The following is a 143,578-nucleotide window of genomic DNA, read 5'->3' as shown; positions in this document are numbered from 1 at the left end:
TACAGCTGAAACAATAGTATCAACTGTATGCCGCTGGGAATTCCTGATAAGGCTGATCGTTCTCTTTTAGCATGCTGAAAGACAACGATCAGCGACTCCTTAACGAAAACTGCATGATGTCAGTGCAGTTAGGCACAACGATTATCACGCAAAAGACGGCATGGAGCGATTTTTGAGTGAAAATCGTTGTGTCTAAATTAGCCTTAAATCCCACTTGCCAAGTTAAAGAGTAGCATGTGAGAAGTGGAAATTCACTTTTCCCGTCTCTCTAAGGGTGGACGCTTACTGGCGATTTTTTCTTTCTTGCGCTGTGAGAACACGAGAAAACTGTCGCCTCACAGCGCAAGAAAGATGCTGGTATAGAACTAGCATATCGCTAGTGGTTTCAATGGGGCCAGCAGCAGCAGCGCTAGCCCCATTGAAAACATAGGGAGAATGCCGCTGCTGCAGATCCCATTGAAAGCACTGCTTTGTCAAGCCCCATGGTATGATTATCGGGGAAGGGCTTGGAGAGGTGAGTTAATTTCTTTTTTATTTTTTTTTACACTTATTGCTGATTATCGGGGAAGGGCTTATATTTCAAGCCCTTCCCCGATAATCTTACTGCGGGGCTTGGCAGAAACCATTGCTTTCAAAGGGATCAGCAGCAGTGCCGATCCCATTGAAAGCAATGGGATAGAATGCCGCGGACTTCTGCCACAGCTGTGACAGCTGTGGCAGAGGATTCCTTCATTCCCGCGGTCCCCGCGGGGATGAAGGAAACTCCTGCCACAGCTGTCACAGCTGTCACAGCTGTGGCAGAAGTCCCTGGCATTCTCCATCTCTTTTCAATGGGGCTAGCGCTGCTGCTGCTGGCCCCATTGAAAAGACTGGCGATATCCCGGCGTGATGCCGTTTTTTTTCTCGCACTGCGCTGCGAGACTTTAACTTTACTCTCGCAGCGCAGTGGAGAAAAAAATGCCAGTGGGTGACCACCCTAAGGCTTTATGTGATTGTTCGCAGCAAGAGAAACCACGGAATCTTGTAGATATGATGCCTTTTAATGGCTAACAAAAATACATGATGTTAATGCGAGCTTCCGAGCCAACACAGGGCTCTTCTGCAGGCTTTATTCACACAAGCGTTTTTACGTGGCTATGTAGTCGCGTTTTTACGCCTGGCCAAATATCGCAGACTTCTAAAGGCAATGGATTCCAATGTATTTGTTCACATGGGCAATTTTGCGCTGGCGTGGAAAAATAGCACAAGCGTTGCCGATTCCGGTGGACAGAAAAGATAATTTCCGTTCTATCTTTTGACCGATATATACGTTGGCGGCTCCCATAGACTTCTATAGTCACTGGAAAAATATGAAAGGGGAGGCAGTTCAGCAGCGTCTAGCGCAGCGAAAAGCTTATATGGGCCTCTGTTTAGGCATGTGAAGTCATTCCGAGGATTCATGCCGAGCGAGGGATTTCCGGACTGCGGCATATTTTTTTGCTAATACGTCACACCCAGCCATGTGAATGGACAAGAAATGCTAATTAAGCTCGGGACTTGATCGAGTCATTTCTTCATTCATGCGATTTAACGGCGACCGCAAAAAACGCATACGCTTGTGTGAAGGAGCCCTCAGTCTTGTTGGACTGCTGCTATGACTGCAGGAAAGTGTACTTAAAGTGGCCTCCTTCTACTACGATATGGGCCGATCATCCAGGAAGTCCTCCACCGTTCTCTGCAGGAGATGCAGGTACCAATCTGCGCTGAGAGTCTCTGGAAGGAACATAGGTCCAATGAGGTGATTACGACAAATAGCAATCCATACATTCACGCCAAAATTTGCATTGTTTTCTGATTGGGTTGTGCTTTTATTAGTAATTTGCACTGTGTCTGCATTGAATTGGCGCTTTGCTGTTCACTAACACGGTCCCAAAATGTCTCATAGCATAGCAGAAGGAGGCCATTTCCAGTATGCTTTCCTTACTTCAGTCATAGCCATAGGACGTGGATAGACATGGAAAGCTGATTTCTGCTTCTCACATGCTATAATTCAACTTTGCAATTGGGTCTTAGGCCTCATTCACACAGACTACAAAGTCATCACTACAGAGCGCATGTGTGTGAAGCCAATGGCTTCCAATGGGCTCTTTCATGATAGATATTTCGTAGCCTGAAAGAACCCATTGCAAACTACGAGCCTCTCATACACGGCTTTTGTAGTGATGATTTTGTAGCCCGTATGAAAGAGGCCTGAGGCCGTATCATCGCGGCTGATTTTCTTGCACGATTTTGTCGCTATGCGACAGTGCTACAAATCGCATGTATGTAGAACCCATGCTTTCCTATGGGTTCTTCCACACAAACTATATTTTGTAGCCTGCGACATTGTGAGACTACAGAACCGTGGCATGCTCTATATAGCCGCGATTTTCAGTTTTTTTTTTATTCATTTATTTTTTGTAGCCCGTTTCCCCTTTTAAGCCTTCCTATGAGTTGCATCGCATCGCACGAAAACACGGTTTTCATACGATGCAACTTTTACAGTAGGAAATCACACGGCTGGGTTGGATTCCGACTGCGAGATCTTACAGCAGAATCAGCCATTGTGCCCCGGCAGTGACCCTGCACAGTGCAGAGAATGATGCGCCATCGCGCTGGCGATGACGCCGATCCGCAGCAACTCGTCACGAGTCGGACGGCTTCCATTGACTGCAATGGAAGCCGTCTGTGCAAGGCTGTGCAAGGCTCGCACGAGAAGAGGACATGCCGCGATTTTTCCCCTGCAAGTGGAAAATCGTAGTTAATTTCCGCTCATGGACATGGAAAAGCACTTTGCAAAGCAAGTCTATGGGCAGTATTTGCTGGGGTCTGCTTGCTCCGAATCCCGCAGTGCAAATGTGCCCGTGTGCATTGAGCCTAAAGCCCTAAACTAAGCCCTAGCTGCATAAAACAAAACAAAAATAAAAATACATCACCTCTCCGGCGCTGTCAGCTTAACGCGCGTCTCCCCTGAAGCTCCCCGGCAGTTGCTTGAAGTTCTTCTGCAGAGCTTCCTGGTCGAGACTTTGAAAATCTCCGCCTCCAGGAAGCTCTGGCTCTAAATGGTTCCCAAGCGCGATGCTCAGCCAATCGGAGCCAGCGCTCGAGTAACCAATCACAGCCATTCCATGAAACACCAGGTCTGATTGGCTAAGCCAAGGCGCTCGTGAACCAATCACACCCAGCCCTTCCTGAAGGCCGGCATTTTGATAATTCAATCCAAAAAGGGCTGCCAGAAGACTGAAGAAGAGTGCCGGGGAGCTTCAGTGGAGAAGACACGCCGGAAATGACAACGCCTCTTAGATGATGTATTATTTCTTTTGGTTTCTTTTACTGCAGCTAGGGCTTATTTTTGGGGTAGGGCTTATATTTCATGGTGCTACAAAGTTGCGCGACTTTGTAGACCCAGGTACGACTTTGTAGCGACACAAAATTGCGTTATCGCCGTGAGAAAACAGCGAAATCGCACGAAGCACCGATGCGATATCGCTACGATTCACTCGTGTCCACATTGTGTCGCCCGTGTGAATGCGGGCTTACTCTCTGTCTTTTACATGGGCTACACCACAAATTTGAAATCCATGTTCCGGGACCCACTGTGTGCCATACGATCATGTAGCGCATCCATGCCTTCCTATTCAAGTACGCTATTGTTATTTCAATGTGGGACACCAGTATTGAGATATAGCGCTGGATCGGTCTTTTTAACTACATACCCTATAGGGAAGACAGCCTGAACTTAACCTTGAAAATATAGACCCAACCCAGTTATTTCACACTATTTGTGTTCAGGACAATGGCTATGACATGTCACAAGAGTGAATACTGTCACAGAAGATGCTGAAAGTGGCCACCAGCAAGCTACAAGCACCTCTGAACCCGGGGTTACATGTTGTCTCTGCAAAAGGTAGGAAATGCTGACCTGTGATTGGCTGCGATGAGCAACAAGGACAGTCTTACTGCTAGACAGCTTGATAAATCAGCCCTATCTGCTCCAAAAATGCGAATTGTATGCCAACAAGTGCTATCCATTGACAAACAATGCACCCTTGGTGGAAAAAAGGACAAGCGTCATCGATAAACACTAGACTCCTGAAAATGAGTATAGTTCTACACAAGTTACGACCTGAAATGAGGGTTGCACTTCAAGTGAAACACCCTGTACAATGTATCTGTACAGAATTGTCTTACTAGAATCCACAGGGTCCTATGGTGATCTAAGTCTGGTTGAGTAGATCCTTTGAAGGTCTGGTTGTTAAAGCTGCGAGATGAAATTAATGAATCCACCTTATGGCCGCATGCACACTGGCAGTAGCGGTGTCTGCATGTACCTGCTTCCTTGAATCTTCATCTGTACTGCGGCTGGTCCGCAATGCTCACTGTCGGGCAAGCGCAGTACAGATTTTTTTTTAAACTCCAGCTTTTCCCGCGTCATCGCCTAGCAGAATCTGTGACCCTTCCGTAATGTTAATTGACTTCAATGGAAGCCGTCTGCGCAGAATCCGTGCAAAAATGGAGCATGCTGCGATTTTTCATCTGCGATTGGTTTCCACTTATGTGCATGAAGAACCACTTTTACATAGCATGCTATGGGCGGTATTTGCTGTGGAGTCCGGAGGGAGATGCTCGCTCCTGATTCCACAATTACAATCTGCCTGTGTGCATTCACCCCAAGGCTGTGTAAAACTGGTCTATGTATTTTTCTGCTAAAGAAATGCACAACACATGTAGATCCAACATAGATAAACATAAAGGGGTTGTTGAGTTTGGACAACTCCACATCAGACTACAGATCTTCTGTCCAAAATTGATGGAAGTTGCCTTTCCTAATCATTTGTAGGGTAACCTTTGTGATCAATGAATCTCCGTATCAGTGGCTATTTACAGTCAGTAACCGTGTAGTCTCTCAGTGGTAAATATTTGTTCTGATGGACTTCATGTATATAGTGACCAACAAACCATATCCTTATGTCGTTTGTTGGAGAACACGGGGATCAGACATGTTGGGATTTTGAATCAATCCATTGTTGCCAGTGAGATGGAGGCTGGCTATTTCATTCCTATCATAAAAATCACATCCCCAACCCATGGCATGTTTCCAAGGTAGAGTCAGTGGATGTCAGTACTTGGGGACATGACTGTATCACATAGGAAGTATTGCCATGTGGCCATAAAAACCAGTGTAGGGTCTTCCTCAGACTTTTATTTGCTAGTCAGTTTCTGCTTGCTAAAGCATGCTATCGATCCTTGATTGCAAGAAGGATAAACCTCATGTTCATTGCTTATTGTAAATGTGTTGGTCTCCATGTTGTTGTTCTATTTTTTGTGAGCCTGTTGTCTTTGTTATGTTAAGAGCTGGTGGGCTACTGGACACGGCTGCACCGCCAGACCTTGCCAAAGTTGCTGGAAACCAGGGAACATGCTTTTCTGTCTTCCAGAAAAAGCAAAAGGGGCCGAGCACCAATGTAGACCCATGCAGAGCCTGACATTGACGTACTGGCAAAATTTGCGACATTCAGAGTTGTGCAACAGTGCAGAGGGGGGTGAGAGGGCAGGGAGATCCAAGGCACTGGTTGCAAGAGTATAGAGTTTGGCAATGACCATGTGGAGTGTCTGATGGACCCGCTGCGAGTGGGCAGAGTAAGTAGACTCAAGTGTAGTCACTGTGGAGCAAGACGGTGGTTTGGAGAAATGACCAGGAAACTTTGAGGACCTGAGTGCAACCACTGGAAGTAAGTCGATGAGCTAATAGAGACTAAGAGACTTTGGGGGCCATTGCTGAGATTGTGTGGGCTATGTATATACCAGATTAGGTTGGGGTGTCCAGTGAATAGTCCTAAAAGAAATGGTACACTTGCTGGTATATGGCAGACTCACCTATCATTTAGCAGAGTGCTTTTTTATGCTTGTGAGTCAAGTATCCCCTACTCAAGTGAATGACACCAAAGAAGGCCAACGCAAAAAAAACACAGAGTGTGAGCATTATATAAAGACATAGCGTCTATCACCTGTGGTACTCATTGAGAACCTATGCGCTAGCATTCGTTTCGCGCTACTTTGTTCTCGTCTCTCTGCCTACTGATCTCAACCTGATTCCCTCCTACCTTGTGCATGACCCTGACCAAAATCAACTATTCTTCTCCCTGCTGACATGTATGTTGCCTGTGACTCTTGGTTCCTAACTTTGGTTTGCTATCTCCTGTAACACCCATTGTGATCTGTACTATTAAGGTCTTTCTGAAGGTCTTTCACAGGGACGTCTGACACCTGTTCTTCGTGAGGACTCCATGCCCTGATTCTGGTCAGCAGCAATCCTAGGTGGTACAAAGAAATCCACTTAAACTCCGCCTAGTAAGTGACAGTATATTAGTAATTTAAAGCACTACAGTTGTTCTTTTATTCAACTACTGTTCATATAAGAGCATGGAGAGTCTTTAATTATACATTAAAACTTGTCATCCTTCTACATAAAAAGTGAGGATGAATTATTTGTACCTGGCCTAATTACAAAGATGCAGAAATCGGAACACTCCTTCACTCGGTAAATTAGTAACTGGGCCCAAAAATTATGACATGCCAGTGACAGTTTTTGTAAGACCCCCTCAAGCACCAGGGTCCATGTGTGACCACAGCTTCTGCTTTCCCCCATAGTTATTCTACTGCCTTTGCTCTTAGAGCTCCTTCACGCAATACGCAGAGAATAGAACCCATTGATTTCAATGAGTTGATTCTCATGACTTTATTTTTTGCGCACCAAAGGCCCCAAAGTCGTCTATGGGGGTTACACAAATGTGCGCTCCATATGCGCACAAATGGGCAATACACTGTGGAAAACCGCGGGGAAAAGAACACATCTGGACCTCATTAGGCTAAATAGCCTTTTAAACCACAGAAGGGGTGTGTCATGCGTGTATAAATTGGCCCTTCATGCGCAAAAAGTACAGTACTATGTGCTGATACGCCCACAAAGCTACCTCCTCCAACCATGAACAGGCTATTTAGCCTAATAAGGTCCAGATGTGTTCTTTTTTGTGGTTTTGCAGAATGTTTCATGCATTTCCCCTGCATTTTGCACACCTCCCATTAGCTCCTATGGGAGTCTTTGCTGCACAAAGCCCAGAAAGGTAGAGCAGGCCCGGTTTCATTCCAAGCGCAAGAAATGTGCATGCAAAACACGCTCATGGGAATGAGCTCACTGGAATCTATTTTTTCTGTTTTGCGCACATATATTTTAAGCGTGCAAAAACATGTGCAAATAAGGTCTTGTGAAGAAGCCCTCAAGCTAGGTGCGTCCATGTGAGTGAGCCCTAAATGTAACTACTGCATAACATGGCTATGGAGCTCTATGCACTATGATGGGGCTTCTCCCCTTTCACCTCTTCCTACCTTGGTGGGTGTTAGGGTACCTGAGTACAGCTCTCAGCACTGGCGTAACTATAGGGGATGCGGTTGCACCCGGGCCCAGGAGCCTTAGGGGCCCATAAGGCCTCTCTTCTCCATATAGGGAGCCCAGTACTATGAATAAAGCATTATAGTTGGGGGCCTGTTACAGGTTTTGTATTGGAGTCCAGGAGCTTCAAGTTACGCCTCTGCGTTAAGGGTTTAAAAGAAGTTGGGGGGCCCCAAGATAAACTTTTGCACTCAGGCCCATGAGCCTTTAGCTACGCCCCTGGTCTCAGAGCTAGTGGTTTACTGAACAGAGCCGTGTGGAGGTGTATGCCGGTACTAAGAATCCAAGATGGCACCTGCTCCGTGTACTGGTGCCACCCCCTCTACCAAGTACTAGGTGCATCCTCTGGGGGAATTGGGGTGGCAGTCGTTCTAAGTGACATGGAGAGCCAGGTTTGGCCCATGGGCCTTGAGTTTAACACACGTGCAATAGATAATTGCCCCGCACAGCTTAGCACACTGAAGTACTATTCTACCATATCATGTCCTCTTTTATAGTAAGTAATTACCTAACCAGAAATGTCAAGGCCTCTGAGATTTCTTAATTAAATAATTGCTTCTTTCCTCCAAAACTATCCTTAATTACAGCAATTCACACATCTTTATATATCAACAGCCCCCACTCAACCCTCTATGGTTTCTGCAGAGGCCAATGCTGTCCTGCGGAGTGCGGAGCCGTCTGCAGACTTCTGCCTCTTTGGCACCGTGCTGTGCAGATACTTGCTGCAGATGAGCGATATGTAAATGAATGAAACCTCAGGGGATGAGAGAGATACGTCAGAGAATAGCAGTAAAATAGTTTACTTAAGGATTCTAATTTACTGAATTAAAAATACAAATTTCTTATGAGTATGTTTTACTATGGAAGAGCCATATGAGGTGCTGCGTAGTGTGAACTTCCGTAACCCCTTAAAGACGCAGCTTTTTTAAAATTCTCATTTTTTTCCTCCCCATGTTCAAAAAAATCATAACTATTTTCATTCAATCCCTTGACTTAGCTGCCTGAGGGCTTGGTTTTGCAGGACGAGTTGTATTTTTAATGGCACTTTTTAAGTTACCGTATAATGTACTGAAAAACTTTTACAAATTTCTAAGTGGAGTGAAATGGAACGAAAATGAAATTCCGCTATCTTTGGGGGCTCTTGTTTTTATGATATACACATAGCAGCAAAAAAGTCAATTTTTTTTCTTACTTTTAATACCTTTTACTTTTTCTAATAATTAATAAAACATTTTAAAACTCATTTTATTTTTATTTATTTTTGGTCCCCACAAGGGACTTGAACTTGCAATCTGCCATATAATGTAATACTATTAAGTCATGCCACAGGCATGGCTTGGTAGGCAACTAGCCATGACAGCACTGGGGGCCTTCAAAAGGCTCCCTGTGATCTGTATGCAATACTGATCTAGGGATTTTAATGCCATTATCAGAACAGACAGTAGCATTTACAGGGTTACCAGACACGATCAGCATTCACACTGATCACAGCTGTTGCAGCTGGGAGCTGCGTTGTATGGCACGGGATCAGCTCCGGAAACCCCTCCATACAGAACCTACACAGAAATTAACGGTATATGTCGTTAAAGGGTTAAAGGGGCTATATGGCCATTTTTAAAAATTAATTAAAACCAAACAGAGAAACATTTTCCTTTTATCTAATCTGTTTTTATTTTCTGATTGTAAAATTTATTATTCTGTTGTCTATACATGACTATGGAGGCGGCAATCTTTCCTGAGCTGCATTTAACAGCATCTGGAAGATCCTTACAGCAGCTTCATGGGCCATTCACACGATGGACAGGATGGGACCCATTGACTTGTATGGGAGACTGTGCTAGACATGTTCTGTGATCTGTGTAGAGCTCATTGTGCTTAGATAGTCACAGCTGATCACCAATTGTGAAGGGTTGATCCTGTGTTATCTACATATAGGTGTTACCTCTCAGTGTAACCCTGCCTGTGATGTTACTGAGATGACTGCTACAAAGCTTCCTCTGTAGACTAGGAGGTATCAGACTAGTATAATGCTTTGTGGTCAGTCTAAAAAATGCAAAGTTTTAGGATTTTTTTAACATACAGAGTATGGGCTTATTCAGACGACCGTATATGGGCCGGGTTTTCACGCCCGGACGATATATTGTGTCCCTCTCTGCAGGGGAATGAGGCTGGAAGAGCCAGGAGCAGCGCACTGAGCTCCCGCCCTCTCACCGCCCCCTCACCACTATTTGCAATGGGAGGGGGCGGGATGGGGGTAAGTTTCGAAAGTTAGCTCGGCCCCCATCCCTCCCAATGCAAATATTGGCGAAGGGTGGAGAGGGGGCGGGAGCTCAGTGCACTGCTCCCGACTCTTCCAGCCTCCTCCCCCTGAAACCCAGACGATATACGGTCGTATGAATAAGCCCTATGACTGAGAATTTAAGAAAAATCACAAAACATTCTTAACAAATATGTTGAACACTAAAATGTGATTTATAAAATAAGTCATTTTCTGATGACAGATTCCCTTTGAGATTATGGACTGCATATTTGAGTCCATGGCTATGGATAGTCAGGTGCTAATTAATAAATGCTCATTGCCCTTGAATTCCATACAATCAGCCAGAGCTACGTTACTGATAACTATGCCGTCTAGATGCTGTTAATGCCCCATTCATAGTCTAGTGGGATAGATTTCGATGACTGTTTTCAATCTCCTTACTCAGCTTCTTAATTGTGTTGATTATGCTGTGCCAAAGTCTCTGCAGCCCTTGATGTCCTGGCTCTTTCCCGCTCATTCTTGATAGCGGCTCTATTAAATACACATTTTTTCATACCTGCCTCCCTTTACCCGATTGCCTCTCACACTCTGGAGTGTTTCCCCCTGTCTGATGCTTATCAGGCACCATCTTCAGAGTGAGATTTTTTTACTTTCAGTTTCACATCTATCCCATGATGCATCAGCACAGCATTAGCTGAGGCTATGCCATGTTTGTCTGCTGGGGGGGGGGGGGGGGCAGTTTAACTATCACTACTTTCTAAATTCCTCTACAGAGAGGAATAAATAAGCTACAGAACATAAGTATACAGTCAGGAACTGTGATCCCCTCTATTATAACTGTGTGACAGGAGCTGTGTGATCATTACTGTGATAAGAAGTGCCTGCCTCTTCCTCTTGGCAGTTTTTGTGGTAGGGATAATGAAACAGTATCACACAAACCAAGAAATTGTCTAGAAAATGAATCCATAACCTCAAGTAGATCTGAGCTTGTCAGAATTGAGATCACATGACCATCTAAGCTAAAAGATGCCAGGAGCTTCAGACAGAAATAACTAACCAAGGTAACACTAGCTAGATTATACAATAGGGTTCATTTATCTCAAAAGAAAAGAAAAACTGTGTTTGTGCACATACAAATGTAGCATCGCCATCCTGGATTGCAGACCGCTGCGCTCTGTAAGCCGCAGATAGCGTAGCCACGCAAAGTCATGCTGAGCTGCAACTCATTACTGCAGTAACCCACTAATGCAAAATGTGTTAGCGGTATTACATCTGTAGCAACCAATCATCATTCCTTAAGCTGCTCTAGTAAATTGAAAGCTGTGCTGTGATTGGTTGCTGTGAACAACAAACAGTTGACCCACTGCAGTGTTCGAGGAGCGAGCCCTCAGCCTTTAAAGACAGCAGGGTAGAGTTTGGGCCTTGTCACAGGGCTCTACCGTCTCCCACCCTGCGTATAGCAAGGGGACCTGACCAGGGAACTGAGGGCAGGCTATTAAATGGGGTAACCCAACAGAGATTTACCTTAAGTCCTTTGTCACGTATGACGCCACTGTTCCATCCGCTGCGGTCAGTCCAGACGATGTTGTAAATAAAACAGTCCACTCACAGGGATATGTTTTAAGGACCAGAGTCGGAAATGGATGCAAGGCCCGTTTACTGAATAAACAGTCCGTCCAAAACACTTTACATCCAGCAACAAATGAATAAGCAAATCGCTATGCGGTGTGACAGAGAGGATTCTCGGGTAGGCAGGAGAAACCACAGTCCCGTTATCTGGAGGTCCTGGTCCCCGCAACACTCTTCCTTCTCTTCAGCTCTCTACCGGTACACACTCACAAGTCCCGTTGCATTCCGTGTTGGCTGGCAGTAGTCCCTAAGCAGCCATTAGGCCATCCTCTCGGCCTCCTCCATTCTGGGCCTCAGTAAGGCAAGGCACGGTTTCTCCTAAAACATAGCAGACTCACTCATGCCCTCCTCTGAAGAACTTCAGACAGACTCTTGCATAGACCAACTCTCTTACTAACTGACTTAGACTAACTTGCACTCACTTTCTGCAAACATTAATATAAAGCATGGTCAGGTGACCACAAACTCACAACACAAAAACGATGCATTTTCAGACAGACAGCTCATTTGCAGACATTAATGCCGAATACTCACAAACGGATTATCGATGCAGAATCCGCGGCCAGACGCCCGCCGCGAATTCCGCAGCAATGTCCATCCATGGACATGCAATGGTGAATGATTCTCCCCTGCCCACCAGCGGAAATCAACTGCGATTTTCCGCTCGCGGGGGAGAATCGCAGCATGTTCTAATCTGTGCGTAAAATCGCCCGGACGGCTTCCATTGCAGTCAATGGAAGACGTCCATGCCACGATACTTCGCTGTGAGCGGTTCGGAAGTATTGTGGGAAATCACATCACAGCCCAGCGCCGGCGCGTCATGCACTGAGCATGCGCGCCGGCTCACCAGGCGAGACACTCGCACTGGATCCGGAGAGGTGAGTAAAAGGTCTCTGGAGGGCGCCGGGTCTGATTTCGCAGTTGGAATTTGACCCAGCGGTGGGCATGGGCCCTAACCCTTTCATTCCTGCAAGCACCAATACCCATTTTGCTGAATCATACCACATTCAAAGACAATATACAAGACAATACAGACTACATATAGCATGCATTTCTGAGGGGCCCCGTTGTTGTGGGCCACTACACCCCCACAGTATTTTAAGTTGGATCATAAAGAATAAGTACCAAGTTTGGTTGAGATCCATGAAGGCATGTAGAAGCCTATTAAGAACAAGCAAACATACACATTTTTATTTTTATACATATAGGTTTAGCATCTTGTAGTTCCAATCCCAAAATGGATCGAGCAGCTTGCAATGTATTGATGAAGAAGCAAGAAGGAAAAAGTTTTTAAATAAAAACTAACTGCAAATCTCTTTTATTTGCAAAAGTACATGCAATGGGAAAAGGTACAGCACTCAAAAGGTGTCCATAGATTTAAAACATCTTTACAGAGTAACTAGACCGCTACAACAAGGGGGCTGCGGCACTTATTTGAGTGCTGTGCCCCTTTGGTCATCTTGGTTGCTCTTCATCTCCTCCCGCTAGCAGAAGAGGGACACATACAGGTCTATAGAAATCTTATATAGATTTCTGTGCAGCCATCTTCAGGTCAACGGGACACAAGGCCATTGATAATGATTTACATTAATCGTGGTGGAGAAGCGCTGATGACTCTACACTAGCTTGGATCAGTTGAAGTGAGTGCCACGTGACTTATTGTAAGTGAGGTTATCCTCAATATCTACAATAGGTGTGCACACTGAGGGAAGGGTTAAAGACAGTGTGTTAGCGGGGCTGCTGTAGGACACTAAGATCGCACAAGCTTCTGATGCTCGTGTTATGGACTGTGTTATTTAAGGAAATATGTTAATGTGAGAACCTGCTTTTCTAAGAAACTGTGTTGTATATTAATTAACCTCTAAGAGAAACTGTGTAACTAGGCCATATTCCATAACTGGACACTGTGTGAAATAGCGTTGATAATAGAGTGTTATTGATATTGTTCCTTCAGAATTATTTCATATTGTGCACAAAGAATTATCCTTATGATCCCGTTAGCTATAGTTAGCGACAGCTGATTCTAAGTAAGAAGGTTTAATTGTGTGACCATTATTACTATACTATTATTGTTCATTTCTATTTCTGTGTTTATCAATAAATATTGTACACTTTGGTTACTCCATCTGCTGCATCGTATCCTGATTCCTGCATCGAACTACCACCCGCGACAAAAGAATACATCCATTTTTATTAGAAGAGTCATATGGACTACCCTCCAGGTCCTTCACAAAGAGGCACTCTTTGTAGCCAGTCTGTGCTATGGTTGGTTGATGGAGGAAAAAAGGGGAAAGCTCTCCAGCATAGAGCATAAATTATAAAAAAAAAAACTTTATTAGAAGAAGCTCATAAAAATATATGGAAAAAATCTAAATCCAAAAAGATAACTTACACATTTCAACTTAAAAAGCCTTACTCACAGCATATATGCAATACCATGGCAGGGATTTAAATAATAAACTTTCCCTATTACCCCTTTCCAATCCACTGTCTGACATCTAAAGACGTTATGATTTAAGGCTGTACAGCTCTGATGTTGAAAGGCGTCCGTCGGGGTTCTCTTACTGTATATTGCCAGCCTCTCTGCTATCCAGCGTGTCACCTCATGCAGTACTGGCTTTAGCCAGCATATAGCGCCATTATATAACGGCAGAAAAAGAGTGAGCCCCCTAGGAAAACCAGGATACAAATTGGATTGGAAAGTGTTAAAAGTACAGTTTTTAATTGATGGAGGTCCTGGATGAAGAATCCTCCTGTATTAACTCAGGACTTCTACTCTATGATATTGAAAGTCGTAGGATACGTGCCTAGTATTTCCCATATTTCCCTGTATACTGTAACTATTGTAGTAGATAGTGTATTTTTGGAGGGGGGTGGGGTTGTTAAATGGTGAAAGCTCTTTGACCTGCTCCATTTTTAATAAAGCAATCTAGTTTAAGAGAATTCTTTGGAAAATATCTGCACAGCCTGTGAGCGCCTCGTCTTCTTCAGACTTACGTCAGATGTTTTTCAGACCAAAAACATTAATTTTTCAGATGCATCCTGTAATTTATTAACAGAAAAGAGGATCATGACACATTTAGATTGCCAGGGGCTGAAGATCTCAAATCCTCAAAAGAATTACGTAGCCTGCTTTCTGTCTATTATTAAACCCATCGTAGACATCCTCCATTTCTCAGAGAAACTTGGGGTATAAAAAAATGTCCATTCTTGTGTGTGCAGGATACAGATACATCAGACTACAACTGTGAGCTTTAGCTGACTTAAGACTCAAGTACAGAGGGGCATGAAGTTTGCAAGGCTCCTCTAGGACATACAACCGCTATGCACTCCATCAGACTCTATGTGCATAGAGATATTCTACCATGAAAGTAATGCTTTTATGGGGCCCAAGCTATTGGGTCCAACACAGCGGTCGGGCCCTTCTGATTTCAATTAATTTTTAAAGTTTGTTTAATAAAATAAAACAAACCTACATCCTCACCTCCCCTGTCACTCCCTGGCTGCTGTAGTCAGCGCCGCTGTTTCTGCTCACTTCTGGGTTGTGTGGTTATGTGACACACATGTGGCCACTATAGTCAGTTACTGGTTTACTGGTTTCAGCGTTACTGCGGTCGGGAATGTCCGCAGTGGTCATTAGTGTTTTACATGACCACACAATCTGGAAATGAGTGGGGACAGCAGGGCAAACTACATCGCTGGCTGGGGAGTAACAGGGGGGCTGAGGCTGTATTATTTTCTATTTTAGAATATATTTATAAGGGGACAGTTATGTAAAAGGGAACAAAAAGTGAAAAAGGGTCAAAAGACAGCATATTTATGTGAAAGGGGAGAAAAAAGGCATTTCTATGTGAAAGGGGGTAAAAGGGAGGACATCTATATGAAAGGGGGCAAGAGGGGGCATGTCTATGTGAAAGGGAGCAAAAGGGAGCATATCTATTTGAAATATATATATATATATATAATATATATTATCAGCAGGAACAGCTGTACAGGCCCTTTTTCACGCAAAGATAACCTTTCAAACAACTGAAAGATTTAACGATCTTTTTGCATAAGGTGTTAATTAATTGCTATTAACACTTCATCATCTTCGTTTGCATATAAAAGGGCCTCCAGGAGCTGTTTGCAGAGCCCAGCATGTGATTAATTACACACCCAGCTGTGCACATAGCTGCATTATACTCATGGCTGCTGACAATGTTATCTGCCCAATCCCCACAGAGATAACAGTCTGTGGTCTACTGAGAGATAAATGTGTTTGCTTTATGTCCTGAGGCTGAACAATGGATTTTAAGTTCACCTTGAAATCATCGTTCAAACGAAAAGTGCACGATGCCCAAATTTACATGTAATGATTTTTGGTCATTGTAGGTCATTTGAATGAATTTTGAGCAATAGTAGTTACGTGTAAATGGGCCTTCAGCCACAAGGCTGCTGCTGGAGCTACTCCCCACTAGAGAAAATCAGAGGAGGCTGAAAGCCTGAGGTAGACCAGGCTGTGGTATGGCCACGAGTCTGACAGGGAAGGACGCCCCTAGACTAACACCCTGGTTGGGTATGCTGTTAGACTGTCATGGCTTGTCGGCCTCGGCGCAGCCCAAAATCTGTCACCTTGTTATGCAGGACAAGGGTTAAACCATGTGCAGAATCTGCTGGTTGCTGTCTCTCTTTGCTGCATGGAAGCATGCTGGATTAGTCATGCCTGGGAGAAAGTTGGAGGTGGGGTTCTCTAATTGCTCTGCCATTCGTCAGGTGTAGAGCAGCTTTATATTCTCACCCCTCCCTCTGCTCAATGCTGCTTATTCAGCTCTATAGATGAGTTTTGGAGTTTGGAGTTCCTCTGTGTTGCGTGTACTGTTACATCCAGATAAGTTGCTGCGGTTTACTTTTCAGTCGTATTTCTGTTTTCATTTCTGTTTTGCTTTGCTGTTCATCTCTCCAGTGGTCTCTCTAGGGACAATAAGGGCCCAGGAAAAAGACAGTGGGGCCGCCTTTTTCGAGGTGGTTACTCTGCTTCTAGGCAGGGATCCTTCACCCCCCTGCTAGGTTAGGGCCAGGCTTCCTTCTCCCTGGAGTTGTGCTACTGTTCAGCATAGTGTGGTGTGCACTGTTCTACAGTGCATGGTATTGCCAACTGCAGTGGTTGTGAATGTCACCCTGCATCCGTGCTGAGCGTGGTGCTTGTGTGCCATAGACAGTGCTTTGATGTGTAGTAGAGCTAGGGCACTGTGTTAGATAGGAGAGTTTCCTATGTGGGTTTGTAGCCAGACTGCTAGGATTTGAGTTGTTAATGCGTCTGCGCACTGTGAATATACAACACTGTGAAGAGTTGTTACTGTTGTAACTATTATTTGCTGCCAAATAAAATGGACTGCCAAATAATGAAAAGACTGCAGGCAGTAATAAGAGTGAAGGCAAACTAAACAGAGGTATTGTCAGTGTAGTTTCTTGTGAAACTAAAGTAGTTGATAGTAGCAACCAAATGTCTGCTGGGACTGCAGATAATAAAAATCCACAGGAGAAAAATAAAAAGAAGACTCCTTCTTGTAAGACAGAAAATGTAGTAAGTGAAGACCATGAGGTCCAAAATAGACGGGAAGGTGAGCCATAGCACAGAGTTCAGGAGAAACTTGCACAGATGCGAGCTAGCATGGATAGTCTTTTGAAGGGCAAAATGATTGCAGAAGAAGCATGTCAAGCTGCCAATGAAAGATGTGAGGGGCAATTGAAAAAGAAAGCTGCCAATGAAGTTGCACGGTTGAAGATAGAAGAAGTTCATGTCATATTAATGGAGAATGAGCACCTCAGAAGATTAGCTAAAGCTGAAGCTGATCACAGCTTGCTACTGGAAGAGCAAACCGTTCAGTGCAAGCAAGACTTGGAAGAATTAAGAAGTGAGAAAAAAAAATATGAGGGATATCTTTCAAAGACCCACAAAAAGATGCAAGATCTCAGAATGCAAATGAGAACTCAGGAGTTAGAGGTGACCCAATTGAGGAAAAGTTTAGATGAGAAAGCCAAAGTGCATGAAGCCCAAGTCAAGGAGCTGAGACAGAAACCTGCTCAAGTTATGGAGGTACTGTTCAAACACCAAGAGAAGACTAAGCAGGCTCTGGCAAGTGAGTGTAAAGAGCTGAACAATGAGGCAAAGGTACTTCTGCAAGACAAGAGTGACTCTGAACACAAGAGAAAAAGGGTAGAGACTTAACTTCAAGAGCTACAAGTAAAAATAGCTGAGGGTGACAGATTGCAGACAGAGCTGTCTGAAAAGGTGAACAGACTGCAGGTGGAATTAGAAGCTCAGATTTAAGATTCTCAGAAATTGTTGCAGGAAGAAATTAGTTAGAAGCTTGACCTTAGTACCAGGTTGAAACAAATGGAAGGGGAGAGATTTGTGTTCCTTGAGCAACCAGAGAATATTAAGGGTGCCTGTCCACCGGCTATCGCCCACGGATCACGCTCTGTAAAGCTTTCCATAGGATTACTTTGGAAAGCGCAGCACCAACGTCCATGAGCGGAGAATCATAGCGATAGTGAGAGCTGACTGTTTGTAAATGTATCAATTCTATCTTGTCACATGCTGTGAGAGAGGCTATAAATGGAAGTGATTGTGAGCAGGAAAGGAGTTCCATGTTTTCTGGAGTCATAGTCAGGAGGTCCAGCTGCATGGGGGCACCTTCAGCCCTCATGTAGTGAAGCATGGAGGAGGAGCAATTTTCCATGTGTAAGAATCTACATGAATTGTGAGTGAGCCCCCGAGAGAGAGTGAGCACAAGAGCAATTGTGAGCAAGTGCGCATCAAGGCCCAGTGCAGAGGTACTCGACTATTTGTTTTACACACCCACGCATCCTGAAGTCTGGGACCGCTTGGTGGATGTACTCTACAGTCATTGCTCACACTCAAGCGTCCAGAGGTCTAAACCCCGCTGAGTGGAGGTATGTGCCTTTAATTCGTCACACACGGGTTAATCTGAAGTCTGAGTCACCGTGTGGAGGTACTACTGTCAAGCTTATTGAATTTGCCACCACTGTCTCTTCTTCAAAGTGTGCCTTGTATTGCTGAAGTTTTCCAGTAAAGTTATTTCTAGGCCCTGACAGTTCCCGGGGACCTGAGGTACTTAAACTGTTTGGGACTCATTTATTTTTCTCCCGACGATGTTCATGCCAGGGGGTACCAGAGTGGTGGCGTCACCCGTGACAAATCCCTCTACACCTGTTATCCTGTTTATTAGGCATCCCCATGCCATGGGGGAGTCTGGAAGAGGCCCAGCGCTGCCCTGGCCTTGGCTACGTGCGTCCCTCCTGGGAGGCAGCATGGTAAGTGCCGCCGTGACAAGCCAGCACCTTGCCCTCCCAGGTCCTCAGCATATTCCATCTGTCCGAGGTTACCCTACGGGAAGCTGCAGATAGACTCAGCTCAGAGGCCTGTCAGTGTTCCTCCATCCTCCCCCGCTAGCGATATTCCGCCTCGGCCGTGGACAGGGGGCCTAAAATGAGACTTTAGCAGGAATTAGAACGGATTAACAAACACAAAATGCAAGATCTTGAAAATCAGTTGCAACAAAGTATGCCAAGTTAGGGCGCCCACCCACTGGCGTTTGCGATTTTTGTGCGTGAAAAACGCCGCGTTTTCGCGGCTTTTCCATTAATTTCCATTGACTTTCATGGGTGCATTAGGAGAAAAATAAGGACACATATGCAACTGACAGTTCCTATGTTAAAAGTCGCAACGCAACGCAAAAAAAACCGCCAGTGGACAGGAGTACATTCAATTCTAATTGCTCTTGAGAAAAAACGCAAAACGCAAAGAAAAAAAAATCGCCAGTGGGTGGGCGCCCTAACACTTAGAAGGTAGCCTGGGAGCTGCAGGTGAACAGTTTGTGAAAACTAAAGTTTTGAAGGAAGAAATTGCCTCTGTAAACATCAGTAGAGACAAAGCTCTTCAGAAACTGCATGAGGTGCAGAAGCAGCTGAAAAGTTGCCAAAAGAGAGTTAGTGGACACTGAAAAACCTGCTACTGTGTCAGCGGATTTGCAAATTGAAGAAAAGGCCTTTGGATCAGCTAAGGTACAGGCTGAAGAAAGTGTGCCAGAATCAAATGAGGTCAAGTCAACAGAATATGTTCTTGTCCTAGTTAAAGAAATAAGATGGAACAAAACCTCTGCAGCGCCACCTATTGAATGGCAACATTCCTTCAAATCAATGTCTGACCCTCTATACAGGTATGTGCAACAATGATTGTGAATTAAAAACCGAGCCAGAATCCATACACAGATAGCTCTTTCAGGGTGTTTGCCCCTCATCAGTTTGCAGTATACCTGTATAAAGGGTCGGACATTGATTTGCAGGAGTGCTGTCATCCAATAGGTGGCGCTGCAGAGCTATTGTTCCATCTTTCTTATTTGCATATTACACAGGAGCATGAATGGTCAGTACTGTTGTACCATGTCAACACTGCGAGATAGGAGTGTGATAGCACTTAGCAGGAGAGAATGCCCTTGTCAAGCCTCTAGCTTTTGATTGGGTAGTACTGTGGCAGGGAGGATACTGTTCCCATACAGCCTGCGGCCGCTGCTGAGACCAGGTTTGCTGTTACTCAGCTCCCCGCTGCTCTCCTTGGTGGACTGGCACCTCCACTCCTGTCCCCTCGGTTGGCCGCTGCCGGCGGAGACCGCAGTAAATGTTTTCCAGGCTCTTCTCTACGCCGCACTGCCAATGTGGGCTCCCATTTCCACTGCACACTGCAGCTGGGATCACTGTCACTGGGGTCCCCACTGCTCTCCCCGCCGTACTCTCATCTCCAGTCCAGGTCCCCCTGTGGCGTGGACCACTGTGAGTATGCTCCACACTCCTCTCCCTGCCACACAGGCATTGACAACAGCTGTCGCCCGACATTATGGTAGCTGCTGGGGACGGATCGCCTTGTATGGAGGGTTAGGGTTAGTTTCAGTGTTAGGGTGCGTTCACACGAGCGCATAAATGGCGCGTTTTTGCGCCCAATCGTATAAACGTGACCATCTGAGGCGTTGGTTTCCAATGTATTCGATCGCACGGGCGATTTTACGGCGCGTAAAAACGGCAACCCGAAAAAAAGACGGAACATACGTGACCGAAATACGTGCCAATGCATATTCGATGGCCAAAAAGATAGTTTGCAAAGTAGGAACAAACGATAATACGCTTTCTAGCTCTGGTCATGATCACCGAAAAACGTTCTTTTCGGCGATTAAACGCTGCGCACTTGCGAACGTAAATACGCCTACGCTCGTGTGACCGCGCCCTTAGGCTTACATTATTAGGTGTAAACAGCTAATAATCTAACCCTAACACTTAAACGAACCTTGACCCTCCATACAAGGCAAACCTCTGTCCCAGGCAGCCAATCACTAACTTCTGGACATACACCGGGCGGGTACAGCCCAGCACTAGGTCTCCACCCATACTTGTGGTGGGGACAAGATACACCAGTACCTGAATGTTCTTCTAAGTCTCCTCACTCACCATCGAGATGGTCTTCTTAAGGAGTGATGTTACCCCTCTTGACTTACGTCACAATCTCTCCCTAGCCAAGCCAGAATCCTACTGGACACTGATGAGGAGCAAACACCCCAAAACAGCTGTCTATGTATGGATTCTGGCTTGATTTTTAATTCCCAATCATTGTTGCATACACCTGTATAAAGTGTTAGAAAGTGATTTGCAGGAATACTGCCATTCAATAGGTGGTGCTGCAGAGGTATTGTTTCATCTTCCTTATTTGCATATATGACCCAGAGGAGCATGAATGGCCTTATAAGTCTCCTCACTCACCTTCCAGGTGCTCTCCTTAAAGAGTGTTGATACCCCTCCTAACTTTGTATTAAATGTCACACAGCCTGAAAGAGGTGCACATGCTGCTACTGAAGTGCAGGCTGAACAAATAGCTCCTGCAGCCACTGAAAAGAGGAGTGATGTACAATCTGAAATCTCCAATGTGGAACCCGAGAAAGTTACTGTTGCAATTGAGAGACAAGATTATGGAAAAACCAGTGCTGTGAAAAGTGAGGAATACATTGAAGAAGTTCCTGCTGGGAATGATGTATGCATGGAAGAAAATATTCTGCAGGTAGTTGAGAATATACAGGAATCACCTTGATTGGGACCTTCCCCGACAGCGCATATCATGGGAAAAAGGATTCGGGATGTTAGATTTGAGCATACCTGATCCTTTGTTCCCGCAGGCAGATATTTGTGGTTCATTCCCCTATTAAAAATTTGCTGAGCATGCATGCTTATGGTGGTCGAGCGGAATACTGTATCCAACATTACTCTGAAGTAAAAATTCTCAACACTGTTATACTACTTATATAGCCTTGAAACCATTCAGCCATTCCTTTTATTCTGATACACTCTAATGGATGCACCTCATCAGCTATCCTGTTCCTTTAACTAAATCCGCTCGACCGGGACCACACAAATCTAAGATTTTTCATTTACGCCTCATATGTCATAGATAAAAGTAGAAACAGCTTTGTGTAAAACGAATAAATCTGCCCCTAGTGAGCGCCGATAATGAATCAGGCTGCAAATGAATCCAATCTCCCATCTCTGGACATGCATGAACTTATTAATTAATGTGCTATTAATTTGGATTTTGGGGCCCATTAATGTGAAAGCTCATAATTACAGTAACAGGATGTTCTCTATAGCTATATTTCATGCCTCTTTAAAGTCATTTGCATAAACCATGTGCTTCTGATTTTCCAGCGAGGTAACTGTATGAAGACTGAAGCGCTGCGGAGGCTTAGGGGGTTAATGCTCGTTAGCAGTTGTCAACGACGACTTGAAATAGAATCAATATGTCATGTAAGTCTGTCCAAAAGAGAACAGGGCTTTATTTACATACTGCATATGAACATTGTACGTAGAACAATGAATACATTATCTCGGAGAGGCAGCTTAGGTACATGGCGGTGGCTTCAAAGCTTCTTCACTTATCCAGAGCTGAGGATTTGTTCCAAATCGTATGAGCAGCTTTCTGGCTTGGTACCTCTCAGTTCTGAGTTATTTGGCACCAATAAAATAATAGTAATATATAAAACTTGTAGGCTAGAGATGAGCGAACACCAAAATGTTCGGGTGTTCGTTATTCGTAACGAACTTCCCGTGATGCTCGAGGGTTCGTTTCGAACAACGAACCCCATTGAAGTCAATGGGCGACCGGAACATTTTTGTATTTCGCCGATGCTCGCTAAGGTTTTCATGTGTGAAAATCTGGGCAATTCAGGAAAGTGATGGGAATGACACAGTGACGGATAGGGCAGGCGAGGGGCTACATGGTGGGCTGCATCTCAAGTTCACAGGTCCCACTATTAAGCCACAATAGCGGCAAGAGTGCCCCCCCCCCCCCCACTGTCAGCATAAAGATCGTCCTCCTCTGGCACAGCTGTAACAGCTGTAGCAGAGAAGAACGATGTTTGCCCATTGAATTCAATGGAACCGGCAATACAGCCGACTCCACTGAATGCAATGGGCTGCCGGCGATCGCAGGATGAATGGTCGGAAAGGGGTTAAATATATAACCCCTTTCCTGCAATTCATCCAGAAATGTGTTACACTAAAAATATATACCGGCGTATAAGGCGACGGGGCGTATAAGACGACCCCCCAACTGTCACCTTATACGCCGGTAATACAGTGGAGCAAAGAATAAAAAGCATTACTTACGTTTTTAGATGATCTGCGGCGCTCCTGCAGGCTGTCACTCCCTCCTGGTCCACGGCAGACAAGCTTTCTCCACGAAAGACTTTAAATCCCTGCCTCCAGAAGCACATGTGCCTTCAGCCAATCACAGCCAATGACAATGATGTCATTGAATGGCTGTGATTGGCTGTGTTTCTGGAGGCGGGGATTTCAAGGCTTGAAATCCCTGCCTCCAGAAACACAGCCAATCACAGCCATTCAATGACATCATTGTCATTGGCTGTGATTGGCTGAAGGCACATGTGCTTCTGGAGGCAGGGATTTAAAGTCTTTCGTGGAGAAAGCTTGTCTGCCGTGGACCAGGAGGGAGTGACAGCCTGCAGGAGCGCCGCAGATCATCTAAAAACGTAAGTAATGCTTTTTATTCTTTGCTCCACTGTATTACCGGCGTATAAGGTGACAGTTGGGGGGTCGTCTTATACGCCCCGTCGCCTTATACGCCGGTATATATTTTTAGTGTAACACATTTCTGGATGAATTGCAGGAAAGGGGTTATATATTTAACCCCTTTCCGACCATTCATCCTGCGATCGCCGGCAGCCCATTGCATTCAGTGGAGTCGGCTGTATTGCCGGTTCCATTGAATTCAATGGGCAAACATCGTTCTTCTCTGCTACAGCTGTTACAGCTGTGCCAGAGAAGAAGGATTTGTCTTCTATATGTTCTCAATGGGGTCAGCGCTGCTGCCGCTGGCCCCATTGAGCGCATATAGAATGCATCCATAGCGAGCAGCGGGAGGGGCAGATTTCAATACTCGGGTGACACCTTATCTCCCCAGCCACTCACAGCAGGGGGGTGGTATAGGGCTTAAACGTTGCAGGGGGAAGTTGTAATGCCTTCCCTGTCTTTATATTGGCCAAAAAAAAGCGCTAACGTCTCAGGGAAGAAAGTTTAATTTACCAGAACACCGCATGGTGTTCGTTACGAATAACGAACATCCCGAACACCCTAATATTCGCACGAATAGCAAGCTCGGACGAACGCGTTCGCTCATCTCTATTGTAGGCTGCTGTACTTTTATTATTACAATGGAGCATAAGATCTTCAGTAAATTGAATCAGAAGCATAACTTGCAGTTTCTGGACCCAAAAGCAAAATCTGTAACAATGCCCCACCTTAGCATGTGCCATTTATAATACTGATGCCTTCTTATATGATAGAGGAGCTTTTGGGCATCAGACCTAACTGTGACTTCTCCCTTTATAGCTACACCGCTGAGTTGAATCATGGGTGTAATTACCAGTAGATATAGCAGGGAAGAGAACCTAATTCTAATGGTCCATTCAGATGACCAATTTTCTGATCCAGATTTTGCTATGGATTAGCATGAACTTGTAGCAGATTTTTCCATTCCGCATGGATGTACTATAGTGTGATGAAATTCTGGCCATGTTGGTTCGAGTTTGAGGTGACATCACAGCATCAGCTTCAGCCCATGTGATCCACACGCCGATGCATGCGCAGTGTCATTTCGGTGCTGACATGATCACTTCTCTGCAGGTGTGTACAGGAATTGGTTGGCTGGGAGGTATGTGTGCCAGCCAGCCAATTCTCACCATTCTGTTTACATTTATTCAAGCTCCTCCTCATGGAAGATGCCGGTTATAATTCTGGTTAGCAGAATGTATGTGGTCAAGTTGTTAGCCCTCATCCAGCCTCATTATCAGATAAGTCTGTTTGGTTTATTTGGTTACTGTGGGGTTATATGTTTCTCCTGACTGCTTTGCTATTGTATTTCATCCTGTGCATAGCATACTGATTTCCATTCTTGTCTTATACCATGTTACTTTGAGTAGCTAATTACATCCCTATTTTTTATCTAGGCAGAGTCAGGGACGTACCAGGTTCCTGTCGTGGGGTTACCCTCATCAGGGCAGGAGTCATCTTGCATTATTAGGTTAGGGTCTGATTTCCCATTTCTCCACTTTGTGATTTTGATATAAATTGTTCTCCGCGTTTACAAATTGCGTGTATATTTCTCCTCTTAAGGACATCAGATTATGTCTGACCTGGAAGAGGTATTTAGTGTCTGACTCAGACGTAATACATAGCTATACAAGGGATTTGGAACTCTATATCAGAGAAACAAAACTCCAACCCTACAATTAAGATATATTTAGAAATTAAATAAAACAGTCCTCCATGCCTGAACAAACAAGAATGGCTGCAACGCTTCTCTGACTACCTGATGCACACTGTACATTAGTATGCATCGGTAGTCTATGACACTACATGCTGCTGTGACTGGCTAGTGCCGCTAACTTGGGCAGCACTGGCCAATCAAAACAGCGCGTAAAGTCTTAGACTAATGATGCGAAAACGATATAGAAAAATACTGGTATGGAGGTGCAACCCTCTAAGCTACTAGAAGATGAAGATAAAGGTCCAGTATGTGATGGTGAAAGCACTTCTTTTTTATTATTTCACAAAATAAAAACCAGCAATTAAAAACACGTTTCGGGGACGAACCCCTTCGTCAGTTCAGCTGGATAGGACTGTATGTGCAGGGGGACAGGGGAGAAAAAAGTATGTTGGACCTTAAAACTACACAGTGTTGAAAGGTTTACATTGACTTTACAAGCTCATCGACTTTATCCGTGGTGACCAATTCTTCCATCCTAGAAAAAACTTCAACCTCTGTGATTCATTCCTGAAACATGGGAGTGCCAGTGTCCAGGAATTATCACCTGTACTGCAGTGGGAAAATGGTTTAACAATCATCGATTAGCTGAACAGAAGGTGCCAGGGATCATAGACAAAAGGGCAATCTGTGGACTTCCAAAAAATGCTTAACCAATGATATGTGAATTGATGGAAAATGCTTCGTCTCACAACAAGTGTATCTGTGGACAAGTCCACAATACACTAGTTGCCGGGCAAATTATTTTATGTCAATTCACATATCATTGGTTAATTACACCAAATGTGGAGCATGGAGCCTCATGACCACGTCGCATCATGACCACGTCAGCATGCAGCATCCCCTAGGGTGACCCCGGACACATGGCATACACTGAGGAGCTGGGAGGGCAAGATGCTGGCTTGTCACGGTGGCTCTTACCATGCTCCCTCCCAGAGGAACGCACACAGCCAAGGCCAGGGCAGCGCTGGCCCTCTTCCAGACACCCCTAGGTGGGGCTCACTCCTTCCTCCTCACATGCACATCCAAGCTGGGAAAACCTCTCCTCCTCTTCCATGCTTTACTTCATGAGGGCTAAAGGTACCTCCATGTAGCTGGACCTCTTGACTACAACTCCAAAAGACATGGACCCTTTCCAACTCTCAAACACTCACTTTTATAACCTCTCTCATACCGCATAACAGGTCATAAACTGATACATTTACAGACAGTCTCCAGGCTTTGCAAACATTTAACCCATCACGAAGACTGTTTTGCACAGAGCATCTACATAAGACATACATGTATGACATTATTGAGGGGGCCAGGAAAGCATATACTGGGCCACTACAAGCACTCCTTAGAGACAAGGGGATACATCCTATGAATGTCAGGTGGACAATGGTACCATCTAGAGATGATTTTAAAATTTGTTTCCTGAGCCTCGCATTCCATAACTAATTTATGGGTATATATGAAGACTTTCAACTATTGCTCTGAGGAGAACTGTGTGCTAATTTCGCATTCCTAGGCACCCACAAACCAGGGCGGAACAGTATTAGCGGCTGGACGAAAAATGCTTAATAACTGGGATATGGTTCTGGCAGGGTAAGACTCCTGCAGAAACAGGGACTCCAGTGATGTAGGCAGTGAAGTAAGTGTCGTAAAGGGGTGAAAAGAAAAGATCGCCAGTGGTAATAAGATAACCGTGAAATGGAGCTCCTGGGGCAGGGGGCTTGAAATTCCGCTAGTGAAGAAAGAGCTTGAGGGTTAGTTCAGGTATGGCATAACTGTAATTAAGGACATTCTGGCCATATTAGGAACCGATTCACACCCACACCAGGGGGGAAAGCCTGGGTTATCAAATAGGGGAATTAATGGGCCTGAAATGTGTTTACAGTGCGGTCGCATAATGATAATAGATCTTGGATAAGAAAACATGATATGGAGTGCAGGGCTAATGGAGAGAATGAAGATTCAAGATCTAACCCCTGTTTATGTCCAGCAGCATGAAACTAGTCTACCAAGCATGTAAAAATGGAGGCTTGGTGATAAAGTAGAATATCCCGGATACTCGTACCGCCTTCTAATTTGGCTCTCAACATGGCCACATCATGTCCCACACAAATTTAAAAACTACATATGAAAACTGTTTAAAAAAATAGATTGAGGCAAAATGATTGACAAGGCTTGAAACAAATAAAACAATTTCTTCCAAATATCCATCTTGATAGCATTCATCTTGCCAAACCAAGTCACCCCTTAGACTGGAGGTCAGCTGCAACATGGGATAATAAAGGCTGAAAGTTAAAGTTGCACAGCTGATAGTTCAAATGGCACCTGAACACCAAGATATTTAAGCAAGATGGAACATCAATAGAAGGGAAAAGATTCCCTGAAGGAAGCCGTTTCTGTGTGTGAAAGAGATATATTAAGAATTTCCATTTTAGAAAGATTTACTTTGAAATTGCTAATATAGCTGTATTTCGCAAACTCCTTTAAAATTAAAGGGAATAAGATTCTATAATTAGTGACGTATAGTAGCAGATCATCAGCGTATAGATTGGCTTTATATCATGAACACCTACTGTTAGGTCCTTGATATCATAATTAGTACATATGGCAACCACTAAGTGCTCCATCACTAGGGCATATAGGAGAGAAGATTAGGGGCACTGGTGCCTAGTCAAACTACTAACGACCACTTGTCTGTGAATATGTATGTGTGAGTGATGCTTATGCTCCACCCCTGGTGATGTCATTACTCCGCCTCCTGGTGACATCATCAAAAGTCCTACAACATATATAAAACACAGAATCTGACCGACAGAAGAACAACACAGTTAGGGCTCTTGGAAGGGGAGGACAAAAGTAACAAAATGAGAATACAACTCAGCAGTCTTGACAGAACACACTGATTTATCTCCACCACAGAGATCCGGTGGGCTAAAGGATCGGTGTTGATGTCACTGCTATGGGAGGAGCCAAACTGTGTTTGTCTTCTGTGGTAATCAAGCTGCTGCGTGTGATGTGCCACCAGAAACACTAGTAGTATTAATTTCCTAATAATTACTAGTCCCGTTAGAAATAGTAAAGGGAGATGAAAGGATGCCGTATGCTCGAACTTTTGTGGAAGGCCCATATAAATAAAATCTTGTTATTTGTGTAGCGCCAACTTATTCTGCAGTGCTTTCAGCTAATTTATTTATTACCCCCACCAAGCTGGGTACTCATTTTACTGACCTTAGAAGGATGGAAGGCTGAGTCAACCTTGAGCCGGCTACCTGAACCACACGGGGATTGAACTTGCAACCTTCAGGTTGTGAGTGAAAGCTTAGGACTGCGTTTCCGCTGCCTTATGATGGGACCAAGTCCGTTAGAGACTCACACTAGCGTAAAGTTGAGGGGCCAGGGACCTTGCTACCATGAGACAGGCTAAACAGTGACTCCTCCATGCAGATTTAGTATTGTGTCTATATCACTGCATTTGTTTTGCAGGTGTATTTTTGATATATGGTGCAGGAGGGATCATTGGTCTTATATGTGATTGTGGATATGTATATCCTTAGCCTGTAATGCACATGGCACTTTCAGTATTGAATATATTTGTATGTTTACTTACTATTTTTAGCTGTCTGTAGTGCAATCTAGGGGCAAGGTACTGGCCACATGTGTAGTTTTAAATGTTTTTAGGTTTTTCTGTGTGGAGATGTGCAATGGCTGTGATTGGTTCATTGAACGCTGGCTCTGATTGACTGAGCCGTGGTGCTCAAAAACCAATCACAGCCAGCACTTCCTGGAGGTGGGGATTTTGAATCTCCAATCCAGGAAGTGATGACAGAAGACTTCAAGTAAGTCTGCCGGAGATTCAGGGTAGACGCGCAGGGAGCTGATAGTGCCCCCCCCCCGAAAATCGTAGAAAAAGAGCGCTGCAAAAAATACAGCGATATCGCACCCCCCCGATGCGATCTTCTCATGGCGATATCGCATCGCCCATGTGAAAAAGGCCTAAGTGAGCAATGGGGCCTGAAATTTATTGAGTTGTGCCCTGAAAGCCGAAGGGTGTTCCTTCCATTACAGGCCTAGCCATGCATCTAGTAAGCAGATTGGGGCTACAATGGGTATGTTTCTGAACACATTTGGGGTGAAAGTCTTCATTCTTATGTGTGCTGATGAATTTGTTAAGGGGTCTAGTTTTCAAACTGGGGTCATTAAGGTGCAAACAGGCTTAGTCACTAAGGGGTTAAATGTGAAAATAGAACAGACAGTGTTTGAAAAATGTGGTGTTAGAAATGCCACATTTGAACACTAGTCTGAGAAGCCCCATTGAAATCAATAGAGGCGTTTTACATCGTTTAGTGCGACGCTTGAAATGCCTCGGTAAAAGCTGTAAAAGGAGTTGTGTATGAGAGTGGCCTTAATGCATTCAGAAAAATATATATGCCACAGTGTATTTGTCTTATCAATCACTTTTGTTATTTATATAGTGCCAACATTTTCCACAGCACTTAACACATCAGGTGGAACATAATCAAAATCAGACATTACATTGAGTATAGAGATGAGCGAGTATACTTGCTAAGGCACATTACTCGAGCGAGTAGTGCCTTAGCCGAGTATCTTCCCGCTTGTCTCTAAAGATTCGGGGGCCGGCGGCGGGCGGGGAGCGGCGGGGGAGAGCGGGGAGGAACGGAGGGGAGATCTCTCTCTCCCTCTCTCCTCCCCGCCGCAACTCACCTGTCACCCACGCCGGCCCCCGAATCTTGAAACGCGTTGTATGTACATAGGACTCTCCAGGTGGAAAGTCCTTCTGTTACCTCTTTAAAAAACTGAGTCATTTTGACCGCACGGATTGGCTGTGGACCTGGTTATACCTGGCATAGGACACAGGACCTACAACATTATTATACAAGGCCTTCCTGGACCAAGAGAGGGGAGGGGGGGGGGAGTTATTTACCCGGTGTACACTGGGTTCCTTCCCTCTCCCGAGTGAGTACAACCCATTTCACTTTTGCTTGGAGCGCAATAGAACTCTTCTTTATATTCATTGAGTACTAAACCAATAGACAATTTGAACAATAAGGGTAAGGGTCCACCTCACAAGAGCTTACAATCTATGAGTAAATAGGTGACACAAGAGGTACAAATTGTTGTTCTGTACAATGGTCCAGCCATCTTATATACATAGACTACTATACATAAAACTGTATGAGCTGGTCACCAGCCCAGATATGCAGATATTAAGTGCGTTAGGGTGTATGGGTTGGGGGGGGGGGGGAGTCAGTAAAATGAAGGGATCAGGTTCTGAGGGAGAATATAGAAGATGGGTGAGTGGAGAATAGTTAAATTAGCATTTTTCTTTAGGGCAATCTTAAAGCTGTCGGTTTGGGGGTAAACCTGATTGTCTGGGATAGTGCATTCCAGAGAACTAGTGCAGCTCAGGAAAAATCTTGGGCATGGGAGTGGGAGGTTCGGATTGAGGAAGAATTTAGTGTAATGTCATTATCAGAGTGGAGAGTATGGGTGTCACATATGTCCGTGACTGCTGACGAAACTATGGTCAGCAAGGTACTGGAGCCGATTGGGCAGTCGTGTGTACATGAGACTAAAGGTGGCTAAGTCACAGGAGTGGATCAAAGAAAGGGGTACAGATCTGAGTGGAAGACTTTGAACCTCTCCAACAGGACCCGCCTCAAAGAGGAACACCTCTTTCCGAAAAGGACAACCCCACTGTTTCAATAAGATGAGTTCTAAAGTCAGAGAAAAACTGGATAACGGAATTGGGGTCTAGAGAAAGACTTCACGTAAAACACTGAACACCAACAAAACTAACAGCAAACAGACTGCAGGTAATAGACAAAACTTCTCAGAATACAAAATAAATGCGGAGTACTAGCCAGACAGTAGCCAGGTAGCTGTGAGAACTGAGAAGACCAGAGTACAACTAGAGTTGTATAACTAGAACTTCCAGCCAGGAAGGGATGGATTATATATCTAAAGGGAAGTTGCTGATTCGCTAACAGCTCTGTCAATCCTCATGGACAGCACAGTTGTTGACATAATTAATGAGGATACCAATTAGCTGACAGAGCTGGAAATCACCAGCTAGACTTCAGCTAACAGCAGCAGGGAGATATTTAACCCTAACTAGTCAGGACTAACTAAGGTTTGTGTGCGCTGGCAGTGACGTGCCAATGTGTAGGATTATAGACAAGGATGGGGGAGGAGATACAGGGCAACACAATGGAAAGCTTTTTGGATGAGAGTTAGGAGTTTAAATTGTATTCTATAATGGATGGAGAAGCAATGCCTAGTTACTTGCATAGGGTGGAGGCAGGCCCCCGTGTCGGCACCCAGCAAACCCTAGAAGATGCTGAGGCCCACTGAGGTAGGGGTGGCCCCCTCCACTTGGTGACCAGAGATAGTGTGCTCATTACAGCTGCCAGGGAGCGAGTATGTGATGTTTTTTTTTATTACATACATAATGACGTTAGGACATTATTGTTGGAAGGGTGAAAAGGGAGCATTATTAGTAAAAGTGGGCATTATCACTGAAAGGGGGCAAAGTGAGAATTATTTTTGAAAAGGGGGCATTATTATTGAGAGGGGGCAAAACTGGTTTTGTAAAGGTGTAGATAATGTTGGGGGTGTGATGAAAAACAAAGAGCTAAAGATAGGCTGTGTATTAAGTTCCACAGAGACAAGTTGTGGCTTGGAGATGTTGTCATGGTGGTCTGGGCCACAAACAGGAGAAAAGGGGAATGGAACAACTCCAGTCAGAGAGGACATCACCTGTGATCACTGGATATAACGGTAATGTAATCACATACATGGTCTGGGAAACACCTGTGTAGAGATACCGTTATATAGCCACTGTATGTGCTGCTTCTGATTTACTGCCATATGTGTGCTACACACTGCAAGGAGGCGCACTAAGACTCTGACACCCAAGGGCCTACATAAACCTGGAGCCAACCCTGGGTGGAGATATTGGTGTTACAATAGGATAAAAAGATAAGCCTGGCTGCTGCATTCAGGATAGGTTGAAAATGGGATAGTTTACAGGTAAAAAAGCCTCCCACACTCCAAATACATACAGATAGGGGAATTAAAAAATTGTAAGCCCCAGTGGGGACAGCCCAGTGTCAACTGATGTAAAGTGCTGCCTAACATGCACACTCTATATAAATAAAGGGGATTATTATTTATTTACAAGTTTTTGCTGTTTCCATAGTAAGGAAAAGGCCAATTCTGGCAATATTTATGATGTGCTGATGACATGACTGCAAGTAATTGAATGTAGGGAGTGAAGGAAAGATCAGAGTCAAATATAACCCCAAGACAGCGGACATGTAGCTTGGGGGATAAATTGTTGCAGCAAGTGATCACAATTGAGTTGAACTTTGCTACATCTGCACCTGGGGGGTCAGAAACCTCATATGCCAAACTTTCTGTTATGCTCCTTTCAATGCACCACAAAGACTGTCCCTGGTCTTAAAGCCTATCACAAGACTCTGTCTCTGAGGTTCTGTTTATAGGAAGCCTCGTCTTGTAGCATATGATTCTGTTAAAAAAGGCATACAGAAGTACAGTATAGGTTTATGGCAGTCTATGGCACTGTATTATGTATATGTATAACACAGCTCTGCAATATAGTTGTGTGCATGAGGCTTAATGCTTTTTGACATGATTTTCACAGTATTATAACATTTATACACAGTATAAGCACAAATACAGATGTGTCCTCCCTTAAATTTCCACAAGTATTACTGGGTGGCCACATGTAAAAGTAGAAACATGCAGCATAGACATCTCCTGGCAGAGTATTGCAAAATCACGTTTTTCTTTCAAAGCTGGTTATCTCACGACACATCTCGCGATATGTCAAGCCAAGAGGAAAGGTAATTAAGGACATATCCATATTCTATAACTCGTTGGCACATTAATGCTGTGATCACTTTTCCTCGGAGTTGCTTAGCCGTCTTGGTAGGTTATTGGTTAGGAATTTCAATGTTTTCCATTTTTGATAAAGGCTGACTCTAAATTTTGCTTAGTTTGTGCACTTATATCCAAGAACATGCCTTGCATAGTCTTGTAGTATTGATCTTAAGGTTGTTGAGGTTGGCCATTCATAAAGGTGAACTGTTGTTTAGATACTGTAGTCTTTGGAATCAAATGAGGAACCACATCCATCCAGTAACAACATGCCAGCATTACACATTCATCATATATGATTTTGTATATCTTGGTTCATGGATTCATGGACTAGTTCTTCAACAAGATGGTAGCTCTGTTAGGTTCGGTTCTTGTAGAGTAGTGGTTACTTGTAAAACCATGACAACATCTGATTACTATTATAGCTGACCCTAAATCATGTAAACCTACAGTACTGTTCAAAAGTTTTAGACATGTGTGGAAACAATTGTGTAAAGCAGAAATGTTTTCTAAAATAGAAGTGTTAATAGTTGTTCTGTCAATTAACAAAATGCAAAGTGAAGGAACAAAAGAGAAATCTAAATCTAATCAATATTTGGTGTGACCAGCCTTTATCTTCAAAGCAGCATCAATTCTTCTAGGTACACTTTTAGGGGAACTCAACAGGGAGGTTGTTCCAAACCTCTATACAGTACTGTACATAGATGAATTTCTTTAAGGTGTTGCCTGGTTCAGAAAACCCATATTGAAATATCCTTAGAAAGGGTGGAGCCTTCTGTTCAGGACCCTCAAGAACATCTCTCGCACTGGAGAACCCAACACGTTTAAAGGACACTGGTACCGGATATAGTTCCAGTTGTGTAATTTTCATATTATTCTACTCCTTAAGGTTTCTTTTAAATTAGCCATTGCACATAGTTTATCTCTTGTAAACAAATTTCTTAATTCTGTGAACCAACGATGACGTGGACTCCATCACCGGTTTACCGTAGACTTTGGGGATTCTTCAGCTTCATAGAAAAAACCTGTCCCTCTGGAGGTCAGAATGAGCTTCTCTCAACATATATGTTTGGAGTTAGTGGGAACAGATTCTCCTCCTCGCGAGTTGGACCTCTGCAGGTAGAGCAGAGAAATTAAGTAGCAAAGATGGCGGGCTAGAGAGTCTCAGAGAGTCTGCACAACAAACCCAAAGAAACAGAAAACAGATGGCGACAATGTTAGTATGGGAGATTGAAATGACATAAACAGGAATAGCATACAAAATTTCACAGACAGTTCAAGACATAAGTATTTATTCCTAGGAGACTAGATAACTAGATAACAAACATATATCAAGGGTTCTTTCACACAAGTGCATAAAGGGCGCATTTTTATAGCTATGGCTATATAGGCGACCATCTGAGGCATTGGTTTCAAATGCATCCGTTCACACAGGTAAACATATGGTGCGTAAATTCGTCGGACTACGAAAAATGGAACATACGCGACTGAAATACGCGCCGACACATTTACCTGATAGTTTTGGAACTATCTCTTGCCCAATATATATATTGGTGGCTCCCATAGACTCCTATGGGAGCTGGACAAAGAAAGGGAGGGGGAGGCATTTCAGCAGGTAAAAGCTTACAGTTGCCTCTATATAGGCATTGGAAGGCATCTAGAGGTTTTTGGCAGAGCAAGGATTTTCCGGGGTGCGACGCATTTTTTTGCTAAAAAACGTTGCTCCTGATCGTGTGAATGGGCGAGAAAACGCTGTCCGTGAGGGCAGAAAAAACGTCCGTTCTTGCAATTTTACAACGCCCGCGAGAAAAAGTAAAAACGCATATGAGGGTGAAGCCACACGAGCGTATATCGGCTCGGTTTTCACGCCAAGCCGATATACGTTGTCCTCGTGTGCAGGGGGGGGAGGATGGAAGAGCCAAGTGCAGGAACTGAGCTCCCGCCCCCCTCTCCACCTCCTCTCCGCCCCTCTGCACTATTTGCAATGGGAAGAGGCGGGGCGGGGCTAATTTGGGGAAACTTAGCCCCGCCCCACCCCACCTCTTCCCATTACAAATAGTGCAGAGGGGCGGAGAGGAGGCGGAGAGGAGGCGGAGAGGGGGCGGGAGCTCAGTTCCTGCTCCTGGCTCTTCCATCCTCCCCCCCCTGCACACGAGGACAACGTATATCGGCTCGGCGTAAAAACCGAGCCAATATACGTTCATGTGGCTTCACCCTGACTGTGTGAAAGAGCCCTAAAAGAGACGCTCCTTGTCATAATTATAATTACGGGTTCCTCAAATCAATCCAATAATCCAATGAAAAACATTTTAAGCAAATGCAAAGAAAAATGTCATTCAAAAGAAAGGATAAATGATTATGGTAACAATGTATAATCACTTGCTGTAAATGCAACAGATCTCTCTCCCCCAGCAAGCAGCATGAGCACAAAATCAAGCATCAATCAGTGACTTAAAGAGGTTTTCCAAGACAAAAAAGTGTACATAAAAAAGCACTACTCACTGTTAAATAACTCCTGGTCCAGCGCAGTCACATCTAGAGCATGCTGTGGTTTGATAAAAACAGCACTGATACCCAAAATGCCACAAAAATGCCAAAAAGCAAAATACTGTGCAAGTAGACTTTTCAACACTACATGCCTTAGTAATATCTGCTTGCGGTGCTTTTTTTGGCGTTAAGAAAACACAGTAAAAATGCCAATGAAAACAAACCTAATAAAATGCTATGTAAAATCCAACTTTAAGGCTTTTTTACACGGGTGTATATCGGTTGGGTTTCATTCCCGGACGATATAAGCTTCCATCTAAGCAGTTCCCCCCTTCCCTCCCCTCCCCAGCTCTCTGCCTCTCTCCTCCAGTCCGGCGTTTACAATGGGAGGGAAGGGGGGGGGGGGGGGGAAGGGGGGGAAATGCTTAGATAGAAGCGTATATCGGCTGGTTGTGAAAACGCCGGCCGATATACGCTCATGGGAATAAGCCCTTAGGATGGTTTCACACTGGCGATCGCAATTTTGCTGCGGGAAATGGCAGCAAATTCGTGCCTTTTCTTCCACGATTTATGAGCACCAGCGCTGCTTTTTCTCGCAAAACATTGTTGGCGCTTGTGGTTTTCTTGCAAGATTTTGCCAGGTTTTTTTTGTGCGAAAGTCAATAGGACTGTTAGGCTCTGCTGCTGGGACCTGTAGTACTAGGGTTTCTAGCAGCACAAGCCTACAGGTGCAGCATAATGACATCATGGGGTGCTATTTGGGAGTCCTGGCAGACTGGGCTCATATATTTCTGCCTTTTAAGACTTGCCCATGGCAGGACTTAATAGGATGCCTGCAGACATTCAATACTGCATCTTATCTATTAATCTATTTTTTTAAGTATTAATAGAATAAATTGATCATGTGATTTTTGCTGCATTGAGTATCCTGTAAATACAAGACCCCTTGCCCCCCCCCCCCCCAAAAAAAAGTTGCAATTGTGTGTTTTCTTTTTAAATTTCACTCCACTTAGGAATTTTGAAAAGTTTTTTCAGTACATTATATGGTACCATTGAAAAATGCAACTCGTCCCACAAAATACAAGCCCCCAGACAGCTATGTTGACAGATAGATAAAAAGGTTATGAGTTTTTTGAAAGTGGGTGAAGAAAACAAGAAATGCAAAAAGCAAAAAATAGCAGTGCCCTGCAACAAAAAACCCATGCATAAACTCTCAAATGGAGTGGGTAACATTACACTTTCTGGCTGACACTGCATATATTGTTATCATAATAAGACTAAATTGATTTATGAAGAAAGGGATATACTCACCGAGGCTTGGGAGCAATATGTTGTGCAGATTTAATACTCAGTAATATATTAGGAATCAGCAGAATGGCGCACCAACCAAGGCAAAACCAAAAGCCGTTCTATAAGTGAAGCACAAATAGGTCACATTATCTCTAAAAGGGGCACTAGCCTTTCAGACAACTTCTGCTCATTCACTAGCTTGTGTTAGTCTCAGCATTTCTGTAATATACTTGCATTAAAAATGTTGTTGCTTTTCCACTGTAAATCATGTTTAAAGTGTCTGCCATTAGGGGTCTCCCTTCCAGCTTCTCTGCAAGACACTTTCTGCTATTAGGTACAGAGCTTCTCTAGTAACAAGGACACAGGGATATTTCCTTAGCAACAGGGGCAGCAGTTATCTTTATAGCTGCAGGCTGACAGATCTGCAGACACTGTGATAATGAGCTCCACAATCTCTGCCTCTCCTGCTGTTACACTGTCTGTGTTCACATTATATTGTGTTTACTGACCATTTGGCCATAATGTCTCTGAATGCCTAAATCATTCTGGGAAAGCAGAGAGTTGGGCATGCGAATACTGCCTTTCTGCTGATTGGACTAGAGACAGCGCAGTGCAGCATGGAAGGGCAAGGAAGTCAGGACAGGGAACTATTGGCAGATTGGTAGGGTTGTTTCAGGCCCACTCCCTGAAAGTGTAATGCAGACAGCAGAACAAAAGAAAAATGAAGAAAAAAACTGCTAATCACAATACACAGAAATGAAATAGGGTGCAAAGCAGCACCAAATGGGCAGATAAGGAGAACCTGGTATATTTTAGAACACTTGTTGAAAACTCAGGTACGCCTTAAGCAGGATCATTTGAATGTAAACACTTTACCCTCCTTATGTAAGAATGTAGGTTCAGGAAAAAAAAAACAAATTGCAAGGATAATGGTCCTTTTACACAGGTCGATTAGTGGGGCTGAGCATTTCTCTGAACGCTCGTTCGATGAACAATCAGGTTGTCTAAAGGGATCAACGATTCGTCGAAACTGTTGTTCATCAGCTGATCATTCATTCCCATAGGGCAAATCACCATCTACACGGAAGTAATGAACGCTGACCAACATGCACATTGTCAGTCAGTGGTCATTAGCACGGGTAGAATTTCCAGAATTAACCCATGCTAGTTGCCTGCCTGCTTACCCATTGCTTATCCTTCTACCATTGCCATGTCAGGACACATTATGCTAAAATGCCTTTTTCTCCATGGCTAAAAGCATATAAAGGCTACTATTTCTAGCTGTGCAGTTGAATGCAATCTCTCCAAAACATACAGATAGGTGAATATAGATGGTGAGCCCCAATGGGGCAGAGCCCTATATCAAGTGATGTAAAGTGCTGAGTAACATCCATGCACTATATAAGTAAGGCTGCATTCAGACGAACGTATATCGGCTTGGTTTTCATGCCGAGCCGATATACGTTGTCCTCGTGTGCAGGGGGAGGAGGATGGAAGAGCCAGGAGCAGGAACTGAGCTCCTGCCCCCTCTCTGCCTCTTCTCCGCCCCTGTGCACTATTTGCAATGGGGAGAGGCGGGGATAATTCTCGGAACTTAGCCCCACCCCCGGACCGCCTCTCACCATTGCAAATAGTGCAGAGGGGGTGGAGAGGAGGCAGAGAGGGGGCGGGAGCTCAGTTCCTGCTCCTGGCTCTTCCATCCCCCCCCCTGCACACGAGGACAACGTATATCGGCTCGGCGTGAAAACCGAGCCGATATACGTTCGTCTGAATGCAGCCTGAGGGCGAGCACCCACTGGCGTTTTTTTACCTGCGTTTTGCGTTTTCCCAGACATATCCCAGCCACTTTCAGACATTACCCTCTTACATGCTGCAGCTGTGCAATACACATAACAGCAGACAAGACACTTTGCACAGAGCATCCACAAAAAAGACATAACATTTATGACAATTATGGAGGGGTCAGAAATAGATGTTTCGGGCCACTACAATGGTGGTGTTATATTTCGGTTTTACTGTTTCTATTTATTAGGAGTACTTTATAGTGCTGTTGCTGAAGGAGAGGGTGGGAGCAAGGAGCAGCTCTCTGAGCAGCAAAAAGTGCATCCGGACACAGGAAGGGGAGGGGTGGCTACGCTGCTGATGAGCACGAATGTGTTTCGGAGTCTCTCCTGGTGTGCTGCTGTGTCGCAGTGATATCTGCCCTACAGTTGTGACGTCCTCGATGCTAGAAATTGTATATGAGTTCTCAGAGACTACAACTTCCTCCCCCTGCCTTCCAACCAACAATAAAAGATTCATTTGGTTATGCTGTATGGCTGCTTCACATCGATGTATGCATAATCGTGCATGCCTTAGCGAAACTTGTATGCGCTATGAACAAGGCTATTTTGCGCACCTGTTGGTGCATTCTGCTATACTTTTTCTGCCCACAAGACATGTTTTGCATGTGGGACACAAACGCACACCAATTTGAATGGCTAACTTGTCTAATGAGTTCCAGATGTGTTCTTTTTCCAACTGAATTACACAGTATTTCACGCATCTGCTTGCATATTGCACACTCCCCGCTGACTCCTATAGGGGGTCTTTGGTGGACAAACATGCAAAAAAATAGAACATTCTCTGCGTATTGCACGCGCAAATTTTGCACGTACAAATACATCCGTGTGAAGCTCGCCTAAGGGCGAGCACCCACTGGCGTTTTTTTACCTGCGTTTTGCGTTTTTCCTGCACAGGCATAGAGATAACATGTGTTCCTGTCCACTGGCGTTTTTTTTGCGTTGTGTTTGCGTTTTTAACATAGGAACTGTCAGTTGCATATGTGTCCCTATTTTTCTCCTAATGCACCCATGAATGTCAATGGAAATTAACGGAAAACGCCGCGAAAAACGCGCGGAAAAAACGCGCGAAACGCGGCGAAAACGCTGCGTTTTTTCCCCGCGGAGAACGCAAACGCCAGTGGGTGCTCGCCCTAAAGGTGACTATTATTATTGCTTCTTGATATCAGTCTTGTCAGGCTGAGAAGTGGTGACTGTAGTCTCCAATGAGATTACTAGCGGGCAGAAAAACATCTGCACATATGATTAGGGCTCAACACACAAAAGGGGTTTGTTTTCTGGACCCCTAGTCCGTCCATGTGTCACCGTGATACATCATGAAGTGGAACCTGCCATGATTTGTCTTTTCCTTGTATGACCTCCATTACTTCATCTTAAATATCTCCAATTCCAAGAATCTTTGGTCCTATTTTCATGCATATTTGTGGCTAATATGAGCCGCATAAGTTATAAGTCTAGCCTAACTTGCTCAGTCATTTTCGCCTTATGCATTCGATGATGTAGCTTATATTACGTACATGCTGGAACTATCTTGAACTGTCTTTTACTCACCCAGGAGTCTGTCACATGATCGCAGACCACAACGCGAGCATTGTCAAGTGTTGCGGGCAGTGAACGGCAGGAGGCGACATTAGTTGTGACCTTGAATAATAATACGCACAGTCAGTTTAGCAGACACACAATGGACTAAAACCGCTTTCTTGAGCTCAAATGTCATTCCTAGTAGTACAGGTAGGTTTTCTCCAGGTGACGCAGGTCTATCCCATTCTATAGTCCAAAGTAGCCATTGTAATGAATGCCATCTCTGGTGCTCAGAATCTCTGGAGCAGATCTGAGCTATGATGAATTACGTCCGGCACCAAAGACAGTTTTGACACATTAGGACTATTGTTTCTACCCCTAGTAAATCATCAATGCAACAATCAGAGGTGATCAGTGATAGATCACAGTAGAGGTCTGTAATCTGCTCAGGTTCCATTTACCTACAGCGCCACAACAGGAGAATTGAAGCATAACACGGCTGCTATTAACATCAATGGGAAATAAGTGTTGTGAAGGATGTGCCCTCCGGAGCAAGACACTCTTAGCTGCTCATGGTCCTGGCTAATACATTTGTTGCTACTTAGACGGAAGGAGAAGCCTTTGGAAATGGTTCTAATTTCATGCATGGGTCATATTATGAATAAGGACTAATATTATCAGGTGGGATTATTCTTTACTGGACATTGAAGTCGATGGCCAAGGTGTCTGACATCTAGGGTTGCCACCTAGCCAGTGAACCTCCGGCCTGGCTGGTAAGGGATTGATAATTGTTTTCTACTGGCAATATTAATTACCCGTGGTGGGGCCCCCCTTCCGAATATCTGGCCAGGCAGCAACATTTTAACAAGCAGCGTCTTGTGATTGCCATAGAAAACGAACAATGAAAATGGAGAATTGTAATGGAAGGAGACATCACCTGTGATCACTGGAGGTAACTGCACTGTAATCACTACCACTGGAGGTAACTGTACTATAATCACTATCACTGTGTGGAACTGGAATCTGAAAATGTTTTGGTGACTGGATTATTTAGAGTTATACTAGAGCTGAGCCACTTTACCGTATCTGAAGACTTTGTATGTATTATATAGGCTGTTTCATAAAATAAATACAGTGTACAGCAGTTTGCGATCTGCTAATAAGACTCTGACTATAGACTACAATAAATCTGTAGCTTATCGGAATGTGTGGTACGGTAACATGAGAAGAATTTGGATAACTTTGTGTCATTAATTAGTCAGTAAGTGGGAATACTCCTATAAAGCCAGACTAGTGTATGCAGAAACAGGTTCTACTGGGGCTAATTGATGGTGGCTATACAAATGATGTAATAGAGTGAATGTTATACACACCCAAGAAACTTGAAAAAGATATTAATTAACAAGAGCTACCTCTGATATTTTTGTAATGAATCCAGACAATTAGGGATTTTCTAAATTAACTGTCATATGACAACAAACTTTCTATAATCTACACATAATCTGTACGATCTGTAAACCAGGAATCGCAGGCGTCTTGCATAATTAAAGGTCGTTTTCTTAAAGAAATAGTGCCACTCTTGTTCATGGGTTGTATCAGATAATGAAACTCGGACTGTGGGGGGAACCAAGTTGCAAATGGGGCTGAGCTGCGATACCAGACACAACCTATGAAGAAGAATGGCGCTGTTTCAGTGGGAAAAAAACCCAGATCTATTTAAATCTCATAAAACCCATTTAATGATTGTTTTTGAGGGTTTAATAAACTTACACTTTGCTGCATCCAATCAATATATTGGGAAAAGTATCTTACACACTGATCGAGCAGACATCTGCTCTCCTATTAAAATAAGCAGACATGAAAAAGAGTTACTTTAAAGAACAACAGTTCAACAGCAACAGATGGTTGAAATGCATGTATATATTACAGAGGACCTGTCATCCCTCCCTAGAACATTTCACCACGAAATAACAGATCTGGACCATTATTTCTCATAATGTTGCATTGTGCTGTTGCTCTCATACCTCCTGAACATTAATTTGGCATTACCGCTCCCCTTATGAAAAGTGGTGTGTCCCTACACAGTTTCACACGCGTTTCCCGCGATTTTTCTGCGCGTTTTTCGCTGCGTTTTCGCGGCTTTTCCATTAATTTCCATTGACTTTCATGGGTGCATTAGGAGAAAAATAAGGACACATATGCAACTGACAGTTCCTATGTTAAAAACGCAAACGCAACGCAAAAAAAACGCCAGTGGACAGGAACACATGTTATCTCTATGCCTGTGCAGGAAAAACGCAAAACGCAAAACGCAGGTAAAAAAACGCCAGTGGGTGCTCGCCCTAATAGTACTGATTATACGTGTCAAGCTGTGTAGGGACACCCCCTCCCTAGCTGCTAACAATAGTAACACCCAACTGTCAAGAAGCAATCTCAGTACATAAACACAATACCAGAACCAAGCTCATAACATAAATACAGTAGAAGAAATAAGCATTTGTGTTTAGGAGTACCGATGCGCTACCAGCAGCATATTGGAACATCAGAGGGGAGGAGATATAGCCAAGAAGAGGATGATTCATGTAGGGGGGAAAAAAAATCTCTCCTGTACATGACCGAGCATATTCGTACGAGGTTCGTGCGTCTCGCTATGCACAAATCTTGTGCAATTTTCTCGGCCATGTGAAAGTGGCCTTACATGGTCAAAATATGTCAGCCTGGTCATCTTGGCCTCTAGTAATATATCAGGTCTTATACCATTCAGCACTTCTCTGTTTATTACTCTTGCTGTCCAGGGTATACACAGCACCGATAGGTACTGTAGTATTAATTTGTTCAGGGCATAGTGACTACGTATTTCAGTTAGCAAATTTAGTTGCTTTGTCAGGACTTGAACCCAGGACCTCCTGCTCTCTGATCGGCAGCTCTCCCTGTTGAGCAATCCAGGCCTTTGGACAAGTTAGGGTGACTACCCACTACAGTTTTTTTCACAGCGAAATTCGCAGCGTTTTTTTTTCCAGCAGGGATCTATGGGCTATGGGACTTGTAAAGTTAAAATCGCGATCGCGCAAACCGCGATTTTGCGCCATCGCGATTTTAACATTACAAGTCCCATAGAGTCCTGCAGAAAAAAAAACGCTGCGAATTTCGCAGTAAAAAAAACTATAGTGGGTAGTCACCCTTACCCTGCATACCTTAGCCTTATTTCATGATCCCATTTACCTAGTTCCTGCCTCTCTGCCCTAGCTCTGCCCTGCTCCTGATTAAGCCCTCCATATAAACCTGGCTTTGAACTTCCCACCCATGTGTGATTATTGTGCTCCAAGCCTTGATTAAGCTCTACTTCTGCCTGCTTCTCTGCTATTCAACTTAGGCCTTCTGATACCAACCCCTGGTTTCCCTTCTGACTACGCAACCACCTCCTTCATCTTTACTGCGAACCAAGACCCCTTTTGCTAACCCCTGGCTTCCCTTCTGACTATGCTACCTGCTTCCTCCATCTGTACTGCGAATTTAGACCTCGCATTACTGACTCCTAGCTATTCCCTGACTACTCTGCAGACCTGCGGCTACTACACCTGAGGCTCCAACCCAGTGCCTGAAACTGCTACATATTTAAGTAACCAAAGTCTAAGTTACTTCAGAGGAGACTCTTATTTTCAAATCGTATTTGTGGAGCTAGTTGCCCCTGGCCAGGGTAAACCATGTATTGAGTGTGATAATTCTGCACTATGCACAATATTAAGGAGACTCAATTCGTACGATATAGACTGAGTTATAGCGTTAATTGAGCATTAGTAAACTGTTTGCATTGTCACCAAATAACAATGTTGTATGTTATTGCCATATTATTCTTTATCGTATGTTCAGTAAAGCATTGTTTGTTCCACTGAACTGATATAAAGCCTCTCCAGCGTCATAATCTGCACCTGTAACCCGTTTCATTTACATTAGGGCTCCTTTAAATACAGCCAGCCGTATGTGACTTACATTTTTCAGCTGGTCAATTGTTCCTTGAATCAAAGGTCCTTTCAGCGTGTAGATATTCTGCGCAGTGCGGGGTATCCCAACCTTAAAGGATGAAAATGTATACTGGATGAGATAACAAATAGAGTTCACCCTGTAGACAGGTGTCATTATCTGTGCAGGGTCATGGGTGTATATGCCATATGTGCACCCTGTGCAGCTGTATAGAGCCCTGCATGTAAGAGGCTCATTGCTACATTAATAGATACTTCCTATTGTGTGTTACACTCCTGGTAAAATGCTATACCCTTTCCCAACTACGCCTTATAGCTACGAGCAGATTGGCACACCATTTTGGCTGTGGCTGTCATTATAACAGCAGTTGCAAACCAAAGGGCTCATATACCATTCTTGCGTAGTGTCCCCCTGTTGTTGGGGAAACGCCATCTCACATCATTGCCTGATGACTCAGAATTTTAGGGATATGTAGTTCAATGATCAAGCATGCGACTGCTAGGAAAAGGAGAGCAGAGCTCACAGAGTGGGTGCTACGCTTTCCTAGAGAATTCCTCTTTATTCTAGTAACTCATGAAGATTACAGTAGTAAAACCTCTACTGACTGGTCATTGGTGGCATATCCCAATAGGCCATCAAAGTCTTTGACGAGACAACCATTTGAAGGAACATTAGACCACTAAGAGCACTCAGATGACCGAATTGCCTATTCATGATGGAATGCACTGTGCATCAGATCATAAACCATGGATGTTCCTCACTAGGATAATGGCATCCATTAAATTAGAACTCAGAGGTTCACATAACACTTCACAAAGACATTTACAACATGGTATTGCATTTTTGCACATTTAATGGGTTTGCATGTAGTTGTGAGATGGTTTCAGGGTCAAGTATAGGTCTTCCCCTTCAACCGGAGGCTTTGGGAGATGTTTCCGGTGGCAGGGGACCAGGCCAGTTCTGGGAGAGCTAAACCAAGATCCTTGAAAGTTATCATAGTAGCAGAGTTGACATAGTCTGGCATGGGCGCTAACTGAGACTCATGTCCATGTTCTGGTCATATTAATTGTGGTTAAAGCCAGGTCCAGAAATGAGCATGACCTGTAAACTCCAGGCATAACTAACATACAGGCCAGGAGCCTCCATTGCTGCTTGCAAACAATAACTTTAATTGGTAGAACAAAGAATAAACACTTCACTCCCCCTCTCCGTGTGTCTCCTTTTCCTCGACTGTTATCAGGTCATACAGGAATTAGGTGCTGACAAAGTTCTGCCCTTTTTTGTCATCCACTTGCCCCGTGTGGTGGGTTCAGCAAGGGTTCTTCTCACCCAGTAATTGGAGTTTTCAGTCTTAGGCGAGCTTCACACGGATGTATTTGTACGTGCAAAATTTGAGCGTGCAATACGCAGAGAATGTTCTATTTTTTTGCATGTTTGTCCACCAAAGACCCCCTATAGGAGTCAGCGGGGAGTGTGCAATATGCAAGGAGATGCGTGAAATACTGTGTAATTCAGTTGGAAAAAGAACACATCTGGAACTCATTAGACAAGTTAGCCATTCAAATTGGTGTGCGTTTGTGTCCCACATGCAAAATATGTCTTGTGGGCAGAAAAAGTATAGCAGAATGCACCAACAGGTGCGCAAAAAAGCCTTGTTCATAGCGCATACAAGTTTCGCTAAGGCATGCACAATTATGCGTACATCGATGTGAAGCAGCCATACAGCATAACCAAATGAATCTTTTATTGTTGGTTGGAAGGCAGAGGCAGGAAGTTGTAGTCTCTGAGAACTCATATACAATTTCTAGCATCGAGGACGTCACAACTGTAGGGCAGAAATCACTGCGACACAGCAGCACACCAGGAGAGACTCCGAAACACATTCGTGCTCATCAGCAGCGTAGCCACCCCTCCCCTTCCGATGTCCGGATGCACTTTTTGCTGCTCAGAGAGCCGCTCCTTGCTCCCACCCTCTCCTTCAGCAACAGCACTATAAAGTACTCCTAATAAATAGAAACAGTAAAACCGAAATATAACACCACCATTGTAGTGGCCCGAAACACCTATTTCTGGCCCCTCCATAATTGTCATACATGTTATGTCTTTTTTGTGGATGCTCTGTGCAAAGTGTCTTGTCTGCTGTTATGTGTATTACACAGCTGCAGCATGTAAGAGGGTAATGTCTGAAAGTGGCTGGGATATGTCTGGGAAAGTATCAAAATCTGTCTAGTCACAGGATGCCTCTATCGTATAATTTGTGAGTGATTGAGAGATGTCTGGGCCTTCTGTCATCTTCATGGGTAGAGAGTGGAGTAGGAGTGCCGGCCACATGGGGGTACCTTCAACCCTCATGTGGTGAAGTGATGGAAGAGGAGGAAAGGTATCCTGAGGCTTTACATGACAGGAACCACCTCTGAGGTGTGAAAGGAGTAAGGAGTCCGCCGTGAGGAGTCATCTTCAAGAGTCCTGAGTGAGTGTCGTGTTTTTCCCTCTGGAGGTATTCAGAGTCCCGGAGTGTGTGTGTGTGTCCAGGAGTGGAGCACGACAGATAACTTAGACTGTGGGCCTGGTGTCATCCTGTGTTCTCCTCCCTGACCGTCTACTGAAACCCTGTCCTTTCTGCATGTGCGAGTAAGCTGTATTTCTGCAAGTACAGAGTAAAGTTTCCAGCCACTGCTCGTTCTCAGTGATTGAGGTATTCAAATTTAACTGTCTGTGGACTCTCTTATTTAACCGCCGAGGATTTGCCGGTGTGAATGGAATGGTGGCATCATGCGTGCAACTTCATGTCCATGACACTTATACAGGTAACTGCTGTCCCAGTGTTGCCTGGAAGAGGCCTAGCGGTGTCTTGGTCGAGGTTCCGTGCATCCCTCTGGGGAGGAGTCTGGTAGAGCCACCATGACAAGTGCTACCTCTACCCCACCAGTTCCTCAGCATGGGCCTTGTGTCTTGGTCACTATGGGGTATCACATCATAACCATAACATTATCTGATTACAAAAAGGACAGCTTTTTTTTCTTTCCAGAAACAGCGCCAACCTTCTCCATGTGTTATGTCTGGTATTGCAGTATTAATTAGAGCTGCATTGTCAAACACAACGAATGTACAAGAATGACTCTGTTCCTGAAAAAGGAACTGATTTTTTTCTAACTTAATAAATTCTTCTCATTGATAAGCTTTAATATACTGGTCTATACTCACTTGAAGTTTAGGAGCCAACACGGCCAAAGTTTGGATACTGTTATTCAACTTCCCCTAAAAAAATAAAATAAATAATCAACAGAAAGCTTTGCTCTCTCTCTCTCTCTCTCTCTCTCTCTCTATATATATATATACACACACACACACACACACACACACACACACACACACACACACACACACACACACACACACATATATATGTATACTATATACACATTCTATTCTTAACTTGTTTCAGTTTTTCCAATGTTGAATTTGATTTTTACGACCAATAGATTGCTTTGTGACATGCTGTCATTTAGATTGGGACCGACTGATATTTTAGTCACGTGACTGGAGGACAATTAATAGTGTCACTGATAAAATATTTGCGACATTACATTATAACTAGAGATGAGCGAGCACCAAAATGCTCGGGTGCTCGTTACTTGAGTCGAACTTTCAGTGATGCTCGAGAGTTCGTTTCGAGTAACGAACCCCATTGAAGTCAATGGGCGACTCGAGCATTTTTGTATATTGCCGATGCTCGCTAAGGTTTTCATTTGTGAAAACCTGGGAAATTCAAGAAAGTGATGGGAACGACACAGAAACTGATAGGGCAGGCGAGGGGCTACATGTTGGGCTGCATCTCAAGTTCCCAGGTCCCACTATTAAGCCACAATAGTGGCAAGAGTGAGCCCCCCCCCAGCACTGTCAGCATAAAGATCGTTCTCCTCTGCCACAGCTGTAACAGCTGTGGCAGAGAAGAATGATGTTAGCCCATTGAATTCAATGGAGCCGGCATTAAGCCGGCTCCATTGAAAGCAATGGGCTGCCGGCGATCGCGGGATGAATTGTCGGGAAGGGCTTAAATATATAAGCCCTTCCCTGCAATTCATCCAGAAATGTGTAAAAATAAAAATAAAATATATACTCACCTGGTCCCGGCAGACGGAGTTCAGCGTGGCCGGCGGCAGTCCTCTTGAACTGCTCTGAACAGCTGTGAGTAGTATTCAGCAGCCGGGGATTTAAAATCCCCGCCTGCTGAATGAGCTGCCTCTGATTGGTCACAGCCTGACCAATCAGAGGCAGCTCTCACTCACACCCATTCATGAATTCATGAATGGGTGAGTGAGTGCTGCCTCTGATTGGCTCAGCGCAGGGCCAATCAGGGGCAGCTCTCAGCTGTCATTCAGCTGAGAGCTGCCCCTGAGCCAATTCAATGGTCAGTGCTCGTTTAATCGAGACGAGTACCGCATGGTGCTCGTCTCGAGTAACGAGCATCTCGAGCACCCTAATACTCGAACGAGCATCAAGCTCGAACGAGTATGCTCGCTCATCTCTAATTATAACGCAACATTTTTTATATAGTTGCCATGTAATGGATACAGTCAATCCAGGGGCACTCGATGACAGGTAATAATGCACCAAGAAGGAGTTGTTGGGATCAGATGAAATGATCCTTTCTACTGGTGGTCTGTCTGGACCATCCGGAGCGTGTTCGCCATGTGTTTGTGCCCTTATGTAACCACTGCTCCTAACACCTCCTAACCACTTGGTCAGAACGGCCTAGCTGGTGGGAAATTCGTTAAAACGACCATCCTGCTTCTCTCATTCCAATGATGAGCCCCCTGTTAAAGTCTCTTAGCTGGGCAAAATGCTTCAAGTATGTTGTAGAGGCGTCTAGTAGTCAACGATCTCTCAACAAGAGGTCTACTACATAAAAGTAACCACTGAGAGCAGGGGAAGGAAGCACCTTTACAGCCTCTAGAGACCAGACCTCGGGTTTAATCAGACCACAACTGTAACCATTTGCGTCTGCCTGAGATATAACTGCAGGCCGAGGTTTGCAGCAGTCCGATATTTCTATCTGGGTGCATTATATATTTTTTGTCAATGAGTGGAATTCCTAGAACTGGTGTATGTCTAGCTGTAGCCTTGTAGCTATCCGGCAGCAAAGGATGACTCTGCTGTGGGTGCCAAATTAGGCTCTTATACAAGACCCAGGCATTATGCCAGGATTGCCACATCAGACATTAATAATATAAATTGTTGACACATGAAGGTTAGTAAGCAAACATATTATCAAGGTCATTACACTTCATTCAGTTGAGCAATACCAAATCAAGCCTGTTCTGCAAGTAGAATACATATGCAATAAATACCAGCTAATGTCAGTATTTTACCATTAGATCATGTACTCCATATTCATTACTAAATATTAATTACACAAGCTCAATAAATAAATAGCAATTACATTTATCTTGCTTTGGAATATATTCTTAGCCCAATTGCTTCTCAGATGACTGACTTCTGGACAGCTGGAGAGGGATTCCTAGCACCCAAAAGCCTCTCATCCCAACACTTAAGCCATCATAAATAATACAATTAGACTCCTTCATTAATTTAAACCATCAGGAATATAAGATGGTACCCTCTAACCCACCCTAGACCACCAAGAATGTTAAGGATTAACCACCCTAAAGCACTAGCAATATTATAACACTTCCAACCTCGTCCATCAGAGATACCGTATATACCGCCGTATAAGACGACTGGGCGTATAAGACGACCCCCAACTTTTGCAGTTAAAATATAGAGTTTGAGATATACTCGCCGTATAAGACTACCCCTCTTCCCACAGCGTGCACCAATCAGGTGGCTCTAACCAGCAGCGCTGCTTAACCTAAGCAGAAAGTGCTAATATGCGGTCCCTCCACTCCTGTCATCCAGCAACCTCTGATAGCATCCCGCCCGTCCCGCCCATCACAAGTTCCACAAAGACCCCGGGGAGACTCACCATCCAGTCAGCATCGCCTGCGCTTCCTTGCCGCGGTGTTTTCGCTCTCAGCAGGGCCCCACAGAGCAGAGAGTCCAGCTGTCAAGAGACTACAGGCGAGGGGCGGGGATGAGGAGGCTGCCGGTGCACACAAGTCAGCAGAAGTCCTCCGCGGCAACATCAGGGGGGGCTGTCTGTCATTCTCGTGCCCGAGCCGGCTCCTTACAGCATGGTAAGTTCTGCCGTACGGCGACCGCAGATTCTACTGTAGCTTTTAGTACAGGAAGTTTTAGTACTCGCCGTATAAGACGACCCCCGACTTTTGCAAAGATTTTGCTGGGCTCAAAAGTCGTCTTATACGGCGGTATATACGGTATGTATTAATCCCTAAATCAGGTATATTATAACCTCTAAACTGCGCTATATAAATATATATATGTGATATAGTATTTATACATATCGGGAGGGAGTGGGGTGCTTTTGCCAGTATGGTTATGAGTACCAGCCAATTTGTTCTCTGTTTTTTGCTACTTCCGCTGTCAACACAGATCGAGAGAATCATGGGTCTGTAGCGCTGAAGATGGGCAAATACCGACTTGTTTTATTGTTGTAACTTATTTTAACCTAATTTTAAAAGGTCAATTTGTAACTGGACAACCTCTTTGGAGGTTTTCATAAAACTCTTAGGCCTCGGTCAGACGGGCTTTTTTTCGCGCGATTTGCGCATGCGATCTGCGCATGCGATCTGCGCATATATAGACCCAATGCTTCGCAATGGGATCAGTCACATGTCCGCTTTTTATGCGGATGTGCGATAAATTATAGGACACGACGAATCACAGAACGCGCCTATCTGCGTTCTGCGATTCCTTGTGTTCTATATATGGGCTCAATGGGGCCGGCGGCAGCAGCGCCGACACCATTAGAGAACATATACTATAAAGAATGTTCTCCCCTGCCACAGCTGTAACAGAGAAGAACAATGTTCGCCCATTGAATTCAATGGAGCCGGCAATACAGCTGACTCCATTGAAAGCAATGGGCTGCCGGCAAGAGCGGGAAGAATTTTCGGTAAGGGCTTAAAAATATAAGCCCTTCCCTGAAAACCATCCTAAAATGTGTAAAAGAAAAGAAAAAAAAGTATACTCACCTTTTCCCTCCAGACGGAGTTCAACCGCGTCCAGCCGGCAGTTCTCCTGAACTGCTCTGTGTAGTATTCAGCAGGCGGGGATTTTAAATCCCCGCCTGCTGAATGGGCTGCCTCTGATTGGTCACAGCCCTCACCAATCAGAGGCAGCTCTCACTCACACCCATTCATGAATTCGGCTGTATTGCCGGCTCCATTGAATTCAATGGGCGAACATCGTTCTCCTCTGCCACAGCTGTGGCAGAGGATAGCGGGCAGCGCTGGGACGTTTCGCCGAAATCGCTGCTAGCTGCAGTTTTTTCGGCGAATCGTCGGCCCCAGTCATGTGATTTGCGGGTGCGCATCCGTCATGTGATCCGCAAATCGCGCGAAAAAATGCCTGTCTGACCGAGGCCTTAACATGTAATAGGGAGATGTCAGACGTTTTGTTCAATGTGGATCTGGGTAGTGAAACCCCCACTGATTGCTAAAATGTTGGGGCTTAAGCCCTCACCGGACTGCTGTTCCCCTTTGGCTGTTCTTGGCAATAAGCTCATAGAAGTCTATAAACATCGTCTATAGGCTTCAATGAGCCCATCTTCAGCTGTTGAGAAAGGCCAAAGCATAACAAATACGATTGAATACAGCACCGAACTTGGAAGAGCGCTGCAGCCCTTCATCTCAATATCTAACTCCCATTAGTCAAAACGTTTGACATGTCTCTATGACAAAAATATATTAAAAGTTTTACAAAAGTGTAGTTACTCTTTAAATAGATACCAACTTTTCAAATAACTTGTGCTTAGCCTGTATGATCATTTGAAAACTGCTATATACTTTATTTACCTACAATAATGTTTTTGTGCTGAAAATTCCTCTAGAATGCTCTTATTTCTCCCTACCTGGTTGTAAATTGTCTGCTCTCACATGATTGACAGAAGACCATGGGCAGCAGAGCAAGAGGATGAGTCATCCTGCTCATTGAACTGTATGCAGGGAGGAGAGGCAGGACAGACACTCCTCACAGAAGTAAATCCTGGAGATAATGCTGAGATAATTCCTGCTGTTTATACACATGTGTACTGCTAAAGCTTGATATATACCCCTACATGATTAGCTTATGTCTGTATGTGTGCTACAGACAGTAATAAGGCCGCCTGCAGATGGGCGAAAATTCCGCTGCTGGAAGCCTGCATAGGATTGCGTTAACAAACGCAATCCTATGCAGACAGCCACGGTTTGTCTACATGAAATCTCGCGCGGCAAACATACCGCGGCATGCTCTATTCCTGTGCAGGGCTTGTAGAGCCGTGCACAGAAACGTCACTCACCTGCCGCCGGCTCTGCTCTGCGCATGCGCCGGCTGCCCGGCAGCCGGCACATGAAAGATCTGGAGCTGTGGGGCGCGGGTGAGTACGCGCTGCTCTCTGCAGGCGCTCGGGTCGGGTCCCGCAGCGAGAATTCTCGCTGCCGGATCCGACCCGGCCGTCTGCAGGCGGCCTTAGAGAGCATGATCTCTGCAGTTCTTTGTGCATAGTCTATAGAACACAACACAGCAGCAGGCTTCTCCCACCAGTTCTAGAAGTATTGAGAATCAGATATACAACTTGCAGAGTCAAAAAAGTGGAAAATACTGTATAGAAGTCACATAATGATCAGTCTGGTTTCCGCTCTCTACACTCGACCGAAACTGCCCTTACAAAAGTAACAAATGACCTGATGACTGCAAAGTCGAGAGGATATTACTCTCTACTAATCCTCCTTGACCTGTCTGCTGCATTTGACACGGTCGACCATAATCTGCTTCTCACTATGCTCCACTCTATTGGTCTAAAGGATACTGCTCTCTCCTGGTTCTCCTCCTACCTCTCTGATCGCTCTTTCAGTGTTTCCTTTGCTGGTTCTATCTCTGCTCCACTTCCTCTCGCTGTCGGGGTACCCCAGGGCTCGGTCCTTGGTCCCCTTCTTTTCTCTATCTATACTGCCCCAATTGGACAAACCATCCACAGATTCGGCCTCCAATACCATCTCTATGCTGACGACACCCAACTATACACCTCCTCTCGTGAAATCTCTGGACCATTCCTCCAAAATATCACCGACTGTCTGTCTGCTGTCTCTAACACTATGTCCTCCCTTTTTCTCAAACTAAACCTCTCTAAAACTGACCTCCTTGTCTTTCCACCTTCTAACCGACCTCCCCTCAACATCTCCATTCCAGTGTCTGGCACCATCATAACCCCCCGACGGCATGCCCGATGCCTTGGCGTCACACTGGACTCTGACCTCTCCTTTGCCCCCCATATCCAATCTCTGGCCCAAACATGCCACATGCACCTCAGAAATATTGCCAAAATACGTCCGTTCCTAACCACGGACACGCTAAAGACGCTAGTGGTTGCGCTCATCCACTCCCGGCTTGACTACTGCAATTCGCTACTCATTGGCCTCCCCCGCAGTAGACTCGCTCCGCTCCAATCCATACTAAATGCAGCAGCTAGACTCATTTTTCTATCCAGTCGTTATTCAGACGCCTCTGCATTATGCCAGTCGCTGCATTGGCTGCCCATCCACTGCAGAACTAAATTTAAACTCCTCTGCCTCACTCACAAAGCTCTGCATGGCGCTGCACCACCATACATCGCCTCCCTACTGTCAGTACACCACCCAGCCCGCTCACTCCGATCGGCTAACACCCTCAGACTAAACACCCCTGTAATACGAACCTCTCATGCTCGCCTACAGGACTTCACTAGAGCAGCACCCATCCTCTGGAACGCTCTACCCCAAGGCATCCGGACAATTCCCGATGCACGAAATTTCAGACGTGCCTTAAAAACGCACCTCTTCAGGGAAGCATACCAAATCTCCTGACCTAGTCCCTCGCCCCTCCATATGGTGCTCCACCCTGTTTGCCTTCTGATAAATGATCTGTACATAATATTTCCTATTGCCTGTGTTCCCCACCCCCTGCACCTCCTGTACCACCCTCAACCCATTTGTGTCTAACCCAATGTACCTTATATTGTAATTGTTGTATTGTTTTGCATTTATCCATGCCTGAAAGCGCTGCGGAATAAGTTGGCGCTATACAAATAAAGATTATTATTAGATATAGTGTTATTCCTCATCTCATGTACACACGGCAGCCTCTTCTGAAAAGTAAAGTACAGTTTTAATTGCTATAGATATTTTTTGTTATCTCTTGCAGATACCTACCATGATTGACTCTTGATCTTGTATGGCGGCAGTCTGTATATCTCGCAGAGCAGCTACCTCATTTTCCAGCTGACTTCTTATAGTTGCGTTACTCTGAATGAGGATAAAATAATCCAACAGTAAAAATACAGCCGCTTTGCTTAATCTTGTTGTAATTACAAAATTCAATCCAAAAGATTAGTGTCGGCATCGGAACTATGATGGTCCTTATTGGTCGATGCAATCAGTAAATAATTAGAAGATACTACACGTATCCCACTATAGCTGTTCTGTAAGCCTGAATGCAGAAGGTCATATAGGGGACATTCTGAGCATCCAGATTAATAGAAGTTTGTAGCAAACTTTACCTTGACATTTAACGCCTTACGTTCTACCATTCAGCTATCTTCAAAATGACATTTAAGACATCACATGCCACTCAAAATGTCAAGTTAAAAGGAGGTCACAGAGATAATGGGGGAAGCATCGGCTATGCATTTCTATGAAACATGGGCAATTCGGAGACTAAAAATGGCTGCTGTAATAATTCTACCCAAACTGCAGGAGGAAGAAGAGGTCAAGAGTATAACTGACTGACAAAGAAAGAAACCCGGACACGGTGACTGAACCAGAAGAGTTCTTGAGCTCTGGGAATTGCTCTATAGTCATTTATCCTTGGGTGACTTGGTCTTTTATAACAGAAGTTAACATAAAGAACACTAAAAGAACTAGAAAATCTGTTTAAAAACTCTTTGCATTAAAAAGTGGAAAATTATTGGAATAACTTAAGAGACTTTTACATGGGCCAATTATCAGGTCAAAATGTTCGATTGCCTGATAACCGACCCGTCTGACTAAGCCTTCCATCACCCAATGAACGAACATATACTTTAAAGGAGAGATTGCAGTGCAGCATTAAATGATATGAAACATCCTTGCCCTTTACAATAGGAAGGTCTGCAGCAGTCGTTGTGCGCACTATGATGTTCTGTGGACACAAGACTATGTAATGCATGCTACAGCTGCTGCTGAACCTCTTTTTTAAATGACAAGGAGCACTTTGTGTCAGTCAATCAGTACTTAGCATAGGAGAAGCAACCGTCTGCAAAAACAATCTGTGACAGTGTAAGGGGGCGTACGGTTTATTGCTCTTTAATAGAGATGAGCGAGTATACTCACTAAAGGCAATTGCTCCAGCGAGCATTGCCTTTAGCGAGTACCTGCCCGCTCGAGACAGAAGGTTCGGGTGCCGGCGGCGGGCAGGGAGCTGCGGGGGAGAGCGGGGCGGAACGGAGGGGAGATCTCTCTCCCTCTCTCCGCCCCCCCGCTCCCTTCTGCTGACAGCCGATACTCGCCGCTCCCCCGCGCCGGCACCCGAACCTTCTGTCTCGAGCGGGGAGATACTCGCTAAAGGCAATGCTCGCTCGAGCAATTGCCTTTAGCGAGTATACTCGCTCATCTCTACTCTTTAACCCTTTCATGACCAAGGATCATGATTGCACTTGTGTCCAGGTCACATTCTGCAGTTTTGGTAATTCCACTTTCTAAAAATCATAACTTTTTTATTTTTCAGGTTACATCTCTACAGGAGAACTTCTTTTTTTTGCATAACGAGTTCTATTTTTCAGTGCTACCGTATAATGCATTGTAAGACTTGTAAACATTTCTAAGTGGGTTGACATGAGAAAAAAAACCAAAATTGCACCATTTTAGAGGGGGTTTATTTTACGCGTTTATGGTGCAGTAAAAATGACACATTGTCTTTATCTGTTGGGTCAGTACGATTATGGTGATACTAAATTTATATATTTTTTTATACAGTGATTCCTAAAAAAATAAAAAACCTTTAAAAAAAATTAAAACAAAATGGCTTTTCTGCCACTACCTTTAGACACTCATAATTTTTCCATGGATCGGGCTGTGTTAGGGCTCACTTTTTGTGGGACGACCTGTAGTTTGTATTGTATTGGGGAACATTTTTTGCTGGTTAATCATGTGAGATTAATAATGTGATTTATTTTAATGAATTAGACCTTTACAGATGTAGAGATACCAATTTTTAAGATTTCTTTATTTTTTTTTTTAGATGCAATGACTGGAAAAAGGGTTTAACTTTTAAAAAATGCTAGTTTTATCTTCATTTTGCTTATTTTGGCCACTGAGGGCTTGGTCACATGGGCGCCGACGAGCCCATGTGACTGAGCCCTTACTAAAGGAAGAAGACGACCGTACTTCAGGACAGACGACTCCCCGAAGTGTCGAAGAAAGAACACATGACCGGCAATGAAGCTGGTCATATGTTCTTTCCTCCGGCGCTGCAGAGAGACGTCTGTCCTGAAGTGCGGCCGACTTCTTCCTGCAGTAACACGGGCGCCGATACGCCCGTGTGACTAAGCCCTTATACAGTATAATGCAATACTATGGTATTGCATTATACCATATCTTTAAAAGGCAAACAATCCTGGCAGACCAGGGGACCTTTAGAAGCCCCGGATAGCACCCCTACAATCCTATCGCGGTAGGGCTGTACGGGACATTTAAATTCCAAGCGGGCCATTTTTAGAATTGACAGTGGCATTTAAAGAGTTAAAAGCCATGATCAGAGCTCTCTCTTATGGAGGCTGTTGCTGGTAGGTGTTGGCTGTCAGACAGACAATACTTACCATGTATGGAGTGAGTTCGGTTCCCGAGCCCGCTCCATGCACAGCATAGGCAGTGGATGGCTTTGCATCTTCCTGTATGTAGTGATATAGACTATACCGGTATAACCGGGGTATCTCCTGTATATAATTATGTATGTACAGATATATACATATCTGATTATATACAGTACATACCTGGTTGCACCACATGGGCTGCTCCTTTCCTCCGCTATCACACACTGTCAGTGCATCGGTGGCCAGACCAATCATGTGGCCGGTAGTGCACTAACACTGTATTTGTGACCAATTAAAACTTCATTCTGGTAGTGGAAGGGTCGGCCACATGCTGGGGGAGTCTGCAGCATGTAACTGGCTGCCGGCTGCCCGAGGTAATGGCCCTCCTCTCCCTGAGTGCCGTGGACCTCCGTTCCCTAAGGGGCAGGTCGCAATTGTGACCCCTAGTGGTACGCTGGTGGTCACAGTGCTATGGACAGCATCATTCAGGAAAAGAAAAGCAGGATGGTCAGAGAAAGTCAAGACACCTAAATGGCTGAAGGTGCAGTTCCTCCATTCCCAACCTCTGATGACACTAAACCCATACCAGTGGGCATGGTAAAGAGTAAATCCCGGTCATCTGGGTGTAGAGTTGTTACAGGTCCGCGATAACGAACCTGAAGCCTGTTTAGTGAGATTTATTGTATATTGTTGATCCCGATCAACCAGGCTAGGACTCTGATTAACAACTGTTCATACAGACTTTTGAATTTTATTGACAGACTGAGATACTCTGGATTACCGGGTCACAAATGACCATTTTCCTGTTTTACGGTTAATAAAGCGTGGTTTGTCCATCAATGGTGACCAGGAAAACTGGGAAAGCCCCGACCACACCACCTGTGGTCCCCTACAACAAGCCACTCCTGGAGGCAGAAGTGAGCAAGATCTATGTGCCACCACTCATCTTAGTGGAAAATGGTTGGACAAGCTTTCTTGGTGTCCGAGGCTGGAGCTTCAGAGTTTTACCCTCCAGTGTCTCTAGCTGTCTTCTGATGGCAAATTTAATTCTTCACAATGGTGGCATATTACATGGCAAAGATAAACTTTTTTTTTTTTACCCGTAAATTGTGCCTCTTCCTGAATTATACTCTAGGTGACTACCTACTCCGTCTACCCCTAATATAGTCTCTGCCAGGGAGTCGAAAAGAATAAATAAATTCACTCAACTATAACATGTATAGAAATATAATCCTGACTTCTGGTTTACCTGCATGGAGGCCAGAATTCCTAGGGCTGGAATATACTGACCAAAATTCAGAACCACAGGGGGTACTTGCATCTGTTAGAAAACGGGAGAAAAGAAAATGATGGATATTAAAAATGTCATATTTACAGTGTCCAAGTTACACTGAGCAAGAATAGCAATAAACTTAAGCACATGTAGCACCTGCATGTTGTGGTATATAAAAAACTGTGTAAAAGTTTTAGGCAGGCATGGAAAAAATGCTGCAAGGTAAGAATGCTATTAAAAATAGTGTGAAAGAGGTTGTCCAGTGTACACTTATTGATGGTCTATCCTTAGAACAGTCCACCAATAGTAAATTGGTGACGGTCCGCCACCTGGGACCCTCTCTAATCAGCTGCTTGCTGGGTCAGTGCACTCATACCATGAATTGATTTCTGCAGGAAGCAGACAGCTCCATTCACACTGCAGTGGTCAGGCTTTGTATTACAGGCCATGCACTTCAATGTAAACTTTGCCTGTAATATCAAGCCTGAAGTCTGTACATATAAACAGGTCTCCGGTGGTCATAATCTTGAGCCACCTATGTATCAGTCAACATCTCAGTAGCCATACCTGTGCCAGGATGCTACTTAAAGGTGCTTGGACTAATCCACTGTTGTTATAGTCTCGTACAACCATGACTGCAATATTGGTGATCATGTCGAGTCCAGCCACGCTCACATTGAAGTTGTCTATCTGCTTCTTCAGTTGTTCTGTATACTGGGAGGACATTATAGGAAAGCAATAAGAAAACGGGTTGATGAAAATATAAATACACAATGGAATTAACATGGAGCTACTATAATCTCATGATATTAATGCAGATAGCTGGGGATGATTCACCTCTTATCATGTCTCATTTCTTAACACAATAGTAGCCTAAAGCTGAAACCAGAATAACCCAAATAATAGTATAGAATTATATGTGGAACACAATGGTGAAGTGTTGCATTATGTTCTTTTCATGCAGTCACATGCTATACAAGGGTGTGTTCACATTATGTTTCAGTTCACATCTCTGGCTTCTGTCCTGGATTTCTGTCTGGACCGCTGAAAACAGAATTCAGAAGGAACAATCAGCTTTCACTAGTCAAACGGAGAGCACTTTGGTCACTTTTTGACATGGTTTCCTATCCGGCATCTTTGACAAACCCAATAATGCAGTTGACTACACTATTCTGTCCAGCAAAAATGCAGGAAAGGAATAGGAACCATATCAAACACTGACCAATGTGGTCTCCACTTTATTAATGAAAGTCTATGATTCTGTGTAAGTTCCATCTGGATGCATTTTTCAGAGATCCTGACAGGTAGAACCTCGAAAAGGAAACCAGAGAGGAAGGCTAAAATGTGATATGAACACAACTGTAGATAAACACTTCCCAAGGTTCTCTAGAACCCCTTGGAACAGAATGTAATGTAGTCTTATATGGTCTTTACAACTTATAGAAGACATACTGTAAATGCACAAGGACTGTGGACATGGGTTTCTTACCTGAGAGATGTTGAAGGCAGTATGCAAGTCAACGGGATTAAATTCAAGAACATTCCATATTGGAGCACCAAGTTTGCACTGCCTGGAGGGGGTGAATACAGAAAAAATAATTATCTTATTTCCACTTTTCGTATAATTATCACTAATGTGCTAGACTGAATCTAAAACTGCTGATACATTTAACATTTGTTCAGTCAACAGTTATCTCTTCCGATACCCCTATACACATGCCTAGCTCAGTGTCAACAGAATGTAGAAAAATGAGAAAGCTGCTGCAAGACACCTCTCTATTTCCTGAGAACTAAAGGATCAGACACTTAAAATCAAACTACCCAATCTTCATCTTTCCCGGGATCTGTCATGGGGGTGGGAGAGCCAGGAAGCCACCATACATACCGTTTTAGATGATCCGTCATACTCAGCCCAACCGTCACTCTAGAACGAGCTATCTTTTACTTATATCACATACATTGAAGTGCTAATGACCATTGGCCGAAAATTTCAAACACACTGGACATCTTTCAAGACAACAATAGCCTGTTATCAGTCTGCTAACGAATGATCATTTTGGTTAAAATCATCCATTTTCATCAGCTTTAGACTGATGTGTAAAGCCACTTCAATAGTTGTGATAAAAATCCATAGCCGGATATTGCATAATTAGGAGACAAATGCGTTCAGGATACTCACCTATACATGTCGCTGAAGTTGGAATTTTCTCTGAGCCCAAGTTGTTTTTTCAAGTTGATGGTCTCAGGTAGATTTTTTGGGTCATCCAGAAACTGCATATAATTAAAGAAGGGCGGCACTTACTTAAGACATTATCACACGCTCACTATAAACATAGGAGCTGCAGTTTTTTCATTCCATTTACTCACCCTATAAATATCCCCATTGGCCCAGTTTTTGCACACAAGGGTCTGTACATTTCCTCCAACCAGGAAGGTGATGAACACAAAAAGGATGATCAACCAGGAGAAAATAAAGGAGAGATAGACCTCACTGCAACATGAATATGCACATTACTACAAGAACATTTACATACATTTGTGTAATTGGCATTAACAGCTTTTCTGGTTTACCTACTAGTTCAGTACTGAATGACTTACATTAAGAGGATGCCAGCTCCATCCCTTCTCCTCCGTCTGCTATTCTCAGGATCCTGTAATACGTAGAGGCCCAAAACTCCAAAAAGTAGCCCCAGCACAGTAGAGGTGGCTATCAGGAGAAGGATGCAGCACAACACAATTCCAATCACCCACCTGTGGAATCAGAAATGGTGGAAATGTAAAATAATATAATGGGCATCTACATCCAGTAGTGATCAGACGGAGGTTAGGAAATGCTTTAAGAACAAGTCATGTACTCCACATCTGCAAAAAATGTGCATATGTTAGCTTTGTATATTTTAGGGGTTATTTATTAAATTAGTGAAGAGGGGATACATGACAGAGACACTCAAGGAGCACTTATCAGAAAGGCCCCACCACATGCAAATGAAACCCCACCCACCAGGGGCAGTGGGTTTGGCCATATGTGGTTTACCGCAATGTGGGACCCTACTCTAAGACAATCCCTATATTACGCACAACTCGTCAGGTCATGCACTATGCAATACCATTTTTACCTGGAGTGGCCCCCTTTTGCACTATGTTCTGTTGTGAACATCCAAGGCGTTCGTTGGGAGAATCACCCGACTAAAACCATATGTTTAGTGGATGCCACCCATATTAAAAAATGTATACAGAGCAGTATATGTGTTTTTCCTGGATGCTGATGTATGGAATAGTGCAGTCTATTACCCCAACATATACGGTACGAATGTAGGCCCAAAGGACACTTTAATGACTACCCATCAGGCCTTTTGATGTATGTGCCAGGAACTTTCCTGGCACATATGGCATACAGGTCACTGAAACGCAATGTGAAAAGAGCCTAACATGTTGGTATGACACATGGACAGTTTATGGGATCAGTCATTGGGTATTAAGAGCTCAATTAGAATAGTTTTTTAAAGTTTAATGAATGCAAATCATTTTCATTCCCTTGCTCTCATGTGAGTCAATGATCCAAGGTAATTTCACAATGTTCCAATCTGCTCAGGTATGGCATTCAATATGTTTTTGCCATATTTGATGAGTGTCCAAAATGAATGAAAGCAGTCTCTTAAGAATACAGATTTCAAATTAGAAGAATGAAGACTCAGGGAAATCAATTTGTTAGAAAATGTCACTGTAACCTTGCAGTGAGATAGACAGGCTGTCTACAGAGATGTACATTGAGGTTTCTTGGTCCCAACTCAAATTTTGTGCCAAGGACTTCTCCTGACAGGTAAATAACCATTAAGCATGCTGAGCTCTTGGTAGCAAAGGGGCTTGGGCCTAACTGTAATTGTTATACCCTCCATAGCTATTCCACTGTCAATGTGATCTACCCTCCTAGACTGTCACTTTCATTATTCTAGCCTGTATCTATTTGATAATAAGTACAAGTTACTTTCTCTGCAGTATTTATAGAAATGGGCCAGTTGGAGACACACTAAACCAAATATTATAAGCCAATTGACAAACTTGTACATTTTTGCATCAGTGTAAAACAAGAGTTTATGGAGTAAACTTAAAAAAATACTTTTAAGATCAAGCAAGTAGGATCATTGCCCCCTAATAATCCAGGAAAAAGGGTCCCTTTCCCATTTTAGGTATTTATGGAGAAACAGATATACATGTGCAGCCCTATCCCATTGGAATGAGTTGTGAAAAGTTTGGAGGATTCTCCAAATTAATTTCAATGTAGAATGAATACACATGCTCAACCTTTCTATTGAGAGTGTAGAATCTGAAAGTATTGGTGGTGATCCTACCAGTTGTTATTGACTTGTTATATTTTCAGTATTGTGTATATATAACCCCTTTTCTTTGGTTAATTAGTCCTAGCATGTATTTGCTGTTAAGCACCGGGTGTGGGCCCACTGTGCCAGTGACCAATTTGACTTTGGGCTAATCCTGAGGGCTGCATCTAGGGAACCCCCACTTTTAACTTTTTTTGCGGGATCTGATCTTCGCTGCAGGGACCATAGAATGTTACTCCAAGAACAATGCAGTGACAGCTGAGACAGACAGGTCAAAGCAATCATAGTGAGTTACTGGAGGGACAGACAGGGACATGGTCAATATACCAGGATGAGGTCAAGACAGGGGGATTCATGCAAAAATGGATATACAGGTAGAGGGTCAGGGCAGGCAGCAATTAGTCTAATTGTAGTTGTATGGGAATCTCAGTATAAACCAGAAGTCAATCAAGAACTTACATTCCCTTCACAGAACTTATGGCTTAGGCACTGTCGTGTGTGGGTATGTGCCTAGAAATAGCTGGGGGCCACTAGGATTGTTTTGGGATGGGAAAGCTTGGTGTGCACACTGGCACTTTGAGAGCCGCACAGGCACCCTATGGGAGATGCTGACACCAGAGAGGACAGTGCAACATATGCCAACAGAAGGTGCCAGTCGCAACCACAGGGAGGAGTAATTGCGGTAAACCATCAGCCACATCCAGCAGCCATAACATTTGCAATTTATATTTACCTGTAATAATCGTACCGCTCTACTTCTTGGCCATATAATTTGGTATTTTGTTCAAAGCTAAGTACCCCTCTGTCTATAGGATGAATATATTGCAGAATGGGGATATTGCCTGCATAGGATATAATTTCTTGTTCTGCGTTATTTAAAGCCAATGTAATATCTGGAATTAGATAAAACAGCATGGGGAAGATATTAGAATATTATATCATACATAAAAAACAAGAGACCTCTCTAAGCCCTCTGGGTTTACAACTCACCACTAATACTTTTGGAAGTCTGTTTGCTTACGAGGTTTGGCATATCGTTGAGTGTTTGAAGTGCCTGAAAGGATAAGAGAATGGGAACGTATGACAAGTCAGTGAGGGGGAGGGATGAGGAAAGCAGTCAGGGCCTGCGAGGGAGATGAAAGAACGGGAATGACAGAATGACACAAGCAACGAAAGCAGCAATGAGAAGCATAGTAAAGGAGCAACGTCATGGAAAACCACCACAGGGATAAAAGAGCAAGAAAAAAAAGGATTGAGTAAAACACATTTTCAGGAAAACTTTATTATTTATTGGCCTGGATCCATCAGTTTTATGGAGCATACAGTAGTGTATACATTTGATGAAATTCAAGTGCAAATTTAATAGGAAATCAGAGAACCCTTCTTGGTCAATATCAAGTCTAGCCAATGATTATGTCTTAGTTTCATCCTTTCACACATTGGAAATGTTGCTACTCAACCAATGATGATATATAAGGTCAAATCAGAAGGTTGTAATTAGTTAAAAAACACTTTAGTATTGATGAAAACCTAGTAAAGTCCACAAGGTGGCTAGACCTTCAGTAAAACAGGATTCATCGCATGTACTAGTAAGGATTTACTTACAACTAGAGATGAGCGAGCATACTCGCAAAGGCAAACTACTCGAGCGAGTAGTGCCTTATTCAAGTACCTGCCCGCTCGTCCCTAAAGATTCGGGTGCCGGCAGGGGGCGGGGAGCGGTGGGGGAGAGCGCGGAGGAACGGAGGGGAGATCTCTCTCTCCCTCTCTCCCCCCCGCTCCCCCCTGCTCACCGCCGCAACTCACCTGTCACCCGCGCCGGAAGCCGAATCTTTAGAGACGAGCTGGCAGGTACTCGAATAAGGCACTACTCGTTCGAGTAGCTTGCCTTATCAATTATGCTCGCTCATCTCTACTTACAACCAACAAATGTCAAAATTACATAACTGCTTAGATTTAAAGGGGGTCTCTGTTTAAAAAAATGTATTTTCAAATATCCTATTAGAGAATATAGGGAGCACTGATTTCAGTGGGAACTAGAGAATGAATATAGGGAGCACTGACTTCAATGGGAACCTAGTCATGTTTCTTTTTCCCCTTCATTGTCCCTGAAGTAATTGAACACTTCTTGCATTCCCCTACAATTGTAGGAAAGCTTGCTATGAGCTTATCACCAGGCGACATGTAAAGCAAAAGAGATTGTCCAAAGCGGACAACCCCTTTAATGATCTGAAACCTTGTAATATGTCCATCTCCCTAACTTTACCTATGACCATTTGATTATCTCACAATTCTAGTCTAGTCTCCATGCCTTGTTGCCTGGCCTTCCTTCTCATTCACCCTCCACCCATCTTCTTTAGGTCAAATGGGAAGTGACCAGTAGTTACCAGAGTTTCCCCACAAAGAGCCTTTTCAGAGGAACACTAAGCCTAAAAATGAATGATGAAATCCTACACAAAGCACATAGAATAATTTCCTGTCCATCTCTACTATTTTTGGATGATGAACTTCTCAGAGGGTGAGGTGTAAACAAAGAGAGGGGCTTAACAATCGTTGTTTCCTTCTGTAGACAAGGCAGAAGGGAGAGGCTCCTGCTGCAGCCAGCAGTCTTACAGCTACACACAGTATAGTATGGAGAAGAAGGGAGGACATGGCTGATCTGGGATACAGACAGAAAGAAGATTTCTTGTGTTTCAGATTTAATTGCAATCTGCAACAAAATAGGATCAAGGAAACAAAGATGTAAATGGAGGAAGAGCTGGGATCTTATTTTCATTTTTTTTAAAAGTGTCCTGTATTTACGGTTTCTTTATTATAGGACTATCATGAAAGAGAAATCGAAAGAAAGTGAAAACTTGACCAACCAACGCCAAACACGATTAAAACAATGAACCATAACCCCCTCCCAATAATTAATGTAGATATATTAATATTCATCACTGCTATTGTAGGAAAATTATTCTTTACAAAAACAGATTTACCGTCTGGAAAAACCCAGGTAGGTTGATTTTTCTCACATTGATCAATTTATCTAGATATTCACCAGTAGTAGGAACCTAAAATATAAAACTCATATTAGTAGAAAGCAAATCTATCTATCCCATATCTATCTATCTATCTATCTATCTATCTATCTATCTCATATCTATCTATCTATCTCATATCTATCCATCTATCTATCTATCTCATATCTATCTATCTATCCATCCATCTATCTATCTATCTATCTATCTATCTATCTATCTCATCTCTATCTTTCTATCTATCTATCTCATATCTATCTATCTATCTATCTCATATCTATCTATCCATCCATCCATCTCATATCTATCTATCTATCTATCTCATATCTATCTATCTCATATCTATCTATCTATCTATCTATCTCATACCTATCTATCTATCTATCTATCTATCTATCTATCTATCTATCTATCTCATATCTATCTATCTATCTATCTATCTATCTATCTATCTATCTATCTATCTATCTCATATCTATCTATCTATCTATCTATCTATCTATCTATCTATCTCATATCTATCTATCTATCCATCTATCTATCTATCTCATATCTATCTATCTATCTTTCTATCTATCTATCTCATATCTATCTATCTATCTCATATCTATCTATCCATCCATCCATCTCATAGCTATCTATCTATCTATCTATCTCATATCTATCTATCTATCTATCTCATATCTATCTATCTCATATCTATCTAATATCTATCTATCTATCTATCTATCTATCTATCTATCTATCTATCTAAGCGCAATATGTTGGCGCTATACAAATAAAGATTATTATTATTATTTATCTATCTCACATCTATAATATTTTTATCTTTTTCATATCTATGATTTATCTATCTATGATCGATCTCTCTATCTCGTATCTATTTATTTATCTATCTATCTATCTCATATCTATCTATCTCATTTCTATCTATCTCATTTCTATCTATCTCATTTCTATCTATCTATCTATCTATCTATCTATCTATCTATCTATCTATCTATCTCATATCTATCTATCTCATATCTATCTCATATCTATCTATCTATCTCATATCTATCTCATATCTATCTATCTCATTTCTATCTATCTATCTCGGATTATTTCTGTTTCTATGAATATTTGTTTCATTACATCACAACTTCCCATTGATTAGACAGAATCCTCGCACCTTGCTCTGGTTTGGGTCCAGGTGAATACTTTGTACAATGTCGGCAGCATCTCTGCAGTCGTCACAGTTTGAGTCTGATAATACTGCCAGTAGAGTATTTTGGTGACTAATGAGCGCGGTCATAAGGTTCTTCTCTTTTCTCTGCAGGTCCATCAGAGTATTGTTAACATCCACCACAGTCTGAGTTGTCATTTCGAGATCTACGTAAGATACAAGAAAACAGGAACTTTACACTTGTCTGTTCTGACATCTACAGCTCCAATCATAAGGCAAGGAGAAGGGCTAAGGAGGAACAAGAGTTAGACAGCCCAGAACAGTATGAGCTGCAAGACCGCTCGTCAGACGGATTGCAGTTTATTTACATACAGCATGTGGCGTCTGTAAACTCTGATCTCTCCTGTCTGCCTGCACTTTTAGGGCAAAATGAAGTAAGGTCTTGCCTGTATGCATAGTTCCTGCCTACTGAGAGCAGCGCTTTTTAAGCATATTTTCATGCCAGACATCCTTTAGGCTGGTTTCACACAGGCGACAAAATTGCGCAATGTTCTCGCAATGCGACAGCACTATAAACCGCATGTATGTGAAGTCCATGCTTTCCAGTGGGTTCCTTCAAATTAGCGATGTTTTGTAGGCTGCTACACTGTGAGAATACAAAATCGCGACATGTTCTATACAGCCGCGATTTGCAATGTTTTGTAGCCCATGTTTCCCTATGGAGCCTTCCTATATGTTACATCGCTTCACACGAAAATGCGGTTTTTGTGCGGTGTGATGCAACTTTTACAGTAGGAAATCCTACTGTTTCCCCTAAAATAACTCCTATCTGCATTAAAAAAAAGCAAAAAAACCCCACAATACATTACCTAACAGGTGCTGACCACTCAGCCGCACTTCTTCTCCGCAGCTCCGGCATAATTGCTTGTAGTTTTCCTCCCGGCGCTTCCTGATTCGGGGTTCGTAAACCCCGCCTCCAGGAAGCACTCGGCCTTATTGGTTCTCGAATGCCATGCCTCAGCCGATTACTGCAGCGGTCCATGAACCAATCACAGCCATCTCATTGAATGTCTGTGATTGGTTCACTGAGCGCTGCATTGATTGGTTCTCGAGCGCCGCAATCAAAGCCAGTGCTTCCTGGAGTTGGGTTTTTTGAACCCCTGAAAAGGAAGCGCTGGGGGAAAACTTCAAGCAAGTGTGTCGGATACCTGCGAGAAGAAGTGCGGTGGAGCGGACAGCACCTGTTAGTTGATGTATTTTGTTTTTGTTTTTTAATGCATCCAGTGCTTATTTTTGAGGTAGAGCTTATATTTCAAATCACCCTGAAAATCCCAGCAAAAGAGCGCTACAAAATCGTGATATCGCACAGAACACAGTTGCGATATATCCTCGATTTTCCCACAGCGATATCGCTGTCGCCTGTGTGAAAGGGACCTCAAGCGCAGATTTTGTGTGTGCAAATATGCGTACAAACATGCCCGTGTGACGCGCTCTAATAATGCTTTTAAAAACAGAAATGTTGATAGTTTATTTGTGTCATTTAACAAACTGACAAGTGAAAGTGAACGAACAAAAGAGAAATCTAAATCTATCCAATAATTGGTGTCACAACTCTTTAGCTTCAAAACAGCATCAATTCTTTTATGTACACTTGCACACAGTTTTCTCTATTGATTTTAATGTCTTTAAATGAAAAGAAATGGAACGCTTTCCATTTGATTCCGTTCCATTATGGTTCTGTTCTTGTAAGTGAAAAAGCATTGAAATCATAGGGTAAAAAAAACCAAGAAACACACAATTCCATTTGAATTCCATTTTTCTGCTTCAAAAGTGGAACAGGCAGATGAAATTCTAACAGCAATCCCTAACACAGATATGAACGAGCCCTAAAGCAGCTGCCTATACAACTTAGACGTCCGTCGGACAAACATCTCTTAGGACAATAGTTCAACAGTACCATACCCAACTCACTCATACACATGCATACTCAAGGTTTTGTTGGGAAGAAGGAACTAAGCAACTGCCTGATGCCTATAGGGCCATTTAGACACAACGATTATCGCTCAGAATTCACTCAAAAGCCATCTTGGGTGTAAATGTGCCCATCTTACACTGTTCTGCCAAGCAATGAATTTCAGTTCTGCCTGAAATCCATCGTTTAGCAGAACAGCTGATAAGCAGGACCGCACGCTGTGTTCTGCCCGGGGTTCGCTGATAACAGCTGATTGCATTGTCTCAGCTGTTTTCAGCTGTCAGCCCCTTGGCAGATCAAAGGGAATGTAGTCAGGGAACAGTGGGCGGTCTGTTCCCTGAATACAGCTCCCAGTGGCTCACACGCTACTAATTGGTACTAATAGGCATTAGTACCAAGTAGTAGTTTCTGCAAAATGATTGCTCAAAAGCCATCTTTTACTACATAAAGTACCAGAACCGACCTTATTACATAGATACAGCGCCAGAACCAAGTTTAAAATATAGATACAGATACAGAACTTAACTTACCACATAAATATGGTACCAGAACCGCGTTTATTACATAGGCAAATATGCATGTAAGGCTACATTTGCATCTTGTTCGGGCACCAATTCAGGTTTTCTTTTGAAGGATTTCACCTGATATGCCAAAAACAGCATTTCTTGGACAGGAAACCTGGATGGGTGCCTAACCGAGGTGTGAATGTAGCCTTACGCATACAGATTTTTTTGCATATCCTTTCCTGCCTTTGCTGTGAAATTGCAGCATAATTTGTGGCAAATATTCAGCTGGGAACAATGCCTGACAAGTAAGGTAGGGCTTGGTCACATTGGCTTTGTGGGTTCCATATTTCTTCTCCATTAAAGGAGTAGGGAAACGGAAACAACTGCTGAACAGAACCTTTTTATTGCTAAACCAGATGGACCCCATTAACTGTAATGAGGTCCTTTCAGTTTATGGCCTGCTGTCTGACATTGTATTAGATAAAATAGTGCTACATGTCACACTATTGTGTTCTGTATTTTAATAGAATTCAGTATTGGAGACTCTGAATGAAACATTTGCATACACAGTGGTGCGGGGAGGTATACATATAACATACATGCACACGCTTATTTTGAATAGAAATCAGCCATGTATCCACAGCTGATTTCATACCATGTGGTGCTCCCCCTCACCTCCTTCATAGGCTTCCCGCTTTCAGCGCTCCCTGGCTTCTGGTTCCAGCAGCCTGGTCAGGTGAGGTCACCATAGGCCGCTGGGATCTGTTTTTTGGATGTAAAAATGCTCTGGTATTTTCTCCCTGTCTTTTTTGTAACGGCCTGTACATTTTATAACAATAGAGGTAAAATCATACTTCATGATAAGCCCCGCTCCTGACTACACTCCCTTGTCCCGTTTCGACCCGGAGTTAAAAAAAATAAAAAAAATTATATATATATATATATATATATATATATATATATATATATAAAATGGAGCATTCCTAGTCAGTATAGTAGTGGATGGCACAAGGTGAGGCTGCTCATGGTGAAGATAGAAGTGCAGCTGCCGCCGGGACACCTGAGCCACCAATCCTTCTAATGGTCAGATCTAGTGGAGCTGTGCGGGTACCCGGTACTACTGCAGACAGCTGGCATGTGGTCTAAAGACAAGAAGCTCCACGCTCCCACCTGCTCATGATCATGCTATCCACTGGCACCGAACATTTCTAGCCTTGTTGGACTGGATCCAAGCCTGCCAGCACTCATACCACCCAAAAGTCCTGCGCTGCAACGTCCCCCATGTGGCAGGGAGATGCAATATGAGGTTGGAGAAGAAAAAAAGCCTGATCGCTCCAAGGGACTCCTCCCTGTGGCTGGATGCCCTCCGGAGCCTAGTGGCAAATATGGCCATGTCTCTGGGGGCCATATTATCACTTCCAAGACCCCCTATTTTTCTTAATCCTTTACTCAGATTATAGTTGTTAATTACATTGTATTGTTCCTATTCTCATAATTAACATTATGTAACATCAACATTGCAAAGCCTGGTGAATATTGTGCCAACAGGTAATAAAAAATTCTTGCCAAAAATACATATTCCTGTTGAACATCTGATAATTGTCCTTTTAAAATAAAAACTAGATAGTATTCTTTATGCATAGTACATAGGACATAACATTACTACCACTAGGGGTTAATGAAGCATTGAATGGTGCAGAGTGCATTTACCTCTTGCTGTCTGGAGCGATTCTTCTAGGAGAGGACGAATGTCATTATTCAGCCTGGCATGCATAGTGTTATTGACAGCTAGACTGAAGCCTATGAGGACACATAGAAGAACATAGTCAGATCTCACATATTCCTTTGTAACATAAGATGAGTCGGAGGCTTGAAAACCATACAAATCAGTGTCTTTGATCCCCGTTACAAATGGCTGATTGCTGCATCACAGCGATAGATAAGTAAAGCATTTGTAGCTGGTGACTCCATTTATTGGGACAACATAATTGTTCTTTACAAAGCACAAGATACTTAAGAAGCTTGCACGATACTGAGCATTTGATTCAAGAGATTGCTTTAAATGAACACTTGAGCAAAAAAACCTCCAAGGAAAGAAGAGAGCTGTATTATTTTGGAAAGACTGAATACTAACATCAATCAGCAGCTTTAGGCGGGTTTCATACATAGAGATTTGCAGCACTTTTTAAGGCATTTTCCGTAGCATGTTTTCTTTGGGATGAATTGGGCTAAGCAGCACATATGAAAAAGACTTGGCTATACTTATAGATCACAGACTGAACATGAGTCAACAGTGTGATGCAGCAGCAAAAAAGGCAAGCACAATTCTGGGATGTATTAAGAGAAGCAGAGAGTCTAGAGGTAATTATTCCCCTCTACTTTTCCTTAATCAGACCTCATCAGGAATACTGGGTCCAGTTCTGGGCACCCCAATTTAAAAAAGACACTGACAAACTGGAGCAAGTTCAGAGAAGAGCAACCAGGATGGTGAGCGGTCTGCAAATCATGAACAGCTAAAGGATCTGGGAATGTTTAGCGCGTAAAAAAGAAGGCTGAGAGGAGACTTAATAGCTATCTACAAATATCTGAAGGGCTGTCACAGTGCAGAGGGATCAGCTCTATTCTCATCTGCACAAGGAAAGACTAGGAGCAATGGAATGAAACTGGAAGGGAGGAGACACATTAGATATAAGAAAACACTTTCTGACAGTGAGGGTGATCAATGCGTGGAACAGGTTACCACCGGAGGTGGTGAGTTCTCCCTCAATGGAAGTGTTCAAACAAAGGCTGGACAGACATCTGTCTGGGATGATTTAGTGAACCCTGCATTGTGCAGGGGGTTGGACCAAATGACCCTGGAGGTTGCTTACAACTGAATGGTTCTATGATTCTTTTGTGGTGAAATGTCACTTTAAAGCCCATATCGAAATATCAAATGCCTAAATACAGAGTGTTTTTGTGATCTTTTCTACACAATCCAACAACCCCTATTCACTTGCATAGAGATGAACTGGAATATGAAACACAATGCATGGACAAGAGTGACAGTGTTTGTGGGGCAAAAAAAAGGGGATCAGATTTTTTTTCCCAGAAACAGTGCCACTCTTGTCCATGGGCTGTGTCTGGAATAACAGTTCACTCCAATTCACTTGAACATCTAGGACTAGAGATGAGCGAACGTGTTCGGCTCCGCCCCTTTTCGCCCGAGCACCGAACTTTGCGAGCAATTCCGTGCTCGGGCGAAAAAAGTTCGGGGGTCGCCGTGGCAGCGCGGGGGGGTGCGGCGGGGAGTGGGGGGGAGAGGGAGAGAGAGAGGGCTCCCCCCTGTTCCCCGCTGCTGCCGCCCGCGCCGCCGCACCTCTCCCCGCCCCCCGGCGCCGGCCGAATCTTTACGCGCGGACACTGAAGTCCTCGGTAAAGCCGGTGTCTGGGTGCGTAAGTGTTCGTTTAGAACACGTTCGCTCATCTCTATCTAGGACATAAGCAGCACAGGAGAAATTCGGAATATATCAGATGCCAGCCTGATGGGATGTCCAACCGGTTTTACAGGGCACGTCATTCATTTCCACTGAAAGGGATTCCATTGGTCCTGAATGTTGGCACCCCAATCCCACATTTGGTGCATGAAAAGGCACCAACAGAGGGAACGCATTATTGGAATGCAAGAAGATGGAGTCTCATATTGATGAATTGCCCTCCACCTGGCTTTTTCTGATGAGACTATTAGGAGGTCTTGGGACCAGTGGATAAGTGAAGGCACACACACAAGGTGACCAGGCTCAGGATACCCTCAAGAGACCATAAGTAAATAGAATTGTGTGATCGTCCAACAAGAACATGTATCTTCAATTGTTTCATTGTCTGCCATCCATAGACAGGTGGCACCATAATTACAGGCCCCTGTGTCCGTCGGAACCATTTCCAAGCACTTAGATGAAGGACATTTGTTCTCCTGGTGCCAATTACATGTACTGCTTTTGATACCCACCATTGCCTCTGTTTGCAGTGGTGTCGTGAACAAGGAAACTAGACTGCTACCAAGTGGAATCTATTGTCATCAGCGACAAATCCAGGTTTACTTTCGGCACTGCCAACTGCCATGCTTGCATCTGCAGACCTAGGAGTGAACTCCTCAATACAGTCTTTGTTGCATGGCGGCAAACTGCCCCCACTGCTGGTGTGATGGTCTGGGGGTTCATCACATACGACAGTCGGCCACCCATAGTAGTGGTACGAGGGACAATGACAGCTCAGTGATATGTTCAGGACATCCTGCAGCCACATGTGTTCCTCTCATGGCAGCTTCCAAAAAGCATTTTTCAGCAGGATAATGCTCGGCTACACACAGAAGGGTGTCACAGGAATGCCTTTACAACATTGCCAAACTTCTGTTGCTGGCCCAGTCGCCAGATTTATTACCAATAGAACATATATGGGACCAACTGGGACGCCAACTTCGACAGCCTTGCATGACCAGTTACAGCAAATATGAACCGATATGCTACTGGATACCATACAGAATCTGTATGCCTGCCTATATCACATCTTGCATCCAAGCTAGAGGCAGCCCAACAGGGTACTAGAGCCTCCCTGCCTGCCCGTATCACATCTTGTATCCAAGCTAGAGGTGGTACAACAGGGTGCTAGAGCCTCCATGCCTGCCCCCGAATCACATCTTGTACCCAAGCTGGAGGCGGTACAACAGGGTACTAGAGCCTCTATGCCTGCCCGTATCACATCTTGTATCCAAGCTAGAGGCGGTACAACAGGGTACTAGAGCCTCTATGCCTGCCCGTATCACATCTTGTATCCAAGCTAGAGGTGGCCCAACAGGGTACTAGAGCCTCCATGCCCGCCCGTATCACATCTTGTATCCAAGCTAGAGGCGGCCCAACAGGGTACTAGAGCATCCTTGCCTGCCCGTATCACATCTTGTATCCAAGCTAGAGGTGGTACAAAAGGGTGCTAGAGCCTCCATGCCTGCCCCCCGAATCACATCTTGTATCCAAGCTAGAGGCAGCCCAACAGGGTACTAGAGCCTCCCTTCCAGGGGTCCGTTTTCTGCAATAATTTATCTGTTTGCTCTGATATTGTAATCACTTACTTATGGCAACATTACAATCACACATAGAAAGTTTATTTCAATTCCGACAACTCCTTCTCGGTGCTTGATTTTTTTTGCCAATGAGTGTATTATAGCTTGGTTTACCTAGGACAACTATGGTCCGCATAGTCACTATAAATAGTCAGTACAGTTAATTGTTAGCATATGATTGACTGTTTCGTGTGCTTTTATATTGAGCAATTGTGTTACGATTGTGTGGGCAACTAAACACGGGGCCCACATGATCGTGAGCAAAGAATAAACATGGGTTTCAGACAACTGGCCCTGTGCTACAGGGAGGAGGATATAGCCCTACCTGAGCAGGGGCATCGCCCTGATAAAGGGCGGCCCAGCGGTCTTCGGAACTGGGTCCTAGCTGCTCCTAGGAACCACGCCACCAGAACAGGACACATTCACATGCCACATAACAGGGACAACTGGACAGAGTAAGCTGACACAGAGCTGAAGTCACACCATACAGCAGGCAAAATGCAAACACTAATAGCAGATGGTAAAGCTGAATATAAATACCAGGTATTAGTTGAAATTTTGATCAAAATATGGAAGCTAGCGAGCCACGTCACAGCTCCTGGCTATACCGCTAGTCTCTACACTAACCAGGAGTCCAGCGGCACCGGGCACAGTTAACACCGCAAGCTGCAACAGCACAGACAGCAGGACACAAGACATACTGTGAACTGTACAGGACAGACAACAGAACACAAGTCACACAGCAGGCTGCAACACAACCTTTCTTGCAGCCACCACACATAGAACCAGTTCATACCACAAACAGAGACAGAGTGAGCACTGCACAGGACTGCTCACTCCAGACTACAACAAGTAATACATACAACATGGACTCCACCCAGAGCTCACATTCACACAGATGAAACACTACAGCAATTCTAACAGTGTCCTCATACCATGGGAATAGACCATCAGCCACCGAGCTGACATAGGGACCTGTGTCAGGGATCAACCAACTGACACAGGGGAGACATAAGACGTTTGGAGGCCGCACCTGCCAGGGGAAGGGAAGAGGGGGTCTGCATATGATACAGACAAGGACTACAGGTGTCCAAACCGTCTTTGGGAAGCAGAGAGACACACAGACCTACATGCAAACACAGATCTGAGTGGGCACAAGACAGAGAGATCCAAACTGTACAAAGACCAGCCTCAACTACTGAGCAATGCTGGTCCTTATGTGCTGCAGACTAAAACGGGATTGGCTGCTGGAGAATATCACACCCAGCAGCTCAATTAACCCCTCACCTGTGAAGCTGTGCTGCTAGGAACCTTAGCACTACAGATCCCAGACTAGTGAACAAATTCTTGCTTCTCGTCCAGTTGCTGGCCGTGTTTGCTTACATTTACCGATTATTCAAATGACAGTTCTGTGTAAAGGCACCCTAAGGGGGGACATCAATAAAAGCTACTATGCAAGGCACCATCCAACCTACAGCCAGCCTTCAATGTGTATAACTGTCCTTCAATAGCAGTAATGTTTACACACAGCGAGCAATCCTCTAGCGATATAGTATTTGGATGTGCTCATGCTATAAAGGAACAATCTCTTGATAAGTGTCAGGGCAGGCTGCTGTAATCACATAACATATGGGGTCAGGGGAAGTAGCACTGCACGCCTGGCAGATATGCCTTGAGGAGTCTTGGGAAGATGGTTGACATCCCCTATGGGAGCTGTAATGGCTTCTTTCAGCCAATGCAAGGGGAAACACAAAATAAAAAGCTGAGTAGGAGTTTAACAACTTGACAGTAGAGGACGACCCGAGGGTGGCTAGAAATTGTGATTTATTTGTTTTTCAGTTTTAGATGAAACACTCTTTAATGTCCTGCTTTGCAACTACTTTTATTGCTTTTCGTAAAGAATAGTTCTTTTTTTTGCTTTCTCATGTGATGTTTAGCCAAGGGATTAATATCAGTTGGTTGAGTTGTTTTGTTGTCTCATGTTCACCGGTTATATTGATTAATAGTACAGGCCGTACCTGTATAAGCTGTATAGATTTCATGTTTGTAAGCTGGTTTAATATGGATTGTTTTCCATAGTGATTGTTGCATAAGGTTTATATAAGGTTCTAGCAGATGGACCCCACCGATGGCCTATGGATAGATGATAAGTTGTTTTTGTGGGACAACCCCTTTTATTCACTCTTGAGCATATTAGCTATACAATTTGGTTGTATTATACAATAAAAAAGGCAAGAATAAAAGCAGATCTCCTGATAACCAAATGCTTAGTGACACAAAGAAACTACTTAAAGGAACCCTCTGGGCAAAACTTATACACTGGGTTATGCCTAGAGCAGGCTTGGCAGGCTAAAGCATGGCACACAGTTCCAAAGAACACCTCCAAAGAACAGGTCAAGTCTTATATGAGATCTATGGGCATGGGGTTTATCTGCAGCATCATCCTTTTACTAGGTGTTGACTTTTGATACCATACATATTGGCTTGCTACAAGGCCTTCTCAGAGCCAGAAGCGCTGTGGTCGGTTGTGTTACACACAGCATGTCCGCCAGTCTTGCAACGAATGGGCTTGAAAGCCAACTCTTTACATGCAGACAAGCCTCATTTTTGTTTTGTTGTGGGCTTCCCTTTTCTATGTATGATGCATCATTTCATTTTGGGTACAATGAGCCACTGGTGGTGATGGTGTCTATATACATGAGTGGGTACCCAAAACAATTATAATTACGTTGCATGTATTTTCGAGATATACTACTATGCTTACTTACTATTCAAATCATCAAAAACTCTTAATTTCGGGACTGAATATTCTGAAACCATCTTGTCAATGGCCTAAAATAAAGAGAAACATTTACATGAGAATATTAATTTAGTATTTTGGTATATACTCCAATTTTCTCTTGTCTTGACCCTGAATCCTGTACCCCTTATGTTAAACAACCTGAACACAATAGCATTATATTTTTTTCCTGGAAAGAAACAAATTACCTTCTTTCTTGTGCCGCGTGAAACTGAAATTTATACAGGTAATGGTACGTCGAAGTTGCCAGGCAGATCTAATTGAGCTTATACACTGTACAAGAATGCCTTAGCCTGCTAATTACTGCGACTTCTATTTAGTAGGTTGTGTGGGTGAAGCAATACAACAAACCTGAAAACAACATCTAATGTGCCAATAAGTTGTTTTATGGTCCTAAATAGAGCAGTTTTTAGCTTCACTGTGGGTTTTTAATAATACACATTGCAACTGACATTAGTGAACACAAAGAAGCCCATTAGTTCTACCGACTTAGGATTTCAGCAGAGCGATTGTTCTTAGGGTTTAAGTCCTGATAGTGCTTGAGACATATTCTGGAAGTATACAGTATCAAAAATAGGAGACTTTAGAGTAACACAAGCAACCACCAGGTTGTTCTCCCACTGGCTTCACCAAGGAAGTGGGAAAATTAACTCTTTAGAGGCTTGCAATGCAGTCAGGGTATCTCGGTATTCAAGGCAGAAGGCGCTTCCATCGACCCTCAACACCCTCAAATCAAGGTCAGCACGATAGATGTTGGATAGGAAATCATTAAACGGGTTCTTTCCCACTGCCAAAAAAAAAAAGATTCATATACTCATCTCTCCCGCTGTCATTGGTTGCGCAGACTGTGACGTCCTGTAAACAGGCGACACTGCAGCCTCTAAACAAACAAAGGGAGCGAAGGATCAAGCGGTGGTGCAGGACACATCAGGAAATGGGGAGAGGTGAGTATATGACCTTTTTGTTGTTTTATGGCATGGGGAGCTGAGTTTTATAGAAAAAAAGATCTTGGACAACCCCCTTAACTAATACCTATTAGGGCATATGGGCTGCATAGAGGAGTTTCCTCACTCAAGACCCCCTTTATGAGCCAGATAAGAAAGCTATGAGAGCAGCTCCCATTGTAAGGAACTCAAGCCACCCTTGTATTACATGGATGGCCATTCGTCTGACTGATCGACATTTTTAACTGCCTTTTCCATGCAGCAACGATATGCACATTTTGCAGATCACATATAGATTTGTGAGTCTTAACGAGTACAGGAAGATTATTTTTAACTCACTTTGACAGCTAATATGCATTATAGCACAGAGCAATGTATAGTAAAGAAACAGAAGAAGAAGGAGAAAGAAGACATGGCTGTGAGCAAAGTGCAATAAGAAACTAACTGTGGTTGCTACATCATTGGGAATAGGGTCATCTAAGAAAGGGTCATGCAAAGAAGTGGCAGCAGCATGGAAGAGGGTTAATCTTATTGTGTGGTCCTTGATATACTTGCACCACCTCACTCAAGGATGGGGTATTAACTGAGGTGGATTCCAGTGGTGGCTTAAGAATATTTTACTCTACAGGAGACACAAAGCTTGGCTGTATTGGATATACCGTTTAGATACTAATGAGTCTGCGGATATATGTGTGGGATGTCATGGCACAGCAGGTCACCTGACTGGTATAGTTGAAGAAGAAATGTCATAGCAGAAAGGACCTTGAGGTAAATTATGGCATTAACGATGTCAAGCACTCCTAGTGTAGGAACGCAACCCCTAAGGCGCAGATTGTGTAGGGCTACGAATATTTAAATGAGACGGTGTCAACCAATGGCCCGTATGTGCTGTGAAGATGACTTGCTGCTTCCAAGGATTAATTGCTATATACCACAAACTGCTGGTTATTCGGTGTGATATTCAAGTAATCATTACCCTCGTATTGAGTGACAAAATTAACCACCATCGTTCAGTAAAGTTCAGTTTTTATATGTGCCACCTCTGCCCCTGTCTGTCACCACTGCCCCATACACAAGACCATCACCCTGCTTCAGTACAAAACTTGTTGGTTACAGTCCCTCTTAGAGGAAACTTAGCTTGGCAGTTATAAATAACAAGACACAGCCTATCATCTGTACAGCCTCTTGCAGGGTACTTTACTTTTGGGTTAGTTACTGTTACTTTTACAGGGCACTCAAAAAGTAAAACTCAAGACAATAGGTTACGTTAAATGGTTTACTTCACTTGGCAGTTCTTTCAGGGCTAGACTAGTGCAGACGTCCCGGTAGCATCTGGAACCACCCTACTTGCTTACAGAAGGGAACTTTCTTCAGACAGCAATCCATACAAGGCCACAGTACATAGTCCATAGGCCAGGGCAGTAGATCAACATCCACAGGGGTGTTCGGCTTATCTGTATACTTGCTGGTTCCAGCTCCAATCTCATAGGAAAGTGCTCCCATACTTTTAGGCTCACTGACATTGCTGTACTCACTGAAACTACATCAAATCAACAACAACCTTGAGGGAGCATGAAGCACCTCAAATTATAGTTTTGGACTCTGCCTTTGATGGAGCCTGTATAGTGCTATGCTCAGCATTCGTACTCATGACCCAGGAACAGTCGCACACATTATAACATAACAGGCAGTCTACTGGACACTGGTAGTGGTACCAAGAGAGCCCTGGAGATAGGGACTAATTGCTCTAACAGGGACTTGTAATGGTTGTCATTGGAGATTAATGGGTCTTACAGGTCACTCATAAGAGTTCCTATGGTGGTCTAATAATATTGTAATGATCCCATGGAGATTTCTTAATGGTACCCATTGGTAGTAATCATTTCCACAAAACACAAATTGCATTGGAAATTGTTAATGGTTTTCACTTAGCAATATTAATAGCTCCTACAGGGGACTGTTAATGGCTTTCACAGGAGCTTGCAATAATTTCTACCTGAACTTATAACAATCTACGAGAGACATATTAATGATTCTCATTAGACATTGATAATCGTTTCTATATTACACTAGTAACATTTTCCACAAGAAACTTGCAATGGTTCACACTGGGCATTGTTAATGATTCTCACAAGAACAAGTAGGGTTCTTGTAGAGAACTGACTGGTAATGATTCCAAGAGACTGGTAATATTTTCACTTTGGAGACTGGTAAAATGTCCCTACTAGAGATGAGCGAACCTACTAGTTTAGGGCGTTTTTGCACTCGAGCACCGCTTTTTCCGAGTAACTGACTAATCGGACGAAAAGATTCGGGGGGCGCCGGGGGGCGGGGGGGAAGCGTGGTGGAGCAGGGGGTAGCAGTGGGGAACAGGGGGGAGCTCTCTCTCTCCCCCACTCCCCTCTGCAACCCCCCGCTCACCCCCGGCGTCCCCCGAATCTTTTCGTCCGAGTAGTCAGTGTGCAAAAACGTCCTAAACGAGTAGGTTCGCTCATCTCTAGTCCCTACTCAACACTGATAAGGTTTCCCTACTGAGGACTGAGTAATTAGTAATAATCGGCAACTGACAAGGATTCCCAGAAAAAAACATCTATGGTTCCAACAGAAATCTGGTAATGGGTACCATGATTGCCATAAACAGCAGAAGTAATGGTGAAACTGGTAACGATTTCCATAGGAGATTGATAAAGGCCTCCAGACAAGACAAGCAATGGTTCTCAAGGGCTATTGATAATATTTTCCACTACGCACTGGTAAGATTTTACATATGTAACTGATTATGTTTCGCACATGAAGTTAAAAGAAAAGAGTTTGGTACAGCGTTAGCCAATAGAACAGAACTTTGTTGCTCACAGAGTAGAACATTTTTAGTTCTGCCTGTGTGATATATTTTTTTAGTTCTGTCTGTGCGCAACCACTAGTTTGGTAATGTTTTACATTGGTGACTGATAATATTTCCACTGGGTTTCGGTAATGTACCTACTGAGTCTAGAAATGTTTCCCCCATTACTCTTATTGAGCACTTACCACTTTCCCATGAAAACCATTAGGATTCTCCCATGGGAACCCATACTAGTTTTTACAGCACAATACGCTTTCCAGTAGTAGAGGCGTACTTTGAAACTTCTGAGTCCAGTGGTGTAACTATAATGGATGCAGAGGATACAGTTTCACCCAGGCCTTGTGATCTTAGGAGGCCCGTATAAAGATCAGTACTGTGAATGAAGTATTATAGTCAGGGCCCCCTTACAGAGTTTGCATTGGAGCCCAGCAACTTCCAGTAATGCCTCTGTCTGAAACTCAATGGAAAAGCCAGCCTACCCCCAATTCTTCTCACTTACCATGTGCCATTTATAACACTGGTTTGTCCATGTGTGGCAGAGTAGCATTTCTCACTCATAGCCTATTGCCTCGGAATAATGTAACCGATAGAAAATTCTCATCCCTAGTAAGTATATACACTCCAACTGCGTACATTATAACCATACCGCCATTATTTTCTGTATTTTGTTTTTATGACGTTCACTATGCAGTTACCTTTATACTGCAGACCCTATGATTATGGCAATACCAAAGTTATATATGTTTTATTTCTTACTAATGCTGCAAAGTAAAAGCACTTTATTCATTTGTCTTTGTGCCGTCACATTTTTTTTTACTATCTATTCAGCTTATTGGGGCCTTATTTTTTGGTGGATTGAGTTGTAGTTTCCATTGTTATCATTTTGGAGTACACATGACTTATTGATTAACTTTGATTTTTCTTTTTTATGGGAGAGGGATATAGTTCCACAACGTGTGAATGCACCCTTAGGCCTCCCTCCCACGAACAGATTTCCGCCGCGTAATTTGTGGCGAAAAACCGCTGCGTTACCCACAGCTATTAGATTCTATTGAACCTAATAGCTCAGGGCTCACGGTGCGGAATTCCACTGCGGAATTCCGCACCGTGAAATCTCCCGTTCTCACCCACGGCATGCTCTATTTGCCGCAGGTGTACGCGCGGACAGCTTCCATTGCAGTCAATGGAAGCCGTCCGTTTACGCTATCTTCCGCTGTAGCACAGCGGAAGATAGCATGAAAACGCTTCCCCGCCTACCGCCACCGTGTCATGTGACGTGGCAGGCGTGTCACATGATGCGGCGGCGGTGGGCAGGGAAGCGTCATGCGGGAGCGAGGACGCCGGATCCGCAGGTAAGTATGGGGTCTACTGGGGGGCGCCGTGACGGGCTCCACCACGGAATTTTGCGGCGGAGCCCGTCACGGCCGTGTGCAGCCGGCCTTAGGGTGACTACCCACTAGCGTTTTTTTTCACTGCGAAATTCGCAGCGTTTTTTTTTTCTGCAGGGGGTCTATGGGACTTGTAATGTTAAAATCGCGATCGCGCAAAATCACAATTTACCGTGAAATTGCAATTTTGCGCGATCGTGATTTTAGCTTTACAAGTCCCATAGCCCAAAGACCCCTGCAGAAAAAAAAACGCTGCGAATTTCGCAGTAAAAAAAACGCTAGTGGGTAGTCACCCTTAGAGGAGTTATCTAAACAATCTTTATTAGAAACTGTCAATCTGCCATCTGTGGGGAAAAGCAAAAAAAAGCAAGTGTTCAATTTCCCTGCAGTGCCTCTGCAGGGGAGATGAAGAATTACAATGAAAAGACTGTACAAGTAATGTATGGACATTCTGGGTCATTCAGAGGGAGAGATGCTCTTTCTAACTGTTCTGTGTTTTGGATAATTGAAGAGGGCCTGAAAAAACTTCACCTGTATACAGATAGGGTGTTAAAAAATGTTTTTTAAGCATATAATCCCATGAAATATCAGTGAATTGAACAATGCAATATGACATTGATTGCAGTTTACTGTATTATCCATCGCAGATACTAGAAAAACTCTATCATTGCAGTGACTAGTATATCAATTATTATATCACACATTGGTTTTATTAAAACTCTTTGCTGACTCCTAGGACACTTACAACCTCAAAGTCACACTCCTCCTCAAGTTATACCTGAGGGAGAGTGGGCATAGTAAACTACAGGGATGGAAGGGTCAAGGAGATTTTGCCACTGTGTCCTATGGTTAGGCCTCAGGATCAATGTGATCCGCAGGCATGCCTCACATTTACTGTGACCCCCCTGTCACGCTGTAAAACAGCTCTCCTCCTGACCTCCTTATCTCTATACTTTTCCTATTTCCAGATAGTCCCTGCTTTGATTTCTTACCTTTTTCCCATGAGATTCCAGCTGTCTCACTCTATTATCAATGGAGCGTATGAAGCTTGTTCTCAGATGTGGAGCAATGTCCCCCACTTACAGTGCTCTTATTTAATGTGCTTTAAATCTTATCTCCATTAAATAAATATAACCGCCATGGTTGTAGGGTAAAAAAAAAAAAAAAAAGATGCCGCAAAGATGTCTTACTGATGACTTACAATCTTGTGCTAAGACTTTGTTTCTTTGCAACATTAATTATACACTGGAGCTGATACTGTTATCCAGAAATATATAGCAGTCAACTGTGTTCTTTATAATCCTCTCCTTCTGATCTCATCAGAGAGAAGCAGATAAAGTTAAGGGTTGAAGGTCTCACAAGTGCGCCCTTCTTGAGTTATGAATTAACACACAGAAGAGAGAAGTCATTGAAGAGTCAGAGTGTATAAAGCTTGTCTTAATGGAAAATAATACAGTGATGCTTAATAGTGTGGAGAGATATTTTTAAAGAGATAATGATCCCTCTTAAAGGAATCACAAATAAAGTGGGTAAATACAGACCCCAAAGTGGGCAAAAAAAATAGAACTCATAAGAGAGCAGCTAAATCTGCCATTGTAAAAGTACCTATGTGTAGTGACCCAGGATTGTTGCTACATAATTGCACTGATAGTTCTGGGAAATTGCATAGATATATCTTTGAATGGGCTTGTAAAATCTTATAAAATATCCTATCTTGAAAGTGGTGGCTATCAAAGAGTTTAAGAGAAGGATAGAAGAGCCTAGTGACTCAACTATTTTCAGCTTTCCATCTCTCAGCCAATCATCACTAAGCTGCTGGGAGGAGCAGAAGTCATATAAGTTCTTGTAATGTTGCAAAGGTTTCAGAGTTCAAAGTTTTAGATGAAGACAGTAGATAGTGGTGTGGTGCAAAGTGAACTAGACAGCTGGTTTAGGGGACAGATTCTCACAGTTCTGAACAGCCCTTTCAGATTCGAACTTCTGGAGGAGAAAAGGTGGATAGTGCAGGTGAAAAACCCACATCAGCAGTACATAGTGAATATAGAGCTTACAACACTTACAGCCACCACCTTCAGGACAAGATTTGGAAACTTGGATTGTAAAGGACTTGTGCCTTCATCATCTGGATGCTGAATAAAAGTGAGTTAACTGTTATCCTTCCTGCCGCCCTGGACTTTCTTTCACTGCTACATGAAGACATCACACCAGGGAGTAGAGACAAGCCTTTACCATCAACCCCTAATCTTTCACTGTAGTGTAGCCAAGTGGCAGAGGGACATATACTGTAACAACCATCATGAATATCACCTCTCACACTGGCTTACTACAGAAGGCCGGACCCCTTGTGTTCAAAAGTCACAAAGAAGGTGTCACAGTTATGATCACCCCATGGGAATTTCTCATAGTTATAAAGCGCTGTGGAATATGTTGGTGCTATATAAATAAGAATCATTATTATTAGTTCCTTCTATTTCATTAATTGATCCAAAGTGCTTATAGAAATACAGATTCTGATTTTCCCTGTACCTGTGGAATGCTGTTCACAGAAGACCGAAAGTTCTGTAAGGTTCTCGTCAAGTCCTGCACGCCAGTGCCAACTTCTACGTGTGCCTTCTGGTTCAAATAGAAAGTACAGACTATTCCAGCACTGGGATAGAAATAGAGAGCATGTCATTAATTTTTTGCACTATGCCGTAGAGTTCATCAACTACTGGAAAATATAACTTGTAAGTGTAATTGAGGCCTTGATTAAGAATCTAATTCAGTTTTATTCTAACTCATAAACACCCACAAATTGTAAATATGGTAAGAACATCAACCACCAGCACCAAGAAATGATAAGATCCATGACCAGCTTTGATAATTATTTTATTTAGAGGGGTTGTTCGCCAAGTAGGTTATTTCCTACCCATAGGATACTGGATAACTTACCGGTCATTTGGGGTCTGACTGCTAGAATTTCAACCAATCCTGAGAACAGCCATCTGATGCATCCTTGAATGAATGAAGCAGTGGTGGCACATATGTGGTACTGCTCCAATCATTTTAATGGAATTGATGGATATAGCTGTTACGATTGTGTGGGCAAACTAGGCATGGGGCCCACACGATCGTGACCATGGAATTGCACGCACGGGTGCACACGGGTTACAGGCAAACTTGCCCTGAACTATAAGGGAGGATGACATGGCCCTGCCTAAGCGCGGACATCGCCCCAATAAAGGGCGGCCCAGCGGTCTTCGGATCTGAGCCCTGGCTGCTCCTAGGAACCATGCCACCAGAACAGGACACATACACATGCCACATAACAGGGACAGAACAACAAAACACACAGAGCCAGAAAACAGCATACAGCAGCCAAAATGCAAACACTAATAGCAGATGGTAAAGCTGAATATAAAAGCGAGGTGTTAGTTCGTACATTGGCCAATGAACTTAAGCTGCAAGCCTCAGCAAGGCTCCTCGTGTCTTGCAGTCCCTACACTAGCAAGAAACATCTATTAGAGGACCCTAGGGGCCAACCTAGCGCAGAAAAAAACATACAAACTCAGCAGAACAAACTGACACAAAACTGACAGAAAATAAACAGACAAACGGACATGAACCAGCAATAAACAATGGGAAACAATTGCGGTTTCTCTGGCGTGGCTAAAAGCCATGTTAGAGGATCGCTACTTCCCTGAAGCAGTGGGAGGCATTTGTGACACAAAAACGCCTTGCATCCTCAGAGACATCACATATTCCCAAGTATGATATCCGCGGGAGTTCCGCTCCTCGATATCATGCTCACCCGTGAGAAATTAACCTTATGGCCCATTTAGACGCAACAATTATCACTCAAAATTCACTCATTTTCCATCTTTTGAGCGATAATCGTTGTGTCTAAACACACAGCCGTCGTGCACTTTTTGCTGATCGCTGACTTTTAGATTGCTCCGAGAAGAAAACAGTTGTATACAGAAGACAAGCGGCCCCGCTTTGCTTCTGTATACCCCGCTCGGAGCGCTTAGCTGTATAACAGATGAGCACTCCGAGAAGGAAACTGCTGTATACAGAAGATAGCGGTCCCGCTTGTCTTCTGTATACAGCATGAGCCTTCATTTACACACTAATAAGCTGTTAAGTAGCTAATTAGCTACTTCACAGCTTATGCAAAGTGAACAATCAAAACTGTCACTTATTTGAGCGAATTTTGAGCGTTCATCTTGCCGTGTAAATGCACACAACGATCATCGCTCAAAAGATGGAAGATGAGCGAATTTTGAGCGGTAATCGTTGTGTCTAAATGGTCCTTTAGGGATTGATTTATCAAGCAGGTTCAGACTGCAACAGGGCAGAATAGAGGATGGTCAGGCATTGCCCGAGGACTGATGTTTAGTAGAGGCCCACCTCCCCTTAGGCTATTACTTGATATAAAAGCAGTGCCGACCTTAGGTTAGATGGAACATTGTGTGGAATTATTTTTTGTTACCCCTCAATGGTCATTAAAAAAACAAAAAAGAACATATATTGTACTGATAGGCAGTCTACCTGTATTATCTATGCAGAAAGCAGCAAAATAGCAGCATACCTACACCAGAACAGCTCAGTGAATAAACACAACACCAGAACCAAGCTCATGACATAAATACAGCATCCAAACCAAGCTCAGTACATAAATATAGCACCAGAACCAAGCTCATAACATAAATACTGTAGCAGAGATGTTGCATGGATGCTAATGAGCTGACAGCAGCACCACAGAACATCAGGAGGATGATTTACGTAGCTCCACAAGATGCTACCAAATGTTTTGCATATATCTAAGGCCAGTCACGGATAAAACTCTGCAAATCCCACTAATTTTTGGAAAAATTATCTAGCGCTTTTATGCTTGTGGAGTTCCCCACTGCACATGTCTGTGCAGGTGGCCGGACATCAGGTGTGAACAGCGGCCTGTTTGGTGTATCTGTGTGGGTGGCCAGATATTTAGTATGAACAGTTCTGTTCTGTGTTGCAAACTATTCCTAGTGTGTTCTTGTGAACTGTGTCCTGTCCTGCTGTGGATCATTTACCATCTCTAGGCAACTTAAGTTTCAGTGCGGAGCCGTCGTTATCGGGACGATCACCCTGTTTGTAGACAGGTGGCATGTGGATGTTGTCTCGTTAGAGTAGGGACCCGTGAGACAACAAGAACCCTTGAAGTGGGCTTGCGGGCTTAAGTGACTTGGCCAATTTATGAACCAATACCTTGCATATGTGATAGCTATTCCATTTGGTTATATGTGCGGATATGTAAGGTGCATGTTTTGGTCGTTTGTCAGTTCAAAATGTATGCCTGCCTGTGAGTCTAGTATGCAGTTCACTGTCCCTTTATGTTCTGTGTGCGCATTTGCTTGAGATCTGCGGGTGATGGATCCAATGCGTCCGTATTGGTGCCCTCGTGGTACGCGGACATAACACTGACAGTATAGGTTTGTGGGCAGCATGGTGGCTTACTGGTTAGCAGAGTTAGTAGACTTACAGTGCTTAGGTCTTGGGTTTGAATCCGACTGAGGGACACTATCTGCATGGAGTTTGTATATTCTCTCATGTCCGTGTGGGTTTCCTCCCACACTCCAAAAAAACGCATAGGTTACTTTGGCATCTCAATTCAGAGCCCCAATAGGGGCACGGACTGGCATATGTGCTGGCAATCTCTCTACCGTGTTGCAGAATACTTTGATGGAGAAGTAGCTCTTATGTGTATGATGAGATTCAGTGCTCAAGCTCATAAGAAAGTTCCCCCAGTAGTTAGCTAATTGTGAAGGTCCTACCGGTACCCCAATGGACAGCTTTTAATGCCAAAGCTAGACAAGTTCTCATTTCTGGCAGGTGGAATTTAGCTAAGCTGTTTTGCCATTCCGACACAGCAAGTTATCTCTTGTGGTGTTTTGTAAAAAGGCTAAATGGGGTCACTGATTTATTGAGAGCTGTGGCCCCACGAGGGTGTGTGGGTGGGGGGATTCCATCATTCAGACCCTGACTGATCTGACATAGATGTCATATCTAATTTGATATTTTTGTGGGAAACATCTATTACTCTAGGCCCTGCTGCTATTACAACCTCCGCAGTCCTTGATTCACCTCCACGTGACAATAAAGGCGGATGGTTTCCACAATATAACATTTATATTTAACTCTTGCAATGCCGTATCAACCATCCAGGAACAATGCTCATTTTGTGGTGTTTCAGGTGCATTAACAAGCTTACTTAGAGGCTCCCAGGCTCTTTAGAGGTAAAATGAAATGACGGCAGCTCTGAAATGGGGTCAAGTGACAGTGGAATGACGGTCCTGCCTGCCACACTCACTTCATCAGATCCATTATGTGGGGATAATTAAAAGTGAATGCTCCCTCTCCTCCACTCGTTATACAAATTCTGTATATGATCATTCTGCTACGAGAAACTGGTGCGCTGACGACACTGAACGTGGCTGTGTACATGTAAATAATTCTTATTGCTGGAGTAGCTTTGATCTTTTTTTTCTCACATGTTGAGAAATATAATCCATGGTTTCTCTAGTCTACATACACGCCTAGGCGTTGCCTGGCCATATACAAGTGCAGGGCCTCAGGCTCAACTCCGTGCTGCATACTTGCTAACTTTGAAGAAATCAACTTCATGGAGATTTAATAATATGGCGCATGGAAATATATATTTTTTTTACAAAAACACACAATTTTGCGTGCCACACCCCTTTATTTACTGAAAGAATGGAAATTGGTCTTTTGTGGATTTCTAGTGGGGGATGTGAGAATATTGTGTGGATTGTTGGTATCTTATGTTCATGTAAAGTTTAATGTTGTACTTTCACAGGGTCTATGTATGACCTCATCTGGTTATTTTGGGTTGTAACCACTGCTATAGAATAATATGACTGGTATAGTACTGGGGCGAATTGGTCACGAGCTGTACATGGGATGGGGAGACGTCTGGGTCACGCATGTGTAAGTATATTCAGCTGCTTTTAGGTGATACTCATGGGGTATCAAAGTATCATCAATCAGTGAATCCAAATTATAGTGCACCGCAGAAGTCAACACATAAACAACATTTGTGTTTCTTATAGTCCTTCTGTTTTATTGCTCCAATGCAAGAGGTTATATATTATGACACTCCCCACAAGGTTAATAATACCAAGTCTACATTATGTGTGATACTTCTTTCTTAGTAAAACAATGCAAAGGTTAATTATGACAAAGCTGCATGCTCAGCGTCTGATACCCTGTTAGTAAATTTTCACTACAGTGCGTGTCTTTTGTACACATACATCTTGCTATGTACATGGCACAAATATTATGCAGACAACACTACTGCATAAAATATAATTCAATGCTTTCACACATGCGATATGGAAAGATGTGCCTGCATTATCATGCGGTCCTCCTGCTCTGGGGTGCTTAGGAAAAAGAGCGTTATATTGGGTTCTGCACTAGGCTGATAGATACGGCTAGGAGGAATAGGTCTATGGCCTTCATCCGGTTCTTCGGGGCCTCATTGTGATTTTGGGGAGTCCCCGCGACTGGTGAATAACAGCCATTTGCTCAACCAGGTGCCTCCACCTTCTGCGTGACCCCTCGCTGCAACATTATTTGCCCTGTCACAACATTAACTGGGACAGCCATAAGCAGACAGCCTTGTGGTACAATGGTGAGTCCATCGCTGTGTGTTTAGAGTGGTGAGGTTGTACAAGCAGGTGAATGACACCGTAGCAGGTATTGGTATCCCTATGGCTAGCTTCTGCACAGGAGGACTGGTACAGTATTTTTTTTTACATCTAGTATGACTTATTGGATTTTCTACCCAAAGCTGAATTGAATTCTACTTAATAATTCGAGGCAGATACAATCCGTGATGCTTATTCTAGGTGACAATATTGAAACGGGAAGTCATAGGGATGGAGCTTTGAAGGAACATGCAGCTACATTCATATAGATTTCATCGTAATGTACGTGACATTTACTGCATGGTCGCTGTAAGGAGCAAGAATTGGTTGTGGGGACATTTTGGAAGGATAGTGTCACATCTGAAGATGTAGCAGAGCTTAAAGGGGTTGTCCCGAGGCAGCAAGTGGGTCTATACACTTCTGTATGGCCATAATAATGCACTTTGTAATATACATTGTGCATTAATTATGAGCCATACAGAAGTTATAAAAAGTTTTTTACTTACCTGCTCCGTTGATAGCGTCCTCGTTCCCATGGAGCCCGACTAATTTTCGGCCTCCGATGGCCAAATTAGCCGCGCTTGCGCAGTCCGGGTCTTCTGTAATCTTCTATGGAGCCGCTCGTGCCAGAGAGCGGCTCCGTGTAGCTCCGCCCCGTCACGTGCCGATTCCAGCCAATCAGGAGGCTGGAATCGGCAGTGGACCGCACAGAAGAGCTGCGGTCCACGGAGCAAGAGGTTCCCGGCGGCCATCTTCACAGGTAAGTATAGAAGTCACCGGAGCGCGGGGATTAAGGTAAGCGCTCCGGTAAGCTGTCTGTACGTCCCTGCATCGGGGTTGTCTCGCGCCGAACGGGGGGGGGGGGTTGAAAAAAAAAAAAACCCGTTTCGGCGCGGGACAACCCCTTTAAGTTGCTATGTAACGGAGATTAGGCTATGATAAGGAGTTGCACCAAATTACAAACTCAGCTACAGAGGGTGGACAAAAATATGGAAACACTGTGTGAATTGCATGCATTAAAATCAATCTTTACATGTCTTATTGAAATATGATTTATAATCCCATGTAACTTAACAGACGCTACCAGGCAGAAGTGAACATCTGCCCGAGCAACAAGGTTCCATTGGTCAGGGGTTTGAGCCACTCAGCTGCTGTTACCAGCTGCTTCCTAAAACCACCCAAAGCAGGGCAAGAGGTGAAGTAAACACAAATTTGGCGGGAAAGCTCTCAGCTAAGCAGGGGTCAAAAGGGCAGCTCAATGCTAATGATTAAATTCCCATCCATTTTTTATGGTGTTTCCATATTTTTGTCCACCATCTGCATTGGCAGATTGTGCTTTCCTGCATCTTTGGGTGGCTTTACATGAGACAACTATTGTCTGAATAGTCGCTCAAAATAATTCCTATATCATACGAATGAGTGATTGTTGTTCACTTGTTCAATTTTGTGATCGCTCAACGAATTGTTGGAAGCATTTGCACGGGCTGAAATATCAATCGTTGGCTTATTGTATTTAAAATTTTAACCCCCTCCCTAATGCATGTTCATTGGTTGCCGAGTCCACTGAATGATGTGTTCTGTCGAATGCTACCGTGTTTCCCCGAAAATAAGACAGCGTCTTATATTAATTTTTGTTTAAAAAGGTTTAACTTTTTAACATGTATAGCTGCCTGGTCACTATTTAAGTTGACTTTTTAAATTAACTGTTAGCAGGGCTTAATTTTGGAGTAGGGCTTATATTTCAAGCATCCCAAAAAGCCTGAAAAATCATTTTGCATCCTCAAAAATTCTGGAAAATCATGCTATGTCTTATTTTCAGGGTATGTCTTATTTTCAGGGAAACAGGTGGATAGTGAAAGACCACAGCCGCAAAGACCAAAACCGACCAGAGACCGCAGCAGGGAGTGTTCTTTGAGGACCGGCAGGGACTGTTCAGTTGAAGATCACTCACACATATCTATGTGTCTTCGGGAACTAATGAGTATTAAGCAGGAGGGCAAAATATAAAAATAGAAGACAGGAGCCAATCAGCATTCATTGTCAGGCGCACTCAACCAGCAAACACCTCCCTGCAAAGTCGTTGGCTAGTTGCTGAAAGGCAACGATTACCTCTTTACCCCAGATGATAAATTAGTTGTTCAGTTACTATTTTTAGGTGAGCTGAAACGAAGCGACTAGTGAACGAATTCTCGTTTGTCACCTGGTTGGTGGCCATGTTTACATGGAACAATTGTCACTTACATTCGCTCTATTGAGTGACTATGTGCATGATAGTTGTTCAGCGGCAGTCATATGCGCAATTGCGTACGCTTCAATGCAGTGCATTTACGCCATAAATTAGGTAGATTTGCACATGGTACTGTAGATTTTGCACATGCAGTACCAATTCACATGCGTGCGACACCCCTTATCCTGCAAGATTTAAAAGGCAAAATAGGTCCATATTTGTTTTTTTTTAATGGAATTGCGCATCTGGGTGAGTATTGAGTGCGCATTTGTGCACCTCCTATAGACTTTTATGGGGGGCCTTTGCTGCGCAATAGGCAGAAAGATAGAGCAGGTCCTATTTGTTTACGCGTGCATAAATTGCGCGTCCAAGACACGTTCATGAGAACTAACCCATTGACATCAATGGGTTCTATTCACTGCACATTGCGTGTGTAAGTATCATTTACGGAAAAATGTGCGCCAATAACCTCATATGTCACTCTATATCTATCTATCTATCTATCTATCTATCTATCTATCTATCTATCTTATGTCTATCTATCTCATATCTATCTATCTATCTCTCTATCTCATATCTATCTATCTATCTATCTATCTATCTATCTATCCCATATCTATCTATCTATCTATCTATGTACCTCATATCTATCTATCTATCTATCTATCTATCTATCTATCTATCTATCTATCTATCTATCTCATATCTATCTATCTATCTATCTATCTATCTATCCCATATCTATCTATCTATCTATCTATCTATCTATCTATCTATCTATCTATCTATCTATCTATCTATCTATCTATCTATGTACCTCATATCTATCTATCTATCTATCTATCTATCTATCTATCTATCTATCTATCTATCTATCTATCTATCTATCTATCTATCTATCTATCATCACCGTATATATCTGATTACTTACAACAACAAGCAGAATGTACAGAGGAGCAGTATAAATATAGGGGTTGGCCGGCAGACACCTCCTTCACATGGTAGGACATTCCGTCCACGATTCTGGAATACGCAGAAGGTTATCCCAAACGCCAGCATGAAAATGAAGAAAAGGATGGTAATCACAGCACAGGTCACATAACCCGCTTCATACTTCACAATCTGCAATGAAAAAATATGTAATCAGTATATTGGTGATATCAAAGGACAAACCACCACAACAAGCTATATACTGGAAGGGAACGTTCTACTGTTTATTATGGTCATACTTCTGGCAACATTCTGTGACTTGCTGCGTTTGCCTCTTTAAAAGGGGGAGGGCTTGCAGATCGGATCACTCTGGTGTGCCATCACTGACTGGAAGGTGGGCAAAGTGGGCAAACCAATGAGCTATTGAGATTGAAGCCTGAGTTGCAGTGCCCTACAAGCAGAGCAGAAAGAGACGTAGTAGTGAGTAGTAGTTGCAGAGCCCTAAAGGCATAATTAGGGAACCGGTTCCTTCTTCTACAGCCAGATGTCTGTTTAGGCCTTCCTGCCTTTGTGACTTGCTGTGCAAGAAAAACTAGTCCCCGGTAGGCAAAAGAACTGCAGACTGTGATCAGTCCTGGGATCCGGGCTATTTATCCAACCAGTTCAAAAAAGACTGCAAAGAGGTACCGTATTATATTGGACATTCCTGGTGATCGGGGCTGTTGTTCTACTAACACCCAGATACGGGAACCTTTGTTCAACTACTTGGCACGTTTTTCATCATTTATTAAAGGTTTTTGCCACAGTGACCCAAAGTCATTTAATGTTGTCCACCCGGAGTCTCTGTTACAGCACCACCCCTCAGGCTTACTTTCGGTCAAGGCCAAGTACTAAGCCAATGTAGCCAGAAGATGGTCATAAGGATTTGCTAACGCCACTACCCACATATGAGGACTGGGGAACTATGACTGTACCAGAGTTAGGCCCCCCGCTTCCAGAGGTGTACCAGAGTGAGCACAGAGCCTTCCTGTGGAGGTTAAGAGAGTATTCCAGCCTATAACTTTCGGCACGTCTACAGAGATTTCTTGGTATGTAATCTGGATTTAATGGCAAATTTAGAAGCACAGGGGCCCTACTGCAAAAGAACAAACTGGGTCCCTGTTATAGTTCAAATGTCTCATTAAGAACAGAAGTGGCTGGGTCTGTTCCCTTTTCATGACTCTTGGCCCAGTTCCACATAATAATACAGGAAAGGGTCCAAAGAGTTAAATAATGACCTTCTAAATGCCTGCACCACCACTAGAGGGAGCTTATTGAAGGGGGGTTTATACAGCTCCCCTTTAATTGAATTATGCATCCATTTTCAGCAAACCCCTGCACTCCAGACCGGATAAATGTCAGTAGATAAGATTATTTATGTTCCTTTCACCATCCTGCTGATGCAATGATTAGGAACAAACACAAAGTATAGTACTTCATGCTTGCAACATGTGTGTTGTAAACATGCAATCTGTTTATGGTTGTGTAATGCTTTCTCTAATCGTCTCCTGATAATTTGGAGTTAGATACTGTAGGGTGCCTTTACATGGTGTGCCTCAGCTATGGCAAGTCTAGTCATTCTGTACCTGTGTGTAAAATTCTGTAGCATTTCCAATATGTGTAAACATAGCCTAAAAGAGCAGATTAACCAAACACTGTTGGTAATCAGGATCTAGCCTTTAACCAATGTGTCCATAAGGTTATATTAGCCCACTACGGGCCAAAGGAGTGTCTTTTAGCGTCTGTCTGGTCGGTATTTCTTAGTATACCACTGAATAAAGGGGGATTGAAAAGCGTAGTAGACTACAATATTCCATAGAGTTGTATCCAGTAAGACATAGGTTTATGCTTTCACAATGGAACCTTATAGATGACAGATTTCATTATAGGCATCTTACAGAGGCATCTGTTTAACCCTTTCCAATCCACTGTCTGACCTCTGAAGACATTATGATTTAAGGCTTTACACCTCCGATGCTGGAAGATGCCCGTCGGGGTTCTTTTACTGTATATTGCCAGCCTCTCTGCTGTCGGAGCCTATCCAATGTCTCACCTCATGCAGTACTGGCTTTAGCCAGCATATGGCGCTGTTGTATAACAGTAGAAAAAGAGTAAGCCCCCTAGAAAAACCAGCATACAAATTGGATTGGAAAGGGTTAATATCTATGTCTTGCATATATGTGAATATATGTAATATGAGGAGAAGAGATGCTTATGCAGAGCGGTGTACAATGTCAAAATAGTCATGATGAGTTGCTTATTTCCCATAGAGTCCAGCAGAGTCCTGGGACCTCAACTTTACACGACAACTTTGTTTTCTGAGCAGCATACAGCACTCAATTTGCAGCACTTGTTGGTCAGCACATTCCAGTATACCTGCTGCACATGTCCGATATCTTGGAGATACACTTGCCTTAATGCTATGGAGATTTGTTTAAAGGGAATGTACTGCAGGAAACAAGGCCAGTAAATGCTAAATATTATTTTTTCCTAATTGTTTTCATTTTACATAGTAACATAGTATGTAAGGCCAAAAAAGACATGTGTCCATCCTGTTCCGCCTATCCTCCTCTCCCTTCTCTTCTCCTGTAACATATATAAAGGTTTCCATCATGTCCCTCCTCTCCCTTCTCTCCACCTGTAACATATATAAAGGTTTCCATCATGTTCCCTTCTCTCCTCCTGTAACATATATAAAGGTTTCCATCATGTCCCCCTCTTCCTTCTCTCCTCTTGTAACATATATAAAGGTTTCCATCATGTCCCCCTCTCCCTTCTCTCTTCCTGTAACATATATAAAGGTTTCCATCATGTCTCCCTCTCCCTTCTCTCCTCCTGTAACATATATAAAGGCTTCCATCATGTCCCCCTCTCCCTTCTCTCCTCTTGTAACATATATAAAGGTTTCCATCATGTTCCCTTCTCTCCTCCTGTAACACATGTAAAGGTTTTAGAGATGAGCGAACGTACTCGTCCGAGCTTGATGCTCGGGCGAATATTAGGGTGTTCGGGATGCTCGTTACTCTTAACGAGCACCACGCGGTGTTCGGGTTACTTTCACTTTCATCTCTGAGACGTTAGCGCGCTCTGGCCAATTGAAAGACGGAAGGCATTACAACTTCCCCCTGTGACGTTCAAGCCCTATACCACCCCCCTGCTGTGAGTGGCTGGCGAGATCAGATGTCACCCGAGTATAAAAATCGGCCCCTCCCGCGGCTTGCCTCAGATGCGTTGTGAGTTAGCTGAGGGAAAGTGCTGTTGTGTTGGAGCTGCTGTAGGGAGAGTGTTAGGAGTGAGTGTAGGCTTCAAGAACCCCAACGGTCCTTCTTAGGGCCACATCTATCCGTGTGCAGTAGTGTTGAGGCTGCTGTTAGGAGTGTTGCCAATTTTTATTTATTTTTTTCAAAATCGGCTGTGCAGAGCATTGCTCCCTGCAGTAATACTACAGGGACAGAAGTGGTGGTTAGGCAGGGAGAGTGTTAGGAGTGAGTGTAGGCTTCAAGAACCCCAATGGTCCTTCTTAGGGCCACATTTAACCGTGTGTAGTACTGTGCAGGCTGCTGTTAGCAGTGTTGCATATTTTTTTTTTTCAAAATCGGCTGTGCAGAGCATTGCGCCCTGCAGTAATACTACAGGGACAGAATTGTGTAGGCAGGGCCAGAAGACATATATTATTGATTGAATATAGTCAGTGGGCCTTTTCTTTAAAAAAAAAGGGAAACATTCTATTTGGCCTGCCTCTGATAGTCCTCAGCGTTCTGGGTACGTGTGTGGTGGGTGGAGAACGTAAAGAAATCATACGCAGCCAGCTACGTTTAACAGCAGGCTTGCGCCAATTTATTTCCTGCCTGGGAAAAATCACCGCTCTGCGGCACTTCATATAACACTGCAGTTCTGTGGAACACATTTCTAATCTTATCTGATTGAATATAGTCAGTGGGCCTTCCCTTTAAAAAAAAAAGGGAAACATTCTATTTGGCCTGCCTCTGACAGTCCTCAGCGTTCTGGGTACGTGTGTGGTGGGTGGAGAACGTAAAGAAATCATACGAAGCCAGCTACGTTTAACGGCAGGCTTGCGCCAATTTATTTCCTGCCTGGGAAAAATCACCGCTCTGCTGCACTTCATATAACACTGCAGTTCTGTGGAACACATTTCTAATCTTATCTGATTAAATATAGTCAGTGGGCCTTCCCTTTAAAAAAAAAAGGGAAACATTCTATTTGGCCTGCCTCTGACAGTCCTCAGCGTTCTGGGTACGTGTGTGGTGGGTGGAGAACGTAAATAAATCATACGCAGCCAGCTACGTTTAACAGCAGGCTTGCGCCAATTTATTTCCTGCCTGGGAAATCACCGCTCTGCTGTAGTTAATAACTCTGCAACCCTGCAGTTCTGTGACACATTTGCAGGGCCACAACACATTTATTATTGATTGAATATACGCAGTGGGCCTTTCCTTTAAAAAAAAGGGAAAAAAATCTATTTGGCCTGCAGGCTTGCGCCAATTTATTTCCTGCCTGGGAAATCACTGCTCTGCTGTAGTTAATAACTCTGCAACCCTGCAGTTCTGTGACACATTTGCAGGGCCAGAAGACATATTTATTATTGATTGAATATACGCAGTGGGCCTTTCCTTTAAAAAAAAGGGAAAACATTCTATTTGGCCTGACTCTGACAGTCCTCAGCGTTCTGGGTACGTGTGTGGTGGGTGGAGAACGTAAACAAAAATCATACGCAGCCAGCTAAGTTTAACAGCAGGCTTGCGCCAATTTATTTCCTGCCTGGGAAATCAAATCACTGGTAATACAGCATGCTGAGGGGTAGGGGTAGGCCTAGAGGACGTGGACGCGGCCGAGGACGCGGAGGGCCAAGTGAGGGTGTGGGCACAGGCCGAACTCCTGATCCAGGTGTATCGCAGCCGACTGCTGCGCGATTACGAGAGAGGCACGTTTCTGGCGTCCCCACATTCATCGCACAATTAATGGATCCACGCGGGAGACCTTTATTAGAAAATGAGCAGTGTGAGCAGGTCCTGTCGTGGATGGCAGAAAGTGCTTCGAGCAACCTATCGTCCACCCACAGTTCTGCGCCGTCCACTGCTGCAAATCCGAATCCTCTGTCTGCTGCTCCTCCTTCCTCCCAGCCTCCTCACTCCACTACAATGACACATGCTCAGGAGCGGGAACACTCCCAGGAACTGTTCTCGGGCCCCTGCTCAGATTGGGCAGCAGTGGTTCCTCTCCCACCAGAGGAGTTTATCGTCACTGATGCCCAACCATTGGAAAGTTCCCGGGGTCCGGGGGATGAGGCTGGGGACTTCCGGCAACTGTCTCAAGACCTTTCAGTGGGTGAGGAGGACGATGACGATGAGACACAGTTGTCTATCACTGAGGTAGTAGTAAGGGCAGTAAGTCCGAGGGAGGAGCGCACAGAGGATTCTGAGGAAGAGCAGCAGGACGATGAGGTGACTGACCCCACCTGGTTTGCAACGCCTACTCAGGACAGGTCTTCAGAGGGGGAGGCAAGGGCAGCAGCAGGGCAGGTTGCAAGAGGCAGTGCGGTGGCCAGGGGTAGAGGCAGGGCCAGACCGAATAATCCACCAACTGTTTCCCAAAGCGCACCCTCGCGCCATGCCACCCTGCAGAGGCCAAGGTGCTCTAAGGTCTGGCAGTTTTTCACAGAGACGCCTGACGACCGACGAACAGTGGTGTGCAACCTTTGTCGCGCCAAGATCAGCCGGGGAGCCACCACCAACAGCCTCACCACCACCAGCATGCGCAGACATATGATGGCCAAGCACCCCACAAGGTGGGACGAAGGCCGTTCACCGCCTCCGGTTTGCACCGCTGCCTCTCCCCCTGTGCCCCAACCTGCCACTGAGATCCAACCCCGCTCTGAGGACACAGGCACTAACGTCTCCTGGCCTGCACCCACACCCTCACCTCCGCTGTCCTCGGCCCAATCCAGCAATGTCTCGCACCGCACCGTCCAGCCGTCGCTAGCGCAAGTGTTTGAGCGCAAGCGCAAGTACGCCGCCACGCACCCGCACGCTCAAGCGTTAACCGTCCACATAGCCAAATTTATCAGCCTTGAGATGCTGCCGTATAGGGTTGTGGAAACGGAGTCCTTCAAAAGTATGATGGCGGCGGCGGCCCCGCGCTACTCAGTTCCCAGTCGCCACTACTTTTCCCGATGTGCCGTCCCAGCCCTGCACGACCACGTCTCCCGCAACATTGTACGCGCCCTCACCAACGCGGTTACTGCCAAGGTCCACTTAACAACGGACACGTGGACAAGCACAGGCGGGCAGGGCCACTACATCTCCCTGACGGCACATTGGGTGAATTTAGTGGAGGCTGGGACAGAGTCAGAGCCTGGGACCGCTCACGTCCTACCCACCCCCAGAATTGCGGGCCCCAGCTCGGTGGTGGTATCTGCGGCGGTGTATACTTCCTCCACTAAAGCACCCTCCTCCTCCTCCAACGCAACCTCTGTCTCGCTTGCGCCGCTGAGCCTCCAACCGGCATGGTCGTGTGTGACAACGGCCGTAACCTGGTGGCGGCTCTGCAGCTCGGCAGCCTCACGCACGTGCCATGCCTGGCCCACGTCTTTAATTTGGTGGTTCAGCGCTTTCTGAAAAGCTACCCACGCTTGTCAGACCTGCTCGTAAAGGTGCGCCGGCTCTGCGCACATTTCCGCAAGTCCCACACGGACGCTGCCACCCTGCGGACCCTGCAACATCGGTTTACTCTGCCAGTGCACCGACTGCTGTGCGACGTGCCCACACGGTGGAACTCTATGCTCCACATGTTGGCCAGGCTCTATGAGCAGCGTAGAGCTATTGTGGAATACCAACTCCAACATGGGCGGCGCAGTGGGAGTCAGCCTCCTCAATTATTTTCAGAAGAGTGGGCCTGGTTGGCAGACATCTGCCAGGTCCTTCGAAACTTTGAGCAGTCTACCCAGGTGGTGAGCGGCGATGATGCAATCATTAGCGTCACCATTCCTCTGCTATGCATCTTGAGAAGTTCTCTGCAAAGCATAAAGGCAGACGCTTTGCGCTCGGAAACAGAGCCGGGGGAAGACAGTATGTCGCTGGATAGTCAGAGCACCCTCCTGTCTATATCTCAGCGCGTTCAGGAGAAGGAGGAGGAGCATGAGGAGGATGAGGAGGAGGGGGAAGAGACAGCTTGGCCCACTGCTGACGGTACCCATGCTGCTTGCCTGTCATCCTTTCAGCGTGTATGGCCTGAGGAGGAGGAGGAGGAGGAGGATCCTGAAAGTGATCTTCCTAGTGAAGACAGCCATGTGTTGCATACAGGTACCCTGGCACACATGGCTGACTTCATGTTAGGATGCCTTTCTCGTGACCCTCGCGTTACACGCATTCTGGCCACTATGGATTACTGGGTGTACACACTGCTCGACCCACGGTATAAGGAGAACCTTTCCACTCTCATTCCCGAAGAGGAAAGGGGTTCGAGAGTGTTGCTATACCACAGGACCCTGGCGGACAAGCTGATGGTAAAATTCCCATCCGACAGCGCTAGTGGCAGAAGGCGCAGTTCCGAGGGCCAGGTAGCAGGGGAGGTGCGGAGATCGAGCAGCATGTACAGCACAGGCAGTGCAACAGTCTTTAAGGCCCTGGACAGCTTTATGGCTCCCCAGCAAGACTGTGTCACCGCTCCCCAGTCAAGGCTGAGTCGGCGGGAGCACTGTAAAAGGATGGTGAGGGAGTTCGTTGCTTGTCCTGCGGCTAGCGTCTTGTCAGAGAGGGTGTTTAGTGCGGCTGGGGGAATCATCACAGATAAGCGTACCCGCCTGTCAACCGACAGTGCCGACAGGCTTACACTCATAAAGATGAACAAAGCCTGGATTTCCCCAGACTTTTCTTCTCCACCAGCGGACAGCAGCGATACCTAAACAATACGTAGGCTGCACCCGCGGATGGAAGCATCGTTCTCTCTCACCATCCAAAACGGGGACATTTCTGCTTCATCAATCTGTGTATAATATTCCTCCTCCTCCTCCTGCTCCTCCTCCTGAAACCTCACGTAATCACGCCGAACGGGCAATTTTTCTTAGGGCCACAAGGCTCACTCATATAATTTTTCTAAACAATTTTTATACGTTTCAATGCTCTTAAAAGCGTTGAAACTTTAACTTGAACCAATTTTTCGTTAAACTGGGCTGCCTCCAGGCCTAGTTACCACTTAAGCCACATTAACCAAAGCAATTAATGGGTTTCACCTGCCATCTTGGTTGGGCATGGCCAATTTTTTCTGAGGTACATTACTACTGTTGGTACACCAATTTTTTTGGGCCCTCACCTACAGTTTAATCATAGTAATTTCTATGTTCTTCACCTGCACTCATGGTACAGAAAGGTGTGTGGGGTTGGCCTACACTTTAGCTACATAAATGTAACTGGGGCCTTGTCTATACTGCAGCTACTGAAATGTGAAAGAGACTGTTATCTCCCTAAACTGCTGCAATGGGAATGTTACTGGGGCCTGTCTTGAGTGCTACTATTACTGAAATGGAACTAAGACTGCGCTCCCCCTATACTGCTGCTAGTGATATGTTAGTGGGGCCTGTCCCTAATGCTACCGCTGAAATGTTATTAATTCTGGGCTCTGCCCATACCGCTGCTAATGGTATGTCACTGGGGTGTGGAAACAGAAGCTTCACAAAGACATGATGGCGGCGAGGCCATTTCCCACCAACGCTGTTACTGTTAAGGTGCATATAACCACGGACACGTGTAGAGGACACATAGTGCCTCCAAAACATCCCCCTCCTCCTCCAACAATGAAAACATTCTTGGCAAATACCTTTCCATTGGTCCGTCTGGTGGCAGTCCAAGAATTTCACCTTTAACGACACAACAAGAGAGCACCACCACCATCCCCCCGCCACGGCCCACTTAATCCTGGCCACATTCCGAAAACCAACTACATAAAACCGCGCTACCAGGTCCGCAGTCACCACCACATTACCACCAACGAGGTTACTGTTAAGGTACATATTACCAGTCAGACTGGGGCATGCAGTGTGGGCCGAAGCCCACCTGCATTAAGCACGACATTACTACCTCAGCTGTGTTGGGCAATGCAATGGGATATTTTTATGTACCGCCGGTGGCTTCCTGGCACCCACCCATGCTGTGGGTCCACAGGGAATTATAAATGCATCTGTTTCCACTTCTAAAGAACCCCAGTCAGACTGGGGCATGCATACCCGACGCCCACCTGCATTAAGCACGACATTACTACCTCAGCTGTGTTGGGCAATGCAATGGGATATTTTTATGTACCGCCGGTGGGTTCCAGGGAGCCACCCATGCTGTCGGTCCACAGGGACTTCACAATAGGGAGTTGTACCTGCCTGTGTCTATGAATTAAAAACCGCGGTCTGACTGGGGCATGCAGACACCTTGACAGAATGAATAGTGTGTGGCACATAGGTTCCCCATTGCTATGCCCACGTGTGCAGCTCCTGATGGCGGTGGCACAGGATTATATTTCTCATTGCTTCTGTACAGCATTGTGGGCTATCGCCCCGCCCCTTTTAAAGAGGGTCGCTGCCTAGCCGTGCCAACCCTCTGCAGTGTGTGCCTGCGGTTCCTCCTCATGGCAGACGCACTTATAAATAGACATGAGGGTGGTGTGGCATGAGGGCAGCTGAAGGCTGCGCAGGGACACTTTGGTGTGCGCTGTGGGGGGGGGGGGGGGTTTGGGCAGCATGTAACCCAGGAGAAGTGGCAGCGGAGTGTCATGCAGGCAGTGATTGTGCTTTGTTGGAGGTAGTGTGGTGCTTAGCTAAGGTATGCATTGCTAATGAGGGCTTTTCAGAAGTAAAAGTTGTTGGGAGGGGGGGGGGGGGCACTCTTGCCGATATTGTGGCTTAATAGTGGGACCTGTGAACTTGAGATGCAGCCCAACATGTAGCCCCTCGCCTGCCCTATCCGTTGCTGTGTCGTTCCCATCACTTTCTTGAATTGCCCAGATTTTCACACATGAAAACCTTAGCGAGCATCGGCGAAATACAAGAATGCTCGGGTCGCCCATTGACTTCAATGGGGTTCGTTATTCGAAACGAACCCCCGAGCATCGCGATAATTTCGTCCCGAGTAACGAGCACCCGAGCATTTTGGTGCTCGCTCATCTCTTAAAGGTTTCCATTATGTCTCCCCTCTTCTTTCTCTCCACCCGTAACATATATAAAGGTTTCCATTATGTCTCCCCTCTCCCTTCTCTCCTCCTGTAACATATATAAAGGCTTCCATCATGTCCCCCCTCTCCCCTCCTGTAACATATATAAAGGTTTACATCATGTCCTCCTCTCTCTTCTCTCCTCCTGTAGCATATAAAGGTTCACATCATGTCTCCCCTCTCCCTTCTCCCCTCCTGTAACATATAAAGGTTCCCATCATGTCCCCCCTCTCCCTTCTCTCCTCCTGTAACATATAAAGGTTCCCATCATGTCTCCCCTCTTCCTTCTTTCCTCCTGTAACATATATAAAGGTTTCCATCATGTCCTCCCTGTCCCTTCTCTCCTCCTGTAACATATATAAAGGTTTCCATTATGTCCCTCCTCTCCCTTCTCTCCTCCTGTAACATACATAAAGATTTCCATCATGTCCCTCCTCTCCCTTATCCCCTTTTGTAACATATATAAAGGTTTCCATCATGTCCCTCCTCTCCCTTCTCTCCTCCTGTAACATACATAAAGATTTCCATCATGTCCTCCTTTCCCTTCTCTCCTCCTGTAACATATATAAAGGTTTCCATCATGTCCCCCTCTCCCTTCTCTCCTCCTGTAACATATATAAAGGCTTCCATCATGTCCCCTCTCTCCCCTCCTGTAACATATATAAAGGTTTCCATCATGTCCTCCTCTCTCTTCTCTCCTCCTGTAACATATAACGGTTCCCATCATGTCTCCCCTCTCCCTTCTCTCCTCCTGTAACATATAAAGGTTCCCATCATGTCTCCCCTCTCCCTTCTCTCCTCCTGTAACATACATAAAGGTTTCCATCAAGTCTCCCTTCTCCCTTCTCTCCTCCTGTAACATATAAAGGTTCCCATCATGTCTCCCCTCTCCCTTCTCTCCTCCTGTAACATACATAAAGGTTTCCATCATATTCCCCCTCTCCCTTCTCTCCTCCTGTAACATATATAAAGGTTTCCATCATGTCTCCCCCTCCCTTCTCTCCTCCTATAATATATATAAAGGCTTCCATCATGTCCCTCTCCCTTCTCTCCTCCTGTAACATACATAAAGTTTTCCATCATGTCCTCCTTTCCCTTCTCTCCTCCTGTAACATATATAAAGGTTTCCATCATATTCCCCCTCTCCCTTCTCTCCTCCTGTAACATATATAAAAGGTTTCCATCATGTCTCCCTCTCCCTTCTCTCCTCCTGTAACATATATAAAGGTTTCCAACATGTCTCCCCTCTCCCTTCTCTCCTCCTGTAACATATAAAGGTTCCCATCATGTCTCCCCTCTCCCTTCTCTCCTCCTGTAACATACATAAAGGTTTCCATCATATTCCCCCTCTCCCTTCTCTCCTCCTGTAACATATATAAAGGTTTCCATCATGTCTCCCCCTCCCTTCTCTCCTCCTATAACATATATAAAGGCTTCCATCATGTCCCTCTCCCTTCTCTCCTCCTGTAACATACATAAAGTTTTCCATCATGTCCTCCTTTCCCTTCTCTCCTCCTGTAACATATATAAAGGTTTCCATCATATTCCCCCTCTCCCTTCTCTCCTCCTGTAACATATATAAAAGGTTTCCATCATGTCTCCCTCTCCCTTCTCTCCTCCTGTAACATATATAAAGGTTTCCAACATGTCTCCCCTCTCCCTTCTCTCCTCCTGTAACATATAAAGGTTCCCATCATGTCTCCCTCTCCCTTCTCTCCTCCTGTAACATACATAAAGGTTTCCATCATATTCCCCCTCTCCCTTCTCTCCTCCTGTAACATCTATAAAGGATTCCATCATGTCCCCCTCTTCCTTCTCTCCTCCTGTAACATATATAAAGGTTTCCATCATGTCCCTCCTCTCCCTTCTCTCCACCTGTAACATATATAAAGGTTTCCATCATGTTCCCTTCTCCCTTCCTGTAATATATATATAGGTTTCCATCATGTCCTCCTCTCCCTTCTCTCCTCTTGTAACATATATAAAGGTCTGCATCATGTCCCTCTTTTCCCTTTCATACAGGCTGGAAGTCTTTTCTAATAAGTTTTGCTATTCCACTATATTTCTAGCCCGTCTTTCGTCTCATTCTGTTTTATCAATGTCTTTCTGTAGTTGAGTTTTCCATAACCGAATACAGTATTCCAGATCGGGTCTCACCAGAGCTCAATACAGCAGGATTCAATCCCCCTATTTCTACTGGTTATGCAGCCAAGTATCCTACTTGCTTAGATGTATCAATTTACAGGATCATTTAGCTCTATGCTAGTTTTCATAAGGGTGCGTTTATACATAGCAGATATGGTTCAGATTTTTCAAATGAAGGGTGAAGTCTGCTGCATATCTGCATCAAAATCCACCCTGAATCCTGTAAATTTTGATTCAGTTCTGATGCAAACTTTTCTGCTGTGGAAAATCCACACTAAATCCACTATGTGTGAACACCTCCTTCATCTGCCCAAATGCATTTTAGGCCTTAGAAAATATCTTTTTACTTTCAAATAATTTACTCACCTGAGAAATTTCCAAATTTGAGGAATTTTTGAAAAGCGAACGTAGTAGTTCTAGAATATAAAACACAAGATATATACTTGGAATACATGCATTAAAGCAATAACTTTCCAATCCAATGAATTTAATGTACAAATGTAGAAACGTTGAGTTTGTCATGATGTGTTTTATATGAGGTTTTTCATAGGACTGAAGGTAAGCTTACCAGGGGGAAATTTAATAAGGCCAGTGTACCAGATTTCTGGTATAAAAAAAAGTCACAAGTATTTGTGCAAGTCATACTTGTGCAAAGAAAATAAATTTTTTTGGTTAAAGGGGTTGTCTTGAGGAAGCAGTGAAATTTTTTTTTTGCCCAGTCCCCCTAATTAAGCATACATTACTAAGCCCCCCTGTAAATGACTTTTCTAGCTGGTTTGTACTTACAGTTCCAGCGTTTCAGCAACTTATAAAAAGTTTCCCCAAAATGGCCGCCGGCTCTTTTCCCGTCGCTTGCTGTAGCCCGACGTGCACGCTCCCGAGACGCTACCAGCTGTGTCTCCCTGACAACCAGACGCCCCGCAGCCGCCGACCGGACCCCGGGATTGAACGCGGCCGACCAGTCACCCACCGCCATGCAGCAGGTAACCGGCGCTAGCCCCCGGCTCCCCCGCACTAGCCCCGGCTTCCCCGCGCTAGCCCCGGCTCCCCAGCGGTAGGCCCCGGCTCCCCAGCGGCAGGCCCCGGCTCCCCAGCGGTATGCCCCTGGGCGCAAAGGTAGACCCCGGGGCCCAGCGGTAGGCCCCGGCTCCCCATCGGTAGGCTCCGGGGCCCAGCGGTAGGCTCCCGGGCCCAGCGGTAGGCTCCAGGGCCCAGCGGTAGGCTCCAGGGCCCAGCGGTAGGCTCTGGGGCCCAGCGCTAGGCTCCGGGGCCACAGCGGCAGTCAGTCACGCGTCACCCCCGTCAGTCCGTCACCCATCACTTACCTGGGTGGCTGGGCTGGGCTGGGCGGCTTGGCTGCTGGGCTGGGCTTCTCAGCTGGGCGGCTCCAGTTTCTGCACCTTCCTCTAACAGAGGATGGTAGCAGAATGGCCGCTCCAGCACGCTCCCGAGAAGATACAGCTCGTCTGCGCATGCGCAGAAGAGCTGTAGCGGCGAGCACACTGAAGCGGCTCATGCTCAGAGCAGAAGACCGGACTGCGCAAGCGCGTCTAAAAAAGCAAGCCGCCAGCGAATTTAGACGGAACCATGGAGACGAGGACGCTAGCAACGGAGCAGGTAAGTGAATAACTTCTGTATGGCTCATATTTAATGCACGATGTATATTACAAAGTGCATTAATATGGCCATACAGAAGTGTATACCCCCACTTGATTTCGCGAGACAACCCCTTTAATGTAAGTTACAGCACTGTTCTACACTAACTCATAGCTGTCGTAGAGTTTTTGGAGCATGGGACGGTCGAGAAGCAACACATTCAGTAAGAGTTGTGTGCCTCTTAATAAGTTTGTCTCATCTTTTTTGTGGTTCAGATCCCATTGTTGTCCCTGTCCAGGGATATAGTCATGGTTTCTGTTAAAAACCCGAAAATAGAACTCCTGAATGGGACCTATCTCACCTATTATTAAAAACTGCTGAAACGGAGAACAGTAGGTCTCCGTTTCAGGAGTTTCCTGTTCAATTCCACAATTTTTTGCCAAAAGAACGATGCCATACACCATTCTATTCTTTCTGGCACAAAATAATGGAAATAAACAGAAACCAGGGACTTCAAACGGAAACCTTGAAGGGGCCCCTGGACAGAGCCAATAATTAGATCTGAACCAAGCCTTACTCTTGTGGTCACTACTGTAAGCCCGGCACATGATTTTAGTAAATGTGCCACATTGGGGTTTTTTTTTAAGCTCATTGGGTTATTCTGGTGCATAGAAGAAACAAACAGCCAACTCAGCATGGCTCCATCTTCTTTTTGGCTTACTGTTATGTAGAGCAAGAGCACTAATTGATATTCAATCCCATCAGACTACTGCAAGTTAATGCATGACTGGTAAAAAGGATTTTGTGTTCATTTTGTACAATAAGATAACCCGGTCTTTAGTCCTACAAGTCTATGACCATAGCCTACATGGCATTGTATAGTAGATTTAATTCATTTAGCCCCAGCAAGACATTATAAAACACTATCTGCAGGGCTTCAGAGGCACACAAGTCGGTAATGACCTCAAATCACTGTATCCAACAAGATGTGTCACAATGGACATTTATTACCTATCAACAGGTGATAAATGTCTGATTACTGGGGTCCCCACTGCTGGGACGGCCACCAGTCACCGAAACAGGACATGACAGCAGTGAGGAGGGATCTGAATTGAGTGGCTGTTGAGTATGTGGACTGTTACTCTATTTAATGTCTATGGGACTAATGGAAATAGCCAAGTAATGTGTTCATCTTTTTGGACATGATTTGCAATACAGAGACACTGCCAATGGACTAAAGAGTTGACATTAAAAAAAAAAAGCATTTTCGTTGTAAGAGGAGGGATTCCACTATCTATGGTGTCCATATGCCCTAGTAGGACATAATGTATGGACAGGAGTTGCCATCCTCACACAACCCCTATAAGCATTCTGTTTCAGTTATTTCTCATATAGTAATGCACATCTACATATAAGATCAAATATAGATCATTATACAAAGTTACAGTACAAGAAGTTATTCTTCTTCTGATATTGTTTCTATTATACTCCCTATACAGCAGTAAAAAAAACTCTGAACCGAATTACTACTCCAAATGTCCTTCTTTAGGGTCCCTATAAGATGTCATGGAGTTATTTGGGGTCTCATAGTTGAGCACCACTAACATGGGTCACCATATCTTTAATATGGTAGACTAAAAACATTTCTGCATTTCAGAAGACCCATACAGTATGTGCATCCTGTCGATCAATATTTAACAAACAGGTTTTCAGTAGCCTTACCTTTTGGGAAGGGGTTTGGCTGGACGGCATTCAGAAACAAATTTTGCATGCTATAGAGTGGGCTAATTTCACCAAAATCTCGCTTCATCATAGAAATATTTTGATCATTTTCCACTGTGTCAAATTGTAACACTCCAGAGTCGGTAACTAACTCACACGTCTGAGGAGCCACCAAGCCCATATTGAAGAACTGGAGACAGAGTAACCAGTACAAGACGTCCAACCGCCCTATCCTAAAATCCAGGGAACCCATCTTCTATATTCGGCTTTGTCACCAGCCAGATCTTTGCAATTTCATTCTTCAGACTCCTTGGGTCTTCTTCTCCTTTGTAACATCAAAAACATCTGAGATTGGTCAGAGCTGAAAACACAGACACTACTGGGATACTGCGCTGATGAACCTGATGTACCTGTTTGTGTTAGGACAGGCCCAGAATTCTGCAAGAGCATCCAAGGCACAACCTTCTCTGCTGAGTCACAAATATCTGGGGATGGACAGGTGAGTCTGATGCCTAATTATTATCTCCAGTCGTAAGCAAAGTCTCTTTAACTTTCTACATTCCTGAGTGAGGATCATTATGTGGTAAGGCAAATTTATTTAGAGGAAGTACCTAAATAATGGAGAGTGTTCATGGTGTTGGCTGCTTTACATTAAGGAAGTTATTGCTTAATCCTCACAATGGTCCTCCATTTTTGTCTTGGCTTTTATCACATTCCAAGAATGACAAAGAAGCCTTCTATCTCAGGAAGGCATCATTTTCTGTTGCCTCCTTTCCAAAAAGTTTAGGAAAATAAAAGGGGCTTGGTTTGTTTGCTCCTAATACTTAGTTTGTTTGCTGCTACCCCTGTAGGTGGTCTTTTAGGTGGAGGAGGCCTGGATGAGATGAATCTTTATCTTTTACAAACTGTATGGAAAGCTCCATCTTAGTTCTAAGTAATTTTTATGGCTTTAGGTAAGTCGATAAGGTTCAGCGTTAGCCTAGTAACGTACACACAGCTCTGGTTTCAATTAATAAGATATCTCCAAAAGCCTATGGCGAGGGTTACACTTTTACGTTTTACATTATGATACCATGGAGAAGATTTTTTTCTAACTGTAATTTTTATTAAAGATTTATGAGATTACAGTAATGCAGAAGACATCTTTTGTAATAAATTTCAGTTACGTTAGTACATAGCAAAGGCAAATGCTGCTTGCAGTCATACGGATTAGGAGAAAAGAGAGAAAAAGACATAGCAGAAAAGCAAGTTATAGTAAAATCCTCTCTTTTAAGTCCTGGAACAATCTTGGAATTGGACTATTAAAGGCCCATTTAGACACAACGATTATCACTCAAAATTCGCTAAAAAACCATCTTTTGAGTGATAATCATAAGCAAGCTAGAAATCACTGATGACTCTTATCAGCGCTGCATGTTGATTTTCTCAGTGGGCGGCGCTGATAGTATTCTTTCAGCTGGTATCCCGCTGGCAGTTCTCAGCGAGACACCAGCTGAAAGCTCTAAGAACAAAGCAACTGTTTGCATATACAAAACAGTTGCTTTGTTCTTAGATTTATTGCAGCAGTATCCCGCTCTGCCTGCATAACTCTTAAGTAGCTAATTAGCTATTTAGAGATATGCAAAGATGATCGCTCAAAACTGTCACTCAAACTATCGTTTGAACGAATTTTGAGCGATCATCGTTCTGTGTAAATGGGCCTTAACTTGAATATACAAAAGGAAGGAGGGTTTGGATAATGGGAGGGAAAAGGGAGAGGGGGAGGGGAGAATATATATTTTTTTACAATAGGATTTAAAGGGTACCTGTCAGCTTCAACATGCTTTCCAAACTGCAGGCAGCATGTTATAGACCAGGAGGAGCTGAGCAGATTAATATATAGTTTTAGGGTGAAAGATTAAAGTATAATATGCGTTTTATGAATTTAAATATCTGCTCTTTCTGGGCTTAGAGGTCCAGTGGGCGGTCCTATCAGTGATTGGAAGCAATCTATGTATAAGGGTACATAGAGAAATAGCTGTCAATGATTGATAGCTCCGCCCACTGGACCACAAAGCTAAGAATGAGCAGAGGTTTGAATAAATAAAATTCAAGTTATACTGAATCTTTCCCCATAAAACTATATATCAATCTGCTCTGCTCCTCCTGCTCTATATGATCATGCCTGCAGTTTGAACAGCACTTTTGAGCTGATAAGTTCCCTTAAAATGGTTGTTATTTACCCCTAGACAATGACAGATATTTATGACATGTCAATCGGTAAAGTTCTATAACTCCCTGCATTTGAGTAAAGAGTCTCTGAGCTTGGAACAACTTGTTCTTACTGATACATGATAATGTTCTGTCATCGAAACCTATTGTAATAGCAGCTCTCAGGTGATTTTATTGTATTGTATGTTAATTTTTGCATTGGCTTTTCAATCCTTATTGCTTTATGTTTTATATGGGACACTTTACTGTCAAATGTGTACGGCGGGTCAATGAGTTGGTCTTGTTAATTAAAAGAACCTTCTTCCGTTTTTAGGATATGTCAGTGTTGTCTGGTTGATTCTTTGGATCTCTTGATCACCGACATTATATAATTGAACATCTTCCATACAAAACAACTGAGGAAACTTTGGGGCAGCATCTAGTGTTTCAAAAATATGTGGGTATTATTGTGTGCTTTGAAAAAAGCTATCTTAGCTATCCGAAACGCGTTGCACCTTCGCTTTTTATGCAGTGGGTCATCGTCTTGGGACCCACATTGTAACTTCTTTTATTAAAATAAAAACCGAATCTCCTATATCCATTGCTTGGACGTGGACTCCATAAGATTCATATACAAGATATTCTGCTGGGTGAGTTCAACTCCTTCTTCCCACATATCTCTAATGAGCGCTGTAATTCATATTTTCATTTTCAATACAGTTTAATTTCCTGCAATGTTAAACCAGAAGAAGGCAAAAACAGTAAAACACCAATGAGGTAGAAGCCAATTTTCCTAATCTTAGGGAAAGAAAATTCTTTCCCGACTCCAATCTGGAAATCAGAATAATCCCCGGATCACCAACTCTTCTGAAGTAATCAGTGATATAACATGTAATATTGCATCACTCAGGAAAGGCGTCCAGGTCACTCTTGTACCTTTAGTAAGTTTCCCATCTCCACCATCCTCAGACAGAGAGTTCCATAGTCCCACTGCTCTTACAGTAAAGAACCCCTTCTATGTCGGTGTAGAAACCTTCTTTCCTCTAGACATAGTGGATACCTCCTTGTTACCATCACAGTCCTGGGTATAAATAGATGATGGTATAGATCTCTGTATTGTCCCCTGATATATTTTCTAAACTGAACAACTCGAATTCTGGGTATTGTAGTCCGCCCATTCCATTTATTACTTTAGTTGCCCACCTTTGTACCCGCTCAAGCTCTGATATGTCCTTCTAGAGTACCGGTGCCCAAAACTGTCCACAATATTCCATGCGTGGTCTGACCAGTGACTTGTAAAGCGGAAGAACAATGTTCTCGCCATGTGCCCCTAGGCCTCTTTTGATGCCCCTGGTCTAGTAGGACATATGGAAAGTGATTATGAGTTTAGTATATATGGAAACATTTCACATAGTGCTCTGGACGTTTATCCCTAGATAAAACACTGTAAATTGGAGCTACAGAGCAGTGAGATATACTAATCAGCCATTGCCGTAATAACGACCACAAATGGTAAATAAATACTATCTACATAAATACAGTAGTTGAAAGGCTATATGCTTTGTACGTAAAACTGATCTCTCAGCATGCAGGACTATTATACATGGTATAAGAATATAAAGTGCACTAAGAACTGACAAGAATCATAACTACAAACCTAGTGACAGATGATGAGCTCAGCCCCGACTTACACAATGGCCAATAGATGATAAATGGAATGTCATTAGAGAATAATGCAGCATGTCATCCGCATTGTAGTTGCTTAAAAACAGGTTTAGCAAGTTACATTGATCACAGATATGTATATATATATATATATATATATATATATATATATATATATATATATATACAGAAACACCCATATATTCATAGTCAAAGAGAATGCAAGCACCATGCCAGGAAAAATATTATCATGCAGTTGGAGTGAAGAGCTAAACTGTGCTAATGGCCACTTTCCATTTGTTTACTTGCACAACATTTTGGATAAGCCTTTTCTGCCCCAACATCACGGCTTCTATAAATGCAGTGAAAAAGCTAGGGCCACTTTGGACAATGGTTGATGGAGAGGACTTGTGTACACTAAGGTATAAAATATTGGGAAGCAATAAGAAGCGTGTCTGGTTGGAATGCATACTGCAACTAATAGAATAAACATCAGACACAACTTTGTCTTGCTTGTGTCATGAACCACCAACGAAGCCACAGACAAATTATACACTCATTTACGAAAATATAATGCGCCCAGATAGAAATGTCGGCTGGCTGCAAAACTCTTCCTGCAATGATGTCTCAGGCTGCCTTCACACTGGCGTGAAAATCGAACGAGATTTGTGAGTTGCAACGCACAAATATGAAGCCCATTCTTTTGAATGGGTTCATTCAAATTAGCGATGTTTTCTTGCATGGCACCGCGTTGCGATGCTATGCGAGAAGACATATGGCAGCATGTCCAATTCAGCTGCGAAATTTCCCATTGTTTTTAATGAAGCAAGCGTCAGCAGCGCCAGCCCCATTAAAAGTAATGGGAGAACTCTGCCATGGCTGTGACAGTCGTGGTGGGAATTCACATGAAAACACCTTGCATCCACAGGGCTTTTACATGGTGCCAAGTGCAATATCGGGTCGTGAATCACAGTCCAATATCACCCTCACCAGTGTGAAAGAGCCCTCAGGCAGATATGTAAATGATTATAGCTGTGGTCTAATTAGACACTGGGTCTGGCCTTCAGAGGCTGTAAAAGTGCGTTCCTCGTTGCCTTGTAAAAACACTCTCAGAGGCTACTTTTGTGTAGTGGACTTCTTGTTGAGAGATCGTTGACCACTAGATGCACTCAAAGACATTCTGCCCAGTTAGCAGACTTTGAGAGGGGCGAATCATTGAAATGAGAGAAGTAGAAAGGTCGCTTCAACAAATTTCCCACCATCTAGGCCGTTCTAACCAGGCTGTTAGGAAGTGTTGGGAGTGGTGGTTATGTGGGTGGCACGCATACACAGCGAACAGGCTCTGGAAGGCCCAGACAAACCACCAGTAGAAAGGATTGTTTGATCTGCCAACAAGCACAAACAGATTCAACAGTTTCATTCTCCACCATCCAGACACAGATGGCATCTTCAGTGCAGACCTCTCTATTTCCAGGAGCTTAGCAAAAGGAAATTTGTGCTCATTACATGTACTGCCATTAACACATCAACACCATTGACTTCATTTGCAGTGGTGTTGTAAACAAGAAACCTGGACTACTATGGACTGGTACCAGATTATGTTTGGGAGCCAAGAATGGTCATGTTTCAGTATGGAGGACTTGTGGCGAGCGCTTCAATCCTGTCATTGCTGGGAAGCGAAACAACTGCTGATGTGATGATCTAGGAAGCCCTTCACAGAATAGACATATAACTAAAACTTAATACTTTATTACTTTACATTAAAAGTAGTGGGCTACAACAACTTCCTGTGGACAATCATAGTCAGAGATGTCTGCAGCTACTTATCTAGCTGGCACTCTCAGGTTCACAATGTGAGTCCCTGGTTGTCAATCAAATATGCATCCATGAGCAAGCTAGATTATTTTTCATAGATGTATATTGGATTCAATTAGATATACAGTATATTCATTTCGGATAGATGTTTATTTGGTTCTATTCGGTTCAAGGCGTTTCCCTACCAATCCGGTAGTTCCTCAGGAACCGTTACTTCTTTATCCTATCACTCAAGTCAGGATGATATCTAGCTCAATAAGCAGCCCTACATAGGGAGTTACAGACATCCCATATATGCCTGCATAGGCAATTTGGAAGGGGAGCCACTCCTAGTGATACCACAGACCATGCATGGTTAGTGAGTAAAAACAATGCTCACTATATGAATAATCATAATCACCATAAGAGTTCATTTGTATATAGGTCTGAAGTAACTCCAATCACTATCTCTTGCCACCCCAATCATCTGCAGAGTATGGGTTTGCAGCATACAATATTGTTTTAGAACTGGCATTGGTGCTCAAGTTGTTCCATCTAGGGTCTCTCCCTAGACCTAATATCCTGCCTGCCCAGTAATTGCTCATAGAAAGAAAAAATAAATGATAGATCAAAGATGAAAAATGGCTCATAGCCCAGATGGTAGGCTAGAGGCATCACTGAGCATGTTAATCAAGGAAGCCGTCACATATGACAGCTGGTCACCCCTAGTAGTGATCAGAGTCACTAACATCTCAGCGATATGTGCAAGAAATCCTGTTGCCACATGTGTTGCCCTTCCTGTCAGGGCTTCTAACAGGCATATTTCAGCAGGAAAATGCTTACCGACACACAGGAAGGGTTTTGTCAGGGCTTGAACCCACAACCTCATGCTCCCAGATGTCTCTGTTGAGCTATCCAGGCTTTTGGACAGTTTCCCTGTATATTTTAACCTTGTTCTTGGATCCTGCTATCCAGTCTCTGTTCTGGCTCTGCCCTGCATCTGATCCCTCCTTCTTTGCATGATTATTCTGCTCCACAACATTGACTGGTCAAACTCCACTTCTGCCTGCTCCTCTGCTATTGCGACAAAACCTCCTGATACTGACTTCTGGCTTTCCATCTGATTATGTTACCCACCTCATCCATTGTACTGCAAACTGAGATTTCCTATTGTTGACCCCTGGCTTTCCATCAGGCTACATTATCCGCCTCATCCATTTGCATTGCAAACCGACACTTCCTGATCCAGACCCCTGGCTTTCCATCTGACTACTCTTCAGACCTGTGGCTGCTACACCTGAGTCTCTATAAATCTGGCTCTGATCCCTCCTTCCTTGTGTGATTATTCTGCTCCACAGCATTGACTGGTCAAGCTCCTCTGCTATTACGACAAGACCTTCGTTAACCGACTTCTGGCTTTCCATCTGACTATGTTACCCACCTCATCCATTGTACTGCAAACCGAGACTTCCCATTGCTGACCCCTAGCTTTCCATCAGACTACGTTATCCACTTCATCCATTTATACTGCAAACCGAGACTTCCTGATACTGACCCCTGGCTTTCTATCTAACTACTCTCTAGATCTGCACGTGCTAAACCTGAGGTTCCACCCTAGTGCCTGAACTGCTACAGGATTCCCAGGAATGCCTCCACCAGGTTGCCACACTTCTTTGGCCTGCCCGGTTCAGCAGATTTATCGGATTTCAAGCGGATTTATGGGGCCAACTTGGATGCCAGCTTTGGCAACCTACAAGTGTGCAGGATCTAGAGGCCCAGTTGCAACATCTGTGGGCAAATATTCCACATATCTGTTGTCATTTATGCCACATATGGAGCCTATATGCCTCCATGCCCAACCATATCTCATTATGTATCCAGGCTAGAAGCAGGGCAATAGGGTACCAAAGCCTGCTTTGTATTGTACAGTTTTCCCCAATAAACTAATCTTTCTACTCTAATATTGTAATCACTTATATTTATCGTGGTTACAGTCACATTTTAAAGTTTCATTTGATTCCACCAATATTGGTGCATTATTTTTTTGTCAATGACTATAGATCATTCTGATCCTTAACATAATGGTCACTGCTACTGTCATTCCCATCGCCAATACTGAAGTCGTGATGTGGCAATTTTCTGAAGGCAGAAATTCAGCTCCTGTCCTCCTTTCAGATATCATGATGACTCAAGATTGCCTGAAGCTAACTTGTAAAATACTGCTTACCTGAAACTAGTTATGCTAATTAGGTATGCAAAAAATCTGCCCAAAAATTATGTCAGTTGACTAATCTAAAAATAGTGAAATTCAACTACAGATCCTCTGCCCATAGTGTCACCATTACTCTCAAAGGGGCTGTCAAATTTAAGAAAACTCATTTTCAGACATCTTGAGGTAATGAGGGGGTCTTCTGTTCGGGATTCTCAGTTCTTGGCCAGAGAGAAGAGCAATTACACAGAGCATTTTTGAATATAGGTTATGTAATGCTTAAAGGGGTTGTCCACTTCTAGCTTTTTTCAGAAAGCTCTGTAAATCGCACAGTGGCCCGGGTTAGTACTGCAGGCTGAGTCCCATTCACTTCACTAGGATTCAGCCTATGGTACCAATCTGAGCCACTGTGCAATGTACAGAGCTTTCTGAAAACAGTGGGAAAACATTTTTAAAGAGATATTCTCATCTCAGACTCGTATAACTTAAGGATATGCCAGAAAATGCAAGATAGAAGCGGGTCCCACCTCTGGGACGTCTGTTTTGGGTCCCAGGGGTGGCCGAGGGGTGGTTGGGATTACGGAAATAACTGAGCAGGCAGTACATTGCGCTATGCCATTTCCATAACTTCCAAGAACCTCTATAGGAGTTATGGAAACAGAGTAGTTCAGCCACATTTCCATAATCTCATCCACCAGGCCACCTTCTACAGAGCACCGTTCCTATCTCAGCCATGTTTTTGGGATGGGAGCTTACCTTTAATTTCCACTGTACTAGTGAAAAAGGGGAATTGAACACTTATGGCTCCCATTGGGACCATATAATTTGCTGCAATTAACCCATGATAGCCTGAATGACAACAGGGTCATATGCTGTGGTTAAAGGACACAGCTACAATCCTGTCCACGTGGCAGTGCTGGCCAATGCCGCCTGGAAGATGTCATTGGTAATATCATTCTTTCACCAGCAAAATTTCCCAGCCATTAGCTGTGGTGAGTGAGAGGGGATTGGGCTGCAGCATGGGATCCTACCCTTAAACTACTGTAGATAGTGCCCAGTATACACCTCTTCATGTGAATATCTTGACCAATATAACTACATACAGTACGGGAACATTCTTAGAGGGATTGTCTGGTTGATGAAACCCATTTTCAGCTATTTCCTGTTTAAGTATCTAATCTATTAGCTAGACTGGAGAGCAGCTATGGAGTACCAAACAAAAGGCAGACATACTGCTTGTGCAGACGGATCAGCTGCAAATTGGCCAAGAGGAAGAGGCTCTGCTGGCAGCTATGAATATGTTGAACCAATTGAGCGTTGTCCACTGGCCAAGCCCATTCCCCACCATCTCTCCAATAAACATGTCCTGCTACGACTACACTGGCACTATCCAGTTACCTGGCCATGCTCGTGTAGCACTATGTCTTTCACATCATTCATATTGTCTTTATATATCCTGGTGCTGGCATAAAATAAATGATAGGGACAGTGTCTGCATCCTCCTCTTTGATTTTGTTACTCTAGTACCCTCCCCCTGTTAGTTCCACCCCATTGCTGATTGGACAATCTATAAAGGTCTTGCCCTTCCATTTCCTCATTGCGAGATTATTGTGCTCCAAGCCAATAGTCAAGCTTCACCACCTGCCTGCTCCTCTAAATTGCAACTACTATTATCTGTGTACCAACCTCTGTCTTTCTCTGACTATGATATCTGCTCGCTCCTCTGTACCACACCTGTCACCACTATCGAATTCTGGCTTTCCCGACTATGCTCTGCCCGCATTGGTTGCAATACTAAGGCTCTGAATCCGAATCAGACCATTACAGAGAGAGAGAGAGATACAAGAAGAGTGAGAAGGGAGCTGTGTGAGCTGTGTGAGATGTGTCCCAGAGATTCTGTGCCTGCTAGAGAGGGACAGTAGCATGAGAAAGGAGGAAGCCTGTAACTGAGAAGCGTGGCCCCATAACATGTCAGAACCGACATTGCTGAACAAAACTACAGCTAGACAGACTGCTACAGAGTCCACATTGTCCTGCAGCTCTGTGCATTGGGGTACTTCCTACAGACGTCCAAAGCTGCTTCACCTACACTATACCCTGTTTCCCCGAAAATAAGACGCGTCTTATATTAATTTTTGCTCCCAAATATGCGCTACGTCTTAGTTTCAGGGGGTGTCTTATTTTGCTGCGGCTAATTCGTCTGTGGCCGCTAATCCCTCAATTGGCCAGCTTTGTGGACAAAATTTCTCAGAAATCTCGTCCACATGGGACAGCAAATCTGTCACGGCAAAGCTGGGAGAAGCCGGTGTTGTGGTGCGGATTCACCGGCCACAGAAATGGAAAAGCGTGCAGCCAGGTCGCTGCAAAACAAGCGGCTGAGTGCCGTGGGTTTTGAAGCAGCGCTTTCCCGGCGGAAATCTCGCTGTTTATCGCTGTGGCCAAACTGCGAGATTTCCGCTGGAAATACGCTCTGTGAGAACCCAGCCTTAAGAATCACACACAGGGTGCCTGACTCACACACAGAGCCATAAAAAAATAAGGGCTGTAAAGTAACGTACCTGTCTGCAGACAGAAGGTCCTGGACCACTTGTAACCAGGGATGGTATTGCAGCTTCCGGCCACCATGGGGAGCTCATCCCAGCAGACATGTACAGCTGGAACAGAACGTACAGTATGGACTTTTCCAGCCAGCAAGGGGAGCTCACAGCAGCACACTTGTACAGCACAGCAGGGACAGGATAACAGCAGACTGTCTGCAGATCTACCTATACATCTGGAGGTAGGAGACAACGGGGATGGCAGCAGGGGACAGGCCTCTTGACTTGCCTGCACACTTTACTATGCCTTACTATTGGGGGGTGCCTTATATTTGGGACTTCAGCAAATTTCAGGGGGTGTCTTATTTTCAGGGGTGCCTTATTTTCGGGAAAACACGGTAGTAGCAAAGATGCTGGAAATACATAAGTGAGGTGGGCCCTCAGAAAAATAGAGAAACACATTCGGTTGCGGACAAGATTTTGAACAAAATGTATGTTACTTTTGGACTGTGTGCCGGTGACTGCCACTGCTGAGTTGAAATGTCTGGTGGAACTACTAAGTGTTTTATAATTGAGGTGTATTGCTGATTTATTGTGATTTATAGAAGATTTTTATATAGTACTCTATGCATATCATTAGTTAGAGTTAGTGAGGTTGTCCAGTGTTTTTGTAAAAACTTCATACCGGAAGCTTCTATTGCCAACTTTCTCTTCAAGTTTATTTCTTATAATAAATATATATATTTTTGGAAGTCTGGTGTCCACATCATACTTTAGTTCCTGTGTTGCCTGCTCCTACTGTGACACCTCAGCCAGGCACTGGCTGCTGGCACTGAGGTCCTGATGAGGCAGGGGAGAGTGGAGGATGTAGGCATTGTCAATGTATGCCAGCACTTGGATGTGTAAAAACTAAATTAATGATTGTGAAGGTACACAAACAGCAATACTGTGGGCATGCAGAGATCTTTACTACTGCTGGGGGGACCAAAAAAAGGGATCACTACTACTAAGCAGGAGGCCTATTGCACAGAGGGACCGTTACTTCTTGGGGGCAGTGACATGGGTGGACCATCACTACTGCTTGGGGAGGGGGGCACAGAGGGAACACTACTATGGGGGAAGGCAGTGGCACAGAGGATCAATTATAACTACTGGGGGGAGGGGACCACAGAGTAATCACTACTACAGCAAGGGGAGGCAGCAGCACAAGGTCAATTACAACTACTGAGGCGAAACTGTAGAGGGACCATAATTATCACTTAGGGAGGGAGGGAAGGGGCTAGACACTGTAACTAGGTGGGGCCACAGAAGGGGCTCTATTACTTTACAGTACCCAGAGGGGGGGCATTATTACTTTGTGGGGTCAAAGAGACGAGAACTATTTCTTTGATTACTTTGTAGGACCTGAGAAGAGGCAATATTACTTTGTAGGTCCACAGGGGGCTTTATTAATTTGTGAGCCACAGAAGGAGCACTAATACAGTGTGGGGCCAAAAGGGGTGCACTATCACTCTGTGAGGGCACTGAGAGGATGAGGTAGCAGCTGGTTGAGAAACGTATGGTCTGGGCCCAGATAAGAAAAACAAAAACAGACTACTCCAATCAGAGAAATTCTGTGAAAACTGGGGACATCTGTAATGCAATCATTATCACCAATGGCATACCGCTAGGGATCGCAAATGCGACTTGGCCCCTTAGCGAATGGCGCCCCGCAGGCCCCCGCCATATACCGTCTTAGTGCCAGCAGCCGGCTGTGGGCAGCCCTCAGGGAGGGGAGGGCTGTTACCCTGGGAGCTGGCAGTCAATTACAGGCTGCAGACTCCCCCAGGTGCTTGCTCCTGCCTTCCACTGAGAGACTGCAGTTATGATTGACCACAACTGCAGTCTATCACTGGATTGATAGCACTGATAGGCAGTGATTGGTGCAGCCGAAGGTGACGGTGACAGTGTCAGAGAGCTTGAAAAAGACTTTCTATAGTCGAAACGTTGCCTGTATTTTTATTATGGAGCAATAAAAGTTGATTTTATTTTAAATCCACCATTGATGCTGCCACTATATTTGACTTTCTGAGTGTCAGAGAGCGGAGGAGTACATCCGGTGGTTAGTACTGTATGTACTCAAATATGTATAGTTGATATAAGTTATACCAGCTGTAATTTTCATATTGCTTGTGTTCTCCATGTGCCTCAAAGCGCTGCAGAATAAGTTGGCATTACACAAATAAAGATTATTCTTATTATTTATCAAACTACTAACGACCACTTGTCTGTTTTTATGTATGTAAGTATGTGTGTGAGTGAGTCTCATAGCTCGGCCCATGGTGATGTCATAGCTCCGCCCCTTGCTCGGTTATGGCAGCTCCTAACACTCAGAGAATAAAAAACTATGTCAGACACAACTCAGCAGTCCTGACAGGAGACACTGGCCTACCGTCACCACAGAGATCCAACGGGCTGAAGGACCTGTGGTAACGGCACTGATGTGGGAGGAGCCATTGTGCAGTTTGGTAGTACTGTATACTGGAGGAGCTGACAGAAAGTACAGGACCTGTGATGATGTCACCATCATGTGATCACCTGTGTGGGTGAAGTCAGGGATCACATGACCAGCGGCTCATCACTGTATCCAAGAGCTGTGCGTGTCATGTGTGCAATCAGCATAAATGAGTTTGTAACATGTGCATGTACTGTGGCACAGCTGTGTCTGTCACGCGCATATAATATAGCAGAGCTGTGTTTGTAACATGCGCATGTCATGTCTGTCAGGCACATGTCATGTACCAAAGCTGTGTGTGTCAGGCGCATGACATGTATCACAGTTGTGTATGTCTGTCACTCGCCCATGTACCACAGCTGTGTGACGTGCATGTAACAAAGCTGTGTGGCGCATTGCGCAACCAGAAACACTGGTACTATAATTTCCTAATAATTACTAATTATTATACCAGTTGTACATACATAATTATATACAGGAGATATCCAGGTTATACCAACATGCTCCATATCATTATATACAGAATGTACAGCTGGTATACGTTATACTTTGCCTGTATATAGTGATATGGACCACGGTCATATAACCTGGGTATCTCTTGTATATAATTATACATGGACAGCTGGTCTAAGTTATACATCTCCTGTATATAGTGATATGGAACATGTTGGTATAACCAGGATATCTCCTGTAAATAATTATACATGTACAGTGGGTATAAGTTACACATCTCCTGTATATAGTGATATGTACCAAGCTGATGTAACCTGGGCATCTCCTGTATACAATTATATATGTATAGCTGGTATAGGTTGTACATCTCCCTGTATACAGTGATACTAGTAATTATTAGGAAATTACATGACCAGTGTTTGTGGTGGTGCAATACATCACACACACAGCTGTAACCTATTGGAAGTCAGACTCTTTATACAAGCCTTGTAACAGTGACAGGGAATTAAAAGCAAAGGAGACTCAAATTGACATGCATGCTCCTCTGGGTAATATGCAAATAAGGGAGATGGAATAATACACAGTGCCACCTATTGGAAGGCAGCATTCCTTCAAGCCAAAGTCAGACCCTTTATATAAGCCTTGTAACAATGACTGGGAATTAAAAGCACAGCCAGACTCCATATACAGTTAGCTGTTCCAGGGTATTTGCCCTTCATCAGTGTACAGTAGGAGTCTGCCTTCCAATAGTTCTTATTTGCATATTGCCCAGAGGAGCATGCATGGCCATTTGAGTCTCCTCACTCACCGTCTAGGTGCTCTCCCTAACAAGAAAAGATAGCGTCTCTGACCCCCCAACCCAGGCCGCTCACTAGCAAAGCCTGACTCCTACTGTACACTGATGAAGGCAAATGCCTTGAAACAGCTGTCTGTGCATGGAGTCTGTCTTTGTATTTAATTCCCAGTTATTGTTGCAAGGCTTGTATAAAGAGTCAGACTTTTTAGCTTGAAGGAATGCTGCCTTACAATAGGTGGCACTGTGGAGGTTTTATTCCATCTCCCTTATTTGCATATTACCCAGAAGAGCGTGCATCACCATTTCAGTCTCCTCATTCACCATCTAGGTGCTCCCCCTAAGGAGAAAAGACAGCGTTTCTGACACACAGCTGTGCTACATGCCATGCGCCTGACAGACATGACTTGCGCATGGTACAAACACAGGTCTGCTACATTATATGCACGTGAAAGACACAGCTGTGCTACAGTACATGCGCATGTTACAAACTCAGCTCTGCTACATAACATGTGTCACAGACACAACTTTGGTACATGACATGCGCCTGACAGACATGACATGCGCATGATGCAAACACACGTCTGCTACATTATATGAGTGTGACAGACACAGCTGTGCCACAGTACATGCGCATATTACAAACTCTGAAAAGTCAATAGTCAGCAGCACCCACCAGTATTAGAAGGTTTCTGCTCACCGCAGTAAGGATGCAGGCCAGTGTCCAGGGACTGGATCCAAGTTGTCCCAAATTTCAGATGAAACCAAAAGGAATATCAGCTGTCACTTTTTGCTTATGTTTGGATAACAATAAAGGAGGCTCTGGAGAGCTGAATTTGTACGATGGGTGCTTCCTGATATTCCTTTTGGTTTCATATTACAAACTCCACTCTACTATATATATGCTGACTGCACACATGACACACGCAGCTCTTGGATAAAGTGATGGGCCCATGGTCATGTGATCCCTGATTCCACCCACACAGGTGATCACATGATGCTGACATCATCTCAGGTCCTGTACTTTCTTTCAGCTTATCCAGTATACAGTACTACCAAACTGCACAATGGCTCCTCCCACAGCAGTGACATCATCACAGGTCCTTTAGCCCGCCGGATCTCTGTGTAGATGGTAGGTCAGTGTCTCCTGTCAGGACCACTGAGTTGTGTCTGACATAATAACGGCTTAGTTGTATTCTCAGTGTGTTTGGACCTGCCATAATGGTGCCAGGGGGTGGAGCTGTGATGGGACCAGAGGGTGGGGCTATGGCATCAACAAGGGCAGGGCTATGACATCACCAGGGAGTTGAGCTAGGAGACTCACTCACACACATACTTACATACATACAAACAGACAAGTGGTCATTAGTAGTTTGATAGAGCATGTTGGTATAACCTGGGTATCTCATGTATGTAATTATATATGTAAGCTAGGATAAGTTTTACTTCCTGTATATAGTTATAAGAAGGATGTTGGTATAACCTGGGTATCTCATGTATGTAATTATATATATACAACTGGTATAAGTTATGCATCCTGTATAGAATGATAAGGAATACACTGGTATAACCTGCGTATTTCCTGTGTACGATTGCACACTTTACGCACAACTAAAAAAATGTATCAAAAACCTGCATGCAGTTTAAAAAAACACCACCACTGTGATGCTTATGTATCTCAAGGTTAAAAGTACAAGGTTTGTCTATTTTTTCTCAATCAGTGAATGGCACTTTGAGTTATAGCTTCTGTGTATTTGTTACACCAGCTACTCATAGTGTCATATGTGGATGTTTGCTGCCACCTACTGGAAGAGATGTAAATGACATAATAAAGAGTAGGAAAAGTATTTTATGTGTGAGCTACAGATATGTTGGGATGACAATGTTAGGCTGGGCTTACAAGCACACAGCGAATATGCAATTGCGTACTTGCTATGTTCCATCAATCCCCATACACTATCTTGGCGTGTAATAAGTGCCAAGTTAATGTATTGCGCAATTGTTTTTGCATAAGGACGGCTTCACACAAGCCTTTGTGCAAACAACGTCTTGTTTGAATACAAGATGTGATACGGTAGAACATGGAGGCTCTAGTGCCCTGTTGTACCACCACTAGCTTGGATACAAGATGTGATACAGGGGGTCTTGGAGGCTCTAGTACCGTGTTGTACTGTCTCTAGCTTGGAAACTAGATGTGATATGGGTGGGCATGGAGGCTCTAGTACCCTGTTGTACCACTTCTAGCTTGGATACAAGATGTGATATGGGTGGGCATGGAGGCTCTAGTACCCTGTTGTACCACTTCTAGCTTGGATTCAAGATGTGATATAGGGGCATAGAGGTTCTAGTACCATGTTGGGCTGCCTTAGCTTAGATACAACATGTGATATGGGTGGGCATGAAAGCTCTAGTACCCTGTTGCATCACCTCTATCTTGGATACAAGATGTGATATGCGTGGGCATGGAGGCTCCAGGACCCTGTTGTACCACCTCTAGCTTGGGTACAAGATGTGATATGGGTGGGCATGGAGGCTCCAGGACCCTGTTTTACACTCTTTAGCTTGGATATACGAAGTGATACAGATGGGCGTGGAGGCTCTAGCACCGTTTTGAACTGCCTTTATCTGGGATACAAGATGTGATACGGGTGGGCATAGAGACTGTAGTACCCTGTTGTACTGCCTCTAGCTTGGATACAAGATGTGATAGGGGCGGGTATGGAGGCTCTAGTACCCTGTTGTACCACGTCTAGCTTGGATACAAGATGTGATACGGGTGGGCATGGAGGCTCTAATATCTTGTTGGGTCACCTCTAGCTTAGATACAAGATGTGATATTGGCAGGCATGGAGGCTGTACGGATGCAAGATGTGATATGGTTGGGCATGGAGGCTCTAGTACTCTGGTGGACGGCCTCTAGCTTCGATGGAAGGTGTGAAATGAGAGGTCAAGTAGGCATACAGATTGCATATGGTATCCTGCATCATACTGCTACGCATTTCATAAAATCATAGACTGGTAGAGTTGGAAGGGACCTCCAGGGTAATCGGGTCCAACTGCTCAGTGCAGGATTCACTAAATCATCCCAGACAGATATCTATCCAGCCTTTGTTTGAACATTTACACTGAAGGAGAACTCACCACCTCCTGTGGCAACCTGTTCCATTCATTGATCACCCTCACTGTCAGAACGTTTTTCTAATATCTAATTTGTATCTCCTCTCTTTATTTGCTATAACTGAGCCTCTAGATTGTACAAACATGGGCTGTTAAAGTTGAGGTTACATATGGTCCCATACATGTTCTATTAGTGACAAATCTGTCGACCAGGCAGGTCACAGAAGCGTGACAATGTTGTGAAAACATTCCTGTGACCCCCTTGTGTGTGCGGCCGAGCATTATAGTGTTTTTTTTTGTATGCGATAAATGTGTGTGCAAAAACGGAGATGAGAGTGAAGCCATTGAAATCATCGGGTTCTATTCTCTGCGTATTGAGTGCATGAACATGGCCATAGGAAGCCGCCCCGAGGCTGAATTTACACGGACGCTTGCAATATCAGTCAGTGAACACCTGACCAATTTTCCTGTGATTTCCCTGCATTTCCGATGTGTTTTTATGTTAAAAATGCACGACTTGCATCAGCTTTAGGCTACATGCACTCGAGCGCAAATCTGACATAGCCTTTCAAGATCTCTGCTTGCTGGAAAGTTTGAAAGTCTTCATTGTACAGTATAAAGAATAACAACACTTAATTGCTGACAATGAAATACAACTTTAAGGATGTCCTCTTGTTGTTTTGAAACTAAGTTGCCCCTAACACTTCTTGTTTTGGGAACTTTAAACAACGTAAGAGCGCTACAGCTTGTCACTTGCGGCCTCCTAAGACCTCCGTCCTGGTTTTCTACCTTCAAACAGTTGGAAGTGAACTCTTACATAAGGACTATGTAAGTATGATATACAGGAGAAGAATCCTAAAGCCTCGGGACTCCTTTGGGGTCATTTTTTTCTGAAATGCATATATTTTTCGCTTGCTCATAAGGTAAAGAACAACGAAACTGATTACTACCATCCAAAAGTGACCTCTAGTGGTTATTTTGCATACTGCATATCACACAGATATACAAGAAAATCCACATGCAATCTCGATATATAATATTCAAAATGACAAGGTTGTTTCAAATTCTGCATTACTATCTAACAGGGATTTGTGAACAAAGAATAAGAACTTGGGCTAAGGTAAACGTGTCCCCAATGGAATTACCTAACATAGAGAATCAGTGGTTGCCCGAGCAGGCCCTGGGGGCAAGTTCTTCTATAGTGCATCAGCTGGGTGAAAGGATATAGATACTTTATAGGCTATTTCCTTAAGAGCGCTAGGACAATTCTGATCAGGGTCAGTAATATGGGAGGGGGTGGGGCTAAGCAATTTCCCAAAGCCCCCAGGCAATCTGAGCACTAATTGAGCCTACCAATATGCAAGTGTACAGGCAGGTTGTAGCTCCCTTCCAGAGCAGTGGCATAGCAATAGGAGTTGCAATTGTGGGACCTATAAGCTAGGAGGGCCCAAAGGCCCCCTTCACTAGTAATATCAACTTACAAATGGCAGACAATGCATGCCTTTTCCCAGTTGCCTGTTGAACATCCCTCAGTGGGCTCAGTATGTAATGCACCCCTCCTCACAGCCCTGCTGTATGTCATATACCTGATACAGGGTGCAGTCATCATGGAATGCTCACATTGATTAACCCTTAAACTTCAAATTGTTCTAACCGCTGTGTGAGGACCACATGTCATCTTTTCAGTAGTGAAAGCCTGGGGTTACAGCCCAACACATTTCATCATGAAAGGTAGATGGGGGTGAAAAAGTTATATATATAGATTTATACACTCCAATACATTTCAGGGGAAATGAGTTCCCTCTTTCAACGTCACCCCTGTGCCAGGGGTGCCAGGTGCTATGCATGCTGAGCAACACATTCTGAAAGAGGATCTGTCTGATATCACAACCCCTTTAAGTTTTCTTCTATCCCCCTGCCCCCCTATGTTTTGATAATATATAGTGGCACTAGTAGTGGGTGTGACGTAGGGCTATTATTAGTAATATTGGTCATTATATAGTGCGTTTTCTTCAAGAACTGTATAGAGGTAATATGTTATCACCGTATGGCGGTGATATGTAATCACTGTATGTGGGTAATATTTAATCACAGTATAAGGGTAATATGTTATCACTCTATGGCGGTGATATGTAATCATTGTATGGAGGTGATATGTAATCACTGTATGGGGGTAATATGTAGTCACTGTATGACGGTGATATGTAACCAACTGTATGAAGGTAATATGTAATCATTGTATGGGGGTAATATGTAATCACTGTATAGAGGTGATATGTAGTCACTGTATGGCGGTGATATGTAATCACTGTATGGTGGTGATATGTAATCATTGTATGGGGGTAATATGTAATTACTGTATGGGGGTAATATTTAATCACAGTATAAGGGTAATATGTTATCACTCTATGGCGGTGATATGTAGTCATTGTATGGAAGTGATATGTAATCACTGTATGGGGGTAATATGTAATCACTGTATGGGGGTAATATTTAATCACTGTTTGGAGTAATATGTTATCACTGTGTAGAAGTAATATGTAATTACTGTATTGGGGTAATATGTAATCACTGTTTGGAGGTAATATTTAATCACTGTATGGGGTAATATGTAATCACTGTATGAAGGTAATATGTAATCACTGTATAGAGGTGATATGTAATCACTGTATGAATATGTTGGCGCTATACAAATAAAGATTATTATTATTATATGCAATCACTGTATGGTGGTAATATGTAACCACTGTATGGAGGTGATATGTAGTCACTGTATGACGGTGATATGTAATCACTGTATGAAGGTAATATGTAATCATTGTATGGGGGTAATATGTAATCACTGTATAGAGGTAATATGTAATCACTGTATGGAGGTGATATGTAATCACTGAATGGAAGTAATATTTAATCACTGTATGGAGGTGATATGTAATCACTGTATGGGGGTGATATGTAATCACTGTAAGGAGGTAATATTTAGTCCTAGCTTTTGATAACTAGAAATATATTTTTTTGCAAAACCCTACCAATACCCCAGGAAGCACTAGAGTTCTGTGCTGCAGCACTCTGCCCGCCACCTCCTCAATATATTAAATGTGTTGTTAATGCAGTTACATTCACCACCTTCTAAAATGGAGGTGGTCTTCACGCAGGGCAACCTCTCTTCATACAGTGTGGGCATCAGCTGTTTATTACAGCTGATACCTGCGGGCAATAGCTGCAATCGGCCATGCTATTCACCCTTTTAATGCCGCTGTCGATTCTGAAAGCAGCATCCCGTACGCCCCCACCACAGTGAGATCAGTACATTATATGGTACATTAAATAGCACCATTGAAAAATACAACTCATCCCGCAAAAAACAAGCCTTCATACCGCGACGTCAATGGATAAATAAAGGAGTTACGATTTTTTAAAGGGGGGAGGAAAAAACAAAAATGGGAAAAAAAGAGGCCTGCGTCATTAAGGGGTTAAAAATGTTGTTGCTTTACTACTGTTAACTGACTACCACTAGGGGTCTCCCTTTCAGTTTCTCAGCAATGTACTCTCTTCTGCTAGGTACACAGCTTTTAATAACAAGGACAGAGAGACGTTTCCGTAGTAACAGGGGCAGGGGCTATCATCGCAGGCGGCTCCCGTGCACTCAGGCTACAGGCTGACAGATCTGCAGACACTGTGATAACGATCTAAACAGTTTCTGTCTCTCCTGCTGTTACAGCATATCAGTGTTTGTCTGTGTATGTATACACATTAGACACACAGACATTATAGTGGGTTAACTCACCATTTGGCCAGAAAGTTTCTAAATGAACAAGTCAGCCTGGGAAAGTAGAGGGGCTGGTATTCAGATAATGCCTCCCTGTGGATTTGACCAGAGACAATGCAGCATGGGAATTCAGGGCAAGAAAGTCGGGACAGTGAACTACTGGTAAAATGCTAGCCTTGCTATGTACCCTGAAAATGGATTTCAAACGCAAAAGACCAGAAAATGGGTAGTCCACCTGAAAATCAGAACTTACAGATATGAAATGGGGTGTAAATAGCAGCAAATGAGAGTGTAAGGAAAACCTGGTGTATTTTAGAAAACTTGTTGAAAACTCGGATATGTTTAAAGCTGCTGGACAATGACTCTCTCCTTTGTGCCCCTCTCCTTCACTCCTGCCAACTCTTCTGGGAGTTTGGAGGTTGCTATAGTTTCCAGGAGCCTCTTGAACATTCAGGGGAGAGTTGTCAGGTATGAGTAAAATACATGTTTCCTGAATAGGGGCCAATCCATGGTTTTATTATTGTTGTAGGTGAAGTTAATTTTCTTTATGAGGGCATTTGCACATGTGACAGAATATTCTGCAACAGTGTTCTAGAGTATGCCATCCTGGAATTCCGCACCAAAATCTGTATGTCTAAGGGTAGTTTGAGATGACCCTATGAGAACCATTAGAAAAGGGAAGGGGGAGGGAGTTTAGCAGCAGCTCGCATTGCTAAAGTCCCTCCCTCTCCCCTTGCCGGCAGCTCCCCTAGGAGCGAGGGGAGGGAGTTAAGCACGACTAGCTCTGATAAGCACCCTCCCCATCCCTCTTTCTCCTTTTGCCAGCAGACGGCAAGAGGCGGAAAGGGGGAGGGTGTTTAGCAGAGCTGAACTTTTCCCCCCCGGCCGACGGTATTCCAGGCTGCCACGTATACACGCCGCACACAGATGTCTGAATGGGCGAGAAAATGGGAGATGCAGCCGTGACTTGGTCGCAGTTACCTATCGTTCATGCAGTTTTTGGACGCGATTCGGGCGACCGAAAATTGCAGCGCCCATGTGAAATATCCCTCACTGTGGATTTTGAGGCAGAATTGCTGGCGGAATTCTGCTGTTTTCAATTCTGCATCAAAATCCGCACAATAGTAGTCCAGATTTTGGTGCTGAATATTCCACAACACTGTTGCGGAATATTCTGTCCCGTGTGAGAGGATTTCATAGAGAAGGTCCTATACTAGAGACCCCACTTTTTCATGTGCACTAGCATAGAGATACATTGTAAGTGGTTCCCTGATTGCTAATGTGGTATATCCGTGCATCACATGGATGATGATTGTCCTTAGCGAGTATCTCCCTGCTCGGAAGAAAAGGTTTGGGTTACGGCGCAGGTGAGAGGTGAGTTCCGGCAGTGAGCAGGGGGGGGGGGGGGGGGGGGCAGGGGGGAGAGAGGGAGAGAGAGATCTCCCCTCCGTTCCAGCAATTGCCCTTAGCCAGTATGCTCACTCATCTCTAATGATCATTCATTTGAGCATTTGATTGATTGTAATCCTATATTTATGTTTTTCTGACAAGTTATACTATAACAGAAAATGACATAAAGAACAAATGAGTTCTGTTCGAGATAGATTCATGCAGGACAATGCTGGAAAGGTAAAAAGTGAATAATCTCCATCAAAAGTAAAACTCATTATGAAGTACTACTATTTCTTATCCCCACAAGGGAGCTTAAGCCATAATTATTAAATACTGCCATAATTATACAAAACACTCATAAGAAAAGAATTTTAATAGAAATCTATATATTATAATGAAAGAAAATCATTTACAGCTCGGAAAGTAATGTGCACCCACATCATGATTCTTCTCATCATACAATATGGTGGAAAAGGAGTTAAATGACAATGATAATACCGTTCTGACAGTAAAAATCAGAGGGAGCAACTGAGGATAAAACGGAAACTTTTCAATTCACCTCTCTAACTGTAGACAGGTTATCCTTTAGTAATGCTCCTCCGAGACGTGGAGTGAGTTGCAATCAATGTAGTAGATCATAGAATGGTAGAGTTGGAAGAAACCTCCAGGGTCATCGGGTCCAACCCCCTGCTCAGTGCAGGATTCACTAAATCATCCCAGACAGATATTTGTCCAACCTTTGTTTGAACATTTCCATTAAAGGAGAACTCACCACCTCCCGTGGTAACCTGTCCCACTCATTGATCACCCCCACTGTCAGAAAGTTATTTCTAATATCTAATCTGTGTCTCCTCCCTTTCAGTTTCATCCCATTGCTTCTAGTCTTCCCTTGTACAAATGAGAATAGGGCTGATCCCTCTGCACTGTGACAGCTCTTCAGATATTTGTAGAAAGCTATTGTCTCCTCTCAGCTATTACGTCTCCTCTCAGTCTTCTTTTTTGGAAGCTAAACACTTCCAGATCCTTTAACCGTTCCTCATAGGACACGGTTTGCAGACTGCTCACCATCTTGGTAACTCTTCTCTGAACTTGCTCCAGTTTATTGATGTCTTTTTTAAAATTAGGGTGCCCAGAACTGGACACAGTATTCGAGATGAGGTCTGACCAAAAAGGAGTAGAGATGGATAATGACCTTATGTGATCTAGACTCTATGCTTCTCTTAATACATACCAGAATTGTGTTTACTTTTTTTGCTACTGCATCACACTGACTCATGTTCAGTCTGTAATCTATTAGTATACCCAAGATTACCTGACAGATGTAGCCAATTAAGGGCCACAGCAGTCAGATGCCATTCTTTTAGTATCATGGCTCCCCACAGCTGAGCAGTGATGCCAAGAGAACAGCACATGGTCACTGTGGCCTCTAATTAGCTGCAGCGATCTGATGGTAGCCGTTCCAAAACAAAGACCAGGAGGACCATGGGGCTACAGCGCTGCATTGCCGTGCATGAGGATGAATAAGTACTACTGCCGTCATTATTTTAATAGATTTTGACCTATTTAAAAAAAAAAAAAATGTATAACACCCAGCCAACCCCTTTAATGCCACCACCACTAGCACTATCTTCACCACTTATACACTATGGCTCAATTACATGACACAAAATTCAACTTCAGCCACAACTACTACCAGCTCCACTCCTTCCTTTGGTATCAAGTAACTTCTTAACATCTAGAGATTATAGTTCACATGTGGACATGTTTGCTGATGGTGCTTAAATCATTTTGTTACCAGAATTTGAAGTTTATCTTTTTTTTTAAAACATTTTGGATTTAAAATGGGAAAAATTGCAAGGTAAACTGTCACGGTATATATGCACTTTGATCTGTAGGGCATCATGATACTATAGAGCAGAAGGAGCTGAGTAGATTGATATATGGTTTGGTAGGAAAAAGATTAGGTATAACTTGTATATCATTCATTTAAATCCCTGCTCTTTCTATACTTAGGAGTCCAGTGGGTGGTCCTATCAGCAACTGACAGTTATCTCTGTATGCACAATTAAGCCCCATTTACACGGGACGACAGTCGGGCAAATAATGCCTGACAGTCGTCCCCTCATGTACTCGCTCCTGTGCTGTTGCACAGGAGCGAGTATTGTTGGCTCGCAGCATGGCGGCTGGAGGAGATTTCTCTCCTCGCTCTCCCCAGCCCCTCTCCATTCACTTAACACAGCGACCTTTCAGTACTGAACAGCTGCTGTTTACACTGAATGATCATCGTTCAGATCATCGTCCATCGTTTAGGCTGCATAAAATCCTGAATGATTAACGATGAGTGTAAATAGCAGCCGTTCAGTACTGAACGGCCGCTGTGTTAAGTGGATGGAGAGGGACCGGGAAGAGCGAGGAGTAAAATCTTATCCAACCATCCTGGCCCCCTGCTGGCCGCTCTATGAGCAAGCTTGCGATACTCGCTCCTGTATGACAGCATGGGAGCGAGTACGCACAGGGCCGAGTGTCGGGCATCATTTGCCCGACATTCGTCCCGTGTGAATGGGGCTTTAAACAGGGAATACTGGGCACTGGACTCCTAAGTATAGCAGGGACTTAAATTAACGAAATACAAGTTATACCTAATCTTTTTCCTACCAAACTATATTTCAAACTGCTCAGCTCCTTCTGCTCTATAATATCATGCGCTGACTGAGCAGCTTTTTTCAGGTGACATGTTTACTGTAAGAAAATTATTGGCTAACCATGGAAACCTCGGAATTTTTTAAATACTTTATAATGAACAACGTTTGTGGATCTTATTATTGTGTGTGGTCATTTATAATATTTATTATGGCATGTAATAACACTGAACAACAAAAATGCACTTCGAAATTTTTTTCTTTCTCAAATTAGTTCAGCTACCCTAATTTTGGGTTGAGAAACACAAATATGACAATAGATTTTGTTTATTAGCTCTGGTTTTAAAGATATACTAATATCAAATCAAAATAGTAAAAATACGCTTTGAAGTTCATTCCTTTCTCAAAATAACTAAACTGGTTTTATAGACACACTAACTTTAAATAAAAGGGCTTAATCACGTGAACGGATTCTCTTTGCTAGTCGCTTGTACTGCTTTTCTCGGGCGTCTCTTGTCACTGTCCAACCACAGTCCACCAGAAGAGAAGCTTCCATTTTCTCTGATACCTTCGTTCCATTCTCGATCCTGATGGAATCGCTCTCCATGTTTGTCACTCGCGGCAATGCAGTTGTCAGGGAAGAAGTCCAGGTGAGAATGTAGAGATGGATTTTTAGTGATATGTTGTAACCTAATTTTCTAGAAGTTTATTTACAATCTCAATGTAACTGTCAATAGAGCGGTGAGTTGCGGGAGTGAAAAGGGGGAGCGGGGGGGGGGAGAGAGTGAGAGAGAGATCTCCCCCCGTTCCTCCCTTCCTCCCCGCTCTCCCCACCCCCCGCCGGCACCCGAATCTTTTGAGACGAGCGGGTAGGTACTCGTCAAGGCACTACTCGCTCGAGTAGTTTGCCTTAGCGAGTACGCTCGCTCATCTCTAGTTGTCAACTCTTCAATTTCCCAAAAAGCCATGGACAACCTGGGCTACATCTCAGAGCCAAGAGCTAACTCAAAGTTTTTGGTATCTTCCGTGATGGCATGTTTAAGAAGTACCTATTTTCAAGTCGGAAAGATTTTCACTGTTGACCAGTCTAACACTCTATAAAATATATAGTATGTATTGCATATTATGGAGCTCCGTAGCTATCCAACTGTCATATGCTGCTCCTAGGATACTGAAAATAACCTGCCATGTTTGCTTTAAGAATGTCTCGAGACAGTAGAATGCTTGTAGAGCGTAATGTGCATCATGTCATGAGTAAACGGAGAACATATAGTTGTGTAGTTTGGATATCACAGTCAGAAATTTTACAGACATCACCAATGACTGACTAAGAATGGTAGGGGCACCACAACTGGATGGGCACATCGTCCCTTTTTTCTGACCAGTGCAGATGATAAGATTCAGTGGTAGGCGTCCTACTGAAACCCTCATTTTACTTCACTTATGACTTTTGATCGTCAGCTAATCAATTGCTATGATATCACCAACAGCAGTCCAAGGGCCCGGAGAGTCTGTGCCACCCTCTGCTTTGTGGTTCTAATTATAGCAAGCTATTCGAGTAAAATAGCCTTTCTTTTGAAACTAAACATTACAACTCCCCCCCCCCCCCCCCCCTCCACCCGGTGTCATCACTCATTATTTTCTGCACTGAATAATAATTGCCTTCATCAGTTAATTGCAATGCTGTGATTGAAGACTTTAAGTCCATAACACCTGGTGAGCAGTGTCTTAATCTCTAGAACAAGAACATGAAGCAACTGCAATCTGTTTTAGCTAATTTGACTTATCTCATTATCTGGTTAGAAAAAGTGATGGAAATTGACTGAAATTTGGCATTTTGTGCTTCATTTTCTAAGTTAGTGTAGTTTAAAAAAAGATGAAATTGGTGAATAAAATAAATTGATAAAGTTTTAGTTTAAAGAGTAAAATAATGTCTTCTATAAATCGATATTTAATAGATGGGTATTATTGTACCTTGACGCCACCAGGAAGTAGTGCTGGAGGGAGCACTGACAGCCCGGTGACGCCCCCAGGACCTCATTAGCTGCACAGATGGCTCCCCTGCAGGTCCTGGAAGGTGAGTATTATTCTCCCCTCCTGGCCAAGAGTTGTCATCCCTGCTGCTGCTGCCAGTGTGCCCGGGTCCCCGGCCCCGGCGACATGTTAAGCTCCTGATGCTGCTTTCACTTTTCCAGCCTCCCTGGCCATAATGTTACCTCCCTGCTGCTTTTCCCTATTGGCCGCCCCTTTACCGCTGATGTTGATCATCCCCAATGTCCCTGCAGCTGCCGCTGATCCACAGGGTAGGTCTCCCGACCGCCACTGCCAGGACATGGACTTTATGCTCAGGTGGACCTGATGGTAATGCAGTAGTGGCAGAACAGTGTAGTCCGGCCACTCCTGGGTGCTGCTGCTCCCCGCTCTCCATTTCCCTCCTCTCCGGAGCCAGCGCTTGAGCAGGCCACATGGAAGGGGGACCGCACATTGCAGCATCGCACAGCAGCACAGTGTTTAGAGATTCGTGCGGTCCCTGGAGGGTTAGGGGTTGTTTTCCTGTGAGGGTTACATTATTAACTGTAAATGCTTGCATGTTACATGTGTACAATGGAAGTGTTTACAACAAATAATGTAACCCTCCCTGGAAAATAATCCCTAACCCTAACTGTCCAGGGGCCGCAACAATCTCTAAACACTGTGCTCCTAGGATCTTACTGATGTCAGCCTATCTGGAGCTCGGGGTGTGACAGGGGGATTCCTGCATCCAAGCCCTGTCGAACCCCTAGCTTCCTGGTGGTGTCAAGATAGAATTGTTACCATGCAGGGCGGCGCAGGGTCCCGCGGTCAGTGCGCGCCACCCCGGCGTCGGCTCCGGCGTCCTGGAGCCCTGACTTCGGGGCTCTCCTGGCGACGTGGAGCGGCTGGTGTGCGGCGGCGTGGGCGTGTCTGCCCATAGGGCGCTGCCCGCACTCCTCCACCTCTCTTGTGCAGTAATGGGGGGAGCTGGCTCCTCCCACTCTCCGCCCCGGGGTGGAGTCTTTCGTTTATAAGGCTGGCAGTGACCTGAGCTCACTGCCAGTTATTGGTTCTGCTTGCATCTAGTCAGCCTGTCTCAGTCAGTGCTAGTTGCTAGTCAGTCTCCTTCTAGTTTGCCTGTCAGCTTCCATCTCCAGCCTTGCTTTGCCTTGTAAGTTCTGTTGGTCTTTTCCATCTGCCTTTCTGTCGGCACTCTGTCCCCCCATCAGTTAGTTTCTTCTTGTCAGTCGCCAGGTCTCTAGCCAGCGCAGGGACCGCCGTCCAGTTGTCCGCCTGGGGTTAGCCAGGGCCGAGGCAAGTAGGCAGGGACAGTGGGGTGCTCTTAGAGAGGGCTGTGAAAAGGTAGTGCCAGGATCTGTTTAGATCACCATCGAACTCCATACTGAGCTGTTGTATTGCAAGTTTGGTTCAGTAAAACAGTCAAATATGGCTACTCACTTGCAGCCTACTCTAATTTTTACACTCTTGTATGTTCTGTGTGTTGTTATATATACTGTTACCCATATTATACACCGTTGAGGCAGGTCACCTGCTGGTATGGGGTCCTTGGAAAGAGGGGATTCAGCCCTGCTAGTCCCATACCTCTTGCTACTGTGCAAAGCCCTGAGAAACTGCATTGTTAGCAATCAAGTGGGTTGGAAATTGACACAAGAGTTATTCCATGTTTCTCCAAAAATAAGACCATCTTATATTCATTTTTGCCCCAAAAGAGGCACTATGTCTAATTTTTGGGGATGTCCTATTATACTCACCTAGCAGCAGGCTCGGTCCACGTCCCTCCCACTGCTCTCCAGAGTTTTGCCAGGCTTCCTGCACTCTTCATCCACCCAAAGAAGATCTCTTCCTGGTTACAGGCTTCATAAATCCCACCTCCAGGAACCAATGGCTCTGATTAGTTCTTAAGTGCTGCTCAGCCAATCAATGCAGCACTAGATGAACCAATGCGATGGTTGTGCTTGCTACATCCAGCGCAGCATTGATTGCCTTGATAACCAGGAAGCAGTCTTTTGTGCGCGGCCGAGGACTGAAGGAAGCCTGTTGGAGCTCTGGAGCGTGGCAGGAGGAAAGTGGACCAATCCTGCTAGGTAATGTAGTGCTTTTTTAAAAATGTAATGCAGCTAGGGCTTATTGTGTGAGGTAGGGCTTATATATCAAGCCTCCCTGAAATCCCCCAAAAATCAGAGTAGGGCTTATTTTCTGGGTAGGTCTTAGTTTAGGGTAAACAGGGTAGAAAGAACATAAAGGGGAAAAACAGGTTCCAAGCTGTTTTGTCCTTGGTGGCAACACTGTGCACCCAAATGGGAAGGTGTAGTTTGAAATTTGGTATGGGACACCATCTCTTCTATGCATGTTGCTGACACTAGGGAAAGACAGTTTTACATGTTAATAAACACCCTGATAGTTGTAAATAACAACTTCTTCTCTAGGCATTCCTGTGAATATACATCCAGTACTTAAAAGGGTTCTCCAGATTAGGTCATCCATAGTTCATCGGCAATGGCCTGCCGCTCAGGATTTCTGATTATCAGCTGATTTATAGCACTGCTGTAAATGAGGACAGTGCTGGAAGCACATGATGCTGTCAACTTTGCAGCAGTCTGGATTGGTTCTGAATTGAATTCAGTGGATAGAATGCCTGCAACCCAGGCCATTGCAGTGTTTCTATCCACTTCAAGCGCTGTCCACACTGGCAACAGTGCTGGGAATCAGTTGATTGGTGGGGATCCCGAGCGACAAACCCACACTAATCGACTATGACCTACTCTGAAGGTAGATCATCAATAGTAAATGTCCTGAAGAAACTGTTTCAATAAAAAGATTTACCATATCTCAACGAAAGGTGCACACAATTATCACACCAGTGTATATAATCTTAGAGCTCTAGATGTCTTATAGCTAGAGATATCCACTAGTTCTTGTGTACTTCTGAGTGCAAAAACTTTACACCATGTGGATTTTCTATACATCTCGCAGGTAAGATATTTATCTGTAAAGTGAGCTCAGTGATGTCCTTGTCCTCTTATAAAAAAAAAAACCCATAGACAAACTGGAGCAAGTTCAGAGAAGAGTTACCAAGATGGTGAGCGGTCTGCAAATCATGTCCTATGAGGAACGGTTAAAGGATCTGGGAATGATTAGCTTGCAAAAAAGAAGGCTGAGAGGAGACTTAATAGCTGTCTACAAATATCTGAAGGGCTGTCACAGTATAGAGGGATCAGCCCTATTCTCATTTGCACAAAGAAAGACTAGAAGCAATGGGATGAAACTGAAAGGGAGGAGACACAGATTAGATATTAGACAGTGTGGGTGATCAATAAGTGGAACGGGTTGCCATGGGAGGTGGTGAGTTCTCCTTCAATGGATGGGTTCAAACAGAGGCTGGACAGACATCTGTCTGGGGTGGGTTAGTAAATCCTGCACTGAGCAGGGGGTTGGACCCGATGACCCTTGCGGATCCTTCCAACTCTACCATTCTGATTCTATGAACACTATTTCTCTATTTTATGGCAGAGGGACATTTAGACCACTTTGCATAACAAGACTCAAGTGAGAGTGCAAATTGCACATCCTCAATATCTATGTTAACATATAGCTCACCATATACATCAAACATTGATTGGCTCCAATCCAGATTATATTTTTGGCAGACAATAGTTTGCCATTGGTAATTGTGTAAAAGCTAGAAGGAATGGCCTCCCGATCCAGGATGGGCTAATGGGGCGGGGCCTCTACTGGAGCAGCTTCGGCTCTTTGGTGAGGTAGATAGTATATGAAGTGTCCTACTTCCTCTTCCGGATGGCCCCAATGCGATACAGCTGGACATCTAGTCTCCTGAAATGGTGGCAAGTGCTGCACGAAATCACATTCTTGTTGCATGCCAAACTTTTCTTTCATTGCATGAATGTAACAACTCTCCAACCACTGTGGTAGAATGGTGTGAGTAGTGGCCTGAAGCAGTAGTCCAGGAACTCTTCAGTGTTGTCCCCAGGTACCAGGCTTTCTTCTATCTCTACACCAATGTCATGCTTCAGGACAAGCTTCTCTGGAGCAGAGGCAGAACCGCTTAACGATAACCCTCCAGCATATAATGCATGCTCCATGCTGTGCACCTGTCTATTTATATGTCATGCTGACCACCTTGGCATAACCTCCTGCGTCCCACTGTAACACATCCCACACCATTCACAATTCGTAAGGAGAAACTTATATTTTTTTATAACATACACATGTAAAGCACACTGCTTGAACAGAACATTAGGTAATATAACAAAAACTATATACCCCTCTGGCCCCTCACTTCAATTGTGAATAATTGTTCACATTTCTTTTCAAACAATGGTATCCTGAAATGGCCCAAATTGTCAATTTCAGGCGACTTTAATCTCTTACTTCAGACATACTTCATGTGTACACGGCTACTAGTACCTAATATTTCTGAAGGTTTAGAGTGCATGAGGGTTTCATAGAATCATAGACTGGTAGAGTTGGAAGGGAACCTCAGGGTGATCGGGTCCAACCCCCTGCTCAGTGCAGGATTCACTAAATCATCCCAGACAGATATTTGTCCAGCCTTTGTTTGAAGACTTCCATTAAAGGAGAACTCGCCACCTCCGGTGGCATCCTGTTCCACTCATTGATCACCCTTACTGTCAGCAAGTTTTTTCTAATACTTAATCTGTGTCTCCTCCCTTTCAGTTTCATCCCATTGCTTCTAGTCTTTCCTTGTGCAGATGAGAATAGGGCTGATCCCTCCGCACTGTGACAGCCCATCAGATATTTGTAGACAGCTATTAAGTCTCCTCTCAGCCTTCCTTGTGACCTTATAATCCTGGTAGTAAGTATGGTGTAGGGCTAAATGGTATTATTTGATGGTGGTGGGCTAAGGTACCACAATATATAGGTATAGATAGTTCCTGTACCCAGTAATGTTATCACATTTATAATGGTTGGAGCTCTGTTTTACTGTTATAATGCTGTGGTCCCCTACTTTCTGAAACTAAAGAGATAAAAGGTTTATATTGTATAAAACAAGTAACAATACCAAACGACTAAAGGACAAAAAAGTAGCCAGGTTTTTCTATCGTCCTACAACGTATAAGTAGCATCTGAGTTACAAAAGCAGTGTAGAAAAGCCTGCTTTGCTCTTTCCGTATATTCTGACCATCCCTTGCTACCATGTGGAGACGTGCCAAGGGCAGTGGGGGTCCAACTTGATATAGGTGTGGGTTCCAGAGGTGGGCACTGCACTTCTCAGACTTTTATGGCAGATGCGGAAATGCTATTAAAGTTAAGATGAGAATGCCCCTTGAAGGATCTCCCCCTAATGGTAATTGCAAATAGAAAGTTTTTTCCTAAGCCTTTTCTATTGTATACCTGCCTCTCCTGAGCAGGTAAGGGCTTTGTATACTAAGCAAAGATCTAACTATATTCGGGACAGAGGGCGCATTTGCCGTGGTTCCTGAAGGGGCCCAGAAAACACTATATTGTTGTAAATGACATGCACTGATTTGATAATAACCCCTTAAAGGGGTTGTCCCGCGCCGAAACGGGTTTTTTTTTTTTCAACCCCCCCCCCCCCCCCGTTCGGCGCGAGACAACCCCGATGCAGGGGTTAAAAAAGAACACCGCACAGCGCTTACCTGAATCCCCGCGCTCCGGTGACTTCTTACTTACCTGCTGAAGATGGCCGCCGGGATCTTCTCCCTCGGTGGACCGCAGGGCTTCTGTGCGGTCCATTGCCGATTCCAGCCTCCTGATTGGCTGGAATCGGCACGTGATGGGGCGGAGCTACACAGAGCCCCATTGAGAAAAGAAGAAGACCCGGACTGCGCAAGCGCGTCTAATTTGGCGATTAGACGCTGAAAATTAGACGGCTCCATGGAAACGAGGACGCTAGCAACGGAGCAGGTAAGTGAAAAACTTCTGATAACTTCTGTATGGCTCATAATTAATGCACAATGTACATTACAAAGTGCATTAATATGGCCATACAGAAGTGTATAGACCCACTTGCTTTCGCGGGACAACCCCTTTAAGGCTCCATGATGTTCAGTTATGTCATGGAAGTTCAGATTTTGTATGCACAGGGATTGGGGGTTCATCCCGCTCCATACAATGCAGGTGTCGGCTGTTTCTTATAGCCAACACATGCTTGCAACAGCTCCGATCAGTCTCACCACTATTATTGCTTCAAATGTCAAGGACCAATTCTGACTTCGGCATTTAAATGCCCTGATCGATGTTTGTGGGTCCCAAGTGGCCCTCTGCGATGAGATTGTGGGGTGCTGTGCGGTTGCCATAGCAGCCAGGGGCTTGCTGAAAGCCCCCAGGGCTGCCATTGCATAGATTGCTTGTCATATTGCAGTATGATGATGTACTGTGGTATTATATCATACTGCAGGAGCGATCAAACCATCACAAGTTCTTGTCCCCTATGGAGACAAAAAAAATGTAAAAAATAGTTTTAAAAAGTTTTATTAATTAATTTTAAAAAAGTAATAAGAATAAAAAAAAAACATTTTCCATATCTATAATAAAAGAATTTAAATAAAAAACCCAAACACATATTTGGTATCGCTGCATCCATAAAGGTCCGATCTATTAAAGTCACCCTGTCTCCAAGAAAAAATGTAATAAAAAGCGATCATAAAGTCATATGTACTCCAAAATGGTACCAATGGAAACGATCTTTCCAAAGATATTTTATTTTTTTTATACTAGTACAGAAAAAAAACCCTTCTTTTAATTTGGCATCGTGGAAATCGTACCAACCCAGAGAATAAAGTTATCATGTCAATTTTTCTGCAGTCTGTACACCATAGAAACAAGACTCCCAAAAGATGGTGGAATTTCATTTTTTTTATATTTCACTCCACTTAGAATTTATTTTAGTTTTCCAGTACATTATATGGTACGGTTAACCCTTTGCAATCCAATTTTGGATTCAGGGTTTTCCTAGGGGGCTTTCTCTTTATGCCATTATACAATAGCGCCATCTTCTGGCTAGACCAGTACTGCGGTATGGGACATGCTGGAGAAGCCCCCAACAACAGAGCGGCCAGTAATATACAGTAAGAATACCCGGCCGGATGTCTTCTTACATGGGAGCTGTACAGCCTTCAATCAGAATGTCTTTAGACGTCAGACAGTGGATTGGAAAGGGTTAATAGTAACATTGAAAAATACAGCTCGTCCCACAAAAAACAAGCCCTTAGACATCTACATTGATGGATAAATAAAGAGTTATGATTTTATAAAAGTGGGGAGCAAAAAACGACAATGAAAAAAAAAGGGGGTGGGGGGGTTCCCACAACTTAAAATTGCTTCACAACCTCTATGTCCTTCCTGGTTTCTGCTGACCAATCAC

General features: G+C 44.0%; 1 protein-coding gene across 4 annotated transcripts; it reads right to left on the bottom strand.

Moving 5' to 3' along the window:
* Positions 1 to 25,495: 25,495 nt before the first annotated feature.
* On the bottom strand, positions 25,496 to 109,526 carry PROM2 (prominin 2). Of its 4 annotated transcripts, none has more exons than XM_066593076.1 (24): positions 109,127 to 109,526; positions 106,175 to 106,224; positions 93,414 to 93,604; positions 85,094 to 85,214; positions 77,362 to 77,425; positions 71,209 to 71,298; positions 67,027 to 67,226; positions 65,814 to 65,888; positions 63,823 to 63,886; positions 63,566 to 63,725; positions 61,094 to 61,246; positions 60,863 to 60,986; positions 60,675 to 60,766; positions 59,985 to 60,066; positions 59,063 to 59,209; positions 58,472 to 58,543; positions 54,587 to 54,679; positions 47,481 to 47,534; positions 44,286 to 44,366; positions 42,066 to 42,134; positions 40,326 to 40,415; positions 36,955 to 37,052; positions 35,659 to 35,701; positions 25,496 to 34,329 (listed from the first exon to the last, which is right to left on the bottom strand). In XM_066593076.1, exons 1-23 carry the CDS (start codon positions 109,377 to 109,379, stop codon positions 35,692 to 35,694), a joined length of 2,433 nt encoding a protein of 810 aa, XP_066449173.1. In that variant the 5' UTR covers positions 109,380 to 109,526; the 3' UTR covers positions 25,496 to 34,329; positions 35,659 to 35,691. The 4 variants fall into 4 exon arrangements, with proteins under 4 accessions (XP_066449173.1, XP_066449174.1, XP_066449172.1 ...); XM_066593077.1 differs by having other exon boundaries at positions 25,496 to 34,269; XM_066593075.1 differs by lacking the exon at positions 35,659 to 35,701.
* Positions 109,527 to 143,578: the final 34,052 nt, after the last annotated feature.

The sequence above is a fragment of the Eleutherodactylus coqui genome, chromosome 2, assembly GCF_035609145.1.
Source record: "Eleutherodactylus coqui strain aEleCoq1 chromosome 2, aEleCoq1.hap1, whole genome shotgun sequence".
Taxonomy (NCBI): domain Eukaryota; kingdom Metazoa; phylum Chordata; class Amphibia; order Anura; family Eleutherodactylidae; genus Eleutherodactylus; species Eleutherodactylus coqui.
The sequence above is the reverse complement of the archived record's forward strand: the minus strand, read 5'-3'. Positions and strand labels throughout refer to the sequence as shown.

What these genes read in the sequence shown, in the direction of transcription:
- PROM2 (XM_066593074.1), bottom strand. Translation starts at nt 109,379, where the DNA reads ATGGGTTCCCTGGATTTTAGGATAGGGCGGTTGGACGTCTTGTACTGG. An exon ending in GCCAAACCCCTTCCCAAAAG is followed by an intron (nt 106,225 to 109,126) that starts GTAAGGCTACTG and finishes TTTATATTCTAG; the next exon opens with AACTACTACGTTCGCTTTTC. An exon ending in ATCATGTGACAGACTCCTGG is followed by an intron (nt 37,053 to 40,325) that starts GTGAGTAAAAGA and finishes CTTCACTTATAG; the next exon opens with AACGGCTTTTGGTTTTGCCT.